At 43.1% G+C, this 135,785-nt stretch overlaps 1 protein-coding gene and 1 pseudogene across 3 annotated transcripts; one reads left to right on the top strand and one right to left on the bottom strand.

Moving 5' to 3' along the window:
- Positions 1-52,415: 52,415 nt before the first annotated feature.
- Positions 52,416-53,008, bottom strand: LOC147439687 (uncharacterized; annotated as a pseudogene).
- A 15,549-nt stretch (positions 53,009-68,557) lies between these two features.
- Positions 68,558-133,270, top strand: LOC147439686 (sucrose-phosphatase 1-like). Of its 3 annotated transcripts, none has more exons than XM_086485507.1 (8): positions 68,559-68,804; positions 95,986-96,285; positions 96,608-96,709; positions 97,570-97,764; positions 97,863-98,171; positions 131,440-131,629; positions 132,789-132,832; positions 132,929-133,270. In XM_086485507.1, exons 1-8 carry the CDS (start codon positions 68,592-68,594, stop codon positions 133,010-133,012), a joined length of 1,437 nt encoding a protein of 478 aa, XP_086341633.1. In that variant the 5' UTR covers positions 68,559-68,591; the 3' UTR covers positions 133,013-133,270. The 3 variants fall into 3 exon arrangements, with proteins under 3 accessions (XP_086341634.1, XP_086341633.1, XP_086341632.1); XM_086485506.1 differs by having other exon boundaries at positions 68,560-68,804; positions 132,786-132,832; XM_086485508.1 differs by lacking the exons at positions 132,789-132,832; positions 132,929-133,270 and adding an exon at positions 103,007-103,068 and having other exon boundaries at positions 68,558-68,804; positions 131,440-131,630.
- Positions 133,271-135,785: the final 2,515 nt, after the last annotated feature.

The raw sequence follows: 135,785 nt of genomic DNA, 5'->3' as shown, positions 1-135,785 counted from the left end.
GACATTAATGCTTTATTATCAAGTGATGAAGCCTCTCTTGCAGAGTTTTGTCAGTTATGTAGATTTTCTGCCAGGCCTTAGGATCTCGGGTTAATCACAACAAACAGGGGTCTTTTCTCATTCCACCATCCCCAACTGGATCTCTCTGGAAGGTTGCAAGGTCATTAGGGAGGGTGAGATCTTTAGGCTTCTAGGGATTCCGATTGGGTTTGGAGTCTCTCTGAAAGCCCGGTGGGATTGGGTCTGCAAAAAATTCCAATCTAAGCTTAGCAGGTGGATCAGGTTTCAACACTCCTTAGCTAGCAGAGTGCTCGCCATCAATCACTTTCTCAATGCTTATGTTCTCTTGTTTTTTGGTTGCTGGAGGCCAATCAATTGTCATCTAATGAGGATCACAAAGATCTGTCGGAATTTCCTGTGGGCAGGGGACCCCTTCACCAAAAAGAATTCCAAGGTCTCATGGGACATATGCACTCTCCCCAAGGGAAAAGGAGGGTTAGGCATCCAGAATCTTAACCTCATAGCAAACAATATGGGAGTCAAGCTCATAGTTGCAGTTTACATCAACCAGATGAGGAGTGGCAAGAATCTTGTTCAGAAACATTTTAGACTCTCAGAATCCAAAGGGTGGTCCCATCTAATCTCTTTTGGGAAGAAACCCATCTCTTCATCCGGATCATATCTCCTTAGTCTCTTATCCACACTTGGAACAGACACAGGGACAACCTTTGGATCAATAGCCTCTCTAAACACCAGTATTTTGTTCCCCCTAATGATTCCATATGGTGGCCCTGTCTAGATATCCCTCCCATCCTTGATACCCTTGGTAGGAAAGCTATGGCTCTTTATAAAAATGTCCTTAAAACGTGGGCTCATCTCTGGGACCCGTGCTCAAGGGATTGGCTTGATGATATCCAGCTTTGCTAAGATTCAGAATTAAACCATGGGATGTTCCTCTTATCAGGGCCAGGATCAGATCCTTCCTTGCTGATCTGGTTTGGACACTTCACTCTCCCTCCCCTCAACGTGTGCACCTTCTTCTGGGCAGGTCGATTCAAACTTCAAATTCCTGTTTGGAACAGTTATAGTGTAGCCTTTGCTCTCCCAATCACCCTTAACAGAAGATGGAAAGTGAATTACTCCCCAAAAAAATGGGAATTCAAATTTTGCAACATCTGGGCCTCCTACTCCTTTGTATTAACTTTTCTCTTCTAATATAAATTCCTCGTGCTTATGGTCAAGGAAAAAAAAAAATATCAACGTGCCTAAATTCATTGCTACCAAATCCTTATATGAATTGCTAATGAGCTACTTCTACCATATCTGTGTTTTGATGGGGGGGATCAAAATGAAGGGGAGCACTCTTAGATCTCTCTCTCTCTCTCTCTCTCTCTCTCTCTCTCTCTCTCTCTCTCTCTCTCTCTCTCTCAGGGGAAAACACTATTTACATTATGTTATAGATAGTGTGACATCTTATATTGTAGTGTACTCACATGAGTTGGCTCCACGTTCAATGGAAAAGTGTAGGGTGGTCCACCGTGCCCTTGCACATTCTTGCACTGTATATGAAAAATCACATTTATGATACTCCATTATGGATAATAGAGAGTTAGTCAACATTTTTCCTTGGAGGGACTTTTTGGCTCCTTCAGGGCACAAGCATCAGCACTATCTAACACGCGTAGTAAATGAAGCTAATGCGGTGGATCAACATCGGAGAAGTTTGGGCACAAAACCAAAGGTGCGCGCAGATGTAAGATGTTGAAAAGTAAAGAATGACACAAAAAGTAAACAAGGACATGGAGAGATAAAACATGAACTAATTTTATAATATTGTGAGCTCACATTGGTTTCAACAAACCACATGCGTCTACATGGTTAGCTCATCTGACTTCCATCCACAAGGTGGTGAATTCAAATCTCAAATCACTGATCAGCGTTAACTTTTTTTAGGACTTTTTTTTTCTGAGATTCATGTGCTTCAACCCCCACCACCTTAGTTCCATTTAGACCCTATGTTAGATAGTGTTGTGGGAGCACAAGTGCCATACTAGATAGAAACTGACCAAAGAAGCAATCAAGCCCTTTTTAATAAATAAAATATTGAATGTTACATGTGTGCTCGGGATAGCCATGATGAGTGCCTAATTAGGGTCAATAAAGTGTTTAAAATTATCTTTGAGAATAAAAGAAAAGCTCAATTCAATGTCAATATGGCAAAAAAAAGCACTAGGTTGAGACATTTATTGCTCACAATGCAAAGTAAGTGTCTCTCTGAGTTAAACTTATCAGGACATGCTCGATTTACATGTCCTTTGGTTTTTAAGAGGAAAAAACATAATGTTACGAGTCTTTGAAACAAATGTTGTAGGAGCTAAATTGGGGCGTAGGAATAACTTGACATCATGCAAAAGGCCATTGTGTTGTAGCTCGCACGATCCGCCTTCGGTGGATTTCTTTCGCTCTTATCGATCGTACGTGTGTGTGTGTGTGTGTGTGTGTGTGTGTGTGTGTGTGTGTGTGTGTGTGTGTGTGTGTGTGTGTGTGTGCGTGCGTGTGCGCATCTTCCCGTGACACCCATGGTATTTATAAGGTGTAAAAAAAACTTTCTTTTAAAAACATGTGTAAGTAACATGGTATTTATAAGGTTCAATCTATCATTGTTCATTCATGCCACTTATTTTATGATATAAAAATTCTTCACATGAAAATATAAATGTTGATTTTTGGACTTAGAGCTCATTAGAAAGTTTTTATGTAGTTAAAAGTTCATCAAATCCATGTTGGCAAAGTCATTGCAAAAATCAACCATTGTTTTGAAGACTCGATGACCCTTAATCTCACCATGCAGGCGTCAACTTCTTGCATAATATGACTAACCTTCAAGTTGCAAGAATAATTGGATGGATGTAGAGAATAGCCTCATTTGCATTTGGAAAAAATATCCTGTTATGAGACTGGGCACCCTCCTGTTGTAGTGGTTAGCTACAATTGGGATAGCTGGAATAATGGTTAATTATGTGTTGTCTATTTATTTTCTAATTGAGTTGATGATGATGATTTTGTAGAGTGGAATGCGGGGAGTTGATGAAGAGGCGTCAGCAATTACTCTTGACTATTTTATATTTGCACAGTATTTTAGAATTTCATTTCAATAAGCCACTATGGCTCTCTAAATAATTGTAGTGGGCACTCCCCTTATGGGTCATGCAAGAACTAATGAGCTTCACTCATTTACAAAAGTGAAGTGGTTGTAAAAGAGGGGCCTCAATTATTGGCACCTTAAACTCAAAAATAATTAATATTAAATATCAACTCCACAAGAGAGGTGCCGTGGGGTTTGGGGCTAGATTTAGGACTTTCTCTTGCAGATTCTCTTATCTACTCTCTTTTGCTATGTTCTATTCACTGTGTACTCTCTAATCAAGTCTCCATCTCTTACAATTCTCTTATAAGCTTGTCTATGTCAATTCTATGTTCTGTGTGTGTGTGTGTGTGTGTGTGTGTGTGTGTGTGTGTGTGTGTGTGTGTGTGTCATAGTCTAGTTGTGTGTGTGTGCTTGAAAATTGGGAAAAGAGGTGGACAGGTTGATGGTGATGTTTGTGAGCATGTGTTGAATGGTTTTTAAGCAACCGGTCTCCCCCTCTTCTCCCAACAGTGGTATCAGAGCTTCGGGCTCAAGAAAATCGGCAATCAAGTTTCAAATCTGAAGAGGAATTTTCCAACTGGCAATATCAAATTTGCAAATTGAAGCTAGTCAGTGATCAATCGACAAGTCAACAAATTAAATCATCTTAACAACGGTCGAGACTCGGTATGGCCAATTTAAATTTCAATTGACTACTAATTCTTGTGGATTGTGAAGACGGGAGACCAAGAAAAAAATCTTGTCGTCGTCTCATCATCACCTCGAACTTCGAATTTTTTCTTTTTATAATCTCGAATAAATTGATATACAATTTGTAAACTCTCTCAAATCTCCTTCTTCGTCTCTCTCAGTCGGCTTCACAATCCACAAGAATTAGTCGTCAATTGAAATTTAAATTGGCCATACCGATTGTGAAGAAGAAAAAAAGTACGCAATCATGGCACACCTTCCACAAGCACCCACAATTACTGAACATCTTGCCAATCTGCAACAATCTCTCATGTAGGAACGCATACGAAGGCAAGAACTTGAAGATAAATTATTGCATTTTGCACGCACCGAATCTGCACTAGCACCCAAGAAAAACAAAATTAGCAGAAAAGCCTTCACTTTCAAGGATTTTGATGGCACTAAAGATGCTAGCACGGTTCTAGCATGGGTTAGTCAACTAGATTACTATTTTCATGATGAAGACTTCCCCGAGCGTGAAATGGTAAAATGTGCATCAAATCATCTCACTAGCAGCACTGCACTGTGGTTGAACGCCACCAAACAGCACGGGAAAAGACCACGTACCTGGCATGCATTTAAAAAAAGTGTTTTTATCCCAATTTTTACCCACACACTACAAAGCTAAAGCACGATGTCAATGGGATTTAATTCAACAGGGCCGAAATGAAGATGTAAGGGTTACACTGATTGTTTTTGGAATTGTTTAATTCAATTGCAAGCTATTGAACATGTTAGTCATAGGAAATTGAAGCGTAAGTACATATCACGCTTGGCATTACAAATTGGTGCTGAGGTAGATATGTTCGAACCAGATTCTCTGTCAAAGTCTATAAATTTGGCTCTCAATGTAAAAAAGAAGAAAGGTGGACAACCCTCTCACACTGATCTACCTCCTAACACTAACTGTAACAAGAGACCTCCTTTCTCTACTAACTTTGACGGAAACAAACATCAAAGCCGTACCGTTTTCAAGAGACGCAAATTTGACAATTCTCCTACATCTGCTCAACCTCATACAAGCAACAACAACAACAACAACACGCAGCAACGAAGCAACCAAAATTCTTTCAACCAATGACCTACTCCGAATTCTAATGGTAACAAAAAGGTAAAGTGTTTTGAATGCTTTCAGCATGGTCACTATGCAGATAAGTGCCCAAATGGTCCTGCTAAGGGTAATGGTAAATCCAATGGCCACTCTAATGGAGTCAACAAAAAATTCAAGTAAAAAACCCTTCAACAACAACCGCCCCAATGGAGCTACTCTTAACCTCATCGAAGATGCTACTCCCGACGTCAATGAAGTGGAAGCTAACTACGGTGAGGGATATGATGCTGATTATGATAACAATGACAATCCATCTTCATGTATTCTTATATCTCCTCACACTTTGTTTAAAGTGCAAGGTACTTTTAAGGGTGAAAGTGTCACCATTCTGTTAGATGATGGTAGTAGCGATGATTTCATTTCTACACGCTTGGCACAACAACTCTCTCTCTCTGAAATTTCATCACCTCACAAGGTTAAAATTGTTTTTAATAATCAACGTATTAATTTTAAAACTCAAGTCAGTGTTGAAGTTTGCATTGGTGAATTTACACAAGCACGAACATTTCTGGTAGCACCATTGCATGGTCTTGATATGATTTTGGGAATTCCATTTCGTCATGAGTTTGACCCGTTGATTAATTATAAAACACGTACTATGTCTCTCACTCATAATATATAAAAAATTATCCATCCAAGAGACAGTAACACATCAAAAATTTCCACTCCTCTCTCACACTCAAGCCAAAAGAGCAATACAGGGGAAAACATATCTAGTGTTGGTAAATCAAATTTTTGTTGAAATTGAAACTTCACATAACTCCACACACAATGAATTTCTCTCACAATTTAAAGATTGTTTCATGCATGAATTGCCACCTGGAATTCCACCTTCACACCCAAAAGACCACAAAATTGACATTATATCGGGTAGTGAACCTCCTTGTAGAGCACCTTATCCTGTAAATCCAACCGCACACAGGGAGATACAAACTCAAATCACTCATTTACTTGACGGAGGCCTAATCCGACCTAGTAGTTCACCATACGGAGCTCCAATACTTCTTGCCAAGAAGAAAAGTGGAACCTTTCATATGTGTATCGACTACAGGGCTTTAAACAAGATCACCATTAAGAATATATTTCCTATTCCTAGCGTGGATGGTCTATTAGACAAACTGAAAGGGGCAAACATCTTTAGCAAAATTGACCTTAAATCAGGGTATCACCAAGTCAAAATGTTTGAACATGATGTCTACAAAATTGCTTTCATAACACAAACTAGACACAATGAATTTCTTGTCATGCCATTTGGGTTGACAAATGCCCCAACCACATTCACACGCATGATGAATCGAATTTTCATTGACTATTAAGATTTTGTGATTGTATTTTTTGATGACATTTTGGTATTCAATAAATCTGAAGAAGAGCATAAAGAGCACTTAACACGTGTATTTGATCTGCTTGCACAAAATCACTTGTGTTAGAATCCTGAAAAGACTTCATTTCTCCAATCTGAAATCGAATATTTGGGGCACATTGTATCGGGTAAGGGAATACATGTAGACCCCAAGAAAATTGAAGCCATTCAGTCATGGCCTAGACCTAAAAACTTTCATGAACTACGTTCTTTTATTGGTCTTTGTGGCTATTACAGGAAATTTGTTCGTAATTTTACTTACAAGTCACATTATTTAACTCTCCTGTTGAAGAAAAACACACCTTATGAATGGACTGATTACAAGAAATTAATGCACTTAAACATGCTTTGACTAATGCACCTGTATTGCAATTGCCTGATTTTGAAAGACCGTTCTTTGTGGTAGTCACTGATGCTAGTGGAAAAGGTATCGATGCAGTCCTTATGCAAAATAACCATCCAATTGCTTTTGAAAGCCGTAAATTCAAACCTTCTAAAACAAACTTCAGTACTTATGATAAAGAGTTAACTGTTGTGGTACATACATTGAAAATTTGGAAACACTATGTAATGGTACTTATTTGATCATAAAAACTGATCAACATAGTGTCAAATATTTACTTTCTCAGCCCTTAATAGATGATAGACATATTAAGTAAGCCGCTTTTATTCAAAGTTTTCAGCCCAACATTCAATACCAACTTGGTAAAGAAAACGTTGTAGCTGATGCTTTGAGTAGAAGACCCTCACTTAATCATCTATCAACCATTACGAGAACTTCATTTGACACTATGCCTAACACTTATGCACATTATGATGACTTCAAAACAACATGGTTGCATATGATTGATAATTCTGTGCACACCTTTCTTGAATACACTATTCAAGAAAACTTCCTTTATTTCAAACAAAAATTGTGTGTGACTAAAGCTTTCCGTACATTAATTATTGAAGAATTGCACAAACCACCCTATGCTCAACATAGAGGATTTGCTATAACTTTTTAAAATTTATGTCGTGATTTCTATTAGCCTACTATGAGAATGGATGTTAAACAATATGTTTCCACTTGTTTGATTTGTCAAAAGATCAAAGCAGCAACATGTAAGAAGTTGGGGCTTTTACACCCTCTCCCCATTCCTGAAAGACCTTGGGAACACATTTCAATGGATTTTGTTATTGGTTTCCCACTCATAGTGCACAAGCATGACATGATGTGCATGTCTGTCGCACGTGTCAATGCAAGGAACTTGCCAATACACTGTGTGCGAGCCACAAATGGCTCCAAGCACGCAACTAGCCTAAACTAGTAAGCTCAAAGATGACGATGGTGTGTCACTCACCGCTCTACGCTTGCTGTCGTGGAGGATTCCTCGCCACAAAGAAGAAAGAGCCGCCGCTACGCTGCGCTCAACCGCTTCGCCGCCGTCGTGCCGTTGTCGCATTAACGCTCGATCGCACACACGCTCTCTCTCTCTCTCTCTCTCCCTCTCTCTCAAGCATACACACACACACACACACAAGGAGATGAAGAAGAAGAAGATGGAGATGGAGCAAGAGAACTTTTTAATTGCACAAATGAGAGAACGAGTGAATTTTAGGTTTAGTTGACTTTTATATGAGCTTGCCCCATTCACACTTGGGCGCCCATGATTTGTGAGATCCCTAACCCGCCAATACCCAGATTGGGATGGGATCCTTGATAGGTCTCTAGGTCTGATAAAAGTCAAAGTCTCTAAACAAGAAAAATCCAAGGAATAGACCTTTACCATTGACAATGGCTTGGGTCTATAGCCTTAGAAGAAGACCTAGTCCTGTTTCGCAGCGGAAACGAGACAACGAATTAAAGGTCCAAAAAACTAATTCGGCCCTATAACTTCCACAAATTAGGATAAGGTATCCTCAACCAACGCTTTCCCCCCCCTAACATATGTGAGGGTACAACCGCTAGTAGATTCCTCTTCCAAGTGAAGAAGTTTTCTAAACTTTTTAGTGCGCAGGGATGGATAGTTACCTGACTAATCAGGTCCACCCGTCCATGATTGACAACCTTAGTCAATCTCCACTTACCACCCCGCACTCACACATGTTGTTTTGTTATTTAATTACTACCACATTCTTGTTACAATTAAAATAATGATTTCTTTTAACTTTCATAACTAAATTTCATTAAAACAGCCCTTGAAAATAGTATTGAAAACATTCTTTTAGCAAACAGGCATCTTTAAACTTAAGACAGGGTACTGTCAATCAAAACATTATCCATAATAACACTAACCAGTACTCTTCTTGTCTCAACACCACCTAAGGGTGAAAAAAAACAGCACCCATTCCTTATTCACAATCCGGAGTGGATAAACCCCCACCCAAGGTTCCGGGTGTCCATACACCAAACCAGTTGCCCATACAACCGGCGGCTCCCCTAGGATAAAAAATGGTATCCTAACTTATGTAGAAACATCAAGACATGACACGGAGTAGAAACTCATCATTCATGGGTGTAACCGACTTATCCGTGGCTGGAAAGCCATCATTATTCATTAGAATATACCAAGGAGTTGGAGGTGTCTTGAGACAAGCTGTCTTAAGGATGATCAATCATATCTTTCTTAATTCAACCAGTTTTAACCCAAACAATTCTTTCCTACTTTATAAACAAATCCACGTTGGTTTCTTGGAAGTTACCTTCCGTTTTTGACCAACTATTCCTTTTCTGATTCTTACTCACTCCTTACGTATGCAATGTTGAAAGAACTTAAAATATTTAAAGACTTAATTGAATAATGGGAAACCCACCTGGGACTGATCGGCCATCTGCTCCTACGCTGGTGCCTAAAGACTCTCCTCCGCAGGCCTACTACTAGGCCCAGCTTCATCGTCATGCGACGCTCTAGTTCTTTTTAGAGCTCTGTCCTCATCATCAGATGTAGGATTGGCTTGGGTCCTTTTAAGTGCCAAAACTTCTTATCCTTATGAAAAGGACGTCTAATCATTAAGTAAATAATCCAAAAGCTAGACTTAATCTTTGTATCCAACCGTAACCCATCCAAGGTTAAATTTGTAGTCTTAATTGGTAAATTCTTGACCTAGTAATTTCTTATTTGTCTATAAAGGCATGATAACTTTTTTCACAGCTTCCCTAAGGATTTTTTAAAGCTATCCTAATTTTCTTATAATTTTCTATATCTTTTTCCTAATTTCCCCATCGAATTTTAAGCTTGGAATCTGCTTATTTTGAGCTTAATATTTATCTTATTTATTTTCTCTTAAAGATTTCATTTCCTCAACTTTATATCACAGGTTTATACTAACTATAATTTTCCTAAAAACTTTTGACGGCAAAGTCTATTTATTTTAATTATTTTTTTGCTAAAAATAGGACTTTTGGTCAATTTTACCTTTCTAAACTCACTAATTAACTATCTAAACTCCAACTTAATTATCTAATTTTCATATTTAATATTTAGCTAAACTTAGTATAATTTTGACTTAGATAGATATCTATACTACTTTTCTAACCTTCATATAATTATCATGGCCTCATTATTATGTAATCTAACTCTAGTAAATAGCATGTAATCATATCACATGATTTACTAATTTTCCCCTTTAGTTCTCATCTAGAATCAATATATTTTGACTTAGATAAATAACTATACTACTTTTCTAACATTCACATAATTATCACAGCCTCGTTATCTTATAATTTAACTCTGATAAATAGCATGTAATCATATCACATGATTTACTAATTCCTCCCTTTAATTTACCCTAAAAAATAGTGTTTTTCTACTAGGATAATTAGATAAACTAATTATCTATGGTTAAGATAAATATCACAGGTTTTTTAAGATGTGATTTATCTTTGATAATTATTTCAAGCTTTTTAGTTCAATTTATTTTTTCCCCCCATTAATTTTTTCTTAAAAATAGTGTTTTGCTACTCAGATAATAAGTCAAACTAATTATTTGAGGTTAAGATAATTATCATGGATTTCTTAAGATGTTTTTTTTCTCTCAAAGCATTTTGGATCAGTTTGCTATTTTCCCCTTTTTATTTTCTCCTAAAAACAGTGTAATTCTGCTGAGATAATTAGTTAAACTAACTATCTGAGGTTAAGATAATTATCACGGATTCCATAAGATGTGTTTTTCCTTTGATAATTATGTCAAAGCATTTTGGATTAGTTTGCTATTTTCCCCTTTTTTTCCCCTAAAAACGGTGTAATTCTGTTGAGTTTGCTATTAAGATAATTATCACAGGTTTCATAAAATATGATTTACCTCTGATAATTATCTCAAAGCATTTTGGATTAGTTTGCTATTTTTCCCCTTTTATTTTCCCCTAAAAACAATGTAATTATTTGGAGATAATTAGTTAGACTAATTATCTGAGGTTAAGATAATTATCATGGATTTCATAAGATGTGATTTATCTTTGATCATTATCTAAAAGCATTTTGGATTAGTTTACTAGTTTTCCCCTTTTATTTTCTCTTAAAAACATTGTAATTATGTTGAGATAATTAGTTAGACTAATTATCTGAGATTAAGATAATTATCACAAGTTTCATAAGATATAATTTACCTTTGATAATTATCTCAAAATATTTTGGATTAATTTGATAATTTTCCTCTTTACTTTTCTCTTAAAAATATTGTAATTTTGCTTAAATAATTATACAAATTACTCAGAAAATTACAAGATAATTTTCCTAACATAATGACAATCTAACACAGCTTTGATAATTATCTCATCTTAATCTAAATTTAATTGATATAATTATCATTAATTTATGGTTAAAATGAGTAATTTCAGTCCTAATATGATATAATAATTAATTAGCTTAAATCCCTAAGCTTAATCACAATAATTAGCAGATAATTTTGAATTAAGAGAGAATTTTAGAGTATACATAGGTTTAATCTTCAATTAATTAAGAAAATTGTAAGTAGGTTAACTTAGTTTTACTAATTAAAAAAAGTGAGTGCTAATTACCATTGATTAACCAACTAGAGCTTTGCTCTCTAGTGATTTTTGCGTAGAGGTCCCTCTAGATGAGAGAGAATTTTCCAAGGCTCCGAGTCTGTCTGAAATTATGAAGCAAGGGGTCCTATTTATAGGTTTCTGGCACTCACAAGCTCTCATATGCTGAAAAAAGCAGTTACTTGCAGGTCAAGCAGCCCCCAGGCTCAAGATGGTGCCCCCTGCTGCTAAAATTGGCTTGGGCAGGTTCATCACAGCCCCACACAACCCCCCCAGCTTCCAGAATCTATTTCTGCTATTTTTCTTGACTTTTAATGATTAAACGTGGAAATATCTGCAATTTCTAGAACCTTAGGATAAAAAGTCTTTAGCAGTAATAATTATTGAAACCATTCAATTTTACTTAACTAATTAAATTCATAGTGTAACCTTTCAGAGCCCGTAACTTTTCCATATTTTATCAGAATTCGGTTCTGAAAAATTCTAACCCTAGTAAAGCTCTGGTTACGGTTCCAAAAATACCAATATTTGCCATAGTTGGATCATTCTACAGTGTTTTCTTAACAACCAAGTTAATTTGATCAGGCTTTGTACAATTTCTAAGGTTTCAAAAACTGAAAACCTTACATGCTTAGCCAACTAATCCCTTGAATGTTCCAGTTAGAGTGCACCTCTCATCGGCGATCACTCTTACCCTTTTCCTATTGGAGTGGCAAGCCCGGTACCTGACTCTAACAAATAAATAATACGGCGTCCGTCTTAGGTGATAGGAATGTGCATGAGGGTTAACATGCCCCCCTTCCTAATGTAGATTCCGTCCTCGGAAGCTATCGAGTTGAAGCTCGTTCGTCGAGGTGGAATAGTATTTGAGATGAATGTCCTTAGCCTTCTTCAGTCACTGCAAAATCAAACAACATTGGCATAGTAATTGCATTCTCATGTACAATTAAAAAGCATATGTAGTTGTAAGCAGACAATTTGATTGGTAATATAATTCGAAACCATTTGTCAGCAATAAACATTAAATTGCAATATAATCAAACGCATAAACAGTTGTAAAGATAAAAAATTAAACAAGTCTGGGGTCACTAATTTAACGGTCGAAAGGAACTAAAGATCGACTATTAATACCATGGAAAAGCTTCTCAATTTTCTCTCATCAATTAAGTTATTTAATCGCGCGAGCCAAGTATTTCATGTCCGAGGGTTGACTAGAGCCTATACCTAGAAGACCTCGTAGTTAAGTTACGGTAACAAGAATTCTCATGAAATCATCACTTTACTTATTTACTTTTCTTTGACCCCCCAAAGTCTTTTCACAATGATTCAATTTTGATGTGCGTGCTTATTTTGTATGTCTTGGATTTTTTGCTTTTCAAGGAAAAGCGCCCACACTGGGAACCTCTAGGGCTCTAGTACCATAGGCGATACATGTGAGTGGAGTACCAAATCAAGCTGAGCTTTCTCTTCCAGCTTAAGATTTTACATCGTGGCACTTTGATTTTTTTGTTTGTTCGTTTTCAACATTTTTATTTTGTAACTTTGGGGGGTCGTATAACACTGTTACCCTCCCCAGGCTCATCACACTAGTAAACTCCCTTTATAATACTTAAGCTAAAGGTCAATAGGGACTAAGCCCACTAGAAAGCCCTAGTACATTGCACACAATGCTGCCTAAATCGGATTAAGAACCTAAGTAACCATAGATTATTAGGAAGACATTCCCATGGTATTAAGAGAAGATCTCTAACACCTAGCTTGGTCAAACTAGCTTAGTCGGACTGCTTGATTTTTAAACTTAGACAAGTGATTATGACAAAAATTACATTAAATTTAATGTTTGATACGAAGCAAATGTGTTGAATATTATGCTACCAATCACAATCAAAGCAGACAAACATGGATGCAAAAAGATAAGGGGCAATGCTAATGGACAAGAAACACTTGTTTGTGTTGATGGTCGTGCTTGATTTGAAGTGTGAACGAGAGAAAGATTCCATGAAGGTCCAAATCCAAACAACAGCAATACGTTCATGTACACACTAGGAAACACAAAGAATACCTCTAGGAGGCACATCAGTGGGAAAAGGTACCAACACTATTTGAACACAATAAAAAACATAAGGAACCCTAACCTAATTATTTGCACTCCCCCTAGAGAGTCAAGGGAATAGGATATTGTAGAGATTTGGGGGAGACCCTAAGGCTAAACCCCTATCCTTGTCGTCGAGAAAAACAAAGTCATCATCCGTGAGACCATATGTGCCATCCATATAATCATGTAAATCTTCTTCATCATCAGAGGCACCAATGTTTACTAAGAAGGTTACTAGATGTCTATAGTCATCTTGGTCAAAAGGATAGGCTTGTGCAATGGGAGATACACTCTCTACTAAGTATGGATCAGTCGTGGTCAAGAGACGTATCAGCCACTCTAACTCCTCGAAATTCCTCTCACATGCTAGCCTACCTACCAAATCCCATTCACACAGGCAAGCACCGGAAAGACCATGTGAAACATTTGTGAAAAGTAACGAGGGTACCTCTCACCCAAGGTAGGAGTGGATGACTCTAGCATACTAGCCATATCTGTACACCCAAATAGATGATTGTTAGAGTGCAAATAATACAAGGGTCGTGTTCTTGTGCATAATGTGTTTTTATGATTTTGTGTTATGGCTCTTGCTCTTTTACTTTTTTATATTGTTTTTGTGAGTACAAAGCTTTATATATACATTCCTTAAGATTGGAGATTGAGAGGTCAGGGAGGAAGGTTGAGAGGGAAGCAAGTGAATGATGGATGTCAGCAAACACTCTCCCCTTCCTTGGGTAGATCATACCTTTTGGAATGATGTTGTCACCTTTTGAAACCAACTGTTCCAAGTTGTTATGGGTGAAGGATTTAACCAATAGTTTTCGACCTCCCTATGTATTTCATCTAGTTGCAAGGGTGGTAAGGTACTTTCCCATGATTTTATTTGCAACCTTGTTGTAGGTGGTGAACTTACAACGGGAGGTGCAAACTCTTTCTTGCTTGTATGGATATGTACAATGGTAGGTGGAGGTTGTGTCGAAGCTTCTATTTTCGTATAGGAACTACACGAAGAGCAAGAAGCTTCATTTGATTTCCATGTTCTTGAGCTAGGTGGAACAAATCGTTCTTTCTTCGATACCCAAAATAGCTCTAGAGAAGGTGTATAGCATTTCGTGATTTTTTCCTTTCCGCGATCTTCAATTTGTTTTGGAGCCACAGGATTGAGCTCACATGGGCCCGGTGACACGTAAGAGCACAATTTACGTTTTGGCACCCAGATTTGATCATTTCCTTTACAGTAGCCTTGGGCTTCCAATAGTTTTTTAGGAATCCAATGCAACGTTTTTTTACATTTCTTGGGGAGAATGGGATGTCTCTTACCAGGTTCATGTCTTTTAGCACTGGCTATGGTCGCTAAAGAAGCTTTAGGGACCCACTTGTATGTTTTCTTTGTTATATTGGTATGGGTCTTGTCAAAAGCTATATGCATTGCTTCTAGCATATTTAAGGGTACGAATGGTGGCTTTTCATCCCCCTCAGGTGTTACCCAGGTCGTCCCCCTATTTCTTCAAGTGTCTATGGTTGCTGCTAGGTGGACCCAATCCACATTGTCCGACTCACTCATCCCAGGTAGTATGTCCATATAAGGAGAATCTTCCCCAATGTCAATGTCTGCTTTACAGGTGTAACAATACTGCAATGGGGCCGAGTGAACTGTGGTGTTAGATCTATGATCAATTATAAACCTGTTTCCTAGAGGATGTGCTCGACCAGTTACCAGATCCACTCAAATGACAGAATCTTGGAACTGCAAGTAGACATGGTTTTTAGACCAGCCATGCACCATTTTTGCTTCCCTCATGAAAGGACGTCCTAAGATCATCTCCGATGCCATAGTGTGCTTGGAGAAATCCATAACAATGAATGTAACTCTTATTTTATGTCCAAAGACCTTGATCTTGAGATCTTCTAGCATCCCAATAGGTTTAACAATAGACCCATTGGCCATCTTTACTACTATGGTTGTGGTCGCAAGGTGAGGTCTTCCCATAGTTTCCCAACAAGTTTTAGTCACAATGCTAACCCCAACGCCACCATCAAGGATTCTCTTCACAGTTAATCCCTTAGTAGTGATTGGTATGGTCGCATTGGATTCATCACCCTCAAAGTATTGTCCCAAATTGTTAACATGTATTTCTATAACAAGGTTCTGAAGGCTAGGTTGGGTTGTGGATCTAAGTGTTCCTCCTCTATTGGCATCTCCCCAGCTACATCCATCTGTGAAAATTGTGGTAGCCCAAACTTCAGTTCTCCATTGAGGAAGGCTCGAAGAGCTGAGACTAGCTCAGGGTCTTTATATAGTTTGCACATGATGATGGTTCTAACCTCTGAAGACATGAAATCCATCAATTTGGCAATGTTTAACGGCACCTTTTGGGCTTCAATCCCTTTACGTGGGGAAGATGGGATCTCCATTTCTTCGATAGGATCAGATAGTCCCTCTATAAACATTCTTTCCATCAAGAAGTGAGTACGCCCACTTTCCCATGACTTTAAGTCACTTTCTTCTTGGATGACACTAGGTATGGCTAAGGGTCTATGGACTTGGTGAGGTTGTTGTTGCGTAGGGAACACGGTGTCTGTAATCTGGATCTTCCTAGGTGCTTGCTCTAGATCCCTTTGGGTATCTTCTACCAAACTCCTTAATTGCTTGACCCGCTTGATCTCCTCTATAGGGTTTGGATAAGTTCCTATCTTCTTCTTGGATCCTGGCCATTGTGGCTCATGAAGATCTTCCTTGTTGGTCGTTTTGGTCTCCATGGTTTCACTTGAATCAGTATCCTCTTCAACGTCGTTCATATATACGGGGTTGTCACTAGTCCCTATGTTGGTCTTTGAACTGGGGTCTGACTTACACTGCTTTTTGCGATCTCTTCCTTCATGTTTTCTTCTTTTTCTGAGATCGGGCAATTGATGTCGTGTCTCTTTCCTCAAGAATATAATTTTGTTTTTGGAGCATCCATCGTGTGAGTATGTTTACTACTACCACAAGTGTACTTTGTGATGGCTCCTCGGCCTCAATCAAGTTTAATGGGGTGATCTTTGGTGCATTTGGATTATGTGGACATTGGGCAATCAAATGATCTATGCCACATCGATTACACATGAGTATCAGCATTCTATATGTGTTTGCTTGATTGGTTTGCATTAGTGTGGCGTTCTTTTGTAGCCTAATAGGACACTTGGCCACACGATGCGGACCTCCACACTCATAGCATTGAAGAGGTGGTCTCTTAGCAGTGTAATTGATATTTTGGCCTCTTGCAGCAAGAGCAGCTACTTGATAGACATGTTTGACTTGTCCCCAATAGTCCTTCATGTAGTGGTAGTATTGTTGACTTTCTTCAAGCACATCCATCCCATAGGCAATATTAGGATCTATATCTTCCTCACAGCCTTCCAAACAAGCATTAGATGACTCACAACCCACTTGATTCACATAAGTGATTCTTGGATGTGGTGGTTGAGGTCCTAGAATTGGGGGTGGTAAGGGTGTTGCTTGAACAACATTTTGGGCCCTAGGGACCATGTGTTGTGATGTTTGTTCAAGAGGTGGGGCCGGCATCAATGCAAGCACTCAAGGTGTGTCCATCCATTCTAAGGTTGATCTATTGGCCAACGCGCGCTTAATACTATGCAATCCTTAGCTTGATGACCGTACCTCCCACAGGCATTGCAATTCCCATTGAATTTTACTCTAAAAGTAGGGTATTCACTGGTACTATGCGGACCCTATAATACTGAGCACCATTGTTGCTCCCTTCTTGGATATATATGATTGTTTTGCGGAGCACAACTGTCTTTAAGACTCTCTTGAATGGCCTTGGTGAGATGTACTTAAGTCATCTCGTATATCTTTAGCTCCTTAGCAATCGGCTTTAGGGTCATTGGCTAATGCCCGGATGCTTGCGAGCTAATAGATTTTAGGCTCAATAGACACTCTTTCTCCTTGAATCATTAAATTATCATCCAATTGGATCGCATTGGTGGTGACTACTTCCCAAGTGGTGATACCTCTAATGACTAGGCCATTGTAGATATCCTCATGTCGTAATCCCCTAATGAATCTATTAAGAAATTGATTATTATTGAAGCACTCATTTGGATTACAACGAGAATTCAAATGCTTCAAGCGACTAATAAAGTCTCTCACCGACTCTCCTTCCTCTCGTTGGGCTTTCTAGAGTTGGAGGCTACACCCTAAAGCACTCCCTCTCATATGTATGCTTTCAAGAACAATCTCATAAGAGTAGGGTAAATCTTCTTTTCTTCCACCCTTAGGGTTCTATACCAATCCCCTGCCTTCCCACTTAAGGTTAGGCTTAAAGCATTACTCTTATGCAGGTAAATGTGTGTTCTCCTAGAGAATCACATATTTTCTCAAACACTTCAATATGCTTTCTCACATCCCCATCTCCACTAAATTTTTATGTTAGCTTGGCTATTTGTACTACCTTACTTCTAGGCTCTCTATCAGGCGTGTTACACATATTCTCAGCAATAGATCGACTAATAGCTTGAGCAAATGTTGCCAAGTCACCTAAGTGAACAGGCATCATGGGTGAAGGTGCTCCAAAGACTACATGTAGAGTAGGTATTGGCATTGGGCTTGGCGCATAGGAAGCCCTTGGGTTCCACGTTAGGTACGATGTTGTGCCATGTGGTGGCCCAAAGTTCATGTGTGGCCCTAGGCATAGTAGATGTCGGATGTGACATGCTAATGCTAGCCGGTATAGTCCCATGGAAATAAGAACTTGGGTGTTGTGGTTGTGGAGCATAGGTTGTTGAAACAATGGGAGGGGTAGGGACTACATGAGTATGAGGACGATTGGTACACACTTGTAGGTACTGTTGCAGGCATTGAGATACCATGTAGTGATGCTTTACTAACAAATGAGGTCCATGGCGTGTTTCTTGGCATACCCATCATTGGGATAGGCATGGTAGCCGTGGTGTCATCAAGGGAAAGATGAGCTAGACTTGGAAAAGTAAAGCTATCACTTGTGGGCTTAGATTGCATTGAGACCCCTGGCGAAACAACATATGGAGGATTCATCGAACTTATCGAGGGAGTCTCCATTTGCGATAAGGTCGGTTGTTTAGCCTTTCCTGTATCCAAGAATCTCATGAGACCCGTTGAAGGCATGTTGATCCCCTTGTTCTGTCTCTCTAACTCAATGACTCTATGGATGACCTCACAAACCCTTTGTTGTTCCTCCACACTAGTAGCACCCATTGTGGATTGTAGGACATCCAACCAACCCACATGATAGGTGTGACCTCTGTATAGGTCAGTTAGAGTTTCCGTTTGTAGTTTGTACTCCCAGTTCTCATTTAGGAACGCTCCATCTAGGCTTGAGATGCTAGGGGTGTCATTTGAACTAGATGCAATGTGTCTCTCTATGGGTTGACCCTTAGTGGTTGCTAAGTCAGGAGCACTCGATTGCTCTCCTAGCAAGGATATTGATATAGGAGCTTTCACTTTTAACTCTCTTCGTTGCTCTGCCTTGTGTAAGCTCTCAATTTCCTTTTCCCTAGCCGCAATGATATACCGCTTAACTTCTTGTACTTCGGCAAAGCTTCTACCATCAGGTAATATAACCTCGGAGGGGAATAGCTCTGAAGAGTCAGGGGGTGTAGTGAATGGAGTATTCACGTGCACACTTTCTAAGAGAATAGGGTCTACGTTGGTCATGAATGGCGAATTTACTTTCCCACCCCCCTCATTTACATCATTAGCTCCATGTTCGGAGTGAGTGGCTCTACTAAATGCCTTCAAGTGGCTAAGCACGCTCGGCTCGGACCGTGGGCATGCATATCTTGGCTTGAGCTATCGAGATTAGCCATTGGGAAACCCTCCATGACGTCGTAGTCAAAGGAAGAGTCACTAGCCGCTATATTTGGGTCTTGGTTTGTACTACCTGGGGTCCCCGTCGAGGGCCCGGAACCTAAGGTAGGTGGATAATGAGAACTCGCGTAAGTCGAAATTCTCTCTAGTTGCTCCGCCGTCTGTAGCACACAACCAAAGTGCAGAGCATGTGTCTTTGACACCCTACAAGCATCGGCGAATAACCTCGAAGGTTAACCGCTTACTTTTTAGGCGTTCATTTTCACTCGTTTTTTGATGTTTTTTAATGTTTTTTAATGATCGATTTTTTTATTAAAGTGTGCGATAGCTCAAAAAAGTGTATCACTTAGAGGGTCGCGGTGTGCTTTACAGCACAAACGTTCGGTCACCTGAAGCTCCGTTGGTCCTCAAAAAGGTCGATTTTTTAGCTACATGTGAGGCCAAAATACGTAATTTTAAAGGGCGACTGAGGCCTGAGCCTAAGCGTGAGCTTGGGCTTGGGTTTAGAGGATATTCCCGATCTCGGTCCTACCTTTTTTTTTTTCTTTTTTTTTTTTGGATAAGGTCGTTGCCGCCGCGATGTGCGCGCGAGCACACACACACCTAACCTACCTACTTACCACTAATACAGCTACTATTACACACTAATACACTACTATAGTAACTCACTAGCTAACATAACTACTTACTGTACTTTACACAAAACTAACATTATGGATCTACAACCTTAATACTAACACCTTATCATAGAGAAAACACAGTACCTTTCAAAACCTTATTAACAAAGAAAACACAGTACCTTTCAATTCCTTATTAACAAAATAATATACAGCAGCAAAACAAACTCCTTCTTCTTAACACACACACCTTCCTTCTCTACCTTTCCTACAATTAAATTTGCACCACAAAGAAGCACAGAGTGCCATTCAAGCTTAGTGTATGGCATTCCCCGGAAACGGCGCCAAAAATATGCGCGTTTGTCGCACGTGTCAATGCAAGGAACTTGCCAATACACTGTGTACGAGCCACAAATGGCTCCAAGAACGCAACTAGCCTAAACTAGTAAGCTCAAAGATGACGATGGTGTGTCACTCACTGCTCTACGCTTGCTGTCGTGGAGGATTCCTCGCCACGAAGAAGAAGGAGCCGCCGCTACGTCGCGCTCAACCACTTCACCGCCGTCGTGCCGTCGTCGCAATGCTCAATCACACTCTCTCTCTCTCTCTCTCACGCATACACACATACACAAGGAGATGAAGTAGAAGAAGATGGAGATGGAGCAAGAGCACTCTTCAAATGCACAAATGAGAGAATGAGTGAATTTTAGGTTTAGTTGATTTTTATATGAGCTCGCCCCATTCACACTTGAGCACCCATGCTTAGCCAACTAATCCCTTGAATGTTCCAGTTAGAGTGCCCCTCTCATCGGCGATCACTCTTACCCTTTTCCTATTGGACCGACAAGCCTGGTACCTGACTTTACCAAATAAATAATACGGCATCCGTCTTAGGTGATAGGAATGTGCGTGAGGGTTAACACATGATTTGGACTATTATTGACCGTTTTTCTAAACAAGCATATTTCATTCCTTGTAAGAAAACACTCACAACACATCAAGCTGCACTTTTGTTTCTTAAGACTGTTTTCCCACATCATGGTTTGCCTAAAGTCATTATTTTTAATCGAGATTCAAAATTTTGTAGCACCTTTTGGACTACAGTGTTTGAAAATCTTGGCACTACACTTGACTTCACTTTTGCATTTCATCCTAAATCTAATGGTAAAACTGAAGTCACCAATCGCACTATCATTGATTTGTTAAAGGCTTATGTTTCTTCTCGACCTAAGAAATGGGATGATTACCTTCACTCTCTTCCTACTTCTGCTTCATGTCTTTCTAATGTTGTCTTGCCCCGCCACTGATGATTTCACTGCTAACTTTCATGATATTTATGCAAGTGTGCATTCTGCCATTAAACACTCACAAGAACTTTACACCAAGCATGCTAACAAGCACCGCAAGGCACACCAATTCAAAGAAGGCAATTATGTTTTACTTTGCGTTGAAAAACGACGGATCAAAAGTGTTGATACCAAAGTCTTTGTTAAGCTTGCTCCTTGTTTTTATGGACCTTTTAAAATTTCAGCTTCCATTAATGATGTTTCTTTTCGCTTAGACCTACCTGCCCATTGGCACATTCACAATGCATTTCACATTAATCTTTTACGCCCATTCAAAGGACCCCTACCTACACACCATATTTATGAAGAACCACCTTCACTTGTAAACCAAGAAGAGCAACTCATCCCTGACAAAATAGTTGATCATGAGACCACCACTACACGCATTGACATGGTTTATAATCGTTACCTTTTGAATTTCAAGGGGCACCCTAGAGAGGATGCCAAGTGGATGCCTAAAAAGTTTTTTTGCAACTTCCCCAACCGTGTCCACAGTTTTCATCACTCACGGTCTAGTTGATTTCTTTATCGAGCAACTGAGGACAGTTGCTATCCCTTGTGGGAGGGATATTACGAGAGTGGGCACCCTTCTGTTGTAGTGGTTAGCTCCAATTGGGATAGGTGGCAAAATGGTTAATTATGTGATGTCTATTTATTTTCTAATTGAGTTGATGATGATGATTTTGTAGCGGGGAGTTGATGAAGCGGCGTCGGCAATTACTATTCACACAGTATTTTAGAATTTCATTTCAATAAGCTACTATGGCTCTGTAAATAATTGTAGTGGGAACTCCCCTTATGGGTCATGCAAGAACTAATGAGCTTCACTCATTTCAAAAGTGAAGTGGTTCTAAAAGAGGGGCCTCAATTTTTGGCACCTTAAACTAAAAAATAATATATTAAATACCAACTCCACAAAAGAGGTGTCATGGAGTTTGGAGCTAGAGTTAGGCCTTTCTCTTGCAAATTCTCTTCTCTACTCTCTTATGCTATGTTCTATTTACTGTGTATTCTCTAATCAAGTTTCCATCTCTTACAATTCTCTTACAAGCTTGTCTATGTCAATTCTATGTTCTGTGTGTGTGTGTATGTGATATTCTAGGGGTGTGTGTGTGTGTGTGTGTGTGTGTGCTTGGAAATTGGGAAAAGAGGTGGACAGGTTGATGGTGATGTTTGTGAGCATGTGTTGAATGGTTTTTAAGCAACCGGTCTCCCCCTCTTCTCCCAATATATCCTTCACGTTCTTTCCGTGTCCATCCTATGTATACTCCCAATTGATGCAATCTAAGAAATGACCCCTTAAATTGAATGCTCATCATCCCAATGACTTGATACACATATCATGTAATTTATCTACTTCATAAAACGATGCTTTGGCATGATGCCCTTCAAGCTATTTATGTGCTTTTGACTTATCGATTAAAGTTATATAATTGAATTTATATATCATGTGCAATCTCCCATCGTGCATGGTAGAAGACAAGAGCATGCAAGCTCCCTCTCCTACCATGCAAGCTCCCAGCGTGCATAGTACAAGGGGAAGAGGTGTTAAGTATGGAGCCTGATTTACCCCTTGTAATTTTTTGTGTTAAAAACGCACATTTGTAAGGCCCCCATTATGAGGAGAAGCCATCGTGCATGAAGAAAAATAACTCGCCGGAAACCAAAATTTTAACGCCTTTTCGTCGGAATTATTATGGCCAGACGGTGACCGAAAAGTCATCGAAAAATGACCGGTCGGTTGGCCGGTGGCCGGTAGTCAATGGCCGGTGCCCGGTGGTCGGAAGTCAATGGGCGGTGGTCGAATTCAAAAGCGGACTTGTCTTCTCAAGGGCGGCCACACATGGGCGGATTGGAGGGTCCGATTTGGACTTATCTACATAAGGGCGGCTACACATGGCTGCCTCTCATGAGAGAGGGCAGCCCTTTTGGCCTATAAAAGGAGGCCATTTTTACACACATTTCATAGTGTGAAGTTGATGCAACAAGGTGGGTGTGAGGTGGTGATAGTGAAGCAAGGCGGGAGCTCCAAAAGGGTATGATCCCTTTGTAACCTACTTCTTGTTTTGAAGTACTAAAGCCATTGAGTGGCTGCTTTCCCATGGACGTAGCTCACATTGGGTGAACCACATATATCGTGTGTACTCTCTCTCTCTCTACTCTATAATCTCTTGTGTGTGAAAATTATCTCTCTCCATTAAGTAATCTACTCAATTATCTACTTAGCTACGTCATATTTCCTAACAACTGGTATCAGAGCACGGTTTGCTCGTAGCTAAAGTATCTCAAGGAAAGGATTCCTTGAATTGAGTGGGAGTTATGGCGGAGGAAGGGAAGCTCAAGATTGAGAAGTTCAACGGCAAAAACTACCAACATTGGAAGATGCAGATTGAAGACTATCTCTACCACAAGGACCTCTATTTGCCACTAGCCGGTCTTGTGAAGAAGCCTGCAACAATGGTAGATGAAGCAGGGATTGTCCTTGATCGAAAGGCACTGGGAACAATCCGGTTAAGCTTGGAGTCAACGGTGACCTTCAATGTTTTGGAGATGAAGACCACGGAGGACTTGATGAAGTCACTTGATGACTTCTATGAGAAACCATCGGCATCCAATAAGGTATTTCTTATGAAGCGCTTGTTCTATCTAAAGATGGCAAAGAATGATTCAATTGCAGAACACCTAAATGACCTTGACACAAACATAAGTCAACTTCTATCGCTGAAAATCAATTTTGATGATGAAGTGCGAGCTCTCCTTATACTATCATCTCTACCGGATAGTTGGGACAGCCTTGTGATGGTTGTAAGTAATTCTATTTCTCACACAAATACTCTTAAGTTTGATGATGTTGTGGGTGTTCTCCTGAGCGAGGAAATAAGAAGGAGAAGCACATGAGAATTATCAAGTGCTGCACTGTCAGTGAAAACAAGAGGAAGGCCTAAGGAGAGGTTTAAAAACCAAAAGGATCATGATCTCTCAAGACGCAACAAGTCATGCACAAACTCAGTTCTTGAATGTTGGAAATGTGGCAAGAAGGGCCATGTCAAGAAGGATGTTGGTCCAAGAATAAGAAGGAGACTGAGTCTCAAGACAACAAGCCAACATCGAAGGCCAATGTAGCAGGTAAAGTAGAGCAAGATGCTCTAATACTCTCATTAGACAATGTGTCTAATTCTTGGATAGTAGATTCCAGGGCTTCATTCCATGCGACACCACACAAGCAACATTTCCAAGATTACACCAAAGGTAATTTTGGGTATGTATACTTGGGAGATGATGAAGCTTGTGAGATTGTCGACAAAGGTACAGTTTTTGTCAAAACTGCTAAACGGAAATGAATGGAAGCTTAAAGATGTTAGGCATGTTCCTTCTCTTCGGAAAAATTTGATCTCTACAGGAAAATTGGACGATGAAGGTCACAACATTGCATTCGGAAACAAATGGTGGAAGATCTCAAAGGTATCTTTGGTGGTTGCCAAGGGAGAAAAGGTCGGTACACTTTACTTGTGTACTATCATCACACAACCTTCAGCTTGTGCAGCAACTATAGAAGTTGACAGTGCGGTGTGGCACTACCGGCTTGGGCATATGAGTGCCAAAGGAATGCAAATCCTTTAAACAAAGAATCTTCTGCCAGGTTTGAAAGAAGTGTACTTAGAGTTCTGTGAAGATTGTGTTTATGGTAAACAAAAGAGGGTAAAATTTCAAAAATTAGAAAATGAAAGAAAAAATAAAAAACTTGAGTTGGTTTATTCTGATGTTTGGGGTCCTTCAAGTACACCATCACTTGGTGGCTCATTGTACTATGTGACATTCATAGACGATGCGACTAGAAAAACATGGGTTTATGTCATGAAGAATAAGTCCAATGTATTTTCCATATTTCAAAGGTGGAAAGCCTTTGTGGAGAATGAAGCAGGTACCAAGGTTAAATGCCTCAGATCTGACAATGGAGGCGAATATTTCAGCCAAGCTTTTGTGCTAGCAATGGTATTCAGAGGCAAAGGACAACCCCAAGGAAAAATGGGATTTTAGAAAGGATGAGCAGGACAATCATGGAGCGAGCACAAAGCATGTAGCTACATGCAGGCTACCACTTGAGCTTTTGGCGGAAGCTGTAAGTACGTCTGTGTACTTAATTAACCGGTCACCCTCAACAACATTGGATGGGGGAGTTCCAGACCTATTGGCATTTTAGAGAAAATTGTAGTAACCTCTTGCGGAATCGCATATGAACACACATTCACTATTATGAATTTCAATGAGAGTAGCAATTTTGATATCATATTGGATAGACCGTTTATGCATTAGCTCAAAATGGTATAAGATTGGGGCTATGACTATATCTACCTAAGTCGAGGGTGTCACTACTTAGATCAGTGTCACGGATCATAGTTATAGAGATGTAGAGCGAACCCCGTGGGAAGAATTACACTCCACAATTGAACAAGAAACCAAGATACCTGATTGGTTGCAAAACAAAGTGCATATTGGGATGTGCGGAGCTTCGGAATGTAGAAAGCAAGATTGCATCCTAGAGCGTTCAATTGAAGATAAAGCTTAAATTAAGGAACCATTCCTAGAGGAGTTATTTGAACCCTTTGGATGGGATCAAATACTGGCGACTCTTGATGTTTGCGTGAATGAGGTAACCAACACCAAATTTTGCAATGGAGATGGCTATGATATAACTCCTTTATTTACAATAAAGGTGTTGAAGTAAGCTAAAGAAGTTTGTGAGTGTGAAAGCAAAAACGGTGAGACAAATGGCTACGTCATGGAGCATGAAGCCAAAGCAAACAAAGGATGCAGAGCAACCACATGAATATGTCATCATTGATATACCTAAAGAATCAACATTCTTTTTTCAAAGAAGCTAATTCTAGAAAGAGAGCAATCGTCAAATGTTCAACAAACGCAAGATCAAGATAAGAACAAAAATAAGAAAGAAGATCAATTGTCTCCTATGACAATCAAATTTAGCATATGTGGAGAAACAGGACTCAACATCACATGTTCAATTGTAATAGATCCCGAAGCGAACAAAGAATATAATGACTTATGGAACGTGGATCATGATGGGAAAGCCACCAATCAAAGAGCTAGAGGACATTGTGTACACAAGTTCAAAAATATTGATTCCTAGCTTCGAAGTGGCCGAAGTTGTACTCAAGTTAAGTCTCGGGGAGTATAAGGATACTTTCCACATAATTGACTCCCATCACATCAAAGAGAGTCTGGTTCTAATAGAAAGCTGGAGGAACATCTGCTTTCGACAACAATCAAAAGCTTCAACAACGACAACGGTAAGACTCCATGAAGCTTCTCAAATCAATGCAAAAAATGAGCAACCAAGCATAGCAGAAAAGGGTAAAGCTAAGGTAAACTTTGAAAGTATATCAACCTTGCAAGACAACTTTACCTTCAATGAGCCTCTATCAAACTTCCCACAAAGCCTCTACATCAAGAGCCAAACCATCAACAATGCAATGGAGACCAAAGCAAAAAGTCTTATCAACCAAAGTTTCCATCACAAAAAAGCATCCAAAAGAAGCCAAAGAAAATCAACCACGTGCTAGTATCCAAAGAGCACATCCAAGTCAAAAACCCAGTTTGGATACATGAAGCACAAGCTCAGTCTCAACAACATAAAGTAATAGGGTGGGTAGCATCAAACGAGTCAATCACTGCTCAGGGCTACTTCCAAGTAAACACTAATGTTTGGGCCAAAAAGCCTAAAGTAATAGCCTGGACCTACCTACCTCAACCAACAAGTTCTACAAAGAACAAAACACTATCAACACAAGGCGAACAACTCAAGCAGGAGAAAGAACAATAGTAAAAGGCATCAAAAGAAATGACCGAAGAAGAAAACAATGCAACAAGTTTAGGTACCAAAGTCAATCGCTAGTCAAATTACCCAATAAAGACAAGTGAAACAGCGGACGATTCTAGTCAAGCTACTCAAAGTACAAGAATTTTATGAAGGTAACACTCAAATATGGTTACCAAAAATTTTAGCTCAATCTGGGTCAACCAAGAGAAATCTTGCAGCACAAGCTTCTATCCAAAGGCAAGCAATGACAACCAAAATTCAACAGAAGCTAATTGCAACCAAGGCTACTACAATCTCTAGATGGATACCTCGTCATCAACTCCAAAATCAAGACTTCTACAATGGAAACAATCAGTTATGGCTACCGAAGCCTAGTGTCCATCAAATTATAGAAGAAGGTAAAATGCCAAAGATGGTCACACAAGGACCAAAAACAAGATGGATTCCAAAATTGCTCGTGGCAACGCAGACACAAATAATCCACACAAAAATTCACCTGCTTCTCGTGCAATATAAAGCAAAGGCTACATCAGTGCCTACAAGAGCTGAAGGACTTGTTTCACAAAGTAGTGTGAACATATAATAGGCAAGACAAGAGGAGCCAAAATATGCCAATCTAGTCGACAAAATGGCGGCATCCAATGTTCAAAACAATGGAAGAGACCTAAATTTCTAGAACTTATGGAATTGGGTTTTGGCTTTGAATCGGTAAGTCCAAGTTGCCATTAAAAATACATGGCATAAAAGTTAGAGTCGGGTAGCTAAGCCACTAAATGAGTTAGGTGCTAGTCCCAAAGCTTCATGTAATATTCTCTATGGTCTAAGAGTCTTAGCTATTCTAGGGTTTAGGATCGCTTATGTTGAGCATAATTATGTTGTGTCGCTTATGCTGGTATATGTGAGAATAAGAGTCAAAGTCGTTGTAGTATAGTGGTAAGTGAAGGAGGAAGTCCAAAAGACACTCACACACTCAGCACAGTGAGGTATGAGTGGACAAGCTTTTACATTGAAAACCCTTCTTGGAAACGTGGAAGCTATTGAGACATATGTTGATGTCAACCATGCTACATTTGTTCCTTGAAGCACCGATCATCTCCATCTCTTACATTGCATACTTTTGTTTGACAAATTTTCATATGCATATAGAGTGTCCCATAACTGGCACTTGCATTAGACACTCTTCCTTTGTTTCTCCAAAGCACTCACCTTGCATGACAGGTACTTCAAATCCAAATGCTCAACTTTAATAAGAGCGTATACTAAAGGTACTTTTTTCCCACCGGGTTTTTCCCTTTGCTCATCTAGGTTTTAGACCCTAATTTAGAATCACATCATCTTCTTGTATATATTCCTTCTACATCAACAGTAAGAAAATGGATACCCAAATCAATCTACACCATCTTGGAGGGAAAACTACTGGTCTCCACATGCTTATTAAGAGAATCTTTTATCTCCAAGGTTGAAAACAATGCTCCATCAAACAATGGTAAGTCAAAGAATGGCCTATGTTAGCAGCAAGCTAATACGGACACCACGAATACCATTTTTTCGAGCTCTCATTGTAAAAACACTTATTATTTTGATAAATCGAGAATATTATAACTCGTATTTTTCAGATAAACCTTGTAATTGATGAGCCGGGGCTACAAGCTTCCAGATTGTATCAACCTGTCATTGCCTATCTTTAGTTAGAGCTCTCAGATTATCAGTTTTGACCACCAAAAACATTGGCTAAGGTATAAAAGCCAATTTTTGTAAGTTACTTGTAAGTTTTGGATAATGAAATACACAGCGGGAGCTAACGACGCTCACTTCTCTCCTTCTCGCGCTTCCTACTCCCTCCCTGGTTGTCACATTGCAGTCGTGTTTGTTGCATTCCAATCTGCAGGTAAGAGCTCTACGCATTGACGTAAACACGTCACAATATTTCCTAGATTTTGGTGTCGCCTACATGCGGCCTAATTTCATCATAAGTAGGAATTTACACTTCAAAATCAAAAACTATGCATAGGCGGGGTATTGGGGCATCATTGCTAAGCATTTAGGTGGGTCAAAAACAAGTAGGTCAAATATCCATTGCTATTAATAATCGCGATTTTGGTACTTGATCTAAAGTGGGGTTTGAGACCATAAGCATGTGTGCTTAGGTCTTATAAACTTGTCCTAGAAGTTTCGTTACGTCTGGATGTCATTTGATGCTGTAACGGATGTGATTTGTTTGCCGATGAGCGATTGGCTTTTGGTGAATTCCATCACTTGAGTGTAGCTTGAGTTAGATGCGAGTTGTTAGTTTTTTTTCGAGAGATTGACAACATCTTGTAGCCTCTATGCACTAGTCTCGCTAAAACTGCAATAAAATAGGATAGTGAGGTTAGACACGCGGCCCACATTTGGCGCCGCTGTTGGGGATCAAAGAGACCTAAACTAGGGAAAAACATGAGCGTCTTATGAAGTTATCCTTTAACTTCCTCTAGGATCTTCTAGAGTTAAAAACTTTCTTTTAGAAACCGCATAGCTTAAGATTGTCGTCTTTTGCTGTGTAGAGGTAGCTTGGAAGTAATCGTACTTGTCGAGTGCCTTTAGGACTGTAGGATTAGACTAGGATTTTGAGGATGATTGATAGACGAGACAAGCTTAAGATCAATGCTCAAAAAACCATAAAAGACAAGAAAATGAGTGTTTGTGGACACTTTCCACAACCCCATTGCATGAGAACTTAGGAGTAAGGTAAGTAGGATCCGAGGTGGATTTCAGAACATTGCTCTCTTTGAAAGAATCAAGTGTGAGTTGTTATTTGAAGTTGTCGAATTTCAGGTCTACAGCTAGAAATAGCACGAAAAGACTCCAAACCACTCAATCCGACTGGAGAGTAAGCTTAAAAGTTGTATGAACCAGTGGGTAAGCTCAAAGACACTTTGAGGTAAAAATTTCAAGAGTTGGCCAAAACTCAAATTATTTACCTTTTCTTGACGTTTTAGGCCAAATTAAGTTTTGACTTGATTCATAGGCTTAAAATAACTCATAAAAGGACTGTCCTTGAAAAAAGTGCAAAAATTGGTTCATTTCAAGCCTGAAGTTAATAATCACGATTATTAATTTTTAGCTCAGAAATTTGACCAAGGTTCATACCATTGACTCATTGCATGTGTACAAACAACTTTTGTAAAGACACAAAAGATTTGGATCACCAAACTGGCAAAAAACTGGGTAAAAACTAAAGTTTGTACTGATTTTCTGAATCTTGAGTGTAAATTGGAAACAAATTTATCCAAACTTGATGAAATTTGATTCATAGGCTTATATTGATGTGATAAACATGTATACATACTCAGTTGACCAAAAAGATGCAAAAAGTTGCCAGTTATAAATAATCGTGATTATTTACATCTGCACCATTTTTCAACTTTTTTGACCAAGTTGGCATACCACTGGCTTTACCATGTTGTAATAAGCCCACAAACCAAATTTGGTAAGTATTGGATCATTGGATTGGAAATTGTGACCAACTTTGCAAAGTTAGTCTGCGGACAGAAAACTGATGACCATTTGACCAAAACTTGTCCAAACTTGTTGAAACTTGGCTAGAGACCTTAACTTGAGGTGCTTAACAAATTTGTGTCAAAGTTCAAATAAAAATTTGCAAAAATAGAGCTGGAGTAAATAATTGCGATTATTTACATCTGCTTCAAAAATTGATAATTTTGCAAATTTGAGGATACCACAGGTCAAGCATAAGTAGACCACACAGATCAATTTTGGTGAAATTTGGATCACAAAAGTAAGACTTAGAACAAATTCTTGAAATCAGAGTTTGTGGACACAAAACAGTTGATAAACTTGAACAGATTTTGTCCAAACTTGTTGAAACTTGTCCAAGGACCTTAACAGGTTGTATACTTGGCAAACCAAGCCAGAAAGTGTAAAAATTTGACAAAAGTAAATAATCATGATTATTTACTACTGTTATCCAGAGCCACCATTTTTTATTTTTGAACTTGTAAGTGTTAGACCAACATAATACAAAGCCACTGGGCAATTTTGGGTTCAATCGGATCCAAATTGATACATATTCACTCAATTTCCAAGTTGCAGATGAATCCTTTGATTTTTTGCCAAAGTTGAATCTGGAAGTCAGTTGCTGATTCCCAAAGCTCAATTTGCAGTGATATACATAGACCAATCACAACAGCTAGCAAAAACTATACTGTCTTTATAGAAGAATAGCTAACTTGATCAAATTTGTACATGAATCAGGTTGCAGACAAGGAATCGATAGCTTGACAGAAAGTGCAATCCAGTCAAGTGGACAATGACAACAAGTCAATCCAAAGGTAAGTACTCTATCCAAGGCTTCACAAGTCTTTATGAACCTTAGATCTGGTCGTGTACTAGGAAATCACGGCATATTTGGAGAAACCTCCAGTAGAGTATCCACTGAAGAAAGAGTGAATCAAGGCAATTCCTTGCACACTATCCCTGAAGAAGTCTCAAACACTTTTTTTTATTTGACATCTAAAATGTCTTCCCATTCGACTCACTCGAAAACCGGAATTACAATAGGCTACCAGCATATACTCTCTTTTTATAAGACTAATAGCCATGGAGCTCATGTTTACCTAGATCCTAACGAAGAGTATGCCATTCGCATTGATGACCATGGTATTGAGTTTGAGGAAGAGATTAGGGCAAACAAACAAGAAAAAATATACATGGACAGAAACGGAACTCAATATTTACAAGTCGAAAACCCTGATGTGATAGAAAAATGGGGGTTAGAAGCAAACACTATAATTCCAGATATGGCTGCAAAAGAAGGACCACCAACTTTAGAATTCAAGGGATACGATCAAGTTTATTTGAAGCCCTTGAAACAGCTTAGTACTGATAATCCTAGGATCGGAGTCTACTGTTGGGAGGATATAAATGTAAAAGATCTTCTGTGGGCTTTGCATGCCAAATCAGGACAACGGACGGCCATGAAGATCATCTATATCTTCAAAATCAAGGTTAAGGGATTAGCACACCTACCAACCTACCTTTTAGAGATTGTTGTAACAATAACTTTGTTATGATGACTCCTGAGGAGGTAGAACAAACCAAATACCAAGGTTATTCCATAAGGGATTGAATATTGGGACAAGGACCAGAAACAATTCCAAGAGATGAACACCGTGAGAGATCATTTGAGAGTAATGTTAAGAAACCAGAAACCACCTCATCACGAAGAAAACCGGGTGACACTAAGGCCAGTCCATGGCTACATGAGTCATTATTTTCAACAGACTGGTTTGAAGGACTCGGAACAGGACTAATTGCCAGGAGACCGAGAGTTGAACCAAATAGACGCGTCAGACCAGCTAATTTTTAAAAATGGGTCAGAAAATACGGTGGATTAGGGGATCCATAGGACCACTTAGCAAACTTTAAGCAAGTGCTAAGAGCAGAACGTCTATTTACTCAATTAGAGGGGTTTGGAATGACATTAGAAGGAAAAGCATTGACATGGTTCCAAAACATTCCACCAAGGGCAATCATGGACTTGAACACATTAGCTCAAGGATTTGTAGCTGCTTGTTCCAAAACGAGGATCAAACATAATACAGTAGCTCAAATCTATAGCTTTAAACAGAACCCTGGTGATTTTGTTAGGGATTGTGCAATTTGAATGAAACAATACATTGCCAGATGTCCAGAGATAGAGATACCTGTAGAAGAACGACTAGTATCATTGTTTCTAGAGGGATTGCTAAACAAAGAGCTTCATGCTATACTGTATAGCAAGAACCATACAACCCTAGAAGCATGTGTGTCAGATGCTATTGACTTAGAAGACAATTGTGATATTTTCAACGAAGAAGATGTCCCGAAGGATAGTCAAAGTGAGAAAATGGCATCCACTAAACCAACACAAGTAGGAATGACTATTGCAGCACCACTTTCAACCATAGAAGACATGCTCAAAAGGATGAACGACATGATGAATAACATGCAAAAAAGCACCTATGAGGGGATCAAGGGATGTCTCAACAGGGACAACCAATTAGGCCACAAAAATGGTGTGCAATCGAGGATAAATGGACCAACCATGAGACCAATGAGTGCTACTTCTGACCAAAGTATGATGGGAACGTTCAGTACGTGCCCATAAGGCCACAAGGACAACCGATGTACAGATATCAACCTAACATGGCACCAGCTCAATGACCACTGATGGGTATGGAAAGACCTCAATCTGTGTTGGGTCAACAACCTCCGTATCCAGGACATAATGTAGTGCCTGTAAAATACATGCATTCAGAAGGAGTCATAGATGAACAAGCACTAGTTCCTGTTACACACTATGCTAAGCCTAGTCCATCTACAATAATGGTAGAAGCAGATTGGTATAATTCACATCCACCACCAAAGAAAGAACCTGTGACTTATGCTCCACCAGAGCTTGCACCAATGTATTATGTAGCTAATGAATGTGTTAGACCTCCTATGGTAAGACCCATGATTAAGCCAAGAACGGGAAACTGTCATAACTGTGGTGCAAATGATCATTGGAAAAATGAATGCCCAAAGCCTGCTGACAAGAACCTCAAGCTAATTGAAGCTTATTGCATACAATTGCAAAAAGGGAGGACACTTCCTAGAAGATTGTCCCAAAAATCTTTTAAACAAGGGAAAAACAATAGTAAATGTAGTCCAAGTGATACCTAGTAGCTCATGTGAGAGTGAACCGATTGTTCCAGTCCAGGTAATCACTAGAGGCTCTCAAAAGACCAAAACAAGCAGAAGCAAAAGGTATGAATTGAGAAAACAGAAACAACGGGCTGAAATCAAGGAGAAAGCAAAAAAGCTATTCCAGAAAAGGGTGAAAGAAACTGGAAGTGAAATCAAAGAAACAACCGTGAAATCTGGAGGATCAATTTTGGTTGATAAAATTTTTGAGCCTATTAATGCAGCCTTGGAAGCTTACCAAGCAGGACTTAAAGCAGGCCCAAACATGGAAAACAAATGGAAAAATTATCCCTCTCCAGACATGGAAGCAGCTAAGCTTGAAGCTTATCAAAATTTGGTAAGAATCAAGCAAGAAATGCTGTAAAAACAAAAACCCAAGTTCGAAAGTATGGCAAAACCTGAAGAGCTTGTGGTAAGGGACACTAAAGAAAAATCCAAAGTGGTGGTAGAACCCCACCTTGAAACAAAGATGCCTCAGACGGAATTCCATTCGTAGAGGAAGACTGGCCAGTACGCTTATGGGAAAAAGTTAGAGAGATCAATGATGGGAGCCTAACTCTAAAGTCAGCTCCTATAGAGGAAGTTTGGTTGGACAACCTTCCTCCTGATATGGACATGGATGTACAATCCTTGTACAGGGATTGCGGATCTAAACCTTCAGGAATGTCTAAACCATTGACTTTGAAAACATTGTCCTCTTACTTGGGGAGATAACGAAGATGAATCCATAGCGTGTAAGACCACTCAAGTAAAAAGAGCGGAACAAACTTTGGAAGTAGACAATATTCATTCAATCATGTCTATACCCATCCATTGCACTCTTACTTTGGGAGAACTGTTAAAAATAAAACCATATTTATGAAATGACCTACAGAAAACCCTAGAGAAGGTGGGATAACGGGGCTCATCGTAAAAGTTTTGGAAAGATTGAAACACGAAATGGATAACAAAGAGATTCAATCTATTCCAATGAACAAAGTCGGAGAATACTATGAAGGGGAAGAAGGAAACACCACCCTTCCAGTGAAATATAATGACATTGAAACCATGGCAATACTGGATAGTCGAGCAAGCATAGCCATAGCCACAAAAATAGTATGGGAATCCTGGGGACAACCAACCATTAGACAAACTCGAATGAAATTGCAATTGGTTGACAGACATATTGAAAGACCCTTGACCTGCTAGAAAAGGTGATAGTTAAATCCTGTGGGATTGAATATCAACACACTTTTGCCATAATAGACTTTGGGAAGAAACTCAATTACGAAATCAAATTGGGAATACCTTTCATGCGACAGGTACAACTTATCCAAGATTGGGGAAACAACTATCTGTATACTTGAAGCAAGTGGGATCTATAACAAGGGTTAATTTAAAAGATCACACTTAAAGAGATGACTTGAAAACGCCCATACAAGAGTTTGATACAGCCTCTTCGGCTGAAACTAAGATTTCTTCTTGGTTAAACAGACAATCCTATTTGGATGCGCGAAGCTTCAGAAAACGGGAGCACTAAAATCTGGAACAACCAAGAGAAATCAGGCAGCACAAGCTTCCGTCCAAAAGCAAGCAAAGACAACCAACATCCAACAGAATCCAATTGCAACCAAGGTTGCTGCAGTGTCTAGATGAATACCTCGTGATCAACTCGAAAATCAAGGCTTCTACAAAGGAAATCATTAGATATGGATACCAAACCCTAGTGTCCATCAAGCCATTGAGCACAAGAAGAAAATGAAAAAGACGGTCACACACAGACCAAAGACAAGCTGGGTTCCAAAATAGCTTGTGGAAACTCAAATCCTAGAGAGCCCACACATCTCAACAACTGCTTCTCATGCATAATAAAGCAAAGGCTACATCAGTCACTTGACAAGAAAGTCAAGAGGAGCCAAAATATGCCAACCTACTCGACAAAATGGTGGCATCCAAAGAACAATACAATGGAAGAGGCCTAAATTTCCAAAACTTATGGAATTGGGTTTCTAGCCTTGAACAGGTAAGTCCAAGTCGCCATTAAAAATACATGGCATAAAAGTCAAAGCCGGGCAGCTAGGCCACTAAATGAGCAAGTAATTACTCCCAAACCTTCATCTAATATTCTATGTGGTCTAAGCATCTTAGTTATTCTAGGTATTGCTCAAGCTGGAATAGTTGAGCATAATTATATTGTGTCGCTCATGTTGGTATAGCTGAGCATAAGAGTCGAAGTCATTGTAGTATAGTGGTAAGTGAAGGATGTAATCCAAAAGACACCCATGCATTCAACACAGTGAGATATGAGTGGAGAAACTTCTACATCAAAAACCCTTTTGGAAACATGAAAGCTATTGAGACATCCTTTGATGTCACATGTGCTACATTTGTTCCTTGAGGCACCCATCAACTCCATCTCTTACACTACATGCTTTTGTTTGAAAAATTTCTCGTATACATATAGAGTGTCCCATAGTTGGCACTTGCATTAGGCACTCTTCTTTTGTTTCTCCCAAGCCTCACCTTGCATGATAGGTACTTCAAATCCAAATGCTCAACTCCAATAAGAGTGTATGCCAAATGCACTTTTTTCCCACCGGGTTTTTCCCTTTGGTCATTCAGGTTTCAAACCCTAATTTAGAACCGTTTCATCTTCTTGTATATATTCCTTCTACATCATCAATAAAGAAATGTCTACCCAAATCAATTGACAACAATTTGGAGCAAAAATTGCATGTCTCCAATGCATATCGAGAGAATATTTTATCTCCAAGGTCGACAACAAAGCTCCATCAAACAATGGCAAGTCAAAGAATGGCCTACAATGACAAGCAATGAAAAATTCAGCAAGCGAGCTATCCACAACAACCATACGTAGCTCACACAATGCTTCAACATTGGTGATCTATTGCAGACAACTCAAATTATAGTGGACATGGAAAGCAAACCCAACATAAATTCCACGCCACAAAGAGGATCGGTTCTACAAACTCAAAAGCATTAAAATCCTTCTTCATGGTGGCCAAGACTGGCAACAAAGAGAAGACTGCACGATGCAAAGAAAAGTTATCTTGATAATCAAAGATCAAGTCATGTTTTTCAACAACATGGCAGATATGAATCAGTCAAGGAAGGGGGGAGTGTCATCAATTCCAAAGCTCTTTCGAAGCTAAAGACCAACCTTGAAGACAAAGCTGAAGTCCCCCAACCTTGAAGACAAAGCTAAAGACAACCCTATGACAAGACTGCACAAGGTCGTGTCAAGGGACGACACAAATTAGGAAGGGGGGAATGATTGAGGACAGATCGAACGGGTGCCCAATTGGTCGGACACGTAGCCGGACACCACATTTGTCCTCTATTAGTGTTCCAAGCTCGTGTAGTAATACTCTGTGTAAATCCTGATTATAGAGTAGTGGATTTATCCCCTGAGTTGTAATGTTGTAATGATATTTATAAAGGTCCGTGTGAGCCGGCCACTGGCCATTTAGAATGCCCTAGGTATAAAGTTTAATAGCTTTAATGTGAAAGAAAGGCTTATCTTTAGAAGAAGAAAGAGCTTTGTTGTACTTACACTCGAGCTACTAAGCTGCTCCAACTTGTAATCGATTTTTCTAATGACTAGGTAGTCAGTTTTCAATTCCAAAACTTGCATTGTGTTCCTCTCTCTTTGCTCTTTAGTTCAAGTGTAAGCATTGTCAGTTTTGTTGTGGTTTGCGACTATGCGTTTGTGAGCTATAATTGCAAATTTGAGTGCTTAAATCACTATTTTTAATCATTTGACCATAGGAGAGTGTTCTTAGACCATAGGGCGACCTTTCTGGACTGACCTGTTGCAGTTTTTAGGACCTTTTTCATGATGGATTGTGATTTTGGTACCTTATCGGATTGCAACCAGAGTTGGTAGGATAGTGCCCCTAGGTGTCTTAGATCTCCTCCTAAAGTTTCGTTGCATTTCGAGTCTGTTCGAGTACCGAAATGGAGTGATGACCTAGAGCTGTGAGAAAGGACATAGGCAGATTTTTTTAATTATTGAGTGGTTGATTTTCTTGTAGAGTTGTTGTGTTTGCTTGTTAAGGTTCACTTCTTGAGATTGACAATCTCAAAGAGTCTCTATGCCCCATCCGAGCTACTTCCCATTATGTTAGTACCAAAAAGCTATGTTGCAGACGTCCATCGCGGCGACCTGCTAACATCTCTTCTCTTGCATGCCTCGCTCTTTCTATTTTCCAAAACCCACAATAGTATAATAAAATCCAAAAAACTTACATCAACATCCATTCTCAACACGAGCCACAGATACCAGTAGGATCCATAGACTAGACAATAGACCCATCATAGAATAACCAATAGACCCCAACCCAAGAAAATTGGAAGAACCATACACGTAGAGAGAACTAGATACTTGCTGAATAGGGAGTCACCCTTGGAGAAACCAACCCAACCTAGACTCGGCGAGCTTTCACCCCGAAAAGCACAATAACAAGCCATCTCTAGGCCTATCTCTTCAAAAATGGAGTAGGCTTGATCTTCCAAACCCAAAGCAAATCCCTGATGTGAGGATGCACAGCACAACACACATTTGTTGTTGACACCAAATCCCTGATGTGAGGATGCACAGCACACATTTGTTGTTGACACCACTAAAGACGAAGTCTGAGGCACCTCCATGCTCCCCTGCAACTATGTCCATCGGGACTTCCACCCATGAGAAACGACTCTTCACTTTTGCATTTGGTACAAAAAGAGAGAGAGAAAGTAAAAACAAAACTATAATCACTTTTGTATCTACTAAAGAAAGAGAGTAGGTGTGCCAAAAAAAATTGGCGTGCTTTATTAATAGGAATCTACAGAGATGCCTAGAGGGTCTTTAATGAACAAAAATAACACAGATGACACGTGTGCAGGGGGGGAAGATAAGAGAAGTCCTCCATGAGGTGACCATGAGAGAGGAATGAATATGATGTGTGCAAGCTGGGGTCTGACAGGTAGCCTTGAAGGGTGGCACAAGATGTGGTAGATGCTATGCAGAGTCTCTCTCTCTCTCTCTCTCTCTCTCTCTCTCTCTCTCTCTCTCTCTCTCTCTCTCTCTCTCTCTCTCTCTCTCTCTCTCTCTGCGCGTGTGTGTGTATTTTTAGAATGATAAAACTTTTATCGATGTGGTGGTGGAAACATTAGTGATTTTGTAGAGAAATCATTGCATGGCAATAACTCAAGTTTGCCATGGATGATCCAAAGAAAGTACTACATATGGCCCATTGGCACATGCCCTTGTGTAAGTTGAGAGCAAAGTCCTTATATCAAGATTCTTTGAATGGGCAAAAATTTCAACAGAGCCTATAATTTTCACGATTGATCATGATAAGGTGAGGATGGGAATGGGAGGATGTATATGCAAGTGGAGCCATGCAGCAAACCAAGGGTAGGGAGCCTCCGTCAACATTGGAAGCAAGAGCTTGGAGAGGATACATTTGCAACAGCGAGGCACAAAACTGACGGGGGTGTGTGCATGCACAAGAATAGGGTGACAAGGGAACCTTATACTTTTTCCCAAAAGAATGAGAGGGAATCTAGGCCTTACTTTAATGCTAGCGACTAGCTATGAACGTTGCAATTTATGGCTTGCATGCGAGACGAGCAACGGGCGCATGGAAACGGGCCCTTGCTTCATATTATACATTGCAAAAAAGAAAGGCAAATTAGAATCAACCTCGATTCTTTGTGGAGTGAAAGAAAAGGAAAACAAGGCGTTTGGAGGCAAAGGTTGGCATTTCCTTTCATTCTGATCAAAGGGAGGGTTGGCATTTCTGTAAACTTGAATGGTGCGCACCCTTTCTTTTTACCGAAAGGAAGTGCCAATAAAGTCCGACCGATTTAAACACTTTCGTGTGCCAGTAATGAAGCCGCACTTCATGTCTCCTCCTAAAACCAAGCCACTGAATTCCAAGTCGTTATTTCTAGAGGACGGTTAAGACACTTTTGAAACTTTTGGGGAAAAGGCCTTTAGGCAGGCTGAATTTCCCATTTGTATACTTTTTTTGAATTTTTTGTGGCTAGGAGAGAGAGAGAGAGAGAGAGAGAGAGAGAGAGAGAGAGAGAGAGAGAGAGAGAGAGAGAGAGAGAGAGAGAGAAACCAACCTCTATATTTTACATAGAAGAATTGCTTTGTGAGCTTCAACGCTTCTTCTTTTTTTCTTGTTGCGCTTTCCTCTTGTCAAATTTAACTTTTTGTTCCGTATCTGTATTTGCCTCTTTTTTGCCCCCTTGTGCTTTTCGTATCAAATTTGATTCTGTTGTTTCTCTAGCAAGGTTTTTGTTGCTCGTGATTAGCATTCTGCATGGTCCGTACCTCAAATGCAAGTGCAGAAATGGGCTCTAAACTGGGCTTTTACAGATGGAAATAATTTGGGTCAAGGACCTCCTATGGTGGCTGGGGGTAACTTTATGCACTTCAAATAACAACTAAATAGAAAGAGGTGCATGACAGACAAGATGGGGAGTGGCGGAGATCCACATCTCTAACACACGTGCATGCACATATACGAGAGCAGATTATTAAAAGAAAGGTCTATGCATTGAGTTCCTCTCATGCTTCTGGAGGTGCCAAGGCAGCCCCATCCGTAATGAAGGCTACCGTCCTGTGTCCTAAAATCTACACTTCGTCTCTTAGCTGTTTTTGTAGAACTGTCCGAGCCAGCTATTCACAAGACGTTCCAGTTCGCTTGTTGGTTTTGGAAACTTCATTTCGAAAAGCGTTTGATGACATGACCCAAATACAACTAGGTGCTTTTAATGTGTCTGCAAGCAATAAAATTATCTTCCAAATGCCATTTTCAAAATAGGCCTTTGGCTGTGTATCGAAATTCTCACATCATCTTCTAGATGGTTAGTTGGTTGGTTGCTTACACATATGAGCCCTTTGTAGACAATGGAATTCATTGACATTCTTAAATGGTCACAGAATTTTCATGAGCATATGCCTTCGGCCTGTTTCTCAGGGCATCATGAGGTAGCTAAATTCTGTTTTATTGATCAGTACCTATTTCTACCTATAGAAGATTTCATACACATGCGAGGAACTTTCGAGGAGCAACTTATGTGCCAATTTTTTGAACTTTTGCAAAATGCAAAATAGACAAATCTACCAGACAGGCAAAATTATCTCTTTTTTTCCGTCTCCAGTAAATATACAGAGGAGCAGCTTATGTGCCATTTTTCCGAATTTTTGCAAAATCCAAAGCAAACAAATCAGGGTGATGCAGATGCTCTTCTATTAGAGAGACAAAATTTCACCTTCAGTAAATATACAGAGTAAAAACCAGCTTTACCACGATGAGTTAATGCATATTGTATCAACAACCTAAGAATTGCATGGGCATTGGCCTTTCTGATGGAACTATGATCCCATTGTACTTATCATAATTTGCAACGTGTTACAATTTGCAAGTGTGGCTACAAGAATGGGAGCCTTGAGGGCGAACACCTCCAACGTACTATTCGTTGCTTGCTAAAATTTGTCTCTGGTTTGCTCCAGATTTGCCCCGTAACCCATATCCAAGTTCCGTTTTTAGTTTGCTTGGTCTTCAATGTCCACAACACTGCTGTCTGTGTTAGTGGTCTCCAAGGTGAAATGATAGCTCTCCTCAGCATGGTCTTTGTAAAACGAGCGAAATGATACATAACTTTGCAAAGACCCCCAACTCATTTTGTTACTGGCAGTAACTCTTCCATGACTACTTTAGTCTGCCTTAAAGTGTCTATCACAAAACATGCACACATGGTCAGTGGAGAGCAAGCTTACTTGTTTGAGCATGTATTTTTGTCCAGTTCCTTGTACTCATGGAGCACATGCTATACCTGAATATTAGGGACAAGACACAATATCTGGTCAGTAATCCAACATCCATTCAGTATTGAAACACTTTGCTCGTCTACGTTGCATAGTATGGATTCTTGTGAGATGTCGAGATCCTGCACATTAGCCAGCTTAAGACCAGGTACACAACTATTTTTTAAAACAACCAAGAGAAATCTAAACACGCCTTGGGAATGACCGAAAGAGAAAATCTGGCATCCAACAAATCGATTGAAATGCCTTTGAACTTGAATTTGAGGACAGACACGTGAGCGTCCAGGATAGGATGAAGCTCCGTAACCTCAGGCAGTTCCATAAGCATATCATGAAGCACCACAAGAAAGCCTTCATGGAACAATCAGAATCAAATCCCATGAAACAAAGGCAGTCAGATCAATGTACCTAGAAACAACCATTCCACAAGACACATACCTCCCTAGTACCGTGGCAAGGGCCGATACAAAGTGTTTCGATATTGGCTCCAGGATCATGAACCTGAAAGACAGATACAAAGAACGTGTACAGTCTATTCTTTAGTGAAAAAACACATCCAACTCGTTACCTTCAAGCACACTGGAGGAGTGCAACAAAACGGAAACTTAATTGTGAAATCTACAACGAAGCCTACAATTAGATTTAAGTAGGTAAGTAAACCTGCAAACTCAAACTCTCAACTATGAACCACGATTATTTTCAACTGGTATTAAAGCACATATGCCATACCACTCACAACTCTTGTCAAGGAGTGAAAATAACATTACAAACCAAAATGAGGACATCATGTCTAAACCAAGGACTAGTCCTTCAAAACTGGTGTGTACTCGTATGAAACCATGTATGCCATACCACTTACAGGAACTTCTAGTTTTCGACCTTTTGTACTTCCTTCAGCACCACTTGACCAAACCATGAGCAGATGTGAAAGGAAGCATAGAACAGATTGCCAAGGCCAGCTGTAGTCATTGCTAGCAGTTCATAGAGGCCACATATAATGACGATTATTGCTGAGAAACTGTATGGGACTGGACTAAGTATTGAGTCTTGAAGATTGAGGAGCAATCCGAGTAGGTCCCTCCTGCCCAATTGCAAGGCTCACATTTGCTGTGAAATACGGTTGGCCAATAAATACTACAAACATGAAAGGTTTGAGAGCCGAAGTTGCTGGACTTTTCAAACTGACTGCATCTGTTGAATTGCCATTAGTGACCAAACAGAAAATCTCTAAAATAACATGTAGAGTCAAAATAGATAAAACATTTTATTGCCTTTCTTGCCGATCATGAAAAAACGGAGAGTATATAATGCCACAATCAGGTATTAAAAGGAACAATCTGTCAATATCTTGTTTACAAAACTCCAATTTGTAATAATCAATTTAGGATTTGATGCAAGGCATGCTCAACCATATACACATTGGATAATATGACTGGCTAAGTGCAGCTCCAAAAATATACCTTTCAATTATCTAGCTACATACTTGTGCTGTGAGGAACATTCAACAACAACAGGTGTTATTTTCCTTTTTGATGCACCAAGGTGAATAGGAGGTTCATGCTGCTGATGCTGATGCTTGAAAAAGCCTTTTTGCTGTGGGATGACTGGGTGCATTCATCTTACTGAATTATGCAGACTAAGGTACAAATTTCGAATCGAGCATTGGCAGCACTAACGCAGAGAAGTCAGCTTCACAAAAGATGCAGGAAAGCAACAAAAAATTTCAATGGAGTAAAAATGGAGGTATATTGAAAATGACGTCCGTAAGATGAGTAGAGACAGACCTTGATGAGTTGGGAGGGGTTGCTGAGAGCGCAGATCCGCTTGTAGCTTGCTGCTGCGAAGATCTTTCTTTGGTTATGCGCCTTGCCTGCGATCCTTTTGATGCGTAAGTGCGAAGCAAAGTGAATGTCACTTTGTGAGTTCGTGTTACAAGGAACAATATCTGCATTTGTTTTTGCTCTTTGCTCTTTGAAGAACCTGCCAAGGGAAGAGAAATCCACGGCATTATTATTATTATGTGGGCAATACTGGCAACAAAGGCTAAGCAAGACAATGACAAAGGGAATACGCACCAAGCTCCAGTTGTTCAAGTTTGAATGTGCTGGGTAATTTTTGCAAGTTGCTAGATTTGAAAGTTTGTGAAGAGAATGGTTCGAAGAATTGACCTGTCTCTTTATTTTTTGGAAGGTCATATTGAAGGACCTCAGACAAATTTGAGTTTTTCAATTGAGTATTGGAAAAAGAGATTTTTGATTTGCTTTAGTCAACTTACTGGAGCAAGAGCTTGTTTGTTTAATAGAATGTATATAGCGTCATGTTCTGACGAGTATACTGGGAAATTGTTTGTTTCAGAAGTAAAGCAAGATTTAGTCATCCAAATGTGATCAAGTAAAGATGCATATATAGTGGTTGGTAGTGTATTTTGAATGTGTAAACCACATTTCAACATCATGCTTTGTAAAGCTAGTTGTTGACGAGATTTTTTTAGCATGTCAACATTGAAGTCGCCCATAATAATCAAGTTTTCATTCTATGAGCATCTTGTCAATATCATGTTGAGAGTGGATAAAAAAGACTCGAACTTGTGAATATTTGGAGATCGGTATAGCGTTATCAAATGTATGGAAATTTTGCTATTGTGCTGCATAGTGGTTTCAATAATTTCGTAGTTAGTGTCAATGTAAATATTTGCTGCATTAGTTAGGAAAGAAGATTTGTATGCATTAGTTATTATTTTGAACTTCGTATTTGCATTTAGCAAGTCTGTGTGAAGTGTTTGTACCTCTTGAAAACAAGCTATGTTGCTACTCAATATTAGTGGATGAACTTTGATATCTTCAAAGTACTTACATAATGACCTTATGTTTAGAGACATCATCAAAATGTTGTTTGGATCGAGTTTTTTGAGTGATGGCATGGACAATTTCCAACGCGCTTTTGAGGAGTGTCTGGAGTTCTCGTTCTTCACATCGTCATCTACAATGAAGTTTGAACTAGCAAAAGGATTTAGGAGAAACAGGTTTTCTGTGGTTCGAACTTGTGAGAGTGCAGTATATGTTAAACCATGCTTAGTACATTTGTCAGGCAAGAAGGCTAATTGATTGAGTGAGAGTCCTTGGGAGCGGTGTATAGTTCTTGTTGAAGCTTGCTGAATTGGGAACTGAGTTCTGCAGACTCTGCTAACATTTTTTTTTCCTAGTTGGACCTCTTTCGTTACTGGAAATATACATGTCCACGTAGAGCCAATGCCAGAGGTATACAGGTGTTTATTTTTGAATCGTGTTTCCTTGCCTATGTCTTTGTTGTAGAATTCAATCCACATTACTAATTTTTTGTTTCAAGTTACAATAGTTTGGAAAAGTCCGTCTGCTCCATTTACAAGCCTGTCATTTGTATCGTAGTTTCCTGCACATAGCTCAACCAGCATTAACGGATTTATGTTCAGTACGCTGCGCAGTCCAGCTATTTTGTTTGCATCGCTCAAGTTTGTGGAGGTGGTTACAGGGGGTGTGTCTACCGCAGCAAGCGTAAAATTTTGGCCCTTCCATGAGCTTGAATATAATGTTATTATGTTGTAATGTTCTTTGTTGTGTATAGAATAAATGGGGTATATGTATGTTATGAAACACTTTGTTGAAGCATATGTTATTCAACGTTTTGACATCAATGTTTGTTTGTTCATTTTTCTTGATTCGATTGAGAATATTCACAAAGTTGGTGTCAGTTTGGTGCATAACTTCAGTCAGTTCATATTGTTTAAAGTGTGCTTGCCATACATTCAGACTCAAGGGGTAATAGTTTGCGAAAACCCACTTATCTCGTACCGGGGGAAGCTGGTATAAATCTCCAAAGCAAAGTACATGTATACCTCCAAAAGGTATATGATGTTTGTGTTTAATTGTTTGGAGGCGTTTGTTGATGTTCGAAAACATTCATGCTCCCACTAGCGAAATTTTGTCTATAAAAAGTACCTTCAGCTCCATAAAGACCTTGGTTAAGGTATCTAGTTGTGAGTCGGGAAGTTGTGTTAACAGTTTTTGGTTAATAGGTATATGCAGAGCCGAGTGAATTGTTGTTCCATCAATATTGTATGCTGATTTTCCTGTGTACGCGAGTTTAGAATTTTTGGTTTTAACGGGTCGTTGTGCTTATTATTGTTGTAATATCTAGTAAGTTGTTCAGTGATTGTTTTTAGGAGAATTGTTTTCCCTGTTCTAGCGCCTCCTGTTATGAAAGCGAAGATCTATTTCTCTTGCTCGTACCGTACTTTGTACATTATGTCGTTGAAGAAAATTTGTTGCTCGTAGTTTAGCTAGCGTATCTGTTTGTAATGTGTAACTGTGTCGGAGGTTACGCCAAGAGGAGTCAAGTACTCATAGGTTTGAATGTTGCCAATGCTCGTAGCTATATTGGTGCATGAACCGAGTTCGATTGTGAAAGGTTCTACATTTTCAGTGTTGGTGACTTTCACAAGGTGCTCGCTCTCATCGTCAGAACTTGAACTTTCGCTACTTATTAGAGCGGCTGCTATTTCTGCGACATCATGCCATTGTGTCTGGTTTCCTGAGCTTAATTGGCGCGTGTATTTCTTGTAATTTCCCAAAATTTGTTGTTTGTGCAACTCGTAGACACTTCGCCAAGTGTTGTGTTCGTTTAGGAGGTCGGCTTCATCTCCACGAAAGGGTAAATGCAGTAGCAGCATTTCCCTATGGAAATTTTCAGGATCGCGCTTTTTATTGTATCTAATAGACCTAATCACTTTTTCGTTTTTTCGCCGTGTGAAGGTTTTTTCGTGATTGAATTCAGCGGCGATGTCTGCTAATGTACAAGGTTCGAGTTGCGGTGGTCGTTTTTTGTATTTATCAATAATTGATTCTCTCATAATGTTAGCAAAGTTGTCTGGAAAATCACGCAGTTCTTTGGCGCGTTTCAACATGAACGCGCGTTCAGCCCCGCTGGTGCCGTGTTCACAAATTGAAAAGATCTAGATGCACGAAAGAAAGGAAAAGATAGTATCAAATACACCGCTTACTGAATGGACATTTGTTGAGCATTTAATAGTGCTGTTCCGAGTTGTTTAATTTGCTCAGCTGGACCAGTATTTTCAGTTGTAGTATGTCTCAGAATTTGTTGGAAGACTTTTGTCAATGTATTGTCCATTTTTGTTAAGTAAGACGTACAATACTTTGTCGCTGCGTATGGGTCAAGGATGAATTGGGAGTCAATGTTTGCTTCCCAAACATTTATTAAATGTTTCGCGAACGCGTTTGTTCGTATGTTCTGGGGACTTCTCTTTAAGAAAATTGTTGGTCTTTTTATTGTGGAGCAGATTGCTCTCGTATAGTCTTCTTCTGTTACCTGAATCAAGTTGAGGAATTTATGAAAATCTATTGGAAGGTCATTCTCATCATGCGTTCTAGAAAATAGAAAATATTTTTTGCGTATTCATTATCTGTACATGTGGCATTCTCCAGAGGCTTGAGAATAGCAGTAGTAAGTAATGGCGGTTGTGGAAAATTGAATCGGCATTTTTTCTTTTTGCGCTTTTTACATGTGCGCGTGTGTAAATGGGTTTGAATAATACGTAGATGTTTGGCAATGTCTTGCTTGTCACAAGATATGTACTTGTCAATGAAAGCAATAACCTCTATTTCATTGGTGCCGTTATATATAGGTGCATTCTCTATCCAAAGAAGGCGGTGATCATGCTCACTTCCACGTGATTGGAACTCGGTCACGAAAAAGAAGTCTTTGACGGGGCCGTAGATATTTGGTGCTTGTTTTAGCAACTTTCGCAGGGATGCTATTCTGTGGTTGTAATATCTAGTGCATGTGACAGGGTCCTCTCTTATGAGATCATGCAGAGTGGCAGTTTTGTTCCTATGAAGATGATTGTCGTTTAAAAGTGTTTGCAATGCAATTGTAATGGCTTCCAACTCCGTTCGCCGCTTGTGAACGTCACAAAAAATGTAGTTGGGCCAAATTGATGGATCATCGCAAAAACATCTTTCCGCAAACACTCATAATAATCTGGAGAAATTCTCAAGCGTTCGAGGTCTCTGTATCCAATATCTGATTGCAAGACCTTTTCTAAGATTTCTGTTGTCTTCACATATGCCGCGTGGATGACTCGATCATTCAATGTTGACTTTCGCAGTCTAACCCAGGCGGATGTGTGAATTTGATGTATCATGATCTTAATGACTTTGAAGAACATGTTCGTGATGTGCCTTGCAAATTGTCGGTCGCTGTTCATAATTTCCCATTGGCAAATCTCTTGATACGTATACCGATGAGGCCCACTTGGTTTAGCGTTCCTTCCCAAAGAAAAGCGTAGGAAAATTCAACTCCTCGTAGTCTATGTCTACGAATAGTCCAAGTGGCTTGTTACCCTCACATGGAGCTATCGTTAAGACCTTTGTAAAGGCATCAAAAAAGTCGTTTGAGTCAGCAAAGTTATGCAAGAGGGTATTTGTGTGCGGTTCTGTAGCTTCTTCTTGCAAGTCATCGATTGGTGCTTCGTGATCCTCACCCGGTTCGTTGCTTTTAGCATGGAGTGCAGCCATTTGCTTGCTAAACAGTGTGTTAGGTTGTATATTGTGTTTTTTATATAGCGGTGTACCTATCAAATCAATCAATGCGGCAATGACATGTTGCGGTTGAATTTGGCCACTTTTATAAATTGTCTTGTTCTCCAACTTCCTCTTTATTGCTACACCGATAGTTGTGTTTTCAATAGCTATGCGGGGCAAGATGCTATGAACTACGTCTGTTGTTGCTGGAATGTTTATTACACTTCCTCATAAGAGATATTGGCCGTAATGCAAGTATTGATGAATTTGTGCGAATGTGTTTCTTGGTGCGACCAATCACTCTTCAAGCTCGTTAAGTGCAATTATTGATTCAATTTGTTCATTCATACATAGGAAAGAAGGCGATGAGAACTTTGGGACGTTTTTCTTTTTACAGTAGTATAAACAACTACTACACAGTTGCACTTTGTTAGTATTGTTTGGTTTTAATAACATGGATAAATCGTACTCAATCAGATTCTTTTCGTATGAGCAGTCGTCCGTCAGGTCTTTTGGGAAATTCAGTCGTTTGCAACAAGAACAAAATTCTGTCGGAGTTCGTTGTGCAGCCTCAATAAATCGCAACACAATGTTCTCAATTTCAAGATCTTCATACGCAGACGATTGTTGGGGACGGTGAGCCTTAGTTATACTCTTGAGAACTGAGAGAGCCAAAGCAAACATGGAGATTTTACCACTATTGCTACTCAAAGCCAGCTAGGTGTGCTTGCTATAGGAGAGCTACAGTACTAGAACCTTAGCAAAGGATGAAGTACTTGCCTTACCATGTAGTTTTAAGCGATCTACATGAAGTATCTCGCCTATTTGAAGTTGCCACAACATCCTCTTCCCGTCAAGCCCCGTTAGACCGGTCCCACGTATTACCCCAATGTTGGCCCCCTACGCTTGTGTGACAAGCCACTAGAAGTCTTTCCATAGGAGAGAGGAAAAGAAAAATGGTACAGACCAGACGGAGAAGCTAGTAGGCTGCAGGGCACACGAAATGTGATGGAATAAAAAACAAGGCGCCTTCTCCTGACTGAAAAAGGCAAGCCAGAAACAGCCCTTGGCCGTGCCCTCAGTCCAGCGAACGCCGGCAAACTCAGACTCCAGTACCTTGATAAAGGAGTCTTCAAAGAGAGAGATAGCGAGACAACCAACCTGCAGAATTATGCAACCCTGACCTCGTGTAGCGAACGTTACTTTGACCTCCGAGCTCACGAAGGTCAAGCTACGTGCAGGCAACGAGTGTGGGAGTCGGCTATCAAAGAAAGTCAGCAAGCTAACATTTTGCTATTTTCGCATGAGCCATAAAAAGCAAAAACGTGAAGATCCCCCAGTACAGGGGCTGGAAAATGCCTCGCATACACCCTCCCTTTCTACCGAAAGACAGTACCAATAAACAGCTCTTTGGCCCTACCCCTATTGAGCATATCCCACAATCAGCGTGTTTCAAGAGACGAGGCTGTGGAAACACCGCAGTCTATGCTGGGAGTCAAGCCACCTAGGTTTGAACTCATATCACTCTCACTACACTAGCACAAGGCCTGCTCATGGTCGCCTGTGCTCGTCCCCTTCATCAGACGCAATGTATATTGGAACAGAGACTCTTGTACGTACGTTCTGTAGATAAAAAATCTAGGCTATGGCTTCGCAATACTGTTGAAAATCCCTACACACGCTACGGTCTATGGTCTCAATAGCAGCACTAAAAGCAACGTCCAGCCAGGGAAGGTAACGGCAGCAGTGCTTATGTAGAGGGTGGCCAATTGGACGCCATTCCCCAAGTAGCCGGAAGACAAAAGTCGGAGTATTACATTCTGCTTACAATATCAGGTCGGAGAGTCAAGTGGTGCTCATGATCATCGACACAGGTAACAACTTAGCGTGGGTGAAGTGCTAGAAGACCCCTACTGTGGCGGCTTGCATGCCAGCAGCATCAGCCAGCCGATTAGATCATGTTTTTGGTCATGCGGCAGTAGCAGTACGTAAGTATTTATAAAAAGACGCCAAAATTGCCAAGTTGCTTGTGGGGAGAGAGAGAGAGAGAGAGAGAGAGAGAGAGAGAGAGAGAGAGAGAAAACCAACCTGCAAATTATGCAACTCAGACCTCGCGCAGCAAACGTTACTCTGACTACGGAGCTCGTGAAGGTTGAACTACACGCAGACAACGATTGTGGAAGTCGGCTATCAAAATTTTTCTATTTTCGCCTAAGCCATAAAAAGAAAAAACGTGAACTTTTCCCAGTACACGGGCTGAAAAATGCTTCGCATACACCCTCCCTTTCTGCCGAAAGGCAATGCCAACAAATTAAAGGGGAGAGTGGAGGGGAGGGGTTGTTGGGGTTTGTGTGTGTGTGTGTGTGTGTGTGGGGGGGGGGGGGGGGGGGGGGGGGGGGGGGATGATTTGCAGAAAAGAAAGGCAAAACAAAATCCACTTTGATTCTTTGTGTAGTGAAAGAAAAGAAAAACAAATTAAGGGGGAGAGGGGAGGGTTGCGGGCCGGTTGGGGTTAATGTGTGTGTGTGTGTGTGTGTGTTTTTTGGGGGGGGGGAGGGGAGGGGGGGGGGGGTCATCGCTATAAGATGCAACACGCTTCAACTCAGGTGATGTTGTCGCAACAATTTGTGTCTGCAATAGACATAGCAATAGTCTTCTTATATTGCAAACGGAAGGGGAGGAGCAATTCCAGGTGTCGCTCATGAGGTCTGTAGTACGAATCCATTATGAGTTCAAGTTTTGTTGTAGAGAGGGGAGAATTGTAGGAATTGTAAGATTAGTTGGAACTAGCTCATGCACCCCGCATATCGGCGGACCTCGCTCGCTCTTACCATCTCACTTTGTATGTGTTTGTGTGTGTGTGCATCTTTATACATTTCTCCATGACACTCACACGATCGACACTTTCTATCTTTGGCCCCTTTAAACTACTCCTGGTACATTTAACCCCTTTTGCACACGCACACATACACACACACACACACAGAGATTACATAAAAGCACATGACTAAAGACATATTTTAAAAAATAACCAGTTTACATTATTGCCAAAAAGGCTCAGGAACATATCTGCATAGAACTCTAAGTCGTGCTATTTCAACTGGATCAACATATTGCGCTGGAGCTCTACAAACTTCTCTTAAATCTATTTTTTGAACCCGACTCAAGTAAATCTTGTAATGATGAATCAACCCAAGCTCTTGCTTTAAGAGCATGAGCCTAATCTCTCCTGCCTGGCTCCAAGTAGAGGTCACTTTTTTCCTTCTTCTTGCCTCGAGTTGCAACTCTCTCTCTCTCTCTCCACTTGAGCTTTGTAGGTTTAGATTTTGCCTCTTCCATTCACTAGTGCATGTCCTTGGATTGCACAAAAGCTGTCATTGGCCAGCATGTAGTCACGTACTGTGTTGCCTTATGTGATATGGAGACCAGGAGCCCCCTCGTGCCACGCAGGAGAGGGAGAGAGAGAGAGAGAGAGAGAGAGAGAGAGAGAGAGAGAGAGAGAGATTTTCTGCACCTACCATAGTGCTCGGCAACCAGAGAGAGAGAGAGAGAGAGAGAGAGAGAGAGAGAGAGAGAGAGAGAGAGAGAGAGAGAGAGAGAGATTTTCTGCACCTACCATAGTGCTCGGCAACCAGGGAGAGAGAGAGAGAGAGAGAGAGAGAGAGAGAGAGAGAGATTTTCTGCACCTACCATAGTGCTCGGCAACCAGGAAGGAGAGAGAGAGAGAGAGAGAGAGAGAGAGAGAGAGAGAGAGAGAGAGAGAGAGAGAGAGAGAGAGAGAGAGAGAGAGAGAGAGAGAGATTTTCTACACCTACCATAGTGCTCGGCAACCAGGAGAGAGAGAGAGAGAGAGAGAGAGAGAGAGAGAGACCCCACGTGCAGCTTGGGTCGACTGTTGCTCCATTGCGCTTGCTCCATAGAGAGAGAGAGAGAGAGAGAGAGAGAGAGAGAGAGAGAGAGAGAGAGCATTTTGTTGCAGCTACCATGGAGCACGGTAACCAGGAGCCTTGTAGAGAGAGAGAGAGAGAGAGAGAGAGAGAGAGAGAGAGAGAGAGAGAGAGACCACGCATAGCTTGGGTACGACCGATTGAAGGTACAATATAGGGGTAGCTTGAGAGCAGTTGAGGGCCGGCTAGGTTGAGCGACAGTATCGCAACAGCCTTCAGGTCGCAACAGCACGACCCGAGCTCTCAAGAGCGGAAGTTAAGCGGGGGCAAAGTTAGGACAGTCACGTTGCAAGTGGCCAATTGCGCCACAAGCATAGCAACCACGGGGATAGGGAGCAGGGCCAGCACCTCCACAACCGCGCCCGTGGCCAGCAGGCACTGGGTAGAATGGCGCAGAGCGGCAGTCGCAAGACACCACCAAAGCGTGGAAAACGAATGGTGGAGGCGGAGGCGACAGTAGCAGATGTAGGAGCGGCGGCAAAGGTGGCAGAAACGCCCCTGCCTCTTCCCCCCCTCGACCCATACCTCGCTGCCCCCTGCACGTACACCCCTTTGGGCCCCTTCACCTCCACTGCCCTCCACCTCCCATCGTCCCCCTCCTCTGCTACGTACTGCACTTCCTCCCCCTGCTGCAGGGACCTGAACCCCTGCGCGTAAATCGCAGTCTGATGCACAAACACATCCTCTGTGCTGCTGCTGCCATTCTCTGGCGTTACAAACCCGTACCCCTTTGAGTTGTGAACCACTTTACCTTACCGGCTGATTGACCCTTGGTGCGGCCTCCGCGGCACCCCCCTCTGGCTCCACCGATGCCGTTGCTGCTGCAGCAGTACTCAATTGCTTATCCATGGAAAAGTACCCCTGATATCAACCCTCTCTGTTCCTTGTACGCAACATGATTAGGTGCGCATTGCCGCGGGAATCCGCCCTGGTCAAACACTTGGAATTGCAGCCTGTCTGATCAGCCCCTGCCCATGCGAGCCAACCCTGCTAGTGCGGTTTCCCTGCACCACTTTTGAAAGCCTGGCAGCATACATGCATGCAAGCAAGAGGCTGTTTCTATGCAGCCCCCATGCTAATGATCAGTTACTCATCGCCATAGCTTCCCACTCTCTATATCATAACCGAGTGAGCTTATCTGCACTTGTATAATAAACCCAGCTCTCTCTCTCTCTCTCTCTCTCTCTCTCTCTCTCTCTCTCTCTCTCTCTCTCTCTCTCTCTCTCTCTCTCACAAACACACACACACACACACACACACACAGCTTCTCTCTTATCTCTCTATCGCACAGAAATGCTTTTCTATAGATAAAGCATGGATGACCACCGACGGGTTGACGTCGCCTCAAGCCACTTGCTTGCAGCGGGACGCAAGTAAACCACATCCATGCAAGCAAGGCGGGGGGCGGGCGGGCGAGAGAGAGAGAGAGAGAGAGAGAGAGAGAGAGAGAGAGAGAGAGAGAAGAAGAAGAAGACGCAAAGGACTGGAGCTCCACCTTCCTTGCTTGTCCTTTGCGTCTTCTTCTTCTTTCTCTCTCTCTCTCTCTCTCTCTCTCTCTCTCTCTCTCTCTCTCTCTCTCTCTCTCTCTCTCTCTCTCTCTCTCTCTCTCTCTCTCTCTCTCTCTCGTACTTCACGGAGAGCAGGGAACGATTGAGCTAAGGCCCGTGTCACACTGGGACGGGCGTCCCTCACTTTTTGCAGGGTGCCGCCCGTTGCTGCTGTCACACTGGGCCTTCTCCAAAAACCTACGTGGAGGCAGCAACGAATTCGCCTATACCAAGTGGTATGACCACCGAGTTTCTCGCTGCCTGCCAGGGTTCAAACCCAATCCCGTGCGCTCGCGCCATAGCTTTTGGCAGATGGCCTCCCATGCTGAAAGTTGGCCGAGGTGGGAACGCCGCCCCTCTAACAAACCCCAACGGCCATCTTTCACTTTTTGGAGCACCAATGAGAGCGCGCCAAATCAGCACGACCATCCCTCCCCCGTCCCAGTGTGACACCAGCCGAATGAGGTTGTAATATGTACTTCACTGATGAGAGCATAGAATATTAGGCGAGCCGTCTCGCTGTATATCTTCAATGTACTTGAACACGTGCAGAGCCGTCACCAACGCAGGCAGTAAATTTTTTTTTGAACGCTAGCAGAGCCGTCAGCAGCGCTGTTTATTTTTGTCGTACGCCTTCAGGTCGCAAAAATTGACACGTGGCATCAGAACCCCTTCCCCCATAGTATGTTAGTAGATTGTATTAGAAAGAGCCAAAAAATAAGTGTGCCCAATTTTAAACACGGGTTTTATTAAAGTGTATCTTAGCAAGATACCATTTGAAGCAATGTAAAATGGGGGCAAAACGTGAAAGGCAAGTGCCACATAGCGGAGACAAGGGCTGCCAAGAGTTGCATGATGGCGAGCATAGAAAAATAATCACGTATTGAATGATTCTTTTGCTCTTATGTTGATTAGGATTCTGGTGGATCATGCCTCCGATAGCTGCGACAATTTTTGTGATTAGACAGTCTCTCTCATGCTACGATGAGTTGTCGAGTTGACGTGGAAGATGTTGGTAGGAGATCAAGGGTTTGGGAGGTGGTGTGTGGAGTAAAGGAAGGTAGGAGAGACCTACAAATGGCGAGGTACGAAGGGTAGCAAGCACATGTGGGAATAAAACAAAGAGAGACTGAGATACGACAGGGATCTGTAAAGCGGACGAGTCCTGTGTACACAAAGCAATGGCAAGGTGGTGATATGAGGGGGAAAGGCAAAGAAGTTGAGCCTGCGATGAGGCTCGTGTTGAGGGGATGGGCAAAGATGTGCCCAGGGAGGGGTGGGTTCGACAAGCTAGGCAAGGGTGACGGCTAGGACAATGCATGGGAACGAGGGAAGTAGGGAATTTTTCCTTTGCAAATGGGACAAAATGGAATCTTGGCACTCTTGTGAATAGATTTATACACTGATGTCCATAAATAAGAGATAGAGAGAGTTTTTATATAAAAAAAAGAGCTCCCCTAAAGGATATGTGCCTCTCTTGCAAGATCCTTTGAGCGAGTTTTTTTGAAAAAAAAACACACTCTCGTTCTCTCTCAAGGTTGAGTTTAACTAGAATCGATGTTTGAGAAAGCATTGCCTCTGCTTAGCCTTGAGCCGGTTGAAAATCAAGACTAGCCACTTGCAAAACATGGTAAAGGGAAGTAAAATGGTGAAATATGCGAGAAAATAGTTCAAAAACCTTGCAAATTTATGCTAGTATTTCCGGTTCGCTTCTTTGTGATGAGGAGGAAATTCAGCCAATGACCGCTTCATAAAAGAGACTTTCTCGATTATTGAAGTCAAGCCATGTGAGACTGTGAAATGAAATGTGAAATAATAAGTGAAAGGGTCACGATGGCTTTCAAAAGCAATAAGAAAGTGATAAAATTGTTAGGTTGGATTAAATTGGTATCAGTGTCTGGGAAAGGATTACCTTAGCTTAGTTTTGAGCCGATTGAAAATCGAGACTAGCTAGCTATAGACCATGGTAAATGGAAGAAAAACCGATGAAATATGTAAGAAAGTCGTCCAAAAATTTTGCAAATCTCAAAATTTCGGCTAGTGTTTTCGGTTTTCTTCTTTGTGAGGAGAAAACTCGACCAACAGCCACTTAATAAAAGAGGCTTTCTCGAACGTTAACACTGATTGGAATCAAGCTACAAAATGCAAGAAATGTAAAGCCATGTGAATTTGTGAAATAAAAGGGGAAATAAAAAGAACTAATTAATATATGTGTGTGTATATAGAATTTATTAGAATTATGCAAGGTGAAGCTTCACTTTAGTATTTTAAAACAATAGAATGCAAAAAACAACATATACATGTGTGTGTGTGTAAAATTTACTAAAATTATGTAAAGTGAAACTTCACTTTAGCATTTTAAAACAATAGAATACAAGAAAAGTAAAGACATATTAAGATGTGAAGTGAAAACAAGGAAAGTCTCGCTAACCCAACACAACACTAAGGGTTTCTTTTAGAAAGCCAAAAAGAACTCATCAATATGTGCCTGTATGTAAAAATTACTATGCAAGGTGAAGCTTCATTTTAACATTCTAAAACAATAGAATGCAAAAAAAGTCAAGCATGTCATGATGTGAAATGAAAAGATCCATTTACTATTTTTAAATTAAAATAACATTTAAGGCAACTCTCAATCATCACTGAAAACATTGAAAGTATGCCTCACCTGACACTACTTTGAGGCTTCTTTTAGACATCCAAAAAGAAACCTCCCAAACAATTTGCAAAAACAAAAGCCTATCCTACTCACTTTTGCATTTGGTACAACAGGAGAGAGAGAGAGAGAGAGAGAGAGAGAGAGAGAGTTTTTGATAAACTTCCTCAAAAGATCTGTGCCAGCACATATCCTTTGAGGGGTTTTTTTTAAAACTCTCTCTCTAGGGTTTTTGGAGTTGCTCCGCTCACAGCTCTGTTGCTTACGAGTCCCTATTGTTGAGGGTGCAAAAGAAGGGTTTTGCGATAGGGCGGAGCATGGGTGGGGCCAGTTGAAGGTCGAGCGTACTGGATGCTTGGAGGGAAACGAGATCTTGGGTGAGCCATCGGGTAGCTCTGGCCCCTGTTTTTTTGGCCTTCCTTTTACATGCCCTTGTTTTTGGAAATGGTGGAGGCCATCCCTCCAAGCCCTATGAAGAGTGCAAACGATGTCTCACCCTATCTGTCGCCAGAACAATAAAAATCTCACTTTGTCTTTCTAATATGACCATGCACTGCTAAGAGTTGGGTGGCAGCACTTTTCGCCGCCTGCTCATCACAGGTTTTCTTGAAGCGAGAGAGAGAGAGAGAGAGAGAGAGAGAGAGAGAGAGAGAGAGAGATTTTCCCCTTTAAAAAAAATAGTATAGCCCCTACCCATAGCAATCTCAAAAAAATAGCGGCGACATACTCTCTATCTAGTTTTTTAAAAAAAAAAACTCCGTGAAAGGATCTTCCTTTTTTAACTACACAAAGAGAGAGAGAGAGAGAGAGAGAGAGAGAGAGAGAGAGAGAGAGAGAGAGAGATAGATAGATAGTTCTATTATTGTCCTGGGAGGTCAAATATGACCTATGGGACCAAATGAACATGTCACGTGGTGTGAGTGGAGTTCATAAGTGACTCTCGATGCTCAAAAATGGCTGAAATGAGCATCGCAATAGAGAGTCCACATCGTGGTTGGGAGAGGAAGGTATGTAGGGAGAGATCATGGCTGAATATATGGAGAAAAGAGGACCTAATGTGGTCAAAAGCTGAGCACTCAAGTAGTGTGTGGTACTCACTCTCTTGCACTTGATGAGGGCATAAGGTGCAAAGTCGATGACACTCCTCGCCAGTGCCCCAACATCCTGTCTCGCAGCGTAGAGAATGGGAGCTAAGACGAATGGAGGCAATGGTGCGGATCGCACTCATGGGATGGGCTCAAGGATGTAGGAATGGGTTCGGTAACCTCGTTCCGAGAAGAAGAGAGATTTGTAGTTTGGGGCAACGTGTGTGGTGTAATGGCTGAAGCGAGAACCTCCGGATTTCTCCCAAGCCATGATACATTGGCGTTGTAAAAAGGCCTCATTAACTTGGGAGTCGATCGACGCATCCTTGACCAAGTGACATGCATCCCATCTTCCAAACCATTTCTTGACATCAAGCATCCACCCCGAACTTAGTATTTTGCTCTTGCATGTCTTTTGAACCATTTGACTTGCTTCATATGCGATTCTAGGAAGTCGATGCAAAGGGCTACGTTGTGTCTTACGCATGTACTCCACAACCCTTTGCATGCCCAAGACCTCAATGGGAAGCAATCCGGACTCGAGAAGTAAGAGCATATAGGGTGTTTGTGTCTTGACTTGGAGAAAGTTGGTGAGAAAACGCTTTTGGACATTCTCAAACTCTTTCCAAGTAGACTTCCCGATGCTTCCACCCCACACCTCCACTCCATAAAGAAGCACCGGTGTCACCAATGTGTCAAAGAGGCACTTTTTGAGAGCCCAACACTTGATCTCTCCTGCATTGCACATGTTCTCAAATGCATAATAGGCCCTCTTTTCGGCTTCCAAGCGACGCATTGCACAATCCTTCCATTTATGATTGGATGGAACCTCAAGGCCAAGGTACTTGAAGTGATCTACCACTTCAAGTTTCTCATTGTTGTATACAATGCATGGATTTTCATCATTGAGGGTCTTTACAAGCATAACCTTGGTTTTGGATCCATTCACGATCAGCCCGCTATGTAGGCAAAAGCGTTCCAAGACACTCATAAGCTTTTGTGCATCTTCTAAGGTATGTGCCAAGAGCACTACATCATCAGCATAAAGCAAAAGCATGATCACCGCATTTCCGATCTTAACCTCTTCTATGCCTTCTTGCTGCATAAAGTCAAGAACCATGCATTCCAATTCATCAATGAGTAGCCCAAAGAGGGTTGGGGAAAGTGGGCATCCTTGTTTGACACCAATAGTGCTTGCAAAAAATTCTGAAATTCCATCTCCCATACGTAATCGACATATCACTTTTTGGTAGATGCAAAAGACTGCATGCATAAATTCTCTCGGCACTTGAAGGCTTTGCATACGTCTCCAAAGATTTCCTCGCGGTACCATGTCAAAAGCTTTCTTGAAATCCACAAAGCAACAATACAACTTTTTTCCTTTCAATCGAGATGCTTTCATAAGAACTCGAAGAGTGACAAGGTGATCAATAGTGCTATGATGCTTTCGAAAACCTGCTTGGCCAAGTGCACGTTTGCCATTCTTTTCAGCCCATTCACTTATCTTCATCTCCATGATACATCGAAATAACTTTGCCATCAAAGAACCAACCATTATAGTGCGATAGTTGTTCACATTGTTTACATCTCCTCCTTTGTGCAAAGGTTTGATCCAATTTGCACTCCAATCATGAGGCATGCCATACTGAAGTGCAAGGTTAAACATATCGCATATCCAATATCGTGTTTTCTTGCTTGTCCATTTAATCATTTCAGCCTTGACACCTTGAAGGTCACCTGCCTTGCGAGTAGCAAGTTTCTCAAGCGCGCGGCATACATCTTCAATGGTAAAGAAGGGAGACATAAACGGAAGGGAGCTACAACACTCCATCTTATCAACATTGGGTTGCTCATAGAGGTTCTTACAATGCATATACATATCCTCAAGAGGCAAGTCACCAAAGCTCTCAACGCGCTTGCCTTTTAGATTTTGCCAAAACTTGCCACATGCATGTGCTTTCTCTTGTGCTAAAAGAAGTTGTTTTTCGACTTCCCACCTTCTCCTCTTCTTTTGAACAAGTGCTTTGTATGTGTGTGAACATTCCAAGTAAACTTCCTTGTCTTTGATTGCATCCAATCTTAGCAAGTGTTTTCGGGCTTGACTACATTCCATGTCAAACCATTTCTTCTTGGTGCTACCCTTCTTAGACCTTTTGCAAGACATGTGTTTCACCGAAAAGCATTCCTTCGCACAAGAGAAAATTACTTCTTTGAAAACTTTCCACTTGCATTCTAATGTTGGGCTCTCTTGATGCTCTATCATGCTTAACATTTGGTCCACCATATCAGCATATATAAGTGCTTGTTTGAGGTCTAGACGTAGGTACAAATGATTCACATCATGATTGGAGGCTACATGCTCGGGCCGTTTACCACACTTGAGGTCAATACATAACATCCTATGATCCGATTCCGGATTCCATTCACCAAGTGTAAAGCTTTGTATGCATTCTAGAGTGGCTTCCGAGAACAACATATAGTCAATCACGCTAGCACCGTTGTGCTTTCTACATGTAAAGTCATTGGTGCCTTGCCATAGAGATACACCATTTGCAATGAGCATTCCGGTACTATTGCACATATGTAGAAGTGACTTTCCATAGTGATCCACTTCTTTTGTATCATTAGAACTTTGATTATACATGTATGAGTCATCCATTCTTCTTGAGACATGCGGCATGTCTACTTGTTGTGTGTCGTGTTGTAACATATTTGTGCGAGCATTCATGTCTCCAAAAACAACGACTTCACCTTGATCCTTGTAATGAGCAATCTCTTCCTCTAGTTCAACAAAGGGCTGATCTCTATCCATATTCAAGCAAGCATAAAAGTTGGAGTCATAGTGAGGAATGTAGCAACCGGCCACAAACATGACTTGACCATTTGGTGGGCTGATTTTCAGCCATAAGTAGCGTTTATACTTATCTTCTTTGACAATGGAAACATCTTTCAAACCCTTTTTGGTCATACATGCTACGCCTCCTTGGCCTCTTCGTTGCTTTGCATTTTTGGCCCACAACAAAGAATGCACATCGTATTTGTCAAATCCAAGAATTCGTTGCGCATCATGCTCCCATGTTTCGACAAGAAGTATCACATCGGAGTCATTGGTAAGCTCATCAATGCCAATTCTTGCATTCCATGGATACCCGTTACAATTCCAAAAGCTTATTCGCAAGCGTGAGTTGGTCTCATAGATCATGTGTCCCTATTTGTTGGGTGGACTTGCATCCTCCTTAAGTGTCTTTTCTTCTTGAGGTGATACCTTAACCTTCTTGCTTCTTTCCTCATATGCTTTGCGACGTGCATTTTGTTGCATAAGAGTGAGATCCTCATATACATTACAACCTGTTCCTTTGAGGTAGATCCAACCATTGTCAAGGATGATCTTTCTCTTTACCTCATCAGCCATGGTACATACAATAGGTCTTTCTCCCGAGCGAGGGACTCCTTGTTTTCCAACTTGATGTGCACCATAAGCCATGATTCCTGACATGCCAAAGTGTGTAGCAAAAAACTCTTCAATAGCAACTGCAAGAGATTGGGGTGTTTCCATGCTTTCCTCCTTGATTCCACGAATGACGATGTTCTTTGAGCGTTTTTGTTGTTCGTGCAATTCTTGAGTGTCCACATTCTCTACATTCTTTGCTTGGACAACGGCTTGCGTGATAGGAGATGTAGAAACCACATTATCCTTACATATATCAGCCCATGATTTGGATGCATTTCTCATCTCACATACATCATGTCGTATTGTATCTATTGTTTCCTCTTTCAATACATGATCACTCTCAACTTTACTCAAGCGCTCTTTCAATACATTCATGTCAACAAGAGAGCGTTTACATTCTTGAACTTCATTCTCAAGATGCATCAAGCGTGTTGTTTGCATTTCAAGAACCTTCTTGAGGTGCTCATTCTCCACAACGAGAACTCTTAAAGTACCATTCTCCATTGCAAGTGCGCGCAACTCTTCACCTTGTTTATTGACGGTTTCTTGTAACGAGATCAAGTAAGCCATGATCATTGCTTCCGTTGTTGTAGATGATGTGGTTGGATTAGCATCCAAATTCCTTGGAGATTTTGCATCATTCTCCATGGCGAGTGTGGCTTTTCCACCCTTGCGAGTTTTGTCTGACATTGCCTTCAAGTCGGCCCCATCAGCATTGGTAGCCCTTGCTCCCTATGGTTACCTTTTGTTTCACAAGTTTCTTACATATGAGAAGAGTAGTTGTGTTTTCATATGACAGGAAAAATGCAACCTGGGTTTCCCCTCTATCCAAGATCGTGGACGTTCACTGAACTTGATTAGACAAGTGTCATAGTTTGGTTAGTAGTTTCATGTGCTTGTATTGTGCTAGGAAATAGGACGTAGCTAAGTAGATATTAGAGTAGTTTACTTAATGGAGAGAGATAATTTTCACACATGAGAGATTAGAGAGAGAGAGAGAGAGAGAGAGAGAGAGAGAGAGAGAGAGAGCACACGATATACGTGGTTCACCCAATGTGGGCTACATCCATGAGAAAGCAACCACTCAATGGCTTTAGTACTTCTAACAAGAAGTAGATTATAAAGGGATTATACCCTTAATAGAGCTCCCATCTTGCTTCACTCTCACCATTTCACAATGCACTACAATGCTTCAACTCTTCAATCCATTTTTGTGTGTACAAAAGGCCTCCTTTTATAGGCCAAAAGGGTTGCCCTCTCTCATAAGAGGCAGTCATGTGTAGCCGCCCTTGTGTAAACAAATTTGAGTTGAATTCTCCCATGTGCCCATGTGTGGCCGCCCTTGAGACCGATTTGAAATCGGCCACCGACCATTGAATTCGTCCATTGGCCATTGACTTCCAATCACCGACCAACCGGCCAATCGATATGCCGTTTTTCGACCACTTTTTGGCCACCGTTCGGCCATAATATTTTGACGAAAAGGAATATTCCGGTGAGTGATTTTTCTTCCCGCATGATGGCTTCTCCTCATAATAAGGGCTTTACAAATGTGTGTTTTTAATATAGAAAATTACAAGGGGTGAATCAGTCTCCATAAAATATTGCAATGTGTATGATACTATCTGACTGATAAATTTAGAGAGGAAGTAGATTTTGGAGAGAGAGAGAGAGAGAGAGAGAGAGAGAGAGAGAGAGAGAGAGAGAGAGAGAGAGAGAGAGAGAGAATGGCTCCCTTTTTCCATTGACACAAGGATATTATATTCACATTCTTTAGCTCTCTACAGGTGGCTTCATCATCACATTGATTTACATGGATATAGAATTGTCACTAGGATCACATGTTGTTGTTGGTCAGATGCATACGTAGATAGGGTGATAAAGAGAGACACGATCAAGATAAAGTAGTTTTGTGAGGGGGCTAGAGCAGAGAGCATTGCAATTTTTGGTTCTAGTTTAAGGATCAAAGATATTATGGGTTCTTTTTTTCAAACTTTAGTTTGATTTCTTTCTTTTTATTTCTTCCTCCCTCCTTAAGCACAAACAAAGGCACCTTCCCTCTTATGCATTAGCACCATCTACAAAAGGTCTCCAAATTGCATCTACCAAAAAGATCCTAAAGATTCTATGCATGTCAAATTCTCAATTTTTTAAAGAATCCTTCAAGAGAACACACACACACACACACACACACACACACACACAAGCATGAAGTAGTCGATGCAACACAAATTTCTTGCCTATATTCATCGATGATCAATTTGTCTTTTGGGATCTTGATAGATTCCTCATAAAAGCTAAATAGAACTCAATGAGGATACTGATACTAGTCAACAAATAGGTGATGGTCTCAATTTGCAGCACCCTAAAATATTCACGATAGTCAGCTACTAAGGTTGCCCCATGAGCAAAGAGTTGAAAAGTACCAAGGCTTGCTATAATTAATCAAAGCATTGAAAAATACTCGAGTATATGAAAAAGTGAGAGGGGGGGGGGGGGGGGTGTGTGTGTGTTTAGGGATTGCCTGCAAGGTCAGGTGTTGATGCATAGGAAGGCGTGCAGACAACATGTTTTGCAATGTTAGACCAGCGTTTGGGAAAAATGATTTTCACAAACTTACAAAATTCCTTTGGGCAATGGAAAATCTACGGGGTTTCTTTTACTCATACATCCCGCCAGAAACTAGCACTGTGGTATTGGCAGAAGTGAGCCGCCTCTGACAACTCGTGCTCAGGAAACAACTTCACAAGTGCCGTACAAGTTGTTACCATGGTCAAAGAGATGGAGTGTGTAAACACGGGTTTCCATTTCATGCGCAGCCAAATCCAAACGCAGTCTTCAACGAACAAAATCATAGATAACAATACTTCAGGTCCTAGCATGAAGATAGAAATGTCGTACCATACCACCCTACACTGCTCTTGCTATGGGGTGCACATATGAATATACAGCGGGTCACCAATTCATCGTTGTCCTACTACCTCTTGAACTATGCACTCAAAACTGAACCAATGGGCCATCTCAACATCCGCTCAGAAGATGCAGAGCGCTTAGGCCTAGGTGGCCTTGACACTGTGAAATTGAAGCTGATCTCAGTCTCTTTACTGTCGAAGCCTATCTCAGCAACAGAAGTGGCATTAAATTGTTTGCAAATCCCAATCATTTCAAAGAGTGACACCGTCCAATACGTCGACTCATCACCCCCGGCACTACGACAACGAATCATTTCGCACAACAATGATGTTGTGCTGCACCCTGTCGATCTGTACTGCGCACGGCCACAAACTCTGGAGAATCTTACGTTCTACAACTTCCACAAGAATTACACAGTGATGAAGGGGAAACAAAGGAAAAAAATTATTTCAGAGGCGAACACCTATGGCTAGTCTCTGGAGCGGCAACACTGACTGGTCCGTTTCACAGACTTCCACCCAGGGCATCATCCGGAGGCTTTCTTTTACAACGTGCTGCTAAAGAGCATCACCTTCAGAAACGAATCCCAGTTGCTCTCACCGGAGAACACGTCCAGGTCATACTATCTTGAGTGCAAACTTAGAAATTTGATACTGACAGATGAGGACCTTGAGATGTACATCACAGAGTATACACAACGAAATATGCTCACGACAGATCAAACACACCAATTTCACAACATGATACTACAGAAGACATCCTCAACAAAGGCTGCCTCATTTCAATCTCCAGATGTGCAAACAGACTACGAGCAACAGGACACGACTTCTCGCATCTCTGCCCTTCTAAACGAGCTTCAAAACGTCCAGAACGCGTCACTGACATTTGAACAAGCAGAGATCTACAAGAAGCTCACAGCAGCAAAGGGTGGTCTGCATGTAATCACATGCACTCATGGCAGTGGAGAAAGCTTCCTCATAAGATATATCACAAGCCAACTCATAATGCAAGGGAAAACTGTCACACTCGCTGCTTCGACTGGTGCAGCGGCCACGAGGTTAAGCAGCATCACAACAACTGTCCGTTACCAATTCAAGATACCAGTGCGCACACAACAGTATACCCTGTCAATCTCCGAAACTGATGACAGATACGTCAACATCAAAGAAGCAGACACGATTATCATAGACGAGATTTCTATGTTGACAAAGCAAACTTTTGATCTCATAGTACGACAAATTGTGAATGTCACCAACGGCACACTGCTAGACCCATTCAAAAATAAAAAGCTCTTCTTGTTCGGTGATTTGGCACAGTTGCCACCGGTCTGCAGGCATCAAAGTGATCATTGCTACTCATGCCACATCACAATATCCACTTATTGGTCCAGTGCTACTACGTACATTATGTCTTGCTCAGTGCGCCATGCAAAAGATATCTTTTTCATAGAGTTCCTCAATACAATAAGAGTTAGGCTCCCCACAAAGAAAGAGATCCACGATGTGCTCGTTGACCGCATCATAACGCAGGATCAAATAGAGCAACACATGGATAGGAATATGACAATCATTTGCACACACAAGAGTGACGCTCGATATTATAATAACCTTCTCTTGGAACGCTTCCATCGGCATAGTCACATCATCCAAATCGGCCTCAAGACAAATGCACACAACGTCCCTAAGCTCCAAGCATGGCTTGAAGATCCCGACTTCCACGCAATTGACAGAATAGCAGAAGGAGCAAAGGCGCTGATAACAGAGAACATAGACTTAACAATTGGAGCAGCCAATGGCTCCCTATGTCGCGTAGACGAAATCCTCCAAGATGAAGAAGGAGTTGTCAAAGCAATCAAAGTCACACTCGACACATCCAAACAGGAACTTACACTTCAATGGTCAAAGCATAGCAGACGGACATTCAATGGGCACTGGTACCATAAATCCACATTCCCACTAGCTCTCGCCTACGCTATGACTGTACACAAGTCCCAAGGCGCAACAATCAACTCCAACATCTTGCTCATTGTAAAAGAAGTTTTCGCCCCTGGCCTTCTATACGTGATGCTGTCACGCGTCACTGAGCGAACCCGGATACATTTACTAGAGCTACCTACGCCAGAGATGTTCACACCATCTAGATTTTTGAACTTCTAGCCGGGAATGTTTCCTACGTCCTCTTCAGTATCAATTCCTCTTTTTATTAAACAGATGAAATCGCCTTGTAACTACCTTCTATATAAAGCATGAATTTTTGTTTAACTGCTCATCTTCTCTTCTGTGGACTTCTCATGTTCAATATGTTGCACTGCTGAGACACCTTCCCTATCACCCCTGCTCACTCTGATCCACCTTCTGTAAATTTACTGCTCGTCCCTTTTTCACTTCATTCATTTGTGTTTAAATGTATGTCGGATCTTATGCTTCAGAAATACTGCAAGAGGTCATCAAAATAAATTTTCTTACGTGCAGGAAACTGAATCAAACAATGGATCACAACACGGAACATTTTGCAAGCTTCTCTGATCTTGCATCTGCCTGTGTATACACATGCAAATCAATCACTAATCTTACTATGTAGCTCTTTAAGCAATACACGAACAACGCAAAGGAAACGCAACCAGCGATACAACCTAAGAGATTTTACCTCACGACTAAGCAGACGAGATTGGCAAACTCAGCAGGTGAGAAACCCCATGCGTATATTGAGGGGTTCCATACTTTTCAAAAGCGTTGCAACTTCATGAATAAGTGCGACTCGAGATATAAAGCTCTCGACCAAACGATGGCCACACCAAGCACACACAGAATGACAACATGTACTATTAGAAAAGAAAAATATAATGCCTTTTATCTGTCATGCTAACAAGCTTGCTCCTACATCCTGCAGGTCTCATGAAGCAAATACTTGAAGAGCTTGACATCCAGTACGAGGATGATGAGAGTATGTTGCGTAATGTTGAAGCACAACAACTCCTCAACACAAAAACTGAAGGAGTTACAATGTACACGATGGAGCAGCTGCGGTTTGGTTACAACATTGATTTGGATGAACTTTCAAAAGCAACTCAAGACAACTGTGCCGCTATCTTGACAAATTTCATGACTTCAGCAAACCACACGCACGATGCAACTAACCCACCTATCACAATCCACAAGGTAGCATGGCACTACAGTAAATACAAGGCAGTAAATTACGGACAACCAGCCTCCCCATACGAGCCAGTTGCGACAGACCAAGGCAAGTATGGATAACAAGTATCACTAGCTTCCATTCATTCCTCCGTAGCACCGTCATTTTTTTATTTACCTAACCATTCTGCATGGACTTCAGATTTGGACACTCATCAACAACCAGAGACAAGCATCGGCCTTCCCCCCAGAAAAAGCTGCGTTGCGGCAAGAATACATAGTCTATAGTATACGCTGCATGAAAAACGGTAGGAGATATATCGGAGTTACAAATAATGTCCATAAACGCATCGGCCAGCACAAGCGCAATCCCTCGAGGAGAATGCAAGCAGACATGCAGGCACATAGTCCTTTCGAGGACAATTTTGAAATTACCACTTTAACAACCAGTACCAACATACATAAAGCTAGAAACTTAGAACATTTCTATATTAAACATCACAAGACAACAACTGCATTAGGTTATAACGTTTGTTTAGGACATCCACCAAGGTTGAGAAAATATTATTTTTTGAAAAAAAAAGAAGGTATAGTTGTGACCTTCTGCCATCTTCATTTCATTGTTTTGTTCACTGTCTTTGTCACATAACGTTGGAAATTGGCTACAACAATGTCTTCTTCTTTTTTCATTCAAACTGTGGCAGACATGACAACTTATCACCTTCTTTGATTGAAATGCTTTTTCTTTTCAGTTTAGAATGGGTAGGCCGATTCCAGTTGATCTGATTGAGCAACAGTCAGAATTTCAGACTGCAATGTACATGTTGCAATACTGTCTTTATCCACATTTGCAAGAGCGGGTGCTCAAACACTACGTGCATAAATGGAGTGAGTTCATTCCATGGCCAGTTCAGCTACTTGCCCCATGGCATCCACATTACATCACTTGGAATACACTCGATCGACAAATCACCATCGACATCGCTGTGCTAGCTGGTTGCTCCACAAAACACCATTGTATGTTGTTCGTTCAGATTGCGGACGTGCTCGGCCTACTCGAGACAATAGAATTAAATTGCTCTAACGTGGTCCCCAGCCACCTTCAGTCAGCTAAACAATTTGTTTCGCGCTATTTTTCTGTCAACTAGTTTCCCACATGCGCAACTATGAAGAGCATCTTACCGATATAGTCCTCCTCCTCTTCTCCACAAAAGATTTGTCCATTTCATTGTAAAGAAATCTTTGCATGCTACATTCAAAGTTCCGTTCTTAATTCCTCAACCTTTTGGCATACTATTTTCATCAAATAGTTTCAGTCACTTACACTCACTTGGCGTAAGAAGATTTATGCAAAACAGATAATAATTGCTCTCTCTCTCTCTCTCTCCCTCTCTCTCTCTCTCACCTTTCGTTTCGACAATCTTCTTTACAGATCTACACTCTTTTTCAGTGCTTGCTCTCTCTAATTGCAATCGCCTTCAAGGCTTGTACCTGTATACCAGTTTGTTATCCACTTCTGATTATACAGGGTGACGAAGCACTCTAGTTGTCCGTGCAGTGTGAACCAGCTCTTAGGTGAAAAGCATGCCCTTTTTCCTCGGGCTCCCGGCCATGTGTGACGCAAGCCAACACATCAAAAGGCTTGCGCAATGTCGCCAATGCGTTTCTCGCGTCTTCCCTGTACCACGCCTTTGACACTTTGCTGGAGATCGTCCCTTCAGGTCATCGTCCCCAGACTTCCACCTTTCCGCGCGTTCAGATTTAGTGCACCAAGCTCTGTCTCAATGTATGCAAAATGCTGCACCTCTTCAGAAGCTTTCAAGGGTCATCTCATGCTCGTCTCCGATCTGGATCTCACCATGGTAGGCTGCAACAAGATGTAATCTCACGGAGAGAGAGAGAGAGAGAGAGAGAGAGAGAGAGAGAGAGATGAAAATGACAGAGGTGGGGCCTTCATGGAGTACTTTGCTCCTTTCAAACCGTCATTCTTTTACGAAACAAAAAACTAGTCTTGCTTGGTGGGCATTGCTATAGAACATCTATAGAACATAACAAGACATACACATATTGTCATCGAGCATCTAACACTGAAGTAAATAAGTACAATGTGCATTGGCGATTTTTTAGAAAAGAAGTGCATGTGTATTTATTAAACATGTATGATGATTGATTACCTCTACAACTGTCTGTAAAATGATCCAATTTCATGGCTTTCTCTTCAACTATTTGAGCAGGGAGACCAAGAAGTTACTCTTTGACATACTTATATTGATACATAATGGAGCGCAATTTATTTTGATACATTTTGGAGTGCAGTTGGTTACTTGGTTAGTTTATTGTGATTGCTATCGCCTCGGCTTTTGTTGTGGTATACGAGCGAATGAGTAGAACCAATTGATAGGCAACAACAATAGCTCAGCTTGGGACATGATGAGCATTGGGAAGAAGCAAGTTGTCTCCCATAGCGTTCACTATACAATAGAGGGCTACTAAAGGGGGTAATTGAATCGAGCAAAGGGTTGCAACTTACTTTGGTAGTTGTTTGCAGATTGCTATTCAGCATGGTAATATCGGCCATTTAGTCTCTAGACTTGGGACCTATCTTTGAGGCAACCATCTTACTCTAAATCAAATGTAGTCAAATTTCCCTTATTTCTCGTAGAACTTGAGAGAGAGAGAGAGAGAGAGAGAGAGAGAGAGAGAGAGAGAGAGAGAGTTAGTTAGTTACATGTTGTCATAGTTAGAAGGAGTAAGGAGTCTTGGTTGTTGATCACAAAACTTGGTGCAAAACATATTTGAGGAGAAAAACTCTGGAATAAAGAGTTGTCCTTGTGCTACAAAATGGTTATGCAAAGGAGAATGTTGGACTGCAATATATAAGATGCATGGATGGTGAACATATGTAGATTAACATCAATCACCTAGGAATAAAGTAAACATGTACAAAGTGCATTGAGTACTGCAAAACATAAGTTGAATTGCTCAAGTGTGAAAAAAGCAGTGCGTGTCTATTTGATATATAGATACGATGAACGAAATTGAACATGTACTAGTGAGGAAAACATGCAACTAAACTAAACTTAAGAAAGCAGTGACAAACTCAAAAAATACAAACAACATCCACAGACTATAAAAATTAAATTGTACTATTAATCTAATAATCGTGTAAGAGTGTCGTCCAATTGTGCAAGCTAGAGGACAATGTTTGTGTCAAGCTACATAAAAGCAATGTGAAATAGTTAAAATATTTTATTCGTCGTGCAATGAAGCGTCGTAGAGTGAAAATGCTAAATATGTAGTGTACGTCATGCAAAAGTGCTATACAAAAGTATGGTGGAGAGTTGGCACTATGGTCTCTCTAGAAATTATACGAAACGGAAACCGTGCCTTGCCCTGTAGGCTTTATGTGTTGAGCAAGCAAATGCATAAGTATAGAGAATTGGATGCTGATAACGGACCTTGCAGTATTGTCGATCCGAAGTCATAGTTGTATAGTTGAAACGTCCACTGTTGTGAATATATGGGCTTTCTGTGACACAAAAACATGAGTTAGTACAAATACAAAAGTTGCAGGAGATAGATTTAACTTAAAGATAAGTAGAGGTATCTTTATATTCTACGTCATAGACGACGTAAGGTTTATTGTAGTGATGAGTTCTCAGTTCATAAGCTTTGGTGCAATCACTACAGTAGAATGGCTCAATCACTAGGCTACGAATACTGAGTTGTTAGGTGCAGCGGAATGATTGTTTGCGCTTTGCTCAAGATGAGTGCTCTGAACTGTGCTCAAGGTTCCTTTTGTTCTTATGGAAGGGAGAGCCTTCCGTTCTTAATGGAAAGTGCTATGATCACGAACAAAGTGAGTGGATATTGTGCGTGCAAGTGTATGAGACTGAGAGATAGAGAGAGAAGAGAGATACGACACCAGAGACGTTGTAAAACCCTTCTCCGAAGGCCCCACTCTCGTCGGCGAGAGTGGTCTACTTATGATTGCACAAAGTAGTACAATGCGGATGCAATGGACTGATGCAACTTGGGACTATGCCGATGACGACGATGATGACTTTAGGGCTGAAATCTGCGGTCTTCTATCTGCTGAAAACCTGCTAATCTTTGGGCTGTTTTGGGTGGCTGAAAATGACTGTTTTGGCTGCGTTTTCGAGGGCTGAAAATGTCTATCTTCTGCCCAACTAGGGCCGAATATGCTACCGTCTTCAAAGCTGAAAACGTTGCTGCATCTGCTGCGATAAGGGCTGAAAACCAAAAACACTGGGCTGCCTGATAGCGTGAGTGAAAAACGCTGGTTCTGGGAACTACTGGCGATCATGGGGAGGCTGAAAACGCCAGGGCTGTGGAGGTGCTGAGGATATATGCAAAAATGCAAGGGCTAGGTGTTGGTGGAGAACAAAACGCTAGGGCTGATTGTCTGTGGCGATCAAGCAAGGCTGAAATCTGGGACTGTCGGCGATGATCAAGGCTGAAATCGCCAATGCTAGGTGGGGATGTTGATGGAAACCAAAACGCTAGGCTAATGGTGGACGATGATGAAGACCAAAAACGCTGGGGGTATTGATGGGGGTTCCTGTTGAGAAGGTGCCTGTTGAGCAGGAAGCTCCTGCTGCCTCTTCTACCAAAAAGTGCTAACTTGGGTTTGCTTATATATTAACTTAGCAAAATTGCCCTACCTACTTTTGTTGGGAAGTCATAAAAAAATTATAAGTGAAAAATGTCAAAAATAGAAAAAATAGGCTAAATGCATTGAAAAATTCCCCTAACTGATTCTAATGGATTTTGATGGGAATTCCGATGATCATGCTGTGTGCAACCAGAGGATATGCATCTATGCTAAGTGACTGGGCATGCACGGTCTACGAATAGACTCACAAAAGTACCGGATCACTTCTAATCTAGACTGACTGGATTGACTGAACCCTGATCATGATGTAGCTTGTCCACAGACACATAGGGTGCGTAAAATAAAGCAGACTGAATTGCGTAGGAAAAAGCAACCTGGCGGTTCCGTACACTGCTGCCACGTCATCAGCCCCGTGAAGCGCGCCGCACTTTCCGGGCACGCCACGTCAGCAGTCCTGCGTCCGTACAATAGGCCACGTCAGCATTCAACCTGTATAGGAGGCCACGTCAACATTCGGTCGCCATTTCCTGGGATCAATAGGGCGGTTGTGTGTGTACTGGCTCCAACTGGGCAGCCACGTCACTGAGTTGTGACATACCCCCTTCTTGAAAGCATTGTAATCGCCCTCGATTACGCCTGCAAAACAGACAGAAGCCATCAATTGTTTTAGCAGACACTGACTGTTAGTACCGACGCACTACGAACATACATCTAGCACATGTACCAATCGACAGTCACATCACACGACATCAAAGGACATCACTAGACATCACAGGACATCGCATGACAAATCACATTCAAAATTCATTCGGATCTTAGACCATTATTTATTGACAATGCAATTAGCAATCGCATCTAGATCCACTCAGGACCTCATAGATGCCCGATTGACTAATCCCTATTGCAACCATGTTATTCAGACCAAAATGCTGCAGTCATTTCGTCTATCAGTTCCTGCACTTAAACAAGTCAAGAACAAATCGCTCATATACCCTTGTGGTTATTTACGGGGGGAGTATTGTTGTGACTCCCGGACCGGACGTGGATGGTTATGCGGGAGGAGTATTAAGAAGTCTGAGCAGTGGTTACTCTCATCACCTCCAAACGACGCAGGCTGCGGTCTGGGGGGCGTTTGGTTGTAAAAGGCCTCCATATCTCCTGGCCAGGCCCCTTTTTAGGTTATGCGGGAGGAGTGATGAGGGAGTCGTTGAATATCTCCCAGCCCGGACCTTATTAGGGTATGCGGGAGGAGTGTTCATCGGCAACTTTATGTTTCTATGTCTTGTAACATGCATATGTGAGCATTTGTGTTGCATTGTGATGTGCCAATTACTGAATATTCCTGATTGGATGAGATAGCCTGGGTATGTAATTTTAGTGCATCAAGACACTCGTGGAAGATCAGTATGGTCTGGGTGTGATGGCTAATTTTACTACGGCGGAATATCAAGAGTTTCGATCTGAACGAAAGGAGAAGCTAACTCCTTGATCATAAGAGCAGAAAGGAGAAGCTAACTTCTTGATCAAAACAGCCGAAAGGAGAAGCTAACTCCTTGATTAAAAGAGGAGAAAGGAGAAGCTAACTCCTTAATAAAAAGAGCAAACTGATCGTCCCTCGGAAATTTTTGAGCTAACTTGAGTTGTTTTGCAGATATGCTGTAATTGCGGACGATTCCTCTCTTTCACGAAGGGGAGATGTAACAAACTGCTGACGTGTCAAAGCCTAAAGAATGGAGCCAACTTACAGATGCCGGCCGAGGGGCCTAAACCCTAAGAGAATAAGTAACAGAAGAAGAAGTCCTACGGGCCCCAATGACATAAAGGAAGTAAAATAAAGCAGGACCCACATACACACGCAAAATTGATGACGTGGCAGCTATACAGCAGATTTCCAAAAATTGCATTGACATGATGACATGGCAGGCTCTACAGATTTTCGTGTTTTGCGCTGGCTGATGACGTGGCAGGTTGTACGGATTTCCGTGATTTACGTTGGCAGCTTTTTGGCTTTGCTTTTGGACCAGGTGCTTTTGAGTTTGAAGGCTTTTCACTATAATTGCTTTTTAGGCCAAGGGACTTTAAATATGAGGTTAGGGCTCATTCTCTGGCATGCTTCCTGGAGAAGGTGCAGAGTATGGAGTACCGGCTTGTACTGTGTTGATGCAATATAGAAAGGGGCGCCAAGGTTTGGGGCCAATCCTCTCTGGGGTGGAATTCTGCCACTCCGTGTCGCGTGTCGTCTCTCTCTCTCTCTCTCTCTTAGTTCAGTTGTTATTGAAGTGCTAAAAGTCTATTCAGTCTGTTCTTTTCTATTGGCACGTGGTGCCCGTCTTGTGACAGGTGAAGTACTTGGCTGGATAAGACCCTTTTCCAGAAGGTCTTTTAGGGTTGGTTCATGATCTCTTCATTCTGGGCTCGGCTAACACAGTAAGGTGGTTGGTTCGGTGGTGTGTTTCCAGGAATCAAATCAATGGTGTGATCCTCGGGACAAGATGGGGGCAACTCGCTTGGAAGGCCCTCAGAGAATCAATCAGCATGTGTGTGGAGAAAATCTTGGCGTTCTTTGTCAAGCTCAGATATGTTCGTTCTATGTTCATCATTTAACTCTTTCAAGTAGATCGAGTAAACAAAGAGGTTGGATTTCATTAATTTGGAAATGGCAGAAGCCAATACAATAGGGACGGACTCGCCCTTCAGTTTTACATCAAGTACAATTTTTCGGCCCTTTTCATTTGTCAAAGTCGCTTTCTTTGCCTGATAGTCGACCACGGTGTTGTTCTTATGGTACCAAGGGACTCCTAGGAGGACAACACAACCTTCCAAGGGCATTATGTAGAGTCCTCGTGCCCTAAATACCCCTGACAATGCAACCAAAGTTTGCCAATGACAGGTGTAATGGCTATGTCCTGTCGGGTGCCGCTAAAACTGCCTCTGCTGGTGGTCCCATCGTGTCGGCTGTAATTTCGAGCCGTGCCGCCAATTCAGGTGAAACGAAGTTGGCCTTGGCTCCTCCATCGAAGGGCTTCTTGATCTTTCACTTTTCCCCATGCTCGGCAAAGTATTGTACTTCCATTGATCAGGCTTGGGTCAGTACCCATGCACTCTGGTACCAGTCTTGCTTTCATCTTGCCTTTTTTGCCACATTCCTCTGCTGCTCTCGAACTCTCTAGCCCGTCTTCAATTGGTCCTTGCGGTGCCTTTTTCGGGCACTTTGCGGAGATGTGCCCTTGTTCCCAGCAACCAACACACTTTCCCTCTCTGATATAGTTTGCTCTTTCTCGAAGAGTCAGTCGGGGTCGTACATCCTTATCCTTCTTTTCTTGGGAACTCTTTTTCTTTCTACTTTCATTGTTGGAGGTCTTTTGGGTTCTCTAAGTCAAGATCTCATGAGTGGGGTAAGTCAAATTTTCCGAATGTGTCGAGACACCCTATTTTGCATGACTCATTAATTCTTGGATAGAATTTGACTTTTGTTCCAGGCAGTAGTCTCGGATCTCTGTAGGGAGTCCGCAGCAAAACTACTCAATTTGTTCCTAAAAAGAGACCTTAAATGAAGAGGTTGGTAGAAAAGAGTCCCAAAACCTCTTGCAATAAGCGTCCAAAGAATCTCCCTTGGTCATCCGAAGATGGTTCCAAGCGGTTTGTATATCCCATTCAAGGTTGCATCCGTACGTACGTACGGAACCATTCAGTACGGTACAATTGTACGGTACGGTACTGTACGTACAATACGGTACTGTATGGCCAACCTAAAAAATTTGGGGAAATCAGCACACTGATGTTGGCGGACAGTTTTGGTGAGCCCTTTTGTGTGGCTTAGGCTTATCGAAGTGTGTGCCAAGGCTCAAAACTTTAGGGCGCACCTGTTACGATTTCCAGAGAGCAGATTTGTGCAGAGACCTTCACAGACAATCACACAATTGCACGTACTCTTTGCGACCCCCCGCACTCTCTAAGCATTTGTTCTCCTCTTGCATTCCTCATGTGTGTCCATTGTAATGTTAATTTGTTTATGAGTCTAATTTTTGAAAGCTCTGTGAACTTAATTTCAATATAATATGGTTTTTTTACAAATGGTACGTACCTATTACGTACCTGAAAGGTGGTTCAGTACGGAAGTACGTTCTGTACGTACCTTGACCATGCCGTACACTACGTACCTTTCCACCTCGATCCCGTTCGTACTCCCGGGTCAGCCAAGAAGAAATAAAGAGCCTTTTAAATTTTAACCACTTGATTGGAGCGTCTTTCCTCAGAAGAAGAGTGGACCACCATGTTCAAGCATTTCCTTTGAGAAAAGATGCAGCCCTCCTAATCTTGGAGTGCTCTGAGTAATGCCCTCCAAAGAAGGCTATGTTAAATTGCTGGATGAAGGCCAAAACCCTCGAAGCATCTCGGAATCCAAAAAAGGATTCAAATTATCGACTGTCCACCTTCTTTAAATTCTATTAGATTTAACAGAGGAAGAGTATGGGCCACCTCGGCCTACTCAATATGAACTTCAAGAGATGCAGCGTCGTCAGCAGGTTGACGAGTGCACAAAGCAGATGATTAAATTTGCAAAAGACCCTCAGTTTGCAAAATTTTTGTCTCAACAATCCATCGCTGAAGTGCATACTCAGTGGCAGAAAGCCACCGAACCACCAATCAAACCTGCAATCAAGAAACCTCCTTCTCCGAGGATATTTACAGAACAAGAACTTCAAGAGGTGGTTTTGTCACAAAGTGATGACGTGGCGGACAACAGAAACCCTAATTTCTGCCAAAAACCCTAAAATTCCTGCAAACCCTAATTTTTGCCAAAAACCCTAAATTCCGGAAATCGCGGAGGCGGATTATTAATATTTTTTTTTTTTTGGAAAATGATGAGCGACGCGAATTTTGCTTTTGCTTTTTTTTTATAAAAAAAAGAGAAAAGACTCTCTAAGAGAGAGAGAGAACTGATGCTTTTGATTTTAAAAGCTTTTGGGGCTCTGCTTTTGGGCATCCCTTGTAACCTTTAAATTAGTGGTGAGGGCCTCACTTCTCAGAGCATCTGGACGCAGAGTCTGAGAGTGAAACCCTAACCGCTCTCTTGTACTTTGATGATTGATTAATACAAAAAGAAATACCGAAAGGGGTGCCAGTCTTTGGGGCCAATATCTCTAGGCACGGAACTCCGCCGGGCCAGTGCAAATCTATTGTGATCTGTGAATTGTTTTGAAGTGGTTATTTGGTGCTGTCGCGGTTGATTCTTGACTTGGAGTGTCCAAGTTTGTTACAGTGGTATCAGAGCACGGCCGATTTCTCTTCTACGGGAAATCCGATCCCCGAATTTTTTTCCGCGGCACCTATGGCTTCAGGCAATGATCAGTCGACTCCCTTTGCATCTAGAGATGCGGGCTGGGATCACAACGAAGATTCAGACAGAGAGTATGGCCCGCCTCGGCCTACTCAGGCGGAGCAAAGAGAGATGGAGCGTCGTCAATTGATTGGCGATGCAACAAAGATGATGCTCAATTTTGCCAAGGACCCGAAGATGGCAAAATATATGAACCAGACCTCTTTGAAAGAGGTACAGATGGAGTTGCAGAGAACCACAACACCACTCCCGAAACCCGCTCTCAAGAAACCTTCTGCCTCCAAGAAATATACGGAGAAGGAACTGGAGAACGTGGTTGATACACGGATTGCTAAGCTTTTCGACGTGCAAAAGAAAGGCAAAAAGCACGGCAAAAAGCAGAACAAAGGTACTGACTTCCTGGGATATTTGGGTCGTCAGTCGACATTCGACAAGGCAAAGAAATTGAAGAAGCGCGTCAAGTTTAAAGACCTACCCAGTTCTTCTTCTTCTTCTTCTTCTTCTTCTTCTTCTTCTTCTTGTGACAGTTCTTCTAGCAGCTCAGATTCGAGCGAAGAAGACAGAAAAGGTAAAAAGCGAAGCAAGAAGCAACGCTTTGGAAAGGGCAAGAGAAAGGCAAAGAAGGCTAAATCTTGCCCAGAGACTGACACTTCTACAGAGGACTCGTCTACGGACAGTTCAGACTCTGACAACGGAAACTTTTATGCGAACAAGAGGAATTTTTACAAAGCCAACCAGTATGACTTTCTCGAAGATAAAAGCAAGAAAGTTCGAGAGTTTAAGGAAGGTGGCCAAGCACTTAAGTTTGATACTTTTTCGGGATACTCCGATGCTTCGAAGGCTTTGTCTTTTATACAGCAGTTTGACATCGCTTTCGCGGGAGGACGCTATTCAGAGCACTCCAAGATTCGGAGAGCTGCCTCTTATTTTAAGGGCAATGCTCGCACTTGGTGGTCCACGCTTCTATTAAGCAAGACTATGCCAGTTACATGGCTGAAATTCAAGAGGCTTTTTATTTCTTCTTGGTTGACTCAAGAGTTTGAGCGAGATATACGAGCTGCTTGGAACCAGACCAAGAGCGATACAGTGAATTCTTACTATGAAAGATTTTGGAACTCTTTTCTACCTGCCTCTTCATTCAAGAAGATCTCGTTCAGAGAACAGATTGAGCGGTTTACATTGGGTCTACCTACAGAGATCCGAGACCACTGCTTGGAACAGAAGTTAGCTTCTATTCAGGAGTTGATGAGTCATGCGAAGCGGGGCTTTGCAATTCACTCTGGCAGTCTGACCTACCCCACAGATGAGGTCACAACACAACGAACCGGACAGACTTCTGGGAATGAAAGTAGAAAAAGAAAGAGCAACCCAGAGAAAAAGGATGCACGACCCAGACTTACTCCTCAGGAGCGGACTCGCTACATCAGGGAGGGGAAGTGCTTTGGATGCGGGGAAACTGGACATATCTCCGCGAAGTGCCCTAAAAAGCCACAGAAAGAACAGAATGACAAGGACGACGAAAGGCCTGAGAGTTCGAGAGCAGCTGAGGACCGTGTACGAAAAGGCAAGATGAAAACAGAACTGGTTCCAGATTGTGTGGGTACTGATCCTGACACCATGGATGAGAGTACAGAACTTTGCCGAGCTTGGGGCAAAGTGAAAGATCAAGAGGCCCTGATTTTCTTTGATGGAGGAGCCAAGGCCAACTTCATTTCACCGGAATTGGCGGCGCGGCTCGAGATTACTCCCGATCGGATGGGACCACTTGCAGAGGCAGTTCTAGCGGCACCCGGCAGGGACGTAGCCATTACACCTGTCATTGGCAAACTTCGGTTGCATTGTCAGGGGTATTTGGGGCATGAGGACGACTTCATAATGCCTTTGGAGGGTTGTGATGTTCTCTTAGGGATTCCCTGGTACCACAAGAACAACGCCGTGGTTTATTATCGGGCGAGAAAAGCGACTTTGACTACAGAAAAGGGCAGAACAATTGTACTTGATATTAAACTGAAGGGTGAGTCTGTCCCTATTGTATCGGCTTCGGCCATTTCAAAATTAATGAAATCCAGTCTGTTTGTTTACTTGATCTTTATGAAAGAATTGAGTGGTGATGATAGGACAAATATGTCTAAACTTGATAAAGAACGCCAAGATTTTCTACACTCTCACGCCGATTGCTTCTCAGAAGGCCTGCCAGGAGAGTTACTACCTGCTCGTCCTGAAGATCATACCATTGATCTGATACCTGGTAGTACACCACCGAACCGGCCACCCTACCGTGTCAGCCGAGCACAGAATGAAGAGATTATGAACCAAGTGAAAGACCTCTTGGAAAAGGGTCTTGTCCAGCCTAGTACTTCACCGTATTGCTCTCCAGTGTTGTTGGTTTTGAAGAAAGACGGATCTTGGAGAATGTGCATCGATTATAGAGCTCTCAACAAAATCACCATCAAGAACAGATTTCCGATTCCTAGGATCGATGATATACTCGACAGGTTACAGGGATCCTCGTGCTTTAGCAGGATTGACTTGAAGAGTCGATATCATCAGATCAGAATAGCGCCGGGAGACGTCTACAAGACAACTTTTCGGACGACTTTTGGGTTATTTGAGTTTTTGGTGATGCCTTTTGGCTTAACCAATGCTCCTGCGACATTTAACCGGATGATGGATAGGATTTTTCGAGAGTACAGGCTATTTGTTGGCACTTTCTCTGACGACATCATTGTTTTCTCCAAGAATGAGGCAGAACAAAGAGATCATCTGCTTCAGGTCTTTCAGGCATTACGAGATCACAAGTTAGTGATTAATGCAAAGAAAAGTGAATTTTTCCTACCAGAGATACACTTTTTGGGACACATTGTGTCAGCCGCAGGAGTGCAAATGGATCCGGCCAAGATAGAGACTATCCGTAATTGGCCCGACTTGAAGAATGTCCATGAAGTTAAAAGCTTCTTGGGACTGTGTTCGTACTACAGGCGGTTCATACGAAAGTTTGCAGAGGTTGCTTCCCCTTTGCATATCTTGACACAGAAAGGAGTACCTTTTTCGTGGGGACCCCCAGAGGTGACTGCCTTTCAGACTTTGAAAGAGAAATTGACTACGGGACCTATTTTGACTTTGCCGGACTTGCAGAAGTCATTTGAAGTATTTTGTGATGCTTGTGGTCGTATTCTGGGTGCGGTCTTGATGCAAGAAGGCCATGTCATAGCTTACGAGAGCCGTTTGTTCTCTAGGCCGGAGATGACAGCACAGATCTATGAGAAAGAGCTTTTGGCGGTTATCCATGCTCTTACTCAGTGGCGGCATTACCTACTCGGAGCGGATTTTACTGTCTTTACAGACCATCAGAGTTTGCGCTACTTCTTGTCACAGAAGCAGCTTTCGAAAAAGCAGATGCGGTGGGCGAACATCTTGTCACAGTTCCACTTCCAGATTGTCCATGTGCAGGGACAGAAGAATGTGGTGGCAGATGCTTTGTCTCGGAAACTGTTGGTTCTGGCTATTTCCGCGATACATCATAGGAGCTTCGAGGATATGGTCGATCAGTATGCCACAGATACAGATTTTGCAAATATTTTCACACGGATACGGGATGGGGAGATAGTAGCTGGATACTCCCTTCGGGAAGGCTACTTGATGAAAAAGACTATGTTGTGCGTTACACAGCCGTTGAGGGAAAAGGTTATGACTGAATGCCACTGTCCACCTTTTACGGGTCACCGCGGCATTGCTACCACCATGAAAGGGGTAGAGAGATATTTCTTTTGGCCGAGACTCAAGAAAGATGTGGAAGAGTTTGTGCGCAGTTGCTTGGTATGCCAGAAGGTCAAGTTTGACAAGCATAAAGCACAGGGATTGTTACAGCCTTTACCCATACCCACCTGCCCCTGGGAAAGTATAGCGATGGATTTCATTTTTGATCTCCCGAGAACACAAAGTGGTCACGATGGTATCTGGACTGTTATTGACAGATTTAGCAAACAGGCTCATTTCATTCCAGTGAAGAAAACAGTCAAGCCGGATCACTTAGCGAGATTGTTTGTGGCCCAGATTTTCAGATTACATGGCATGCCTAAGACAATTGTCTCCGACAGAGACCCCAGATTTACGAGTTTGTTTTGGAAGGCAATTTGGGAGAACATTGGCACGCGGTTGCAGTTCTCGTCATCGTTCCACCCGCAGACCGATGGGCAATCCGAGATTGCCAATTCAGTGGTTCTAGATTTATTGAAGTCTTATATCTCAGATCAGAAGACTCAATGGGAAAGATATTTACCTTTGGTGGAATTTGCCTACAATAACACGATGCACTCGTCGACAGGGAAGGCGCCATTTGAGATTGTTGAAGGTGCTGCAAAGGTTCCACCCTTCCTGAGCACGAAAGATAAGATCTTTGAAGCGGATGAATATACGCGAGATCTGGATACGGCTTTTGCCAAGGTTCGCGAGACTTTGCAGAAGTCTCAAGAACGACAGAAAAAGGCAGCGGATCGCCATCGTCGCGACATTGAAGGAGGATGATTGGGTGCTCTTACGTTTTGAGAAGGCACGCCTACGAAAGAACAAGGGAAAGGAGAGGCTTTTTCCAAAGCTTAGTATGCGATACTACGGCCCTTTCCAGATTACTGAAAAGATAAATGAAGTCTCCTTCCGACTGAAACTGCCAGATACTTGGAGGATTCACAATGCATTTCATGTGAATCTCTTGAAACCTTTTAAAGGTGATGTGTCTGATGATGGGGAGCCTGATGAGCAACCCGAAGTGGAAGAAAACGAGGAGATCCTTGTTCCTGAACAGATTTTGGCACATAAGGATACGAAGAATAAGGGTAAAGTCCGAAGGCGGTTCTTGGTTAAGTTCAAGAATTATCCTGCACTTGATGCGAAGTGGATGGAGGAGGAGGACCTAGCAGATACTCCTCAGATTGTGAAACTTTACCTCGATGCTTTTGGTTTAGCATAGTCTACTCCAAATGGAACCCAGAATTCAGCTTGGCCGAAGATCTGGTGCAGTGGGATGCACAAGAGGGGAGTTACTCCACTCCTTTGTCAACAGATGCCTCGATTTTGATACTAAAGTCACTGATGTCTCTTTGAGCTTCAGGGATACTGAGAGCTGACAGTATTCTGCTGGATGACTTTATGAAATGGAATTCCTGATTATGATACTGATTTGTTCTTGACTTCTTGTGAGTGCAGGAACTGATAGCCGAAACGACTGCAGCATTTTGGTCTGATTGATCTCGAATAGACATGGTTGCAATAGGGGTTAGTCAATCGGACATCGATGAGGTCCCGATTGGACCTAGATGTGATTGCTAGCTACATTGCCGATAAATCATGGTCTAAGATCCGAATGAATGTTGAATGTCATGTGATGTCCTGTGATGTCTGGTGATGTCCTGTGATGTCGTGTGATGTGACTGTCGATTTTGTACATGTGCTAGATGTGTGTTCCTAGTACGTAGGTACTAACAGTCAGTGTCTGCTAAGACGGTTTATGGCTTTTGTCGGTTTTGCAGGCGTAATCGCGGTCGATTACAACGCTTTCAAGAGGTGGTTTTGTCACAAAGTGATGACGTGGCGGACAACAGAAATCCTAATTTTTGCCAGAAACCCTAAAATTCCTGCAAACCCTAATTTTTGCCAAAAACCCTAAATTCCGGAAATCGCGGAGGCGGATTATTATTATTATTATTTTTTTTGGGAAAATGATGAGCGACGCGAATTTTGCTTTTGCTTTTTTTTTATAAAAAAAAGAGAAAAGACTCTCTAAGAGAGAGAGAGAACTGATGCTTTTGATTTTAAAAGCTTTTGGGGCTCTGCTTTTGGGCATCCCTTGTAACCTTTAAATTAGTGGTGAGGGCCTCACTTCTCAGAGCATCTGGACGTAGAGTCTGAGAGTGAAACCCTAACCGCTCTGTTGTACTTTGATGATTGATTAATACAAAAAGAAATACCGAAAGGGGCGCCAGTCTTTGGGGCCAATATCTCTAGGCACGGAACTCCGCCGGGCCAGTGCAAATCTATTGTGATCTGTGAATTGTTTTGAAGTGGTTATTTGGTGCTGTCGCGGTTGATTCTTGACTTGGAGTGTCCAAGTTTGTTACAGGTTCAGACTCAAATCAGTTAGCTTTTGGACGCGAAAAATCAATCCAAAAAGCAGCTGAAAAAGCGCAAGAAGGAGACTGAATACCCTGGTTATTTGGGCCGTCAATCTTCTTTTGCATGTGAGCAGTTGAAAAAGCGCAAGAAGGAGACTGAATACCCTGGTTATTTGGGCCATCAATCTTCTTTTGCATGTGCCAGAAAGTAGAAGAAGCGTATACGCGTTGAGAGAATACCCAGTTTTCTTCTTCCTCTTCTTCTGACAGTTCTTCTAGTTCTTCTGGCTCGAGCGAGGAGGATAGAAAGGGCAAAAAGCGAAACAAAAAGCAAAGCTTCGGAAAGGGCAAGAAAAAGACAAAGAAACCTAGATTCCGCCTAGTTTCTGATAGCTCTACACAGGAGTCATCCTCTGACAGTTCGGACTCAGATGACCATATGTTTTATGCAAAGAAGAAGCACTTCTACAAAGCCAACCAATATGACTTCCTCAAAGACAAAAGCAAGAATCTTGTGCGTGATCTCCTCCCGCATCAGAAGAAGTCGACTGATTCTTGTTGGAATCCATAAGTGTCGCGAGAAAAGGGATCGGATTTCCTGGTAGAAGAGAAATCGGCCGTGCTCTGATACCACTGTAACAAACTTGAACACCCCAAGTCAAGATTCTGCCGCAACACAGCAAAGATTCACTTCAAAACAGTTCACATGAGATGACACGGCTTCACGTAGTTCTGTGCCAAGAGATATTGGTCCCAAAGATTGGCGCCCCTTTCGGTATTTATTTTTATATTAATCTGTGTGCAAAGTACAACTGAGCAGGTGGGTGCTCACTCGCAGTCTCTGTGTCCAGATGCTCTGAGAAGTGAGTCCCTAAGGCCACTTATAAAGATTACATGGGATGCCAATAAAAGAGCCCCAAAAACTCAAACTTAAAAGTTTTTAATTTCCAAAAGCTACTTGTCTTCAAAAACTGCCAAAAGCAGTCAGCGTAATTTGCGGAGAATCTGTGCGTTATCAGCACGTTTTGCGGAGATCCGTATTGTCTGTTCGTACACTGCTATGTCAACAGTTAGCACATTTTTCGGGTGCTCCGTATACGTCAACAAGCCTGCAGGGTGTGTGTGTTTGTGTTTGGGTGGCTGTTAGGTGCAGCGGAATGAATGTTTGCGCTTTGCTCAAGATGAGTGCTCCGAACTGTGCTCAAGGTTCCTTTTGTTCTTATGGAAGGGAGAGCCTTCCGGTCTTAATGAGAGATTGCTATGATCACAAACAAAGTGAATGGACACTGTGCGTGCAAGTGAATGAGACTAAGAGATAGAGAGAGAAGAATACGACACCAGAATGTTGTCAAACCCTCCTCCGAAGGCCCCACTCTCGTCGGCGAGAGTGGTCTACTTATGATTGCATAAACTGGTACAAACTGTACGCATGAGACTGATGCAAGTCTAGGCTATGTCGACGATGACGACAGGGATGACGACACCGACCTAAGGGCTGAAATCTGCAATCTTTTATCTGCTGTCCAAAAACGCTATGATCTGAAATCTGCTACAATCCAAAAACGCTGATTTTGGGGGCTGATTCTGTAGGTCTTTGACGCTGAAAATCTGCAGGTTTAGGGCTGAAAACTGAGGTTCTTCAAGACTGAAAACTGATGGTTTTTTGGGGCTGAATTTGCTACTCTTTTAGGGCTTAACTTGCAGGTTATTCATTGCTGAAAACGCTGCATTGCTGTGGCTGAAAACGCTGCAAGACTGCAAACGCTGTGGTGTGCAAAAACGCTAGTGGAAGGGATATCCAAAAACGCTAGCTGATGGGTCTTGCTTGGAGGGAAGTCCACCAAGGTCTTGTTGGAGAAGTTGCCTTCTGAGCTTGGCTCCTGTTGCCTCTTCTGCCATTTAGTGCTAGTCTAGGTTTGCTTATATACAAACTTACTCAATTTGCCCTACCTACTTTCTAACAAAAGTCACTTAAAAATAATAAGTGAAAAATGTCAAAAATAGGGAAAATAGGCTAAATGCACTGGAAAATTCCCCTGAAGGATTCTGATGGGAATGCTTATGATCATGCCGTGTGCAACCAGAGGATATGCATCTACACTAAGTGTCTGGACATGCACGGTCTGCGAACAGACTCATAGACGTGCCAGATCACTCCTAAATCTAGACTGACTGGACTGACTGAACCCTTGTCGTGCTGTAGCTTGTCCACAAACACATAGCGTTGGATGTGTCACGTGACATCCCCTCCTTTTCAAAGTGAGGTACTGGTACTGAATTGTATGGCGTCGAGGGAGATCGCCAATAGCATCCGGAATCCTGGAAGGGACTCTTCGCCGGCCCACTCTGATGTGTGGGTCGTGCGGTACTTGAATTTCATAAAGGTCTGCAACGCTTGCTTCTTTGGGCCGTGTCGAAAGCGACACAAAGTCTTCTGTGGCTCCTTCAATGCTTCAACTTCCTTGATAGTCATGCTTCTTTCTTCTTCAAGAATCTCCATGGCTGAAAATTCCTGAACCCATTTCCAACACAAAACCATGAACATACCCATTCTATGTAAAGTGAGTGGAAAAAATCGTGTCTGCCTCAAAGACTGTGCATGCAATGTAGATGAACCAAGAGACGGAGTGCCAAACCGTTCACCACACACATGCAAACAATGAGATCCAATCTTTCTCTTATGATCTAAAGCAATCAACTGTGGCAATTCACAACGGAAATGCCCATCCTTGGTGCTCATACTTTCATGTGCTCTTTCTACAAATGTGTCATGCCAAGGGAGAGACATGGAACGTGACTTCCTTGAATGCATACTTTTCAGCTTTTCACGAACAATCCGCATACATTCGTGCTCATTCATGAGTGAAACGTGCTCAACGTACAATATGTCATGCCTAGGAAAAGGGATCACATAAAGACACTGACTAAAATACAGGAAACGATCACGAATGAAACACTCAAACCATGCGTGCCGACGAATCATTCGAACACATAATACTTTCTATGAGGGTTCTTTGGACCTAGGCTCGAGAGCCAGGATCGGTTCTTCCTGAGGGGGTGCTTTGGACCTAGGCTCGAGAGCCAAGATCGGGTCTTCGTGATTGATCGTCTCTGCAATGAGGTTAGCGTCACTAGAGAAAGCATCAACTAACACATGATCCTTCTTGTGAACAATCACATCTTCTTCATGCAACTCATCATGCTTGTGAGAAATCACATCTTGATGATGCAAATCATCATGCTCGTGAGAAATCACATCTTGATCATGCAAATCATCATGCTTGTCATTGTCATCCAAATCATCATGCAAATCATTGGCATCCAAATCATCATGCAAATCCTGTGTATCATGCTTGGGAGAAGAAGAGACTGAGAGAGTCCCCTTCTCCTGAATCTTTTGCATCTGTGCCTGCCCTTGAGAAAAGAGTCGCAACATCTCTTGCATTCTTGCTTTGTTCTCGCGATCAAATCTTTCTTCACTTTCTTTTTCTTCCAAGTCGTACTGACGCTCTATGGCTGCCATTTCTTCTTCGTAGTCACGATCTATGGCTGCCATTTCTTCTTCGTAGGCCTTTCTTTCTGCTTCTCTTTCTTCGCGTTCTAACTTCCCTTCTATAAACAACTGCTTCAACTCCTTCATAGGAATTAGTGCAATCCTTGGCGTAGATGGGGAAGTGGGAGGGTCGGAAAAACCTCCTGGTGGGGAAAATTCTTCTTCGCCTCTCTCATGCTCATCACCTCCAAGCGAAGTATCCATTCCGCTTCGAGTGATGACCATTCTAAAGTCGTGGGTTCTTGTGGTCTTGGGTTCTTAAGTTCACGAGGAACTTGGGTTCTTGAGGTTCTTGAGATGTTCTTTTGCTTGAAAACCGTGTTTGAGAAGGATCTTCTCTTCACCCGAGTTCTACTCTTTTCCGCGGGCGCACCCCTTGGCGGACTTGCGCTCACACCAAGGTTGCTTTTTCCCACCTCACGTCGATTGGCCGGCTGCTAAGTGCACGGTCCACTCTCAACGAGTGAAAAGAGGCACAAGGGGAGGCTGGACAAGTCCTTCTTTCTTGGGATTCCTGTCACTCTTCAAAAACACGATTAGGAATCGACACGCCCAAGTGAACTTGGGTTTGTGCGACCTCAACAAGCAAAAAAAATCAGTGGTTCTTGTGGTTCTTTCCTTGAGTTGTACAGAACACTGCCAAAGCTCTGATACCAATGTTAGGTGCAGCGGAATGAATGTTTGCGCTTTGCTCAAGATGAGTGCTCCAAACTGTGCTCAAGGTTCCTTTTGTTCTTATGGAAGGGAGAGCCTTCCGGTCTTAACGAGAGATTGCTATGATCACAAACAAAGTGAATGGACACTGTGCGTGCAAATGAATGAGACTAAGAGATAGAGAGAGAAGAATACGACACCAGAATGTTGTCAAACCCTCCTCCGAAGCCCCCACTCTCGTCGGCGAGAGTGGTCTACTTATGATTGCACAAACTGGTACAAACTGTATGCATATCCTAGATATTTAGAATTAAGCTAAAGAGATTAGAAAATAATTATGCAAAATCTAAATGCTTATGCAAAGAAATTGAACCGATCAACTAGCCAAGAAAGAGAAGCTAATGGATCTAGTAGGGAGTTAGAGACCTAAGTATTGAATCATCAGCTCTGATACCACTTGTAAGACTCGATTATGGCGGATAATGATTAGTCGCATTCATAATTAAGACATAAAGTTAACACACTAATTTAAAAATAACGTAAGCAAGCAAAGTGGAAAATAATACAAAATACGTAGGTTGATTGATAGGATGCATAATTTGTACAATGAGATGTGTGCTTATATAGTACTTAGAAGAGTGCAGCTTTAAGCCACATGTTGAGCCTCATGTCCTAATACATGGCATAGGAGGTGGCATTCTTAGGTGAGAGGTGGTGGCATGTAGGTGGCACATAATAGTCATGCAAAGTGTAGGGTTGCATCCACAAGAGTGTGTGAGAGTAGCACCTAACAGATGGTAGGCAATGATTGTGCGTACTCGTGTCCTCCATACAACATAATTGTGTAGATCCAACTTCTTCTCCTCATCAAACTGTGTGAGGGCATAGTTGTTGGATGTTGCATTGGCAAATGACGACGTAGCCGCAGAAGTGGAAGGTGCCGTTGTCGCAGTGGACGTGGGGGGCGTCTTCTGGGATTGTTGTCCCTTCTGCTTCGGAGTCGACATGTCGCGTGCTCAGAGAATGGTCCCAAGGGTCGATGGATAAGATCTCAAGTCGTCAAAGAGGATCCTGTGGTAAGAGGCAATTAAGTTATTAACACATAGGGGTTTGCTGCTGTCCGCCAAGAAAACGCAGGTATGAGGGCTGTAAAACAGAAAATTCAGCGCGCTCTTAGTTGCCGGATTGGTACCGGAACGTCTAGACCGCGTCCTTCAAGGATTCCTTGTGTTGAGCCTCTTGCAAAAGGCTGAAAACAGAGAAAAAACAGCAAGTAGATAGTGTCCAGAAATGCCAATTTCTTGCAGATACCTCACCAAAGTATAGATCTGCCGGTACCAGGCAATGGAAGAGGGTCCAGGCAAGTGTAGGCCGCTCCTAGAGGATGCAAAGGCTCATTGTTTTCTGAAAAACGCAGCAGCCAACCAAAACGCAGATTTCCCAAAAAAAGCAAATCTGTCCAAAAAACGCTAGGCAGATCTGGTGTAGATTTGGGGGATATTTGCTGCAAGGAGGAGGCGCCAAGCGGAGGAGATGCAGATTGGTGCTTTCGGAGCCAAAATCGCTGAAGTGCTCCAAAAACTCTAGAGGCTGAAAAATGCTAGGTTTCTTGAGGGCAATTTTCCGCGACGGAAGGGTGTAGAAGAGGTAGTTCTTAGCGCTAGCCTGCAAAAGCTTGATCAATGATGCTCCCCAATACTGGTGACTGATACCATGTGAGAGTGAGCAGCGGAGATGGGAGAGCCCACGCATGCCAAAAACGCTGGAGGAAGAGAGTGAAAACGCTAGAAGCTCAGATACGCTACAAGCAAGCACTCTCAATACACAATGTGTCAATACAAAACCCCAAGCACTCCTTTTATAGGATGTTGGGTTGCGGTAGGGCAAAAATGTGTAACTGGGTCAAAAATATAAAAGCCCATAAAATGGCTAAAATATGTGTGCACCTAGCTAGGCTCAAAAAATGACCGACTGGACGAATGATAAAGTGCTCGCCCGTGCAACCTACGTGATTCAGGCAGTGTGCTTTTTTGAAAGCATACGGGTCCTACCAAAGAGCAGACGGAGCAAGATGGCGCTTCCATGTTTTACAAGGATTTTATTAAAGAATCTTCGTGTCCCAACCCTAGACTTATTAGCCACTCCCACCCTTACTTCATTGTGCATCGGGCGCGCTCCCATCTTCATCGCTCTGTCTTATAGGGCATAAGCCATAAAGATCACTTGCAAGAAGGATCAAGGATTTTTTTTTCAAACCACTGTTTTTCTCAGAAGCAATGCCATATAGAGGGTGGAAGTCTATAGCTACCAAGCCGCACACTCCAAGGACTTGGCAAGCTTTTAAGTAAATTTTTGCCCGAAGTTACATGCCTTCTGACATATTCCTTCGGAGCGCAGCTTCTGGCAGAGTGGGGTTTCCTGAAATGCTTGCCATGAAAACCCTAGTAGATCATAACTTGAAATTTCTCGAAACCCCTAGGCACACTGTCTGTCGGGGCCTGTTTCGACTATTCGAGAGCTTATGGACCATGTTGCGGTCGGCTACAACCTTATGGAAGAAATCTAACCCTAATCTTGGTGCAGGTTTCAGGATGGAAAGTAAGTCGACTTTCGAGCTTGATTGATGGCGAGATTGCTTTTTTTTAAGTTTGAATTTTGTCCAAGAATCTGTTTGAGATCTTGTTTGAAATTTGTTTGAAATGGGTTGTATCTGTTTTGAACTTGTCTTGGTGCCGATTTGAATTGTATGACTTTGGTTTTAATAGTGGTTTTAATGATTGGTGATTTTACTCCCGGGTGGAGTAGTGAGAAATGCTGTTTTGGTATTGTTTGAACCTCGGAACGAGGCAGACGGGATGTCTGGGGAGCGTTTGGTTGTATGCTTGAACCTCCAAGCGACGCAGGTTGCGTTATATTCAAGAGGGGAATGGAATAACCAATCTACCACACTTGGGTGATAGAAAGGTTATACCATTTTCCTCTTCTTATTAACGCGCACACCCACACCCACACCCACACCCACATCCATACACACGCACCCAAGAAGAAGAGAATTTTTAACGTCGTAGGAAACTATCCCAAGAGACCTTAAAGATCTATCCGACGAGGAGAGTTGAATGGAAGACCTGTTATTCAAGAGAGAGAGAGAGAGAGAGAGAGAGAGAGAGAGAGAGAGAGAGAGAGAGAGAGAGAGAGAGAGAGAGAAATGAAATGAAATGTTATATTAACGTCTTCAAAAGGCCAAAGTGACCTATGAGACCAGAAAGTTACAATGCGGTGTATCTGATACAAAGTCAGATTAACAAAATAAATTAAACTAGGATAACAAAATATAAATACTGCGGGATCCTAAACTAAGCAGTACAATGTGAAGACAATATGGGAGGGGAGTAGTTCTTCATCTGCACTCTGGACGACGAAAGAGTATGGCTTGAATCCTTTGCCGTAGCCTCCTTCGAAACTGTGTAGCTCCTCTTCTCCCTTGGGGTCGTCTAGATCTCCCTAGCTCCAATGCTCGGTCTATGAGAATGCAAGTAGTGCGGGTAGACCTCTCCACCGCCGTTGGCTGCTCCTCTATCTGTTCTTCTGGGTGTACAGTATCTAGTGTAAAGAAATCTGTGATCTGTCTCTGGGGATGTCTCTCTTCAACTCTCCTCAGTAAAGTTTCTCTATGCCTGTGTAACTCAAGTAGATATAGCCCAAGACATCTTTGATCCTCATAACTCATAACCCTAGATAGAGGCCCAAAACCTTCTCTGAATAGACAGTGAAAACGGCTTCGTATCTCATAGTACACTGTGCAATGACATATGTAATGTACTTCTGTCTCTGGCTCTAGATGGCATAAGCAGCATATCTTGCTATCTGCTGGTGTCCCTCTGAATCTGCCAGTCTCAATCTCGAGCTGATGTGAGGACATGCGTATCTGGCCAATGGCACAACGCAAACCATGCGAAAGATGCGTGTCCATATAGCTAGGTCGAATCACAAACCCATCCCCTGTGAGGTGGAGAAGATGCTCTCTATAGAAATCCATCTTTGTGCCCAACTCTTGTAACGGCTCTATCATCGTGACGGATGAGTCTATTAATCTCTACCCGTGTCAGAGACCTCAAGGGTGCCTGTAGAGAGTATTGAAAAGGAGGCAACCTGTCCATGGTGAAACCATGTGTCTAAAACCATGATGCCATTTGTGCATACCAGCATGATGTATCCCCATTAAGAGCCAATTGTTTGGAGGGCTCTAGAGCCACCCTGGGATATCCGTCTCTGGTAGTATCCCACAGACTGTGTACAAAGGAGACCGATCTGGTGAGCGCCTCAATCTCCATAGGGGGGGCAGCTAATTCCGCTCGAATGATATCATGCGGTACGGAAACCTTGGCTTTAATCAGCCGAGAGATCATAGATACCAGGGGCTTCTCCATACGCCTCCAACCATCCTGGCCTATAGAAGGTCCCCAAACCTGCACCCCATATAACATAGTAGAGGCAACCAAAGTATCATAACTTTGTCCTAGGTTCCTGGAACTGAACCTGCGAACACATCCTCTCCATTCCTCCCAGAGCCGCACTGGCTCTAGTTAGTCTAGTCTCTGCTGCTCTTCTCAAAGAAAATCTCGGCCCAGTAAAGACTACCCCCAGGTAAGTGTATGCATCTGTCTACTCCACAATCTCTTGACCATATTTGAAAGTAGGTACTGATCTCGTGACCCATTGCGGTGTGGTGTTAAACACCATAACCTTTGTTTTACCTAGGTTTACACACAGTCCACTATCCTCTGCAAAACTGCGTAGTGCATCCGAATGTCGTTGCATACCTTCTGGTGAGTCAGATATCAACACAATATCAAAAGCATATAGCAACAATGGGATCCACGTCCCTGCCAGTTGGGCACCCCTATCACCCTTTCTGTCAATGTAATCGGACACCTCATCAACATACATACCAAATAGAGTAGGAGACAATGGGCAGCCCTGTTTCACCCCAATAGTAGAGTGAACTAAATCAGATACCCCTTCCGGAGTGCGTACATGTCCCACCACTGATCTGTACAAAGCCATAATCCCCCAAATTACCTCTATGGGCACCCCCATCTCCTGCAATCTGCGCATCAATCGAGCTCTTGGTACCATGTCAAATGCTTTGCGAAAATCCACAAAGCTACAATAGATCCGTCTCCCATGTGCTCTGCCCTCCTCAATGATGGCCCTGAGTGTCAGAGTATGATAAACAGTGGAGAAACCCCTCCTGAAGCCGGCCTGACCCTTTGCTCGTACACCCTTGCCCTCTGCCCAATTACTCAAGTGTTGCTCCAGAATAGATGCATACAAGCGTGCCAATGTGTGTCCAACCATAATAGTGCGGTAATTCCGAGGCTCTGTAGGGTCACCAGCCTTGAAGATGGGCACAATATTAGACAACCTCCAAGTCTCAGGTAATCCCTCACACATGGCACGATTGAACAACACTGCAAGAACCTCCATCAACATATCCCTAGCATGTATAAAGTGCTCCGCTACTAGACCGTCATGATCATATGCCTTCCCGGTCCTCATCTTGTCGATGGCCCTTTGTACCATCTCAGGTGTAAAGAAAGTGCTCGTAGCTGGGCAAGGCTTGGTAGGGTCTGGAAGGGGTTCCTGTCCAGGAACCGTATATAATGATATCGCATATTGGCCCCACACATCAGGTGAAGTAATCACTGGGGGAGGGGAGCGCTCATGGAAGAGTCGCCATGCCTCTCTTGAGTCCCTACTCAAGAACATCTGATAAGTCTCGCTCCATCTGAGCTAGGTAAGCTCGCTTCTTCCGTCGCACAAGGCGTCGGAAAGCAATCTGAGACTGTAAGTGATGACTCCTAACGGAAGATCCCTCTGAAGCTGGGCTCTCATCTCTATGCACTCCTCATCATACCAACTATTCTGGGGCATGCTCCGCTCCCAGAATGTCGTCTCTTACCCGACTGAGTGTGTGGGTATGCCACTGATGCAGCCCCATGCAGTGTTTCAATCAATATGGTGCACTCCTCCACTGAGAGGCCTGTACCATTTGTGCCAGCTGTGCCTTCCAATAGACTGTCCCAGATCTCCTCTGTATAAACGAAATCAGTCTCTGGTGTAAATCTATAGCGGGTGTGTGACCTGCCTCCTGGTGTCTGGGTTGTACTATACTGAAATTTAACGGACAATGTCAAGAGAGCATGATCTATTGCTATGCCCACTGGCCTGGCTCCCACTGTGAAATCCTGAATGCAAGGGACAAATCTCGGTTGTGTCATAACATAATCCACTGTACTGGCCCCATGTCTGTGTGGAAAGCATGTGAAACCGACTGCTTTGTGAAATCCCTGTAAGCCATTAAGTATGGCTAATCCATGTGTAGTCGTCATTTCCATGAGGTAAGTCCCAACTCACCTACATCTAGCTCTCTAAGCATCTCATCTGAAGTGTCGTAGAAGACTGTCTGCGAGTTGCCCGTTCGGGCATTGAAGTCCCCTAGGAGAATGATATCACCATCCCTAGAAAACTCCCATATGTCATCATCTAGAATAGAGAAAGGTGACTGCCCTCTGGATGCAACATACATGGATGTACTGGGAGGAAAGTAACATATGGCAATATATAGGAATCGACCTGTGTCAGCTCTCAGTCTACCCACATATATCTAGCATGATCATCTCTTCGTACAATATGCAGTAATGGTTGTAGTTCCTCTCTAAATAGCACTGCTACTCCTCCTGAACCTCTGCTCCCATGCTCAAATCTCGCATTTGTCCTGTGAGCTGTCTCCCATCTGTATCCCATCACATGTGTCATTACCTGTCCAGGGGCTTGATGAGTCTCTGAGAAGAATATAATATCCTTGTCTTTGAAAGTGTCCTCAAATGCACCCACGTCCAACCTCATAGACCCATTACAATTCCAGGTAGCCATCTTCATTGTGGTCCCATAGGTCTCGCATCGTCATGCAGTGCGTCGCTCTAAAATCACCACCCGTCCATCTCTGTAAAAGGCTATCTTTCCCTTCTCCCTTGCCGCTGTAATCTCTGGCAGTACCTCTCTCATATGTGCGAGCTGTGAGAGAGTCAGGTCATCCCCGAGGAAAATACCTGTCTTTTTGAGAGTAGGCCTCTTCCTCAAGAATTCCTTCTTCTCTTCCAACGAGTGGAAGCGTAGTATGAGAGCTCTCCCCTTTGAAGACTCTCCCGTGCCATCACTTTTCTTACCTACCCTCCATGCCTTTGTGTGCAAAGGCTTCTCCATCCCCATCATGGATGTAAGGCTTGTGACCTCTTTCTCTACATTGTTTTTGTCCTTGAGACCGGTCACTCTCACATGTGCTCGCATCCGCCTTCTTTGTTCCTCTTCGAGGGTCATGTTGATAAGCGTTGGTGTACAAGGAGTTTCTTGACCTTTCTCTTTCTTGGCGACCTCAATCCATTTTTCGGCCTCGTCCGCCTTTTTCTGTGTCCTTGTTATCATCTCCACCCATGAAAATGTCTTTGCCACACTGAGTTTCTCTTCTTCTGTGATCATCCTTACCTGTTCCTTGATTTCCTTGATTTCATCTATTACCGAGGGTTGAAATTCGCCTTCCTCTAGCCCACTGCTTACTCTATCAGCAAGCTCCTGTTTAAGGGCTGACACTTCTTTTTTGAGTGTCCGTATCTCGGCGTTTGGGTTATCCTGTTTGAGGGCTAAGACTTCTTCTTTGAGTGTCTGTATTTCTGTGTTAAGGCTCTCTTTCTCCTTCTTCCACTGTGCGCCTTCATTGAAGACCATCTGAAGGAGGTTGGCCTTCTCCTTCCACCATCCTTCCATCTCTGTTTTCCACTCCTTCATTTCCCTCTCCATCTGTGCCATCCGCTTGTTCATGAGCATGAAGGTTGCCTTTACTCGCGACTTGCAAACAGGTGAGACATTGACGGCTTCCGTGTCCTGTGCAGGGGAGATTGCTTCCATGTTTTGTCGTTCAAGAGATGTATCGGGCTCACTTACCATTTCGCACGCAGAATTTTTTGCTGAATCCTACGCGTATGATTTCCCGTATGATGCCCAGCTGAGCTACGTGTATGATGACCCTCCTACGCCTAATGAGTAAAAGCGCCTACCTGAGTGAATGATGTTACCGCCTACGAGTATGATGATGCCGCCCGTGCGCTCTTGCCGCCGTCTACACGTATGATTTCTCTGTCTGCATTGTTTCCGCCTGCGTATCTGACCGCCAGCTTCTGCTGTCCAGTTGATGAACGTTACAAGCCGGTGGAGCTGGTGGGCACTGTAAAGGGTGACGGTGTTGATAAAGAGAGAGAGAGAGAGGGTGCGCCAGTGACCTGCTCCCTCTGCATTTCTGCAACCCTGCACGTTCAGCAGCTCCTGCACGCTCAACAACCCCAGCCGCTCTGCTGCCCTAAGAGCCCATGCTCTGCTAGAAACCTGTGCGTTGTGGTGCTGAGGCTGAGAACTTGCGCGCTGTGGTGCTGAGGCTGAAATCTGCGCGCTGTGGTGCTGAGGCTGAGACCTGCGCGCTGTGGAGCTGACTAAAACCTGCGCGCTGAGTTGCTGAGGCTGAAGCCTGCTCGCGAGAGAAAGAGGACGACCCCCTGCTCGCTGAAGCCTGCGTGCTGTGGAGCTGACTGAAGCCTGCTCGCTGAGAGAGAGAGAGAGAGAGAGAGAGAGAGAGAGAGAGAGAGAGAGAGAGAGAGTTGCAATGCTATTCGTTGTTTGAGTGTGAAGGTATTTTTTTTAGGTTGACCATGAGGATTCAACACATCGGGCATTACTTGATTTCAACTGCTTGTGGGCGAGTGAATATGGACACAATTCTCACTTGGTATATTCCTCCGGTCGTTCAATGCAAAGATACTTAGAGCTGGAAAAGGTCGCCCCCCTCTTGACTCCTGACGTACTCATACTATCGGTGGGTACCGAAATACGATTAGGAACATCTTTGGAGGTTGACAAAGCATGGGCAAAAGAGTTAGACGATGGTTGGAATCGTGATATCATTGTGGAGGAAGCTTTGAAGCTCTCTAGCCTTCGATTTCAGGTAATGGTCTGTTGTTGGATAATTACTCATTGAGGTGGATATGTAGTTGGTGCAATGTAAGGTGCACTATTATGCTTTATATATATATATTTAATTATGTATCGTTTATGTGTATGTGCATGTGCATGATTGAAAAGTTTGCCTTGAATGATTGCCAATTCATCTCACAAAACCAACCCATCAGCTGCCCCTTTGCTTAAAGTGCCCCCTTTTCTTGTGTTAACAACACCTTGGCTTAAGAAAATTAGGAAGTTGATTGTACTTGAGAGAGCTCTTTTTATTTCCTTTGGAAAATGTGGATTCTGATGTGACAGCAATGCAGGAAGAGCCCGATCAAGGCTTACATAAAGTGAGCTTTAAGGTGGACAGAGCTAAAGGACAAGACATGCAAGAGACTTTTTCGAAAAGGCTATCAGAGAGAGGGGTAATTGATGTTTCAGATTTAAGGTTCTTCTTGTCAGTTATGTCTTCAATTTAATCTTGAATTCAGCTCAGTGACTGTTTGGCAAGTTAATATTAACCACTCCATTCGGGATACAAAACGTTCTTATCTATTTTGTTTATTCTTTTGCCAGCATTGTACAAGCATAGGCCCAGCGTGTTAATTTTGCACCATGCTGAAGCTTGTTTTTCAGATAGATTTCTGTTTCTATCTTTTTTTTTCCTTGTTATACTTTGGGGGGAGAGTCGTGCACGTGGTTTTTGGGGGTGGGGGGGGGTGGGTGAAGGAGGAGGGTTGTGGTGTGGTGTGGTGAGTAGTTCAGGCACTGAGCTTCCCTTCTGGATTTTGGCCTTTGCAGTTGGGAAAAAGCCTTATTAAGGGGAAGCTATGATCTGGAAGAGGCCTTATCTAGGAGGCAACGGGCTGCACAATTCATTGAGCCTACCTAGTTCCTAAACTCAGTTAATGGTCAATAATCTACAAGAGCCACATGCACTGCCAACAAAGTCAGAAAAGCATAGAATTTGAGGGTCAGACTTGTAACCTGCATGTTGACTGAGTGACTCAGGCCCTCCCAGTTGACTATAACTCTGGGAATTTGCCTTTAGCTTTCAAGGCTTAGTGCCTACGAGTGTCTTTTGTGCAAGAAAAGTTTGTACAGGTTTTCTATTTACTACAAGTACAGTTCTCACAGTTTTGATGTTTTGGACACAGTTCAGGGTGTTCAACTCCTAAAACGTAAGAATTCTGTTGTTGCCAATCAGAGTTAGATCTTTAAGCTTTGCAACAGTGCAGTTATCCTTTCATATGCTGAGATTTTCCGTATGCGTTTACTGCTGCAGCTGAGAGTTAAAGTGCTTTACAGTAGTGGCATAGACTTGGATGTGTTGCCTTATAAAGCTGGGAAAGGTCAAGCTCTTGCGTACCTTCTCAAGAAGCTGAACCAGAATGACATTACACATAAGAATGTTCTTGTTTGTGGAGACTCTGGAAATGATATAGACCTTTTCACTGTGGAAGGTGTTCATGGTGTCATTGTAAGAGCTTAAGTGCCTTAATTTCTGGTAAGTTTCACATTGTTATCATTCACCAGTCGGCATAACTGTGATTGATCAGTTTTCATTATTGAAACCAGGTTGCAAATGCACAAGAAGAGCTGGAGAGATGGCATCAGCTCCATGGTTCTAATGCAAACATTTTCCGAGCAAGTCAAAGATGTGCAGGGGGCATCATGGAGGCATTGCAATATTTTAGATTTGGACCTCAATTGCATCTGAAAGATAAAGCGAATCATGAATCTCTTCCTCTTTTTGCTGAAAGGTCTGTACCTTTTCCTGCAGCAGTGCACAGGGAGGTCGTTGAATTCAATGAGTTCATGATAAACTGGCTTTTGGGGGAGGTTTCAAACACGGAATCCTCTTTTGCAAGACTTTCTGGAGTAATCGTAAGTGCATATATGCCCATGTTTCTGCATATCTTAATGCTGTTTTGATCCTCTTAGTTCCCTCCAGTGTATTGGTCTAGCACAGACATGAAATATTTATTTTAGCTTTTATATGTAAGGGCCCTGATTTGACATGCCAAACACTTTAAAGGTCTGTAGTACTGGAGGTGGGCAAAACATAAATCATCTTTCTTTCGATGATAATGGATGATAGAAAATACACTACTTCCATTTAATGCATCTCTCATGAAATCCTATTTTGCAAAGGATTACAATGTTAGACAAGAGTGCTTCTCTTGTTCCTTTTTCTTAGTTTTAGGGCCTATGAGCTCCTTCCTTACCGCTCATGGTACTGGCTTGCACTGGATTTGGATGTGCATCATTGAGGATGAACTTCTGGATGCCTCACGTGCTGATGATATAGTACTTTGGTAGTCTCAAGCAACTAAGGGAGTTCTTTTATATGGCTCCCAAGGTGCACACAACTTGGCTTAAACTTTATGAGCCAATGGCAAACAATAATCCACCTCAAGCATCATTGAGGATGGACTTCTGGATGCCTCACGTGCTGATGATATAGTACTTTGGTTGTCTCAAGCAACTAAGGGAGTTGTTTTATATGGCTCCCAATGTGCACACAACTTGGCTTAAGCTTTATGAGCCAACGGCAAACAATAATCCACCTCAAGCATCATTGAGGATGATTTTCTGGATGCCTCACGTGCTGATGATATAGTACTTTGGTTGTCTCAAGCAACTAAGGGAGTTCTTTTATATGGCTCCCAAGGTGCACACAACTTGGCTTAAACTTTATGAGCCAATGGCAGCGCAGTGGATAGTTTACTGGCCTCTCAACTCGTCCATGTGAGCTCAAGTCCTGCCATCTCAGCAGTGACATTTTTAATCCATTCATCGGTGACATATCCGGGAGTCCAGCTATTGACCTTATGGTCCCATGCACTCGACTCGTTCCAATTGAGCTATTGCCAGATCATCCTCATTCTGTGTGTGTGTGTGTGTTTGTGTGCCATTGAGTTGATTTGGGGGATCGCGGGTCTATACAGATTAGTGATGGACGTGTATGCACTCCAGAGAGGATATCTGATTTAGCTCACTCTGATTACAGTCTCCTACTGTCACCAGGAGGTGTAGTTTCCTGTTGCCTTCCGTAAATAAGTACTAGATATTTTTATTTATTTTTATTTTTACTTGTTTTCCCCGGAACCCTTGAAAAGGTGCAAGTGGACATTGCATGGCCAGTGTGAAACGGCGGCGGCCGAATAGGTTTCTCACAGCGGGAGTCTGGGTCGGTCGGTCAGTCTGGGACTGGTCGGGCCAGTTAACACTGGATTCTGACGAGTATGGAAGCTTGTGTGCGCCAAATGAAGTCTAGGCCACTCAGAAAGTCACTTATAACTTTATAAGTCAGTGGGACCTAGAGAATTAACTCAAAAGGGGCAAATTGGACACATGGCGGCTCCAGGCAATTTTGCCACTTCCAGCATGAAGAGGGGGCGCCCAATTTGAGAGAGGAGGTTGATTTTTGAACACAAGTGACCTACAGTGTGTGTGTGAGTAGTGGGTGCAGGTCTACAGCTTTAATGGAAAGCTTGCCTTCTCCTCTGTCTCATGTAGCGCGATGACTTGCTCTCGTGCATCTCTCTCTCTCCCCTTTGGCACATATGGTAATGCCCCACTAGTTGGGCTACTCAGTTGAACATGTATAGTTCTGGGGGTTTATGCGCGTTTGCCAAGGCAAGAGCCTTCTGAACAGGAACCGGATTAACTAATTGCTAATCCCCCACAGGTATGCACAGTTCCATCGCAAAAGATTGCGAGTTCGGAGAGTTTTCTCGCGTGAAAACTCGTCCAATTCACAGGGGAACTGTCCCATTGCATGCGGGAGCCCTTGGGACACGCGTAGGCGTGTTCGCTCCGCTAAAAATGATCCGAAACAGCGAATTACAGCGTGCTGTGTTTTTCTGCAGGTTTAGGGTTTCGCACCTAAACTGCAACGGAACCCCGGGGGAGCCTCGTGAGAGCCTTGGGATTCGTGTACAGGCTTTTGGGCACCCGGCAGTGAAAAACAGGGAATTACAGCCCGCTGAAATTCTGTGACAGCTCACCAGAAAGCTTCCAGATAGCGAGGGAATCCGTCCTAGAAAGGTGCTTTTGAACTACTAGGGTTTTTGCGTCGTTATGCTGCCAAAATCAGGTTGAAAACCTGCGTTTTCAGCCCTCGCGAGGTTTGGACAGCTTTGTGAAAGCTTGTGCGAAGTGGTCGGATCGTCTACCTTAATTTGAATAAAGAAATACCGAAAGGGGCGCCGGTCTTTGGGGCCTACAGGGTGTCGGTCTCGTGTGTGCAGTGACATTCTAGTCGTTGGATGCAACTGTGTTCTCTTCCCTTCTCAGTGCTCTGTGTAAAGTTAACAGGTAATTGAAATAGTACCGCCCTCTACGTTGTACAGGCCGGTTACATGGTTCCATCGACGGGATAGTCACTTTTTCTTCAAAACGTGCAGCGTGGATTGTTGTGGGTGAAAGAAACACAGAGCTTGTCGTTATGGCAGAGAAGAGAGACCAAGTACCTGAAGAGGGATCTTCCTCACATGGCACGGAGAAAGTTCCTTCAACTCTTCAAGAAGAGGACAGGTTGTTTAGAACTCAACTGCGTTGCTGCATGGACATGTTTCAGCAGTTGGCTAACAACCCAAGGATGCAGGAGTTCTTACAGGCTCCGACACAAGGTTTTCAGCCTCCTACACAAGGCATGACTGAGCCGTTGCAGCAAAAGGAGATTTCCAATGCGCAGAGGACTCATGATGCTCGAGGGAAAGCCCCATGTGGTTGAGCAACTAGCGGTGTCCAATGATCCAAAGCAACTTGCTTTAGCTGGATAGGAACCAATTGTGAATGGTCAAGGGAGTAATGAACACGCTATGCGTCAGACCCTTCCATTACCTAATACTTATCTTGGTTATTTTGGAGGTGGTTCAGTGTTTCAAGCCATGGCTGGACCTTCCACAGGTTATATGCCAGGGAATGTGTTCGGGACAATGCAAACAGGCATGGGTGACCCTATGTACGCGAACATGGGTGTCCAACCAGGTTTTCAGGGTGCCTATGGCCAGTTTCGAGTGCCTGGAACACAATTTGGTATGGCTGGTTTTTCGCAGCCATACGTACAAAATGCAGATATGACAGGGAAAACAGTTGATGCGAGTGCTGGAATGAACACTCATGGAGCACAACTGTTACAGGCACCTATTTATGATAATGTGGCTCCTTTGAGTCAGCTGAAGGATTACAAGGAAGGTGGGTAGGGAGTGAAGTTTGAAACTTTCAGAGGAACTGAGGATCAATTGAAGGCTTTGACCTTCATACAGCAGTTCGATGCAGCTTATGCTGGAGGAAACTTCACGGAATCTTCAAAGATACGCAAGGCTGCGACTTTCTTGAAAGGGAATGCGCTTCAATGGTGGACCGCATTGTTGAACCAGGGTCAAGCCCCAACAACGTGGGTCCAATTCAAACAGCTTTTTGCGCCTGCATGGTTGACAAACACTTTTGAAGTGGATGTGATGACAGAATGGCACGAGTTGAATGCTAAACAGTGTGCGAACTTGGAAGAGTACAATAAACAATTTTGGGCCGCATTGTTGCCAGTCACCTCTTATAGGTTTGTGCCATTGTCATAACAGATTGAGAAGTACTGTTGCGGATTGCCCAAGAAAATCAGGGACTACTGCACAAAGACTACTGTCATGAATATGTTTCAGTTGATAGAGAATGCAAGAGTGGCCAGCAATCTGTCGAAGGGAGATTCCGATGGATTTAATAGCCACAAGAAAGGGTCCCAGGGCAAACAGTTTTCAGCCAAGGGCAATGTTGCAGCAAAGCCTTCTGAGCCTCCTTCAAAGAAGCCCTCCAATGAAGAAGGTGATACGTCCAAGAAGCAGTCTAAGACGAGGACAAGGACAAAAGAGGCATTTTTCTGGCAAAACTTTTGAAGGACGGAAAGCTCTTAGGGAGGCCAAGAAATGCTACATTTGTGAACAGGAAGGACATTTTGCAAATGAATGCCCACAGAAGAAGTCACAGGATAAGGATGACAAGTTAGACCATAAAGGGAAGAAGCCAAAGCCAAGTGCAGGACTTGTTCCAGATTTGGTTGGAGACCAGCCAAACACAAATGCCACAGAGCTTTTCAAAGCTTGGGGCAAAGTTAGAGACCATACAGTGTTGGTTTTCTTTGATCCAGGAGCCCATGCAAATTTCATATCACCAGAATTGGCATCAAAGTTGGGCATTCGTGCAGAGGAGATTGGTATGACATGGGAAGTAGGTTTGGCATGCCCAGGTCATTCAGAGCCCGTTACTCCCATTTTGGGAAAGCTTCGTCCGCACATTCAGAGTTATGTCGATGCGGAAGAGTTTCATATTATGCCACTTGAGGGCTGTGATGTGTTACCGGGTATCTCATGGTGTTACAGGTTGCATGCTATGGTGGATACTTACAACAAAAAGATTACCCTTGTACATAGAGAAAAGACTCATGTCCTTGATGTAAAGCTTAAAGGCGAGTCTGTTCCAGTTGTTTCTGCTTCTGCTATTTCATCTGTAATAAAGAATCATCTTTCTGCGTACTTGATCTTTGCAAAAGAAGTACCTCAAGTTGTATCTAATTTGTCTACCTTAGATAAAGACAGGTCAACTTTTTTGAGTGGTTTCAGTGATTACTTCGTTAGCGTAGGAGCCTAAATCTCAATGCTGCGCTCTCATTAACCCACGTGGCTGAAAATCTCCGCCGTGAAAATTTACAAAAAAAACAGTATTGCAGGTTCGCAGGTAAACAAAAGCAGTGTCGCAGGTTCGCAGAGGCAGCAGTTCACAGGTTTGTCTTTGCCACAGAGAGAGAGAGAGAGAGAGAGAGAGAGAGAGAGAGAGAGAGAGAGAGAGAGAGAGAGAGAGAGAGAGAGAGAGAGAGAGAGAGAGATAACAATTAACCACATGTGTGTATTTGGAGGCAAACCTGCAGTGCTCCCTGATGACGAAGATGGCACGCTAATGATGCAGTGGCGGCTGGTAGGGAGATCAGGTTGCATCCGAGTGGCTTTGAGTGTCATAGCAGCTAAAAGAATGGGGCAGGTAGGTGCCAAGGCAAGTGTACGTGGACTGGGGCGAGAATGATGACATGGCCCAAAACAAGCAGATGGGCACGATGTAGGAGCAGAGGTCCCATGAAAGTTGAAAGAGAAGGGGGGCGAGGAAGGAACTGTCCATATTATCAAGAGGCTATGGCACCATGTACAGGGCAGAGGGTGTGCGCAAGCAATACGACCATCCGAGCATGAGAGGGATAGATCGAAAAGGTATGGAAGGGAGAGTAGAAGGCTGAATGCAAAAGGGGGACCTCGAAGCGATAGGGGAGAGCGGAGGTAGTTGCAAGCGCACCAAAGGGAGCCATCGCGCATAATAAAAAGAGGAGCTGTAGAGCCTGTTGTGATCATCCGAGAAGCCATACTGCATAGGACTAGAAGCTCGAGAAAAGGATCGAGCATGATTGTGGGATCAAGCTTCACAGCCATACGGCTTGACAGTAGATCTCAACACCTGTGTGAGAGAGCAAGGGTGGGTGAGGATCGGCGAACAACCATACATCATCGTGTAGAGAGAGCACTGTCTTATAAAGGTGATGTCGCAAGGCCGGCAGGTACTGAGGCGACAACAACTTAGTAGGAGGGAGTAAGGTCGTGAACTAATTATGGGTCAAGCGTATGGCATGGAGCAAACCCAAAAGGGAGAGAGATATGGTATGTCACATTTGAGGTTGTGGTCACGGTGTGGTTGAGCATGTGTCACAGCATGTGGGGAGGTTGTGGCCGAGGGTTTGGTGGGGTAGGTTGTAAGCGGGGTGAGAGTATGCGCTTGAGATTGCAAGCACGTGTGGTTGCATGCAACAGATCAACGTGCTCACAAGAGAAGAATGATAGCAATGACAAGTGGCAAACAACAATAACGTCGATGGCGATAACATTGCCACTTCAAATCTGAAGAAGATTGCACCACCTCAAATCCCTTCTAATTTGTGCCTCACCGTCAAAATGCCAGTCCGCGGCGACCGAATGATGTGGTATGCGAACGATGTATTTGGACTGCACTGCATAAATATTGGAGCATGCAATGTGACATTCTTGCTCACAATCTAGAAATATGTCCTTCTTGCGCAGCCACATACCTCACATATAGAGACAAACAAGGTCGTTAGATAAATGAAGTAGACACTCCTGTTACGCTCACTTCTCTACTATTGTTGGGTGCTTTGGAACACGCAGAAGTCAAATACTCATGGACGACCTGTACTTCTTGTAAAAAATCTAATTACCATCTAAGATATGTTGTCATCCATGCACCTAACTACATAAAACGAATTCTGTCTGCACGACAACTACATGCACAGTTTCTTAGCATTATAGACGTATCGATCAATGTGACAAAAACTACACATGCAATAACACAAGGATTATTGGAGTGGAGGCTTTTGCTAGATAACCCACTGATATCTTAGTCAAGTAACGCTAGTCTATACTCTACAACTCATGAACTATCCACCTCATCCATATCAGATGTCTTAGCTTTCAATATCAAGAAGAACAATCCCATATTACAGAGATATAAGTGCATGGTTGAACAACCACACAAAAGAATAGGATTGTGTATATTGTCTAAAGAGGTTCTAGGCACAATGATCTGTCACCATTCACAACTACAACCCTTTGACCTGATGGGTCAAGCGCAGAAAAAAATAGCTTCTCGATTTTGGAAACATTAGCTGAGCCATCAAGATAACACATATATACCATATTAATTGATGTACTTAGCTTCGTGTCCTCTTATAAACATAATAATATCTTTGTGGCGGTCTTCTTTTCTTTACTGCTAGTTGCTTGATGTCATTTTTCATATGACGCTGTATTCTATAGATGTTTTATAGCAAGACCCTTGACTAACAATATCAGAGCGAAATTTTAAGCCCATATCGGCATCTTGCGTTCACACATGGCTGCAAGATACACACGTAAGTGATTGCTTCTGGAGAGAGGCCCTCGTTTTGGATCCTCTGAAAACAGCTGAGAGATTTCTGGACCGGCTCCTGATGTGCAATCAATGCACTGGGCAAGAAGCTCCGCAAGCTCGTTTTGTGATTTCTAAAGTGCACCACATTCAGCATACATATCGACCAAGGCATTCCCAAACACGACAAGTTTTATAAACAACCCTTGCTGGGCATATCCTGCAATGAACACGTTGCATGCCGCTGCAATGTTGGGCATACCTTGCAATCAAATAACGCTTTGCCCGAAGTCTGCCAGCTTAGCCGTTTCCGGCCTCCCTCTCCTCTGCAGCAGAATGATATCTGGCTTCACATCCAGATGCAACACTCCGTTCTCCTCGTGGAGAACCTTAGAGCGGTGACCATGGCCTTCACCACCAGCGCCCCCTCATGGCACGTCATGTAGAGCCTCTGCCTCCTCCTCCCATTCATCATGTCAAGTGGCGTTCCACCTTTGCACAAATCCATCGCTACGCAGGGCCTCCCATCGCCATCTGTTAGATGCACCCTACGCAGTCTCACTATCGGCATTACTGCTGCGACCGCTTGAGTGGATAGGCGCCGCATGATGCAGATCTCTACCCTATCCAGCCGAAGATGGTGCTTGCGGTGCATTTCATGAGCAGAAAGCTCTTTGACCAAGGTCTTGCAGGCCATGATATGCTCTGCCCCGCAAGGTCGCAGCTCTAACTCGCCGCCCGCTGTTGTTACTTTGATGATTCCTTCTGACTTTGAATACTTGCCCATAGCCTCCCTCGCCAAGAGATCCTATTATCTCCAAATTGGATATGGTGACCATGGACAACCTCGTACTGTCAATACTGCTGCATGCTGTCTCCAAGGGCGGCCATTCCTGCGCTTCTTTGGTTACAACCAAGGGAGTCCTGATCTGCATGGCCGCCAGCTCGTACTGTTGCTGAGCATTATAACCCATCATGATCTCTCTCTCGGATTTAGGTTTAGGCGCAACAATAAGATTGTCGCGATGAATACCAGCTACTTTAGCTGGCGGAGGCCCAACAAATGCTCTTGCTACTGCTGCTTGACGCACGATATGCAGCAGGAGAGGATGGCGTCCGCCAGCTTGCATCGGAGTAGTACGTTGAGCATCCGGTAGACGCACTGCCTTTGTGGTATTATAAACAGTCCAGAGCTTGCTGGCCCGGCCGTTGTTGTGCATATCCTGCAGTCAGCGCGTTCGGGAAGACGATATCCCGCACAGGAGCACCACATCTGGCATACATATCGACCAAGGCATTGCCAAGCATGGCAGTTTTTTGCAACGGCCTCTTACTAACAATATCAGAGTGAACTTTTAAGCCCAAACCAGCGTCTTGTGTGCTTTCAAGATGCACGATTATGTGGTTGCATCTGGAGGGAGGCCTTATCTTTGCACCTGCTGAAAACAGTCCAGAGCTTGCCGGCTCGGCCGTTGTTGGGCATATCCCTCAATCAGTGCATTCCAACAGACGACATTCCGGACAGGAAGCTGCTCAATTAGTTTTCGTGCTTTCTCAAGCCGTATCTGAAGTGCCCCATAGTTGGCGTATATTCCCGCACTCAATGCACTGCAGGAGACGGCATTCGGGAGCAGAAGCTCTGCAAGCACGTTTTGTGCTTTCTGAAGTGCACTACATTCAACATACTTATCAACCAAGGCATTGCCAAGCACTACAACTTTTTGAAAAAGCCCTAGCTGAAGTGTCCCACATTTTGCGTATGCATCAATGAAGGCGGTGCCAAGCATGCCATCTCTTTTACAGAGCATCTTGCATCGAGCCACATGCCTGCAAGATGCATATGTAGGTGATAGCATCTGGAGAAAGGCCCTCGCTTCGCACCTGTTCAAAACAATGCATAGCTTCCTGGCCCGGCTGTTGTCGGCGGGCATATCCTGCGATTAGTGCATTCCAAAAGACGACATCCCGCACAGGAGCACCACATTTGGCGTACATATCAACCAAGGCATTGGCAGGCCCAGCAGGTTTCTGCCACTAACAATATCAAAACAAAATTTAAGCCCATATCGGCATCTTGCGTACACACACATGGCTTCAAGATGCACGCATATGTGATTGCTTCTGGAGAGAGGCCCTCGCTTCGGATCCATTGAAAACAGCCAAGAGATTTCTGGCCCAGCTCCTATGCGCTTATCCCGTAATCAATGCACTGGGGCAATAAGCTCCTCAAGCTCATTTTGTGCTTTCTGAAGTGCACCACACTCACGTATCAACCAAGGCATTCCCAAGCATGACAAGTTTTATAAACAACCCTTGCTGAAGTGTCCCACATTTACCATACATATTGACCAAGGCAGTGCCAAGCACGCCATCTCTATTTGCATAGAGTGACATGCCTGCAAGATGCACACGTAGGTGACAGCGTCTAGACAAAGGCCTTCGCATTGCACATGCTGAAAACAGTCCAGAGCTTGCTGGCCGTTGTTGGGCATATCCTGCAGTCAGTGCGTTCCAAAAGACGATATCCCGCACAAGAGCACCACATCTGGCATACATATCGACTAAGGCATTGCCAAGCATGGCAGTTTTTTGCAACGGCCTCTTACTAACAATATCAGAGTGAACTTTTAAGCCCAAACCAGCGTCTTGTGTGATTTCAAGATGCACGCTTATGTGGTTGCATCTAGAGGGAGGCCTTCTCTTTGCACCTGCTGAAAACAGTCCAGAGCTTGCTGGCTCGGCCGTTGTTGGGCATATCCCTCAATCAGTGCATTCCAAGAGACGACATTCCGGACAGGAAGCTTCTCAAGTAGTTTTCGTGCTTTCTAAAGCCGTATCTGAAGTGCCCCATAGTTGGCGTATATTCCCGCAATCAATGCACTGCAGGGGATGGCATTCGGGAGTAGAAGCTCTGTAAGCACGTTTTGTGCTTTCTGAAGTGCACTACATTCAGCATACGTATCAACCAAGGCATTGCCAAGCACTACAACTTTTTGAAAAAGCCCTAGCTGAAGTGTCCCACATTTTGCGTACGTATCAACGAAGGTGGTGCCAAGCATGCCATCTCTTTTACAAAGCATTTTGCATCGAGCCACATGCCTGCAAGATGCATACGTAGGTGATATCATCTGGAGAAAGGCCCTCGCTTCGCACCTGTTGAAAACAATGCATAGCTTCCTGGCCTGGCTGTTGTCGGGCATATCCCGCGATTAGTGCATTCCAAAAGACGACATCCCGCACAGGAGCACCACATTTGGCGTACATATCAACCAAGGCATTGGCAGGCCCAGCAGGTTTTTGCCACTAACAATATCAAAGTGAAATTTTAAGCCCATATCGGCATCTTGCGTACACACACATGGCTTCAAGATGCACGCATATGTGATTGCTTCTAGAGAGAGGCCCTCGCTTCAGATCCATTCAAAACAACCAAGAGATTTCTGGCCCAGCTCCTGATGCGCTTATCCCGCAATCAATGCACTGGGGCAATAAGCTCCTCAAGCTCATTTTGTGCTTTCTGAAGTGCACCACATTCATGTATCGACCAAGGCATTCCCAAGCACGACAAGTTTTATAAACAACCATTGCTGAAGTGTCCCACTTTTGTCATACATATTGAACAAGGCAGCGCCGAGCACGCCATCTCTTTTCGAGAGCAATTTGCATAGAGTGACATGCCTGCAAGATGCACACGTAGGTGACATCGTCTGGACAAGGCCTTCGCTTTGCACATGCTGAAAACAGTCCAGAGCTTGCTGGCCCGGCCGTTGTTGGGCATATCCTGCAATCAGTGCGTTCCAAAAGACGACATCCCGCAGAGGGCATCACATCTGGCATACATATCGACCAAGGCATTGCCAAGCATGGCAGTTTTTTGCAACGGTCTCTTACTAACAATATCAGAGTGAACTTTTAAGCCTAAACCAGCGTCTGGTGTGCTTTCAAGATGCACGCTTATGTGGTTGCATCTGGAGGGAGGCCTTCTCTTTGCACCTGTTGAAAACAGTCCAGAGCTTGCTGGCTCGGCCGTTGTTGGGCATATCCCTCAATCAGTGCATTCCAAGAGACGATATTCCGGAGAGGAAGCTTCTCAAGTAGTTTTCGTGCTTTCTCAAGCACACCACAATTGGCATACATATTGATCAAGACAATGCCAGGCATTGTATCTTGAACTTTTTGAACAACCCTTGACTATAGCACTCTCATCATGTTCAATGCTTCGATGAGAAGAAAATAGTAATTACAATAGTGCCCTTGCAGTCATGCAGGCTAATGATGCACTCTAGTTGTTTTTCGGACTCTTTGCCAGGGGAGTTACCTCCTGAGAGACCTGAGGATCATACCATAGATCTTGTGCCAGGTTCTAGTCCACCGAATAGACCACCATTCAGGGTTAGGGCAGCCCAGCAGAAAGAGATTATGAGTCAGGTCAACGAGCTTTTAGAGAAGGGGCTGATTCAGCCCAGTTCATCCCCTTTTTGTTCGCCTGTACTCTTAGTGCAGAAGAAGGATGGTTCATGGCGCATGTGCATTGACTATCGCGCCTTGAATAAGAATACCATCAAGAACAGGTTCCCCATACCGAGGATAGATGACATTCTTGATCGGCTTGAGGGAGCGTCATTGTTTACAAGAATAGACCTAAAGAGTGGGTACTATCAGATACGCATTAGGCCAGAAGATGTCCATAAGACTGCGTTTAGGACAACATTTGGTCTCTATGAGTTTCTTGTCATGCCATTTGGTCTCACAAATGCTCCTGCCACGTTTAATAGAATGATGGACAGAATTTTTAGACCACATAGAAACTTCGTGGGTACCTTCTTTGATGACATGATTGTCTATTCGAAGTCAGAAGAGGAGCATAGGGATCACTTGACTGCAGTTTTCAATGAGTTACGTAAGAACAGGCTACTCATTAATGCGAAGAAGAGTGAATTCTTTTTGCAAGAGATTCACTTCCTTGGACACATTGTTTCAAAGGATGGGGTACGCATGGATCGCGCTAAAGTGGAAGCAATTAGGTCATGGACAGACTTGAAGTCCGTACATGACATTCGAAGCTTTCTAGGCTTATGTTCCTACTACAGGAGGTTCATCCGAAATTTTGCTGAGATTGCTTCTCCACTCTATGCACTACAAGGAAAAGGAGTTACTTTCAAGTGGACAGCCAAGGAAATTTTAGCGTTCAAACACTTGAAAGAGAAGCTGACTTCAGATCCGGTAATCATTTTGCCATATCTTTCAAAACCTTTTGTGGTTCAGTGTGATGCGTGTGGCCATAGTCTTGGTGCAGTTCTAATGCAGAATGGCCGAGTAGTCGCATATGAGAGCAGAATTCTTTTGAAGACTGAAAGAAACTTGTAAGTCTATGAGAAAGAATTGTTGGCAGTAATTCATGCTCTCACTAGTTGGAAACACTATCTGCTAGGGGCTGATTTTGTTGTCCAAACGGATCATCAAACCTTGCGATATTTTCTCACATAGACGAAGTTGTCTGAGAAGCACATGCGATGGGCAAACATCTTGTCAATGTTCCATTTTCAGATTGTGCATGTGCAAGGGAAAAAGAACGTGGTGGCTAATGCGTTGTCACGAAAGCCCCAAATTTCAGCAGTGTCAATTCCGTACCATTGTGAACTGGACGAAATGAAGACACAATATGCTGAAGATTCAGATTTTGCAAGGATCTATGACCAGCTTGTTGATGGGCAACATCATGAGCACTATATGCTTAAGAATGACTTTCTCATGATGCATGGAAAGTTATGCGTTACTAAACAGTTACGGCCAAAGATTTTGATGGAAAGTCATGCTCCACCTTATGCTGGGCATCGTGGAATTGATGCGATAGTGAAAGGGGTTAAGGCATTCTTCTATTGGCCAACTTTACGTCAAGATGTTGAGACATTTGTAAGATCATGCTTAGTATGCCAAAAAGTCAAATTTGACAGACAAAAGCAACTGGGATTGTTGCAGCCATTGCCGATCCCTGATAGGCCATGGGAAAGCATAGCAATGGACTTCATCTTTGATCTTCCAAGGACGCAAACAGGCAATGATGGGATTTGGACTATCATTTGTAGGTTCAGTAAGCAGGCCCATTTCATTCCTGTGAGAAAGAAGATAAAGCCAGAACACATGGTCAAGATATTCATGAGCAATATCTTTAAATATCACGGGATGCCCCAGTCAATTGTCAATGACAGGGATCCACGTATGACGAGTCTTTTCTGGAAGGCATTGTTTGAGAACATGGGCATTACGCTAAAGTTCTCTTCTTCGTTTCATCGGCAAACTGATGGATAGTCAGAAGAGGCAAATTCTACTGTTCTGGACTTGCTCAAATGTTATGTGTCAGAGCACAAGGCAACTTGGGAACATCATCTTCCATTGGTTGAATATGCTTACAATAACACTGTGCATACGTCAACAGGTAAGGCACCATTTGAGATAGTGGAAGGAGGGAAGAAAGTCCCGCCCATTTTGCAGACTAAGGACAAGATTTTTGAGGCAGACAAGTATGTGCAAGATATGGATGAAACATATAGGAAGATAAAGATTGCTCTTGAGAAGACTCAGGCTAAGCAAAAGAAAGCTGCTGATCGTCACCGTCGTGAACTTGTATTTTCACTTGGTGATTGGGTGCTTTTGCGCTTTGAAAAGGCCAGGTCAAGGAAAAGGATAGGCAAGGAACGCTTGTTTCCTAAGCTCAGTATGCGATATTATGGTCCTTTTCGGATTTCAGAAAAGATCAGCGATGTAGCTTACAGGTTAAAGCTACCAGAAGGCTAGAAAATACATAATGCTTTTCATGTCAGCCTACTAAGACCCTTTGTTGGTGATGTGCTTGAGAATATGCTTGATGAGGAACAACCCGAAGTCGAAGAATTGGATGAAATCCTTGTTCCTGAACAAATATTGGCACATAAAGAAAGAAAGGTTAGAGGAAAGGATGCAAGACGCTATTTGGTGAAGTTCAAGAACTATCCATCGTTGGATGCCAAATGGATGGAAGAGTCTGAATTGCTTGATTCACCTCAGCTATTGCAATTGTATCTTGAAGCCTTTTAGATGGAACCCACAGTGACTTGATGTAGACTTTTTGGACCAAGGCAAGAGCATGGTTCATGATGCTCAAGAGAGTAGTTAAGCAATTGTATCTACTCTTTCCATAAAGAATTTAGCTAGAGAAGTTTGTGCTTCAGAGTACACTAGAAGGCTTCTATGCTTGATATATGTGTCGTAGCCAGGTTGGTGGGATTGTTTAATCGTCCAACGCTACATTTCCGGAAGCATGTATTTCTTGGATTCCCATCATAGAATATGTGTGATATAAACAGATACCGCATGTATTATTGGCATGCAAGCGAGGTCGCTTGCAATATTTCAAGGGTGGGGTGTGTCACCAGGAGGTGTATTTTTCCTGTTGCCTTCCGTAAATAAGTACTAGATATTTTTATTTATTTTTATTTTTACTTGTTTTCCCCAGAACCCTTGAAAAGGTGCAAGTGGACATTGCATGGCCAGTGTGAAACGGCTGCGGCCGAATAGGTTTCTCACAACGGGAGTCTAGGTCGGTCAGTCTGGGACTGGTCGGGCCAGTTAGCACTGAATTCTGACGAGTATGGAAGCCTGTGTGCGCCAAATGAAGTCTGGGCCACTTGGAAAGTCACTTATAACTTTATAAGTCAGTGGGAACTAGAGAATTAACTCAAAAGGGGCAAACTGGACACATGGCGGCTCCAGGCAATTTTGCCACTTCCAACATGAAGAGGGGGCGCCCAATTTGAGAGAGGAGGTTGATTTTTGAACACAAGTGACCTACAGTGTGTGTGTGAGTAGTGGGTGCAGGTCTATAGCTTTAATGGAAAGCTTGCCTTCTCCTCTGTCTCATGTAGCGCGATGACTTGCTCTCGTGCATCTCTCTCTCCCCTTTGGCACATATGGTAATGCCCCACTAGTTGGGCTACTCAGTTGAACATGTACAGTTCTGGGGGTTTATGCGCGTTTGCCAAGGCAAGAGCCTTCTGAACAGGAACCGGATTAACTAATTGCTAATCCCCCACAGGTATGCACAGTTCCATCGCGAAAGATTGCGAGTTTGGAGAGTTTTCTCGCGTGAAAACTCGTCCAATTCACAAGGGAACTGTCCCATTGCGTGCGGGAGCCCTTGGGACACGCGTAGGCGTGTTCGCTCCGCTAAAAATGATCCGAAACAGCGAATTACAGCGTGCTGTGTTTTTCTGCAGGTTTAGGGTTTCGCACCTAAACTGCAACGGAACCCCGGGGGAGCCTCGTGAGAGCCTTGGGATGCGTGTATAGGCTTTTGGGCACCCGGCAGTGAAAAACAGGGAATTACAGCCCGCTGAAATTCTGTGACAGCTCACGAGAAAGCTTCCAGATAGCGAGGGAATCCGTCCTAGGCAGGTGCTTTTGACCTACTGGGATTTTTGCGTCGTAATGCTGCCAAAATCAGGTTGAAAACCTGCGTTTTCAGCCCTCGCGAGGTTTGGACAGCTTTGTGAAAGCTTGTGCGAAGTGGTCGGATCGTCTACCTTAATTTGAATAAAGAAATACCGAAAGGCGCGCCAGTCTTTGGGGCCTACAGGGTGTCGGTCTCGTGTGCGCAGTGACATTCTAGTTGCTGGATGCAACTGTGTTCTCTTCCCTTCTCAGTGCTCTGTGTAAAGTTAACAGGTAATTGAAATAGTACCGCCCTCTACGTTGTACAGGCCGGTTACATGGTTCCATCGACGGGATAGTCACTTTTTCTTCAAAAAGTGTAGCGTGGATTGTTGTGGGTGAAAGCAACACAAAGCTTGTTGTTATGGCAGAGAAGAGAGACCAAGTACTTGAAGAGGGATCTTCCTCACATGGCACGAAGAAAGTTCCTTCAACTCTTCAAGAAGAGGACATGTTGTTTAGAACTCAACTGCGTTGCTGCATGGACATGTTTCAGCAGTTGGCTAACAACCCAAGGATGCAGGAGTTCTTACAGGCTCCGACACAGGGTTTTCAGCCTCCTACACAGGGCCTCACTTTGGTTTTTGTCACAGGTTAAGAGCTATGGAGTGCTTTCTTTCCCTCTCATGTACAGTGTGGTGCTAGGAGTGATGCCCTGCACGCTATACACTGCTCTCTTTCCCCCCTACGTGCAGTTATGTGATGCCCCACAGGAGGGCTCTTCATTTGATTGATGTACAACTGTGTGGTTTCATGCTTTTGTGCTGAGGCAAGAGCCTTCTTGAGCAGGAACAGGGGTAGCTAGCTGCTACTCCAAAGTAGGCACCGGTGAGGGTCATAACCTCACCGTACAGGTGCGAATTCAGCGCTGTGTGTGCTGTAAATTGACTGTTTTTCAGCCATACGGACGCCAGAACCCTTGGGAATCGTGCCCCACTGTTTGGCAGAGGACAGCTAGGGGATTGTTTGGGGCTGAAAACAGAGAAAAAACCAGTAAATACAGCGTGCTGAATTTACTGTTTTTGGGCAGGAATCCGAGGGTATACGTCAGTGGAAGTGAGTTCTAGCAGGGGAATTGGTTTCGCGCATGTTTTGGGACTGTTATGCTACCGAAATTTGGCCAAATCAGGTAGTATCTAGCGGAATGTAGGTAAAGGATTCCCAAGACTCTACTTTGTAATTTACTCTCTCAAAGTATAAAAAAATACCGAAAGGGGCGCCAATTTTGGGGCCTACAGGTTGTCGGCGTTTGCTCGGAGCATTCTAGCTTCCGAGCCGTGTGTGTGCATAGGTGTTAATTCCCGTTGCAGGTTCCCTTTGCAAAGTGCTCTGTGTGTGTGCCTAAAGTAAAGAATTTCGGGGGAAAGCCAACACCTACCGCCCCACGGGCCGGTTTCAAGGTTCCATTGCCGGGATATCAATCACTTTTTCCTCAAAGAGTGAGCCTCGGTTGTTTTAGGTAAAGACACATCCCTATGGTCTTCGAGATTGGCGAGAGCTCACGGCCACGTCATACTGTACCTCCTGTTAATGTGAATGTCCCTCCAGTAGTACATGGCTTTATGACAGGGCAACTTGAGGATGATGCGTTCAGGACTCAATTAGTTGCTGCGGTGAACGTCTTTTCGCAACTCGTGCAGAATCCAAGGTTTATGGAGTTCTTGCAAGCGCCACCAGTACAACAACAAAATAGGCAACCTACACCGCGTATGGAGCTTGTTGAGGCTCAAGCCCAAGTACTTAATGCGACTCAGCAGGATAGGGAACACTCGCATGTTGCGGAGTCGGGGGCTCCAAAACAGGTTCCTCCCGTGCTTGAACAGGTGGCTGTTCCACAGGTTATGCCAGTTCAGCCCGCCACCTTTCAGAGCCCGCATGCTGTCTTGAATGGACAGGGAACTGGATACCAGGCTATGCACCCAGTTTTACGGTATATCCTGGGTATTTCGGGGGTGGATCAGTGTTCCAAAGTATGGCTGGTTATGCGCCTGGAAGTCAGCCGTACATGCCAGGAACAGTGTTTGGGGGTATGCAAGGCATGATGCCAAACCCCATGTATGGTAGTATCGGCATGCAGCAGGGTTTTCAGTGCAACCACGGCCAGTTTGGGGTGCCACAGGGTCATTTTGGCATGGCTGGTTTTTCTGGACAGCAGCCAGATATCGCACCTCTGACACAAAATGTGAATGGCCAAGATGTGCCGATTATGCCTACTACAGTGCCCATGTTGCAGACCATTACTTGTGACAACTTGGGGGCATTAGAGAAGCCGAAAGCTTACAAAGAAGGTGGTGCAGTTGTAAAGTTTAGTACTTTCAGTGGCTTTGAGGATAAAGCAAAGGCTCTCACTTTCCTCCAGCAGTTTGATACGGCTTATGCAGGAGGGAATTTTACAGAGGCCTCTAAAGTAAGGAAAGCTGCCACTTTCTTAAAGGACAATGTGCTTACATGGTGGACAACATTGTTAATGCAAGGACAGGCACCCGCCACTTGGGTTTACTTCAAGCAAATGTTTGCATCTGCTTGGCTGTCAAATGAATTTGAAGCCGACGTCATGACAGATTGGCACCAGCTTACTTCAGCTACTGTCACAAAACGGGAGCGTACACGAGCGCTTAGAAAATCTGAAAATTATAATTCTTTGAAAACATGAGAAAAGGGAGAAGATAGACACAGTATTGGGGACCAGAAGATGGGCTGGTCCCCCCCCCCCGTTAAGAGTATTCTTTTATTCAGGGAGAATTCTTATACAAGCACGAGAACCCGAGGAAACCCCTCCGTTCTGTAATCTTAGACCCGAAGGTCGTGCTTTCCCGTAAAGGGCTTGGGCACAAGGCCGTTCCTTCCCGTAAGGGACTTAGGCGCGAAGCCGTGCTTTCTCGTAAGGGACTTAGGCGTGAAGCCGTACTTCCCGTGAAGGGCCTTCCCGTGAGACGGGAGATTCCTGCAAAACAAACCACACAAAGCAACAATTCTCAAAGCGTATCAACACCTTATACCTGTCGCTTCTTGCTCGGAGAATCGACCTCCGTACTCAGTCGTCACGCGAATACTTGCAGTTTCTGTCGCCAGACTCTGCTCCAAAACCCTAGCGTTGGTGCTTTTCTGCTGCTTCCGGCCCTCCCAAACTGAAACGTTGGCTACCCTTTTATAGGGTCCGACACCTGGCAGGAATAGGGGTCCAAAAGCAGAACTTGGCGCTCCTAGAGAGAGGAGAGAGAAAATCGCGTTTTCTAGAGAGAGGAGAGAGAGAGAGAGATCGCAATTCAGCCCCCTGCCTTGGTTTTAGCGCTGGCTTTTTCTATAAGAGCCTTGCTTGCTTTATTTTATTAATAAAGGGACCGGTCACTTAAAAGGGACCGGTCACTTTATAAAATAAAGTGTGAACCTGTTCAAACTTATAAAACTCACTCAGTTAGTGAAAACAATGCTACACGGACACATTCCAGGCGTCCCCGGGTGCAGGACACGACACAGATGCAATGCAGACACAGACTCCTCGCGGGAAAACATCTGTCCTCCCGCGACTGTTCCTGCTTTTCGTAAAAAGCGTCATTGAACCCATCTTTATTCTTGTGCTTGCGTTCTTACGCGTATTTTCTTACTCAGTTTGGATTTCCTCCTTAGCCTACGGGATGCCCCCTTACTGATGCACCCGTCACCCATCATGTGACGCATCAGAGGCACTCGTAACCCGGCCCTTTCCATCGAACTTACGGAAACTCCTTCGCGATGTTTACCGTCACCCATCAAATGACACATCAGAGTTGTCCGTTCCTGATGGCAGTTCCTGTAGCTACAATCTTTTTAACAGTTCTTAGTGCACATAATAAAATATCCTAAAAAAGAGATTTAATCATTAAAAATAAGAAAATAGTCCAATTAGCAACATCCCTCTGGCTTCTAAAGAGTTGACCTCAACTGTAGTGCTTGGACATATACCTCCAGTATCTCGGGATAAGTTGCTAGTTCCTCCTGCGTCAACCACCGAGCATCTAGATTCGAGTAGTTCTTAAACTTAACCAAATACTGTTATCTTTCCGGATTTGAGAGACCGCTCCTGATGACTTACTATCTGCTCTGGTTGGAGTATTTCTTCTGTTTCCTCAACCTCAGGAGGTTCCTCAGCACTAGGCTGGCTTGGAGGCGGTCCCACATACGGCCGGAGTAAACTGACATGGAAAGCATTATGGATCTTCCAATTAGGCGGTAGCTCTAATCGGAAAGCGACATCATTCACTCGCTCAGTGATCTTAAACGACCCATAATAACGGGTAGAAAGTTTTACCACTTTCCCCTTATGAGACGCTTGTTTCTTAAGTCTTGCCTTCTCAAACTTGAGTAAGACTAACTGTCCGACTGTTAAGTCTAGATTCCTTCTGTGCTTGTCTGCAACTTTCTTATGCTTTTCCTGAGAGCGTAGAATAGCTCTCCTAACTTGCCCGTAGGCGGTGTCCAAATCCCAGACAAATTCATCTGCTGCAAAGATCTTATCCTTAGTTAAAAGGATCGGTGGAAGCAAAGGCTTACCATAGAGAATCTCAAAAGGTGCTTTCCCCGTCGATGAGTTTATGGTATTGTTATACGCATACTCGACAAGAGGCAAATATTTCTCCCAGTCAGATTGCCGGTCTGACACATAAGCTTTTAACATATCCAATACTGTGGAATTGGCTATCTCACTTTGCCCGTCCGTTTGAGGATGGTAGGCAGATGAAAAATTCAGCTTTGTACCAAGATTATCCATCAAGGCACGCCAAATTTTTTTTGTCATGCGAGGATCTCGATCACTCACAATAGACTTAGGCATTCCATGATGCTTAAAGATCTGTGCCAGGAAGACCCTAGCCATATGATCTGCTTTGATCGTTTTCTTGACTTGTATGAAGTGTGCTTGCTTGCTAAACCTGTCCACAATGGTCCAGATCGCGTCATTTCCAGTCTGAGTTCTAGGGAGGTCCATGATGAAGTCCATGGCAATACTTTCCCAAGGTTCATTAGGCACAGGTAAAGGTTGTAGCAACCCAGGCGTCTTATGCCGATCATACTTCACTTTTTGGCAAACCAAGCATTCCCTGACATACTTATCAATGTCTGCTTTAAGGCTAGGCCAAAAGAATATTCGTAGGGAGAATACCCCGATGACCCGCATAAGGCGAAGCGTGTGCTTCATCCATGATCTTCTTTCTTAATGGTTCCGCCACACATATGGTCTGATGGTGGTAGAGATAACCGTCCCGAATGGAATAGGGAAACTCATTCTCTCCACGATGTAGCTTTCCCCAAATGCTGGAGAAGTCTGGATCATTCGGATACAAATCCGGTAATGCTTCTAATTCTTGGTGATACACCGAAGTGATAGCGTTCACCCTTGGCCGCCTAGACAGTGCGTCTGCGACTACATTCTTACTCCCAGCCGTGTGAAGGATCTGGAAGTGAAACATAGACAAAAAGTTTGCCCACCTCATCTGCTTCTCAGATAGTTTCCTTTGCGTAAGAAAATACCGCAAACTCTGGTGATCAGTCTTGATCACAAAATCCGCTCCTAGAAGATAGTGCTTCCAGTTGGATAAGGCGTGAATCACAGCCATGAGTTCCTTTTCATAGATTGATGCATGCAACTCTGCATCCTTAAGCCGTCTGCTTTCGTAGGCCACTGCATGGCCTTCTTGGTTCAACACTGCTCTGATGCAATCGCCTGAAGCATCGCAGTGAACCTCAAATGGTTTCCTTAAGTCAGGCACTATCAAAATAGGTCCATGGCTTAGCAAGTACTTGAGCCGATCAAAAGCTCCTTGTTGTCTCGATCCCCATCTGAAAGGAATCTTCTTCTTTGTCAAATCATGAAGTGGTCCTGCTACATGAGCAAATCCTCGGACAAACCTTTGATAATATGAACATAATCCCAGAAAGCTACGTACATCATGTACCGTAGTGGGAATAGGCCAATCTTCTACCACTCGGATCTTGGCAGGATCCATACTCACTTGATTGTGAGAGACTATATGGCCGAGATAGTGTATCTCAGAGAGAAAGAACTCTCTCTTCTTTGCATTCACATGCAACTCATGCTTTCGCAATTCTTGAAACACTAAGTCCAAGTGCTTCCGATGTTCCTCTTCTGACTTAGAGAAGATGAGTATGTCGTCAAAGAATACTCCCGTAAAAGCTGGATACGGGCTGAAAATGCGGTCCATCATGCGATTGAACGTCGCAGGAGCATTGGTCAAGCCGAAAGGCATTACCAAAAATTCATATAGTCCAAAGGTTGTGCGGAAAGCAGTCTTATGGACATCCTCAGGGGCGATCCGTATCTGATGATACCCACTCTTTAAGTCTATGCGACTAAAGACACTTGCACCCTGCAACTTATCAAGTATATCATCAATCCGAGGGATCGGAAAGCGATTCTTGACGGTGATCTTGTTTAAAGACCTATAGTCTATGCACATTCGAAACGTGCCATCTTTCTTCTGCACCAGTAGAACTCGAGAGCAGTAGGGTGAAGCACTTGGCCGTACTAACCCTTTCTCTAGAAGCTCGTTGACTTGCTTCAAAATTTCCTCTTGCTGAGCAAGACTCACCCGATAAGGGGGTTGATTGGGAGGCGAGCTACCCGGTATGAGATCTATGCGGTGATCTTCCGGGCGTACCAGAGGGAGTTCATCAGGAAGTGTCTCCGTAAAACAATCCTTGTACTTTTCAATAAATTGAAGACGCTTAATTTCCAGACTAGAGAGAGAGTCCCTACTAGTTTTATCCTTTGCAAAAATCAAGTAAGCAGAAACACACTTCTTAATTTCTTTCTTAATGGAGATATGGCTTACAATTGGGAATTGCCAATCTCCTGCATCAGCTTGAATCTTTATTTTCTTACCCCCATGATCAAAAGTGAGGGTCTTTTCCACATAATCGGGAATAGGTGTCATGTGAAAGTGCCATGGCATACCCAAGATGATATCACATCCCTCGATAGGTGCCATCAAAAATGATTCGCGGTCCTTGTACTCGCCAATCCGAAGATTGAGTTGTCCTTGCACGGGAGTTGCATTGGTTGTCAACCCCTCGAATGCCGATCCGGATGTAACCGGTGTGCCAAGCTGAGCCGGTGTAAGGCACAAACGTTCTGCAGTATCCAGGGAGATGAAGTTATCCGTGGATCCTGGATCATAAAGAATCAATACTTGCTGGTTGTTCAAAGACCCCCAACCCTTCAGAAGTTGACGCTTCCCTTTCTCCGTTTCTGTGTTTCCTTGAACATCTGGAATTGAGTTCGAGCTTGGTGGTGCGGGTTCCTTCCTTGCTTTCTCTTGCCTCGTAGAGGCTTGCTCTTGCTGTTGCTGCTTTAGTGGGCAGTCCGGTTTTATATGTCCTTTCTCGCCACAGTAGAAGCATCTTCCTTCCTCTCTGAAAGTTTGAAGTTGAGTAGGAGAAAGATACTTAGTTCGCTTGCCAGTGCCCTCTGGCTTCTTAGAATGATCATCGTCTCTAGATGGAGGACGTTTTCTTCCTTGGCTCCCATGGTCATCGTAGACCCCTCTTTGTCTTGCACGGTAAGTGCTATGCTCCATCCTTTTGGGCGTCCCAGTTGAGTGCAAATCTTCAGCAATGATGGCTGACTCCATCATCCTCTGAAGAGTATCATGCGGATACACTTTCATACTCTTTCGAAGCTGAGGTTGGAGACCCGCTTCGAACTTTCTTTTCTTTTCCTCGTCGGCAATCTTCATGAAGGGACCTTCAGAAGAACCGACCAATACTTGTCCACGTAAGTCGTTACTCTTTCATGTTCCTTCTGGGCAAGCCAGTCCCATTCCTTCCGTATGTCCTGCTTGAAGTCAGGTGGAAGAAATTGTTCATAAAATTCAGATTTGAAGCTCTCCCAAGTTCTGGCCTGAGAACCTTCCAGAATCTTGGCTAACCACCAATTATTTGCCGTTTCCTTGAGGTGCATCCCCACATGGCGTAATTTGGATTTTTCTGTGAAGTGCCCATTGGTAAAGGCGACTTCAAACTGTCTGATGAAGGACAGTGCTTTGGAGATGTCTCTCCGTCCGTTGTAGGTTTCGAACTTGATGTCCTTGTCGCCCGATTTGAAGACTCTCATGCAATGTTGAGACTTGCGACTATGCTTCTTGAATGGAGGCTTATCTTTAGGTTGATAGGGTAGTAGTAGTAGCAGCTTCCTTCTTCTGACGCGATGATCGAGCAGTATAAGTATAATCAGGAGAGTAAGATGGAGATGAGATAGAGATGTCCTTGCTCTCGTCTAGCAAAGAGAGCGCTTTTTCCTGGCCTTTCATTGAAGTAGGCCGTTCATTCCGATCCGAAGATCCTTTGTGCACCTCGGCACGTTCTTCTTCTCTTGCCTCCTGTGGTCTCACGCCAACAGTGTTGTCTGGATGCTTGACTGCATCAGTTCCATTCGTTTTCTTCATTCCGCCAAAAGCTTTTGGACGTCTGGCAACAGTAAGATTTGTTGCAACTCCGCAAGATGAGCTTGCACTTGTTGAAGCTCCTCTTCACCGCTTCTCCCTTGGCTCGACACGGTTCTTCCCGTTCTTCCCGGAACCGTCCTTCTTTGCAGAGAAAGAGAGGAGTCCGAGCTCTGATACCACTGTCACAAAACGGGAGCGTACACGAGCGCTTAGAAAATCTAAAAATTATAATTCTTTGAAAACATGAGAGAAGGGAGAAGATCGACACAGTATTGGGGACCAGAAGATGGGCTGGTCCCCCCCCCCCGTTAAGAGTATTCTTTTATTCAGGGAGAATTCTTATACAAGCATGAGAACCCGAGGAAACCCCTCCGTTCTGTAATCTTAGACCCGAAGGTCGTGCTTTCCCGTAAAGGGCTTGGGCACAAGGCCGTTCCTTCCCGTAAGGGACTTAGGCGCGAAGCCGTGCTTTCCCGTAAGGGACTTAGGCGTGAAGCCGTACTTCCCGTGAAGGGCCTTCCCGTGAGACGAGAGATTCCTGCAAAACAAACCACACAAAGCAACAATTCTCAAAGCGTATCAACACCTTATACCTGTCGCTTCTTGCTCGGAGAATCGACCTCCGTACTCAGTCGTCACACGAATACTTGCAGTTTTCGTCGCCAGACTCTGCTCCAAAACCCTAGCGCTGGTGCTTTTCTGCTGCTTCCGGCCCTCCCAAACTGAAACGCTGGCTACCCTTTTATAGGGTCCGACACCCAGCAGGAATAGGGGTCCAAAAGCAGAACTTGGCGCTCCTAGAGAGAGGAGAGAGAAAATCGCGTTTTCTAGAGAGAGGAGAGAGAGAGAGAGATCGCAATTCAGCCCCCTGCCTTGGTTTTAGCGCTGGCTTTTTCTATAAGAGCCTTGCTTGCTTTATTTTATTAATAAAGGGACCGGTCACTTAAAAGTGACCGGTCACTTTATAAAATAAAGTGTGAACCTGTTCAAACTTATAAAACTCACTCAGTTAGTGAAAACAATGCTACACGGACACATTCCAGGCGTCCCCGGGTGCAGGACACGACACAGATGCAATGCAGACACAGACTCCTCGCGGGAAAACATCTGTCCTCTCGCGACTGTTCCTGCTTTTCGTAAAAAGCGTCATTGAACCCATCTTTATTCTTGTGCTTGCGTTCTTACGCGTATTTTCTTACTCAGTTCGGATTTCCTCCTTAGCCTACGGGATGCCCCCTTACCGATGCACCCGTCACCCATCATGTGACGCATCAGAGGCACTCGTAACCCGGCCCTTTCCATCGAACTTACGGAAACTCCTTCGCGATGTCTACCGTCACCCATCAAATGACACATCAGAGTTGTCCGTTCCTGATGGCAGTTCCTGTAGCTACAATCTTTTTAACAGTTCTTAGTGCACATAATAAAATATCCTAAAAAAGAGATTTAATCATTAAAAATAAGAAAATAGTCCAATTAGCAACAGCTACATGCAAGAGCTTGCTGGAGTATAATCGGAGGTTTTGTAAAGTGTTACTCTCAGTGACCTCCTACAGATTTGTGCCATTGACAAAGCAGATAGAGAAGTATTGTTGTGGGTTACCTAAAGGGCTTTGTGATTACTGTACCAAGAACAGAGTGGCCACCCTCACTCAGCTTATGGAAGTTGCTAACACTGGTCTTGCCTTGTTGATAGGAGAGGACAGTGGGTTTCCAAGCAACGAGAAAGGAGGGCAGCAAAAGAAAAATTCAGCGAAGAAGTCCTTTGTGAAAACGGCTCCTGAAGCGTCACAGGGGTCAGAAAAGGCCACCAAAGACAAGGATTCAGCTGGGACTTCTGGAGCGCAGGCAAAGAAACAGAAAAGGAAGCCTTTTGTGCGCAAGTCGCTCGAGGAAAAGAAGGTCCTAATGACTGAAAATAAATGCTGTATATGTGAGCAGCCTAGTCACTTTGCTACCAATTGTCCACAAAGGAAAAGACCAGCTGACTCAGAGGATAAAGAAGACCAGAAAGGCAAGAAGCCTAAACCCACGGTAGGTTTAGTGCCAGACATGGTGGGTAATAGGCCGAATACAGATGCCAGTGAGTTATGCAGGGCATGGGGTAAAGTTAGGGATCAGATGACACTCATCTTCTTTGATCCAGGTGCCAAAGCCAACTTTATCTCACCAGAGTTTGCTATGAAGCTGGGCATCAGAGCTGAAGAGATGGGGTACACAGCAGAGGCAGGGTTGGCATGTCCTGGCCTCTCAGAGTGTGTTACTCCCATTATTGGAAAGCTGGGTCTGCATATTCAATCATATGTGGACATAGAAGAATTTTATATCATGCCATTGGAAGGCTGCGATGCGCTACTTGGAATTCTATGGATGTTCAGAGTACATGGCGTGCTGGATGTCTTCGGCAAGACGATCGCCCTTCAGCATAGGGGCAAAACTCATGTTTTGGATGTAGAGCTCAAAGGGGATTCTGTCCCTACTGTATCTGCTTCTGCTATCACTTCTGTAATAATTCTGTGTATTTGATTTTTGCACGTGATGTCTCAGATAATTATTAGTCAAATTTATCTGTGCTAGATAAAGAAAGGTCAGCATTTTTGCAAAAGTTTAGTGACTGTTTTTCTGATTCATTTCGTCGCAATTGCCGCCTGAGAGACTTGAGGACCATCGGATAGATTTGGTGCCAGGGTGTAGCCTACCAAATAGACCTCCCTACAGGGTTAGTGCGGCACAACAGAAAGAGATTATGGGCCAGGTTGAGGAGTTATTAGAGAAGGGGCTGATTCAGCCTAGTTCTTAATTCTTTTGCTCCCCAGTGCTCCTAGTGCAGAAGAAGGATGGCTCATGGCGCATGCGTATTGATTATCGTACGTTGAATAAGAATACCATTAAGAATAGGTTTCCTATTCCTCGAATTGATGGTATTCTCGATCGTTTAGAGGGTGCTGCAATTTTCAGCAGGATAGACCTTAAGAGTGGCTACCATCAGATTCGTACAAGGCCAGAGGATGTGCACAGGACTGCGTTTATGAGTTTCTAGTGATGTCGTTTGGGCTAACAAATGCTCTTGCCACGTTCAACAAAATGATGGACCGGATTTTCCGCTCGCATCAACAGTTTGTTGGGACGTTCTTCGATAACATGATAGTCTATTTGAAGAATGAGCAGGAGCATAGGCGTCACTTGACCATTGTGTTCGAAGAGCTGCGCAGTCACAGGCTACTTGTCAATCCTAAGAAAAGTGAATTCTTCCTAGAAGAGATCCACTTTCTTGGCCACATAGTCTCAAAGGATGGTGTCAGAATGGATCCCGCAAAGGTCGAAGCTATTAAGACATGGCCGGACTTGAAGACTGTGCACAATGTCAGAAGTTTCTTGGGATTGTGTTCCTACTATAGAAGGTTTATCAGAAATTTTGCAGAGATAGCATCGCCTCTTCAGGCTTTGCAAAAGAAAGAGGTCACTTTCAGATGGACCCAAAAAGAGATTTCAGCTTTTAGTCTCTTAAAAGAAAAGTTGACTTCAGATCCAGTAATTGTTTTGCCAGATCTCAGGAAGTCATTTGTGGTCCAGTGTGACGCGTGTGGCAGTAGCATCGGAGCAGTGCTAATGCAAGATGGATGGGTAGTAGCTTATGAAAGCCGAATTTTGCAAGGGCCAGAGAGGACTATGCAAGTCTATGAGAAAGAGCTCTTGGCCGTGATTCATGCGCTTTCTAGCTGGAAGCACTACCTCTTAGGTGCTGATTTTGTTGTCCAAACAGATCATCAGACCTTGTGATACTTCTTGACACAGTCAAAGTTATCTGAAAAGTATATGCGACGGGCAAACATTCCACTTCCAGATTATGCATGTGGAAGGCAAGAAGAATGTTGTGGCTGATGCGTTATCAAGGAAGCCACAAATTTCAGCTGTGTCAATTCCTTATCATCATGAGTTAGATGACATGAAGGAACAGTATGCTACTGATGAAGATTTTGCAAGGATCTTTGAACAGTTGCAAGATGGGCAACATCATGAGCACTACCTCCTCAGAGACGGTTTTATGACGATGCATGCCAGACTTTGTGTCACTAGGGCATTGCGACATAAGGTCATGGAAGAGAGTCATGTCCCACCGTATGCAGGGCATCGTGGTATTGATGCGACAGTTAAAGCGGTAGAGACATTCTTCTATTGGCCTACCTTGAGGAGAGATGTGGATGCCTTTGTGCGAGCATACATAATTTGCCAAAAGGTCAAGTTTGACAGGCAAAAGGCACCAGGGTTGTTACAACCACTGCCGATTCCGGATAAGCCATGGGAAAGCATTGCTATGAACTTTATCTTCGATCTTCCAAGAACGCCAACAGGGAATGATGGTATGTGGACCATTATCTGCAGGTTTAGCAAGCAGGCCCATTTTATCCCTATCAGGAAGAAGATAAAATTTGATCAGATGGCACGCTTGTTCATGTACAATGTATTTAAGTACCATGGTATGCCACAATCGATTGTCAGTGGTTATGATCCTCGCATGACCGGTTTGTTTTGGAGAGGATTGTTTGAGAACATGGGCACTACGCTCTAGTTCTCGTCTTCGTTTCATCCACAAACTGATGGACTGTCAAAAGAGGCTAATTCTATTGTCTTAGATCTGTTGAAATGCTGTGTCAGATAATAAGGGCAAGTGGGAACAATATTTGCCTATGCTTGAATATGCGTACAATAATACGGTGCATTCGTCTACAGGCAAAGCACCTTTTGAGATTGTTGAAGGCGGCAAAAATGTTCCTCCCATTTTGCATACAAAGGACAAGATCTTTGAGGCAGATCGATATGTTGGGAACATGGATGAAATGTATAAGAAAATTAAAGTTGCCTTGGAGAAGACTGAGGCAAAGCAGAAAAAGGCTGCTGATCGTCACCGTCGTGAATTGCTGTTATCACCTGGTGATTGGGTTCTGTTAAGATTCGAAAAGGCAAGGTTAAAGAAAATGAAGGGCAAGGAACGGTTGTTTCCTAAGCTCAGTATGCGTTACTATGGGCTTTTTCAAGTGCTTGACAAGATCAGCGATGTGGCTTACAGGCTAAAATTGCATGACCGTGGAAGATTCATAATGTGTTTCACGTGAGTCTTCTAAGACCCTTCGTGGGTGATGTGCCAGAAGATATGCCAGATGAGGATCAGCCAGAAGTTGAGGAACTTGGGTACCTGAGCAAGTTTTGGCACATAAGGACAGAAAAGTTAAAGTACAAGTTGCAATACGCTATTTGGTGAAGTTCAAGAACTATCCGCCTCTGGATGCAAAGTGGATGGAAGAGCATGAACTGTCAGAGTCACCAAATGTATTGCAGCTTTACCTTGACGCCTTTGTGTTACAACCTACTTATGCCCCAACCCAACGTGTGCAAAGGAGGGGTAATGATAGAGCTAGCACATCAAATGTACATATGAATTTAGTGTAATAGATGGAAATGACAAAAGTATGAAGGTCCCATTAAGTCATTTGTATCTATGTGTACGGCCTTTTTTGCGGATCCATGCGATGATAAAAGAGTGTTGATAGCACAAGATCATCAGTGGCGTGTATTTATGGTATGCAATCGAGGACGTTTGCGATTTCAAGAGGGGGGTATGTCACGAGGACCTTAGTTGTTGGTTTCTTTCCAATGATTTTTGTTTTATTTCTGAGATCCTCTGTTTGAAGTAGCAAACAGTCGGACATTGTATGGCCAATGTGAACGGTAGTTTCACCCGCAGACGGGAAGTGGTCGGCACTGGAATTCGTATAGTAAGAGGATGTCTAGGCTCAGAGCCCCGTTGCACTCAGCAAGTTGGTGAATACTAGGAAGTGAACTCAATAAAGGCATAAAGTCAAGGTGGGACTACCAACAGAAAGTATCCGACAGTTGGGCCACATTGCACTTTTGGATGCGTTCCCAATGAGGATAGATGGTCGGATGACCAGTGGGAGCCCAGCGGAATCATTTCCTAAAATTTAGGGAACTGCTATTTTGGGCCGTGAAATGTGTTCACGTCATTACCTTCGGTATGACCAAGGGAACACTATACAACTCTGCCACGAAGTCAACTGGGCAACCAGTCGGGAGATTTTTAGGCGGCAACCCCGAAACAGGCAAAAGCTTGTAATTGCGCCAAGTGGCAGATTTTCATGCACTTGCTCCATTCAGAAAAATGGGCGCTGAATTTTATGCTGGGAGAGGCCTCATTTGGGTTTTTGTCACAGGTTAAGAGCTATGGAGTGCTTTCTTTCCCTCTCATGTACAGTGTGGTGCTAGGAGTGATGCCCTGCACGCTATACACTGCTCTCTTTCCCCCCTACGTGCAGTTATGTGATGTCCCACAGGAGGGCTCTTCATTTGATTGATGTACAACTGTGTGGTTTCATGCTTTTGTGCTGAGGCAAGAGCCTTCTTGAGCAGGAACAGGGGTAGGTAGCTGCTACTCCAAAGCAGGCGCCGGTGAGGGTCATAACCCTACGGTACAGGTGCGAATTCAGCGCTGTGTATGTGCTGTAAATTGACTGTTTTTCAGCCATACGGATGTTAGAACCCTTGGGAATCGTGCCCCACTGGCAGAGGACAGCTAGGGGACTGTTTGGGGCTGAAAACAGAGCAAAAACCAGTAAATACAGCGTGCTGAATTTACTGTTTCTGGGCAGGAATCAGAGGGTATACGTCAGTGGATGTGAGTTCTAGCAGAGGAATTGGTTTCGTGCAATTTTTGGGGCTGTTATGTTGCCGAAATTTGGCTAAATCAAGTAGTATCTAGCGGGATACTGGTAAAGGATTCCCAGGACTCTACTTTGTAATTTATCCTCTCAAAGTATAAAGAAATACCAAAAGGGGCGCCAATTTTGGGGCCTATAGGTTGTCGGCGTCTGCTCGGAGCATTCTAGCTTCCGAGCCGTGTGTGTGCATAGGTGTTAATTCCCGTTGCAGGTTCCCTTTGCAAAGTGCTGTGTGTGTGTCTAAAGTAAAGAATTTCGGGTGAAAGCCAACGCCTCCGCCCCACGGGCCGGTTTCAGGTGGAGAGGTATGGAGAGGCCCTTGGTATCTATGATCTCTCTCGCTGAATAGAGCCAAGGCCTCCGTGCTGTTGCTAAATGGACTATTTTCTTATTTTTTGAGTAATTTCTATTTATTGAAATTAGGTTATATAAATGTGTACACTTGAACCGTAAAAGTTAGGAACTGTAGATCTACTAGATTTGATAAAAGCCATCAGGAACGGACAACTTTGATGTGTCATATGATGGGTGACATTAAGCATCGCGAAGGGGTTGTGTTGTTAGTTCGGTGGGAGATACCGGGAAGTGGATATACTTGATGCGTCACATGATGGGTGATGGAAGCAATGGAAGGGAATATTCCATTGGTCCGGCAAGAAATCCGAATTGGAAAAAGGGATATGCGTAAAGATGTAGGCATAGGATAAATGTTCCATCCTTCAGGTGGGCTGAATATACCGAACATATTTTCTCAATGTGTTCCATGACTTAGCAAGCCACCTCAGTGTGAAAAAGTGGGTGGTACAGGTTGAGTGTGAATGATTTGACAATGGGTGAGACTTTTCATTTGTCAATAGGTGAAAAGAGGTGGGTCCCATGTGCAGTCAGACTGCCCTGCCAGACGCATGTTTGTGCGCATTACATCTGCATGCTGAGCCACACAGAGGGCATGCTGTGCCAATTTTCCTAACGTTAGCCTACAACTCTCCTTTGAGGAGCACATCCCTTGCTAAGCTACTCCAGAAGATCAGATACACAGGATCTACTTGGCCTAAACGGTGTGCTGATAGAGTGGTGGAGGGCCACATAAGTGTAAGCACACCCAATTATATCTTGCAATATCGTTTATGCAAATAAGGTTATCCACTGCGGTATCTATCTAATGGATCCCCGCATGATGGGGTCCTGCGAACAGGCTCACAAGGATGCTGGACTAATTGGATGATCTTTGAGGTCTCTTGGGATTGTTTCTATGGCATTAAAACTTCTCCTCTTTTTCTTGGGCTTATCATCTGCGCTCCAAAATACATACTGTGGCTGCATGGCAGCATGAGGCTTCATTTTCCCTTTTTCTTAATGTGAGGCTAGCCATATGTGCATTGCCTTCTTAATAGGAGTTATTTTGATAAATGCTCGCAGCTCTACTTCCAATCAAAGAACCCATTAAAAATTTCTATGGAGAGAGAGTGCCCATCTTCATCTTTAAATTGGCACAATAACAGAAAAGGCCACTTTGGTTGCCATGGTGATCTGCTATTCTTGGCTTGCCTATTTCACATCGACCATATGATCATGCCTCCTCTTTTCCACTTAGTCTTCTCTGTTGGAATAGCAGACATTATACACCTAATTTCTCCTGATAGGTTGCACGTTTGAGTGGTCATGGAAGGATTCTTCATCTAAACTACTGCTTTCATTAGTGCCACAATCCTTCAACTTTACATTGTATCCTTGAAACTTCTTTCATGAGTCATGCTTGATAGTTGACAAAAGTACTTGCTTAAGCTCCGTTAGTGTTGCTTCCTCAAAAGTCAGATTTCTCCTCACTAGAAATACTGGAGACAGTTCTTTGAAATGAGTTTAACAAAGGAACTTGAAAAATGTTATGAACAGTCCAAGATGGTGGAAAATGTATCTACTGCATTGAAACATTTTGACGGCCCGTGTGGGGTGCATTCTAAATGACAACAGTATGGGGCAAATTTATCGACTTTTTGAAGTGTTGTTTTAGGACTGTCAAGTAGACGGAGTTACCCTTAAAAATGGATACTTTCTTGTGAAAGGCTCCTGAAAATTGTAGCTTCATCCATTCCAAAATATCAGCATGTATTGCGGTAACTTGGTAGATTTGGGCACATTGACAAGGGACCCTAGTCAATAGAGACTGGCCAAATGCCTCCTTGTCTAACTGTTATCTTGAGGGTTGGATGCTTTGAATTCCTGATGTCACGGCTGTTTACGGAACCTGTAAATTATACTATCAAGTAGCAAAGTGATGATGTAAATTTAAGGGTCCTCGGGGTAATGGATGGTATAAAAGTAATAAGTATCAGTGACAAATGTCCAAATCTTTAGGTACGATAGTCTTCTATGCACTAGAACTTTCCTGGTTATTTTGCTCGCTTCAGTGTTTCAATAACTTGCTACATTCAAGTACTCAAAACAAAGACAAAACAGTAAATTTTTTGTTAACCTTTTCTTTTGTCTTCTACTTTCTATATCGAACCTGATTTAAAAAGCTATGTTTTTCTTATTATGTTGTGTGGTCTACAGAGTGACCAGATGAAAGCTGTGTTGCCAGAGGGCATTGAGTTAACAGCAGAGGAGCTACTATGTAAATTAAGAAAGGAGTATGGGTCAATACAGGTATCTGGGCTTCGCACATGGCTTGACAAGATAAATGAACAGAAACTTGCTGAAGGAGTTTATCTGGTGACTTGGCAAACTTGGGAACAACCACCAGGTATGACAACAGAGTCCACTACAAACCTCAATTTATTTCAGTCCGTGCGTATTCATGCTAGTACGTCTAACAAGTTGCGGAAAAACCTCAAAGGAAAGCGTTAGTGTCTCAGCATCTTTGTTGTCAGGCTTCAAGTTGCGAGTCCAAGACTCAGATATAGGAACACTGAAGGAAGCAACTTAAGGAAAAATGCTTGAGAGATTAAAATTTGCATGTGACACAACGGTGTGCTTGGCACCTCTTGTGCGGCTGCAGTGGTAGAGCTGATTCGCATGAAGGCTTCGCTCACATCACTAAACAATGCTTACTAAATAAACTTAGGCTAAGAGAAGTGAAGCTGACTGATGGAGGCTTCATTTTGCAAGCTCTGCCTTGTAATTTTCTGCATTGAATGTTTGTGCTAATTCCAGCATTTTCTTGTTAGTTGTTTTGACCAGCCTATTGCACACTAGAGGACTTGAGCTCAACTCTTTGGATGGATCATTTTGGCCTCTTGGGATACTTCCTATAGTTTTAGAATATTCTCTTCCTTCTTCCTCTTCTTTTGATTCCATTGGACAATGCCTGCTCTCTCTATTGATTCCATTGGACAATACAGCAGGCTAAGAAAGATAGGCCAGAAAAAGGCCCTTGCCACAAAGCTTGACTGATCCTGAAAGCTGAAACCAGTCCTCCCTTCCCTTGCCAGATGACAAAGAAACCGGCAGTTTTTGGTTTAGCAATGACCTAGATTAAATGAAGTTCAAGTAGCAGTTCTCATTGCTCAATAGGCAACCTTAAAGTGCAACCTAGAAATGGTAATTTTAAAGCGTAGAACAGAGGATTTTACATTCACTCTGGTGGGCTTTGTATTTGTTCTGCTGCCAGCTACCCTCTTTCCCTTCATTCAATTTTTGCAATGTATGTGTCTTTACAATCGCATGCCTATCATACTCCCTCTTTTATGCATGTTCGAGGCTTCGTATTTTTCAGTGGAGATGCACTGTAAATTGATGAACTTGTTTGAGATGAAAGATTTTTCTCTCTGTCAGTATGCTGAATGTGCCTTTCAACCCTTATTTTTGACAGCTGTGTGGGCCTCTTTCTTACTGCATGGACATTAATATTGTCAATGGCATAAGGTCTTAATGAATATATTGTACTTTTGTTTTCACAGCAGGAGAGAAAAAAGGATATTTTACATCTGCAGTTTTAAAGCCAAAGGTAGTGTGCTTTACCTGCTAAACTTCCAAAGGTGTAAAGATGTGACATTTGGGCTTGATTTTTTGAATGAGATATAATGGTGAGTTTGATATGCAGGCCGGAACAACTAATGGACTAGAGTGGCTGCATTTTCACAAAACATTCAGGAGTACAAATGATCCCAAAAGACCCCAGATGTGAAGAATGTTGGCTTATGGCATAGTGTACCATTTCGTACGTCATCGTGTGGTATTGATGGTATGATATTGAGTATTCATAGGCGATTTAATTTATCCATATTATGAGTATGATTGTTGGTATTTGAACTATGCAGAACCATAGGGAAGAATTCCCATCTCAATGTGTTCCTTGCATATGAACTTTCCACAATTAATTTGTGAAGTTGATAACTCCTTTGTTGCCTTTTACTATGATCATGCTGGGTTATCATTTTGATAGTTGATTGACATTATAGTTTGACAATCATCACTAGTTTTGAAGTAGAAGATAGATCAATATTTGAGTTTGTTTTTAAAAAATTTAATTAGAGTCCGTAAGATGTTACAAAATTGTTTTCTTAAAGCTCAAATCGTCAAATTTTGGCTTTGGTATTTACAAAACAGATATGGTCATTTCTCCTTTTTGCATGAAGACCATTAGTTTTTTGAAACTGCCCGATGGGCTATATCTTCCCTAAGAAGAGGGTACCCGGTACAAGAGGGAGGATGGGAGACTCTCCCACGCTGAACAAATAAACATACAACGGGTAAATCAGTAAATGTCAGGGTCCGTGGAAAAGCTACACAGATGGCTGATAGTGCCATTGGATACCCTGGCCCACCTCAAAGAAAGGCCATGGCCGTCACAGCTGTGTGAAAGCCTGGTTTCGGAGTCTGTGTATCAGCTCCAACCAGAAGGCACACATTGTCATTGCTGAAGGCCCAAGTCCTGCCCTTAAAAACTCTTTAGTAGCAGGCTGCCAAACAAACCATTGCCCAGGCTATTGATCAGCGCGCCCATCTGCAGTCTCTCTCCTGTGTTTCAAGCTGCAAGCGAGAAATCAGGCATTGGACTTTGCTGACAGCTGACCCTCCGCCTGCACTCGAAGTATAAACACTCCTCTTCATTTGTGTAAGCTCTGACTGCAATTAGAATCTTGAGTTGCGTAATAGCACCCATCCACACTGGAGCCTGCAACTCAAAAGGCACATGCCAGTCGTTCGAGGCGGTCGAATGTATGTCCTGACACTTAGTCAAGCTCTCCCTGTATGAGACTCGATCTGTTTGTCTGCACATCCTCAGGCATGCCACCAAACTGCATCCACCCTCCAAAACTCCGAGCTGGTCCAGTTGCCATGGGCCGCAAGCTACATGAGGTCGAGGGCCCAACCAATGTCCATTTTGTGGGCAAAAAGGGGCTCAAAATCAAAGGCTGTCGGGCGCTCCTCCATGCAAGCCGCTCAACTATGACTTAGGCATGTGCACATCATCTCCTAAGCCTTGAGTTGACTCAACGAATGCCAAAAAATAGTGATGTGGCAAGACATAAGGGGATTGAGGTTTTTAATCCTAATGTCACAAGGCGGGCACCACGTGCCAATAGAAAAGAACAGATTGAACAGACTTTTAGCACTTCAATAACAACTGAACTGAGAGAGAGAGAGAGACGACACGTGACACGGAGTGGCGGAATTCCACCCCAGAGAGTATTGGCCCCAAACCTTGGCGCCCCTTTCGGTATTTCTTTATATTACTGCTGATTCGCAAAGTACAACAGCCGGGGAGCAACTGCTCTGTAGTCTGCACGCTAAAAAGTGCCAAAGAGGGCCCCCAAGGCTCATATTTAAAGGCCCAAAGCCTTAAAGCATCCAATATGAAAAGTTGATGCCAAAAAACCACTTTCCTAAAATTTCGGGATTTCCTAAAAATCCGCCGCGAATTAAGGAAACGTCCGTACAGGTGCCACATCATCATATTTTGATGTGCAAAGTCTTTTGAGCGTGTTCTGCTTTATTTTTAATGCCTTTATGTCACTTGGGGCCCCATTGGACGGGGTCCCCATAAGTTGGTAGGACTTCTTCTTCTGTTACTTGTTCCTCTTAGGGTTTCTAGAATTAGGGTTTGCAGGTTTTAGGGTTAGGGTTTCGAAAATTAGGGTTCAGCAGTAAGGGTTTTTGGCAGAAATTAGGGTTAGGGTTTGTGCTCTCGGGCAACCACGTCATCACTTTGTGACACTTCTTCTGTTACTTGTTCTTCTTAGGGTTTAGGCCCTTGGCCGGTAGCTCTGTTCTTCAGTAGGTCGACACTTCAGCAGTTTGTTAAATCTCCCCTTCTTGAAAGAGAGTAATCGTCCTCGATTACAACATATTTGCAAAACAACTCAAGTTAGCTCAAAAATTTTCGAGGGACATTCCGAGGGACAATCAGTTTGCTCTTTTGATCAAGGAGTTAGCTTCTCCTTTCGTCCAGATCGGAACTCTTGATATTCCGGCGTAGTAAAATTAGCCATCACACCCAGACCGTACTGATCTTCCACGAGTGTCTTGATGCACTAAAATTACATACCCAGGCAATCTGGTCCAATTAGGAATATTCAGTGGTTGGCACATCACAATGCAACACAAATGCTTACATATGCATGTTACAAGACATAGAAACATAAAGCCGCCGGTGAACACTCCTCCCGCATAACCTAACAAGGTCCGGGCCGGGAGATATTCAACGACTCCCTCATCACTCCTCCAGCATAACCTAAAAAGATCCGGGCCGGGAGAGATAGAGGCCTTTTACAACCAAACGCCCCCCAGACCGCAGCCTGCGTCGTTTGGAGGTGCTGAGAGTAACCACTGCTCAGACTTCTTAATACTCCTCCCGCATAATCATCCAGGTCGGGGCCGGGAGTGGCAACAACAATTATTTTACAAGCATACAACGAAACGCTCCCCAGGCATCGGCCTGCGTCGTTCGGAGGTTT

This window comes from Adiantum capillus-veneris, chromosome 16 (genome assembly GCF_014529385.1).
Source record: "Adiantum capillus-veneris isolate H3 chromosome 16, ASM1452938v2, whole genome shotgun sequence".
NCBI classification, from domain to species: Eukaryota; Viridiplantae; Streptophyta; class Polypodiopsida; order Polypodiales; family Pteridaceae; genus Adiantum; species Adiantum capillus-veneris.
The sequence above is the reverse complement of the archived record's forward strand: the minus strand, read 5'-3'. Positions and strand labels throughout refer to the sequence as shown.

Bases quoted from the DNA above. Each gene is read 5' to 3' on its own strand.
- LOC147439686 (XM_086485506.1), top strand. From the start codon at position 68,592: ATGTCGCCAATGCGTTTCTCGCGTCTTCCCTGTACCACGCCTTTGACA. The intron at 131,630-132,785 runs GTATGACAACAG...TTGTTTTCACAG, and splicing joins AACTTGGGAACAACCACCAG to CAGGAGAGAAAAAAGGATAT. The intron at 132,833-132,928 runs GTAGTGTGCTTT...TTTGATATGCAG, and splicing joins CTGCAGTTTTAAAGCCAAAG to GCCGGAACAACTAATGGACT.